Below are 144,179 nucleotides of genomic sequence, written 5' to 3'. Positions count from 1 at the left end.
ATTTGAAGTAAAACATTTCATTTGCTGCTCCACATTTCTGTTGAGAGTGCTGTGTGTGTTCCTGTAAGGGGTATATTCCCAATGCTTTTTTTTGCACTGTAAGTGGAAACCAGACATGTTTACCTCAAGGTATCTCGTGGAGAACAGCTCGCATTGCTACAAACTCTTGGATTTCCATTCAGCTCAGCCTTACTGCTGGTTCGTCTGCATTTCCAGCTCACGGAAGATTACATATCTACTTTCCGTACTGAAATTTGTGACCTAAAGGGAATAGAAGACCAAGAAATAGTATAGATTTGGTTCTTCTTCAGAGACCTAAAAGGGAAAGAATTATTGGAGATACTGTTACGGCCCCTTGCTGAATCATCAAACTATTTTGCAGTGGTAATTGAGGCAGTGTATAAATACTGCATAGGTATCTCTTCAGGCTCTCTTCATAGAGCAGTTATATTCCATTAAAGTGCTTTTCTTGTACGGGTTGATCTCTCAGAATAAAAGTGGAAAATACAGCAACAAAACAGGATGATATTTTCACTACTCAATAAACCTCTCTTCCCTTGCCTGTAAATAAATGATTCCCAGAGGCAACCCCTCCAGGGCTTCTGAAGACCGAAAAGGGCAAGGAAAGGAATTAAAAAATATCATAGCCTGCTCCAACACATTCGTGGTATTTATTAAGAACAAACAAACAAAACAGCACATCACAAGCTGTCCTGCTTTATACTTCATGAACCTGCACTGTTCTACATGTTATGCAAGTTAAATCAGATTTGGACCCAGTCTGACTATAGAAATATGCAACTTCTACTCTCCTTGGCTGAGATAAAGGTGAAAACAACCTCCCAGTTGACACAAAGCAGAAAAGCTGCTTTTATGAGAAAACATAATGGCAAATCAGGCTTGGCGATCGAGAAAAATCCGAAGTGTGAAAGAAGGAGCAGAGCAAGCTGCAATATCACCTCTTGTAATTTCTTGTGCATCCCTCGCTTTCTTCTTTTCTTATCCTGTGAGGAGGTTTTTTTAGTACCAGGATTATATCTACGACAACTAAACAGCACCTGATATATTTTGGATACTATGATAGTGCTACTTAGATAGATCACATGTTTTTTATAATGTATCTAATGATATACTATCTGCCATTCTGTTTTGTCACCTCTGTTCTTCTCTTCCTGTCTCAAACTGTTGTATAATGGTATTGGATATTTTGCCGGACAATTGTCTCTTGCCCAAGTGGTGGTCACGTTTTCTTCATGGGCCTTGAATATCCTCTCAAAAAAAGGGTGTTAAAAGGAGTTCATAAAAAGCTTTGGGATCTTTGGAGAATGAAAGGCACCATATAAATCTCAGTTATTACTATTAAAAGAGCACTGAGTGAGTTGTCTACAGGCAGCTCCAGTATGTGGTTTGACTCTTTATCGATAAATCATAGAAACCTGCATTATTGGTCTGCTTTACTGTATATGAAACAAGTGTTGGATGACACCTTGTATTTCACCAGCTGCTTTCCTGCAATTTCTCAAAGAAAGTAACACAATATATGGTTCACCTGCTGTGAGAACATCTGAAATACCATAGACAGTAAAAAGCCTTTGAGTAAAGTTCTTCTAGAGAGTCTTTTGTTGATATGCTCTATGGCCCTTACTCAGTTTTCAGACACTATGTCTAGTTTTCCACGGAAAAGAACTGTGCTTATATCACTGTTTATTTTTTTATTTAAGCAAGAATTTTATGAGAATATTAAAAAAAAAAAACCAACAAAACAACATATTTTTTCCTTTTGTTTTAGGCTTCTGTTTTTTTGGTGGCGGTGGTTTGTTTACTTTTGGTTTTGATTTTGATTTTTAAATTTTCATTTATGTCTGCACAAATGATCAACCAGCCCATGATTAACTCATTGCTACCAAGTACAGATTTAGCTCCTGCAAGAGTCCTGAGAAAAGACTAATCTTATATCCTTCACTTACGCAAGTAAATTGTCAGATGTTAGTGGAACTAATTATGAGTACCTTGCTTTCTGCTTCCATCAGGACTTCAAGTCCGCGTACACTACTGCCTTCCAATAACATCTTTATTCCAGATGTGGATTTAAAAATTAGTTTCTTCTTTGATGAGTGTGAAAAAGCTTCAGAAGCATTAATTCTTGCAGGGACCTGGAAAGGGGGCTGAAGCCATCCTACAGACAGGTGAATTGAGTCGTAGCAAGGCTAGGTGGCTCATCAGCAACTGAGCCACATTTTCATAACTCACACATTTCTCATCATTAAATTCCACTCGAATCCCTGCAAGCACTCTGTGCCTTTGATTTATACTCATTTCCTCCAGACCCACAAAGCAGCCACTAATTGTACTCTATATACACAGTGGAATGGGACCTTAAGGGATAAGTTTTTAGTAACTCTGATGACACCTTTCTAGTTAGCGCGGTGTAGCAGTATCCTATTTAAGATTGCTTTGTTTAATTATTTAAGAGCCATTATAGTAATTGGATATACTCAACTGTAATTTATTAACTCATACACTTGAATTATCCAAGTCTCTACGTTCACTTCACAGAACTACAGAGGAGCTAGAATCAGGTAATGGTATCCAAATGCTATAGAATATTCCCTCTGCTGAGTACAGAAGCTCTCTTATCTCCCATAGCAGAGTTCACAAGCTTTTTCAAACTATAAACCAAGACCACAAGAATAATTTTATACCAGCAACAGCTGTTCATATAGACAGTATTAAGAAAATATGTGCATTTTATATGCAAGTATATGTATGTATAAGTAAATAGTTACATGCATATGTGCATTCATAGATAAATCTTCAATGTAATACTACAATTCACTTCCCTTTTTTGTGTAAAAAATTATACTGCATCCATCTGTTCATTCCTCTTTCTCTGCTCCTCTGAATATGCTTCTTCACACACTGATCCTTGTCTCTATTTCTACTCTTACGCATTCTTGTTGTCTGCTTATTTTGTCTAAGCTAGGTTGCCATCTCAAATGGTTTCTTTCTCATTGGAAATACTGCCCATTCCCTTGAATCCCTCTTCACCATCATCCTCTGCATACACCAGCGATCTGCCTCCCCCTGCCCCATGGGACATCTTTTTTCTCTGGAAAACAGCAGGTTTGGGAGCAGCACCTTGAGAGTAGCTCTTCTTTGCTCCAACGTAGTGTCTGTTCTTGCCATTAGCAGCTATCTTCTCTTCTTGCCATTCAGCCACTTTTACAGATCTTTTACACATTGTTTGCAAAAAGAATAGAAACACATGGAGCAGCAGATGAAGAAAAATCTAGACTAAATCATGTGAGCAACCACCTCCCTGAAAGCCACAGCAAGCACTCACAGACCATCTCAGCGCCATAAATTAATTTGGAACTGCTTAGAAAGGAAAACTTTTAGCACTCAAGATTCTCACTTACAGCAGTCTCTTCAACAGAATATTGCTTTAGTTACAGCATGTATCTTTCTTAACACAAGATGCTCACCAGAACTCTGTTGTGCTCCAGACAATATGTCATAAACATCCTGAATGTGCAGAGCTGTTACAAGTCCCAGATCCTGGGCTGCAGCATCCCTGCTGTTCAAATAGACTGTCACAGAACAGAAAACTGATAACAGCAATTCTACAAAGCTTTTGAGCCAGGAGGAGAAGAGGATTGCAACCAAATACTGCCTCGGAGGCTCAGATGTTCTAAAGCAAAAAGAGGGAAAACTCATAATTTACTCGAACTGCCCATTCTTGCAAAAAAAAAAAGTAATTTGCTCTATTCTAAGATCTTGTCGAAAACTAAAAGTTAGGCCTGAGAAAGATTATTAGAAGATATAGAATTCTTTCCCCTACAAACAGAATTGTGTAATCGCTAAAGCACAACATCCCTCTTACACTTAACCTTTCTGTGCTACCAAAGCACAGCGTCAAGATTGTCCTTCCAGCACATGTTTGTAACAGACAGTTTTTAATATCCTCCTTCCAGCTCCCTCAAAGCCAAGTTATCAGAAACACAAAAAGATTTTACCACTTATTAAACAGCACTATCTTGTCAGGCAATATGTTATTTTCTGCAGGGCACTAGTGGATTGAATGTGTAAGAGAGACAAAGTGTCTAACAAAGAAGTTGCTTCATGACAAGGATTGTTTCTCGTCTCCCAAGGAATTCAACTAGCAGGGAAACCTCCTCACGGAGTAGAAAACAAAACAATCCAATGACAGGAAATAAGGCAATGAAAAATCACACAAATAAACATTTACAAAGCGACCGGTGGATGTGAATTTTGTATCTTTTTTTTTTTTTTTTTTTGTAAATGATGCTTCAATAATAACAAGAATAATAATAACTCAGAACCTAATTGCTTTGATTACCCATCTCACGATAAACTTACATCTCCCTTCTCTTTTTATGCAAAGTGGAGTTGGATAAAACAACTCCGTCATGTTTTACATCACCATTACACGAATATTACACACAGGAAGCCCAGTAAAGAAAGTAGCTGAGAATCTGGCCTTGTGACAGGCACTCGGAAGCTTAAAAACATGAAATAAAAATCATCATATAACCATGGGAATTTAGCACTGCAGGGAAGTTGTCGATGGGGATTGCTCCACTGAAAGAAAATACAACAAATAATATCTTTCCCTTGGCAATATTAACACATCTTTATTGCACAGTATAGATGCATGAATATATACTGACATAGAGAGGTCAGAATGAGCCTGTATCCAGCTTTACTGCCCCACAGCTTCAGCGTATCAACACCAGTGCAAACAGTTCAGGACTCTGACGTGTCTGTGCCGTAACTCTCGTCTTCCCCTGAGACTGCTGCCCATACAGAGTCTCACCAGCTCACATTTGTTTTCTGTCTTTAATGCTACAACTAAATCCATAATTACCAGTTGATGTATAGTCATGAGTCACATATACAAAAGTCACCAGCACTTCAGGGCTCTTCAGTTTCTAAAATCCAACATGAGACATGGCGCGTCTGGAATATTGTGTCCAGTTCTGGGCCCCTCAGTTCCGGCAGGACAGGGAACTGCTGGAGAGAGTCCAGTGCAGGGCAATAAAGATGATGAAGGGAGAGGAGCATCTCCCGTGTGAGGAAAGGCTGAGGGAGCTGGGGCTCTGGAGCTGGACAAGAGGAGACTGAGGAGTGACCTCATTCATGTTTATAAATATGTAAAGGGTGAATGTCAGGATGGAGCCAGGCTCTTCTCAGTGACAACCAATGATAGGACAAGGGGCAATGAGTATAAACTGGAACATAGGAGGTTCCATTTAAATATGAGAACAAACTTCTTCTCAGTGAGGGTGACAGACACTGGAACAGGCTGCCCAGGGAGGTTGTGGAGTCTCCTTCTCTGCAGACATTCAAAACCTGCCTGGACGCCTTCCTGTGTAACCTCATCTGGGTGTTCCTGCTCTGGCGGGGGGATTGGACTGAATGATCTTTCGAGGTCCCTTCAATCCCTGTGATTCTGTGTGTTTCTGTGACAACCTAACATCTCTAATGGTGCTGCAGTTCTCTTTCAATCGAAGGACATGAGGTCTTGGCCATACAAGGTCTCCCTGGAGCCTTCTCTTCTCCAGGCTGAAAAACCCCAACTCTCTCAGCCTGTCCTCACAGCAGAGCTGTTGCATCCCTCCTGATCATTTTTGTGGCCTCCTCTGGCCCCTCTCCAATAGGTCCATGTCTTTCCTGCACTGAGGGCTCCAGAGATGGACACAGGACTCCAGGTGGGGTCTCACCAGAGCAGAGCAGAGGGACAGAATCACCTCCCTGGACCTGCTGGCCACGCTCCTTTTGATGCAGCCCGGGATACAATTGGCTTTCTAGGCTGCAAGTGTACAGTCAGCTCATGTCCAGCTTTTCATCCACCGGCAACTGTTCACCATCAATAAACATTTTTTAAAATGTAGACTTCAACTTTTACAGGGCCTGGGACATCCAGTGAAGCTGCTCTCATGTGTTGAGATGGGATCGCAAACACAGTCCTAAGGTGAGACAGAAAAAACAACACAGAGCCACCCCCAAAACTACACCTCCAAATATAGCGTGATTTCAACAGCAAGCTAAAATATTAATATAAAACCTCAAAATTAACTATACAGCCATAATGTTAAATTCACACAGTTGATTTAGTTTTCTTGTTTATTTCACCTTTAAAAATGGAATTGTTTTCTGCTCAGTAAAACAGACATTTAATTAGACTTTGTAATTCACATATAATTGAAGAAAATACACAGAAAAGGGCATATCCATCTCAACTTGCTTTATACCATTATACAACATGCCTCAATAAGTAGAGGCTATTGCCTGACAAAATGTTGTTTTTCAATGAAACATTAAAAGCAAGGATACTTGCAAATTGTTGCATATTGGATCGTGTAAGCCTCTTTTCTCCTTCCCACATGTAGTATGAAGGGAAATGCTAGCAGAGACTTCTGCATCACCCTTTGTAGAGCGTTAAGTTTTCCATTCAACCTGTGCCAGGTAAAGCCTCTGAGACAAGCTCCTGGAAATGATCTGAAATACCCGTGATCTTCTTAAACTTCAAAATCTCGCTCTCTAGGGGTTACAAAGAAAAATCCCCTACATGCTAATTTTGTCCCGTGCACAATCATAGCTACATCTTTTCTCATGATATAAAAATATACATGGCGCGTGTCTGTAATTTGATCATGTTTTAAGATCTTCAGCTATTTAGTACATTAAGCGTTAAAAAAGCAGCTGACTATGAATGGAGCCGCTGCAGTCAATGCCCAAAACTTTAGAAAGGCTGATCCTTTTGTTTAACAGTGACTTTCAGCTTTCACAAAGCGACTCACCTCTCTGAGCTCTGTGTGATTCTATAATCTCTATGCAGACAGGTCAAGCAGACCTGGGTGTTATCAGAAAGACATAAACAACACAAAAAAGCTGATGTGTATAATTAAGTTAAAAGACACAGACTCATTAAATCATGAATAAAGCCTACATTCTGTATAATGATGAGAAGTTGCCAGCAATTAGATTGCTCAGTTTGCTGCATAAGAAATTGCTTTGGACCCAAATTTGACTTAAGGAATATAATGCTTTGTGCAGCTTCCTAAATAATCTTGCCAAGTCAGAACAAGAAGAAAACAACGCGTTGGGGTTTTCATTCTGAGTCTCAGTTGCCGCAACTGTAGTAGAATAATCACATGAAAAAGACAGAAAAAAGGTCCTGCAAATCTGCGTATTTCAAAAAAAAAGGAGCGTACTTACTTGTGTGCACTTGGCATTCGAAACACAAAAGGAACAACATGATTTATTTTAGCCAAAATAAAGAGCTTTAAAATTTAAAGGCATGAAGAATGAAGGACCGAGGGAGCCACCGGGAGGCACTGTTGTCACTTGGCAAGTCCATGATGAAAGCCTGTCCCTGGCCACAGTCCTGGGAACAGCCTGGGGTGCAGGTCAACCTCCCACCACCAGCATCAGCACAGAGAACACAGCACGCAGAGACGTTTAGAGCCTGATGCATTTGCACCTACCTTGAATAGTACTGAAGGTATCTGCAATAAAAGAGATGTGTGAGTTTTGCTGGTTTGGATATTTCTTTTTGTGGTACAGCATCATCTACCTTTATCCTGAAAAACCGTGGTACAACAAAAAAAGGAGGCGACGATAACCAAACTAAAATTTTACGTCCTTATGATAGAGCTTCTATGTACATCAGAAATTAAGGAATATCTCCAGAAGGAATACTCACCTTTCAAAACTCCAAACTGCTTTGCAAAAGAAGAAACTGAAAGTGGTGATTTAATACAACTCTCTCCTCAGCTGACAAAACCCCTTAAATTTGTATGTTACTAATTTTCTACTGTATCAACCCCCTTGATTATAGCCTCACAACAAGAAACAAAGCTGTGTGTGGCACAGAAGCCGCAGAAGCATAAGAGACATCCTGTTCCTACACTGTCTCTCATCAGCACGAAAGGCCACAAAATCCAACTTCTTTTTTTTTTCCAGACACACTTAAGTATTTTTTTCATGTAATTAACAGTTATTTTGCAATTTGAAGAATACCGTAGGTCTTCTTCACCCCTGCATTGCATGATTCTGAATGAACTTCATAAAAAAATGCAGTTCTTACTTACATAGTATCACAGTCAGAAAAGGCTTTACTTAGTATTCTTGTCTTATACATTTATTATATTATTAAATATCCCCATAAACTGGGAAAGATACAGCATTATCTAGGCTTTTGTTATTTTATAATGAAAATAACATATGAAAACTGCTATTTCCAATAATGCTTGATGATCTCTATTGGTCCATAAATACAAGAGCTTAATTCCTAAAGCTGATCATATATAAAAAATTTTCCTTTTCTGCTGTTACCCACAATATTTCGTCTGCGGGATATTTGCCCCTTTTCACTTGAAGACAGAAAGACACACACCTCTAATTATTGATAAATGTGCTATCACATCCCTTCACTGCCCAAGCACGATTAACCCAGAAATATTTGCAGATAGCATAAAGTAGAGAAACACTTATTAAACAAAATGAAGTGGAAAATTTTAAGGCACACTATACTTTGAATTATTTAGCTAATAATTCTTATTTAGCTATTATTCTTATTTAGCTGCTATTATTATTATTATTATTATTATTATTATTATTATTATTATTTAGCTAATAATTATTAAAGTTATTATTTAAATGTAAGTCAGCTCCATGTTTGACAGCTGCGAGAGTGTCACCCGAAATGATGGACACGAGCAGAAACCTGAGACAACAACTTAAAACAGTTCTGGTTTTACAGCTGCTCCGCTGAGCTCCAACACAGGCAGAATCAGCCCAGGTCAGATCGTGAAGATAGACCAGGGTACCAGAGAAAGATGGTTTGTGTGGGTGGTCCCAGCCAAAATCTAATCCGCCGCTCTGTCATATCTTTGGACAATTTTCTGTGCTTTGGATCTTCATCTGCAAAAGATTAATTCTCTAATTATCACGGTATTGTAGAGATATATCAAATAATGACTGTCATGCACTTCGATACAGTTGTAATGAGGCTTATATAAAATACTTCAGAGTGATGCTCAGAACTGTTGTCTACACAAGTGCAGTGGCCAGACAGCAAGAGTTTGCACATCTCAAGCATAAGACATGCAGCAGCTTCAGGAAGAGGAAAAATATATATTCATTTGATGTATTTATTTCCTTCTTAGTGCGGGACAAAGGGAACAAAGAGCAATCACTTAGTTCTACTCCCGAGAGAGAGAAATCATACGAAGTTCAACCAATATTCTGTTTGCTTCTACTTTTATTAAAAACAACTTGTGAAATTCAAAAGTCAAGTTCAGACTGACTTGTGATTCACACAGTCGCCGGTTACAAAGCAGCTCTGCCCTCACACCTGCGTGACATGGGTGTGTGTTGTCATGCCTCTATTAATGAGAGCGAACGATAACACAGAGAAAGTTCATTTCTAAAAGTTGCCTTTTCCAACCTTGATGTCAGAGGTAACTTGCAGGTAGGAAATAAGTTCACTGATGTTATTAAACAACTTAGTTGTTCACTTAGGCTCAGACTTCAGGGGTTATGGGCAATCAGAACAGGTTTCTTGAAGCATCTGCACCCAGTAGTTCATCAGAGACCATATAGCAGATTATATTTCCAATGTTGTTCCTACAAATTAAGCCATTCAGAGGAGACATTTCGAGAGAAATCCAGAATTTGACCAAGTAAACTCACTTTCATTATTAGGAACATGAATTTGTACAGGACTGAGTGTGGTAGTTTAGCTTGGTTGGGTTGGGTTGGGTTGGGTTGGGTTGGGTTGTCTTGGGTTGTGTTGGGTTGTGTTGGGTTGGTTTGGTTTCCTCCCCAAAAGAACAATATTGTTTCTACAAGTTGGTAGGACTGGAAACCTGTAAACAACTGTTCATTGGTTATGAATTACAACCCTCTTGCAGCTGTACAAAGTAATAATAATAATTAATAACTTAGTAACATTTTGTACAATGTCATGACTTTGGATAAGGCCTTTCATCTATAATTATACTCCTCATTTTGGATAGATATTTTTCAGAAATAACAATGACAGTATTTCTCCTGATCTATTTAACTGCTAACATTAGTCTAATTTCATTCACAGTGCAATTTTGTTTCTGTTTTGCTCCAATGAAAACAAAATCAGAGGCCTAATTCCTGGAAATTACCTTAAAACTAGCTAAAGTTTTGCTTGCTTTTACCAAGGTACAGAAATACTTTTTCCATATAAAAATAAGATGTGAAAATATGCATTTATTTACCTTTACTGTCTAGAAGTTGCTGTCAGTTTCTTCTATTCGATAACTCAGTAGCTGTGGAGCTAAAAGATAGGCTGGGAGGATATTTGTTTTAAAATTTATTCTTCAGAGAGCTATTGGATTGATATGCTTTATTACAGAAAAGCGCAAAATAACAGCAATGGTCAAAACTAGAATACATAAATAGACCACATACCTGGTTATGTACTATAAATCATGCAGATGGGTGTTTTTAACCAGGGAAAGCAACCTAAGAACAATGAATAAATGTAGCTGTTTCTAAACCCTATTGTGATGATATTCTGTTGTTCTAGAGACACTCGAAATGCACATATATGCACAGGCTTATAGAGCTTTGTTTCCTTCTCAAAGGGAATTGATAAATGGGGGAAGACATCCCAAGGGGATCCCTTCATTTAACAAAAACAAAAGTACTTTTCAGTACATCGCTTTTTCCTCACGTCTTCCCTCAAGTAAAATGAATTTGGCACACAGGTTGTTTATACTGTTTGTGTGCTGTAGAATTTCTGTTGTAATAAACAGGGCTCAGAAGACTTCTCTGTAAATGCTTTTCCTGTTTATTTATGTGGTTTTTATCAATAAAAAAGCTTATCTCAACCCCAACATTTTATGCCCCCTCCCCCAAAAAAAACCAGCCCAAAGACATTATTAATTTGGAGATGCTGAGATGTGTTGTGAGTTGTCTCTCTGCATCTTTCCATCTGCAGAGCAAACACAATAGGAAAGATTACCTTGCTGCAGGATGGATTGTGAGATTTTTTGCATTCCTTTCATACTTAGAAAATGGATTTGCTAGGTGTTTAAGCTAATTTTATAACTAAATTAGCTGTAGGATTTAGGAATAGTCATGCACAACTAAAAAGAAAGGTGCATGTAAAAAAGGACCTGAGTATATTTTTATGGTAACTATTCTGTACACTAATATGGTAGGTGCAGTTCTGCCTTCTTCCCGATAGCCTAAATCATGAGCTCTGTCAGGATCCAGAAAATATGTAGAACAATGCCTAACTTTTAAGACATCCAGACTGGAATATGTCTTCCGAGAGTGGTGGGGAGACATACTCAACAGGACAAATGTGGCAAAATGCACTTGTAGCTTCTTTCTTTATAAAACCCCAACTGTAACAGTATCTGTTATGATAATAGCCCAGTAATGGCAATATTTGCCCAGAAACTGTGCAGAACTGACTTGTACGCTTGGGCAAGACCCTCCCCTGCCAGAAAACACTCAGGTCGGGTAGCAGTTTACTCTTTCAAACTCTTTCACATCCTTTCTCCTCCTGCCATATGAATCTTTCTACCTTTCCAACACAGGTGAATATTTTGAATGTATCTACAGGGCCCCCTGCTTTGTATTCAACAGTCAATGGATTTAAAAAATAAATAATCTCAAGGGCAAGTTGCGACTCCAGGACTCCACACTCAGAGTCATCACACATTAGTGCAAGAGAATTTCTGATTAAGTGTTAAAAATGGTAGTTTATTTTGCACAAGGAGGGCATCACAAGGTTTCTAGCACAAGATTTTTTTCTGTTCTTTCAGATCAGGCATCTTCCTTCAGGAATCGGTTTTGGTTGAAGCACGGGAGGTTCCATCTGAATATGAGGAGAAACTTCTTTCCTTTGAGGTGCCAGAGCCTGGAACAGGCTGCCCAGAGAGGTGGTGGAGTCTCCTTCTCTGGAGACATTCAAATCCACCTGGACACATTCCTGTGTGAGCTGCTCTGGTGAACCTGCTTTAGCAGGTGGGTTGGACTGGATGATCTCCAGAGGTCCCTTCCAACCCCAACCATTCTGGGATTCTGAATTCTGAGAAGGATGTGTAGCATCTCCTTTGTGGAACTGACTGTGGTGCCTGAAATGCACAAAGGACACAAAAATCAGAATTAGTAACTGTTAAGGTACTAGCAGTGTGAATCTGAGGGTCTTTGGACTGTCTCCCCAAGAGAACTAGTCCTCCCCACAGCACTGAAGACAAAGCATATGGTAGGCTTTTGCTTCCATTTTTTAGGACCAGCCACCTGAAAAATAACCATTGCAAAAAAAAAAATCACTGTAGTTCTTTCTCCATTTGTCTTTAGCGGTGATGTGAGACAATTTTACTCTAAGTTGCTAGTACTGAAGGAGTTCTACTTCACCGAAGTACTGCCATAGAAAACAGCTGACAAGTAACCTGGAGAAACTGGCTGCTCGTGGATTAGACAGGTGTACTCTTCACTGGGTGAAGAACTGGCTGGAGGGCCAGGCCCAAAGAGTTGTGGTGGATGGAGCCAAGTCAAATTGGCAGCTGGTTATGAGTGGTGTTCCCCAGGGCTCAGTAATGGGGCCAGTTCTGTTTAATCTCTTTATCAATGATCTGGATGAGGGGATCGTGTGCACCTTCAGTAAGTTTGCAGATGACACCAAACTGGGAGAGAGTGTTGATCTGCTGGAGGGTAGGAAGACCATACAAGGGGTCTGGACCAGGTGGATCATTGGGCTGAGGGCAATTGTCAGAGGTTCAACAAGGCCAAGAGCCGGGTCTTGCACTTGGGTCACAACAACCCCAGGCAGCACTACAGGCTTGGGGAAGAGCGGCTGGAAAGTGCCTGGGGGAAAAAGACTTGGGGATGTTGGTGACAGCGGCTGAACATGAGCCAGTGTGTGCCCAGGTGGCCAGAAAGGCCAACAGCATCCTGGCTTGTATCAGGAATAGTGTGGCCAGCAGGACCAGGGAAGTGATTATGCCACTGTACTGAGCACTTATGAGTCTACACCTCGAATCCTGTGCTCAGTTTTGGATCTCTCACTACAAGAAATACATTGAGGTTCCAGAGTGTGTCCAAAGGAGGGTGACAAAGCTGGTGAGACCTCTAGATAACAAGTCATATGAGGAGCAGCTGAGGGAACTAGGGCTGTCCAGCCTGGAGAAAAGAAGGCTGAGGGGAGAGCTTATCACTGTCTGCAACTACCTGAAAGGAAGTTGTAGCATGGAGGAGGTAGGACTTTTCTCCCAGGTAACAAGCGATAGGACAAGACAAAAATCGTCTCAGGTTGTGCCAGAGGAGGTTTGGATTGGATATTAGGAGAAAATTCTTCCCAGAAAGGGTTGTCAGGCATTGGAACAGGCTGCCCAGGGAAATGGTTGAGTCACCATTCCCGGAGGTGTTCAAAAGATGTGGCGCTTAGGAACATGGTTTAGTGGTTGACTTGGCAGTGTTAGGTTAATGGTTGGACTCAATAACCTTAGAGGTCTTTTCCAATGTAAACGATTCTATGATTCTATTATTCAAAGCAGACAAGCTGTTCTTGGAGGATATCTTTGCTCACCGAAGCAGATTATATTACTACAAAGATTTATGCAAAACATGAAAAACTGAGAATATTCAGAAGGCTCATTTTGGCCAAGGTTCCCGTGGCTGCCTGTCCCCATTATACATGTGCTTATTAGAGGCCATCATAGACAGTCTGCACATATTTTTGAAGTTAAACAGCTGCACAACCTTTGACACAATGGGGTGATAGCTATTAGCAGTTAGATTGGTAGTTATTTTAATCTGCTCTCATGTTAACTTGTTTTCTATATTTTAAAGAGGTTACCAAAGTGCCATAATGTCACTAAATATCATCAGGTGAAGAACTGTAATTCCTACAGAAAACAAACAAACAAACAAAAACCAAACTAGTAAAGCACCAGAGGAGCAAGCATTTACATTCTTCAAACATTTTTTATAATCACTATCTTTACAGAGTAGAGTTGGTCCACAAAAACAAATCAGCTAATGAGACATTTCATTACAGGAAGGTAACAGAATGTTGCCATCCGATACACCTCAGTCATTCACACAAGAATGAACAGTGTCTGAAGTCAATGTATGTGCTTTCTTAATTGGGATCAGAAATCCCAATCATTCCAACTATTTTTGTCTAAAAAAGACGTGACTTTCCATAAGCTATGTTATGAAAAAGAAATTCTCCAAGAATAGGATGGGCTCAATTCAGTTACCTGAGCTGAAGCATCTAGTGCTACTTGAGATTCCTTAAGGTATCATTATACAGCAAGAGATGGTGCAGCATAGGATCTATAGGTGATTAATGTCCATCTGCAAGCAGAGCTGCAGGTCAGGTGTGCTGCTCTAGGCTTCTCATGTCACATTAGACACATGTTTTTGGTACCTGCTGTTGGCCCAAGTGAATATTGTTTCATTTTTATGGTGAAAGAGAGTCCTTGGCGTGCGCTCTATGCCGAACCACAGGTGGTGGCCCTACTGTCCACCAGTAATGATGGACAGTAATGAAAACAGAGAAGTCAGAACTATGGTTGTCAGCAATTCTAACTCACCCTCTATTGTATCTCTCTCTCCTCTAAAAGTTGTCTTAAGATCTCATTAAGAGCTAATTGGTTTTCATATACAAAATTTAAGTTAAACATTTGTATTGCTCCGACACAGTTCATGCAAAATCAAGTTTATAAAACAGCTTTTTTGCTGTTGTTGTTTAAATTTCCACCAGCAGCTTCAGAATGACAGCAAAAAGAATTCACTGAGGATTTTTAAAAGATGTCACGCAGTTCTGGGAACCCTTTTTAAAAACGTATGTGATTGTTGCTTCACAAACTAAATAGTCAGTCTCATTTTCCAAGAAATTCTTTGTCATTCTGATTCAAAGGGCTAAAAACATCCTCCAGCGGTAGAGCAACACCTACCTGCAGGATCACAACACCATCAGCATCGCAGGAAACTCTGACTTCTACAGTGTATTAAAACTATTGATTCCATCATACAGAAAACAGAGGGATATAAGCAAAAGCTTATCTGAATATTGAAATAATGTAATCAAACTCAGGATTTCAACTAGTAAAACAACAAAAAACACCCCCTGTTGTAATAGACTTCAACTGATGATTTATTGCATGTTTCTCACAGACCCTATTATGAAGGAAATAATGCAACCCAAAGCAAACTGTCCTACATTACGCTCATAAAAAGCATCTGGCTTCTTTATGGAAAGATATCAAAACACAGGCTCTAAAAATACCAAATGACCTCGACCAAACGTAGCACAAACAAGTTACGGACCCTTACTACATCCTAATGCTCTCTTGCTATTGTCATGTTGTGCTTAACTGTAAGATACAGTTTTATTAAACACCACCAGTTCTTCATCCCCCTTTCCCAGCATGTAAATAAGGTCTGATGGACAAAATCACCACTTCCAGTAGAACTACATTTCCCAGGTTGTCTTTGCAAAGTTATTTTCCAATAGTTCTCAAACCCATAGAACACAAAACCTCCTTCTTGAACCTTTGTCTGGGACTGGATTTTAGGACCCGGTGGAATCAGTCACTACAACTGGTACTGTAGAGTTGTTCTCAAATCAGGGTTTGCAGGTATTGGTAAACAAAGACAAAAGATCATTTTTGTATAGGGACCTTGTTTTGTCTCAGCTTACTTAATTGCTGCATCTGTCACTTGTATATGATAATAACTGATTTCCTTACAATAAAATTTGAAAGGAGAACAAAATTTTCTAGGAATTTCTTCAACACAGGAACTGTTAAGTGACACATAGCACAATAAACATCTAGGGCTATATTGAGAACTTTGAAGGGTTTTAAAAAAAAATAAATTAAAACCACTATTTATTTATTATAATAATAAGAGATAATATGATTTTTCATATTTTGAATGTAAATCAGCTTTTATTTATTTCAAAAATTCTAATATTAGAGTTGCTTTTGAGGCTCTAGCGGATCAGAAATGGATTCAGAGTTCCAGGGCTGCTTCTTTCTCAATTCAGATAAAGAAACATGTTACAAATATCACCAGCTTTGTGTGAGGCTTTAGGGGTTTATGGTTTTTAAGAGTGGAGGTTGATGGCTTTTTAAAACTCAGGTTAGAAATTAATCCGGTAAAGAATCCTGCTCTATCAGCAGATCTAGATGAAAGTAATCAGTATAAAATGATGTATGGGTTTCTGTTCTTTAATAAAAAACCCAAACAAAATCCCTGAAAGAAAACGAATATTGGGAGCTCAGTGTAAGAAAAAGCTAGCTACAATAAAGATTATATGAACACTAAATCACCTTATAATTTATTATTTTTTTTCTTCCTGTGTCTCATATGCTATTTTGAAATTACATACTCAATATAGTTTCATGTGTTTTAAGTGAATACATGGACTAAATTTTCTTCTTTTTATTAACAATAACTTACATAGTTGAATATTTTTATTCTCTTAAAGGACGCAAATATTAGTTTTCTCAATCTCAGGACAGCCATAACAATGAAATGCCATAAATCCAGATCTTTTAATCTCCTTGATATGGATGAACCATCCTGTATGATTAGGGCCACAAATACTCAACAGATTTCAATTTCATTCTTTAAGAAGAAAACAACTCACTTGTTTCTCAAATTGCAGTGTTTGCTTTTCTCGTCTGATATCAAATTCCTTTAAGTTTTTCAAAGTTTACAGTAGAAAAGAAAAATTAGACAAGTAAACCTCTTTTGACTTCCTTTCATTTTTTTAATTGAATTAAGATCTTTGGTTTCGCCGCTACTGTAGCAATAATACTCTCCACATCTATTTTCGGAGTCCTTCCCTTCTGGGGCAATTTTGAGACTGAATATTGTTTTCTGAACTTCACCATCCCCTACTGCAGAGCGTAGCAATCTAACTAAAACGACTGAAGCATTAACATTCTAATTATGAAGATTTTATTACGAATTTATTCTTCAGAAGCCCATAACCTTAATGCCAATCTTTCAGGAGTGCCTTCCTATGGCCTTCACATTTAGTGAGACACAGAAGACCATTAGTCTGCAGCAATTTTATTGCAGTAAATTTTAGATAAAAAATAGACTAAGCATTAACCTTTTAATCTAAAAAGGGGTTAATTGGGAGATACTTTTGCTAGTATTTTAATGACCGTTAAAGACGGAAACATGTTAGAAGAGAGGTGTGGAAAACACGTGGACTCTTTCATCTGTGATTTACTTATTCCAAATGTAAATAGATATGGTGGTGTCATAGCATAGAAAATAGCATAGAGGGGGTAAATTTATGCTTTTATCTGATGTTTAAAATGGTAACTAGGCATTTGTATAGAGACCTAGATTATAAAAACGTAACATAGCTGTTCACATTCTTTAGGGTGGGTGAATATTAACAAACAAGATGTAGTATGCGTACGAGCAACCTGCACAACCTGAACAAGTGCTATACACATTATATACGTTGTCTTACAGCTTTAGGGCGAAAGCTCAAGTCCCACAGTGAGCGCTGTCCTGGTGCACGTGCATCCCGTAACGCTTTACACCTTCAGTTCTGTATCATGCAGCTCACTGTAAAACTGCGTTGTCAAGAAAGAAAATTCATGGTGATTTTCTTCCTGCATGTGGAGGACCACAGCATCTGCCAAAGCATCTTTTATAAAGCTGCAGCTGACCAATGGCACGCTGTGTGAAGGTAATCTGAATATTCGTGTTTTCTTCCATACGAAAAATCAGCACGACTTCAACACTGCTGTAGCTAAACACCATAAATCTCGAAATGAAAGCATATGCTTCTTTCACACATTCCCACTTTTATGCTTTAATTTTTCCCAGCCTACCTGAAGTGTTTTTACTCAAACTAGATCTGTTACTAGTGTAAAATTATAGCTGTTCTATTTATGTGATATAAAGAAATTAAATACAAATGTATCTGGGTATACTTAGGATTGGATATTTTTAGGATTGCTTCCTAATCTGCTGAGGAAATCTAATGCAATATAGAACATAAGAGATTACGCTATTATCCTTATAGCTATAATATAGGCCATTACGAAGCAAAAAAAAAGAGGATACTATAATGAATACTAAAAATCTAACAATTTATGTCATTTAGAACACTGTATTTGTTTTATAATGTGAACAAGAATATGGAACATTTGCGTAATGCATTCTGTTTATTGAAAAACAAATACAAAAGGAGATAATTTTAAGTGCATATTGTATCATATGAACGAAATATCCGTGGCAAAACATCAGAAAAAAAAAAATCACAGTAATGAATTAAAAAATCAGTAGTTGAGAAACTTATAGCCAGGGACCTATTTGTTTTTTAGGATTGTTATGCTAATTTTCAGGACTTGCTGCAGCAGCAAATTTGAGGTTTAGGATGAATGCATCAATTACTAGCTACTAATGCTATAAAGATATCTTTAGCTTCGCAAGGTAATTTAAAAGACCCTTTCAAGCATTGCACTTCTACTTGAACTCTAGAAGAGAGAAACTCTTCAAAAAGCCAATAAAACTTAGGAGTTTCCTTAAGAAACCAGAAGTGGTTTCCTTGGGAAGTATTACGTTCTAATTCTCTACTAATGTGAATAATAAGAACCAGAATCAAGGTATTAGCTCGTTGATGTATTATTTTTACAGAAGTGTGTGCTTGGATACATTTTAAGCCTTACTAAGCATTTCTTACCCAAGCTTACATTCAGGGCTGTTCACTGCCAAAATTAGACAGTGCATCAAAAATTCAAACTATTGATTTTTAGTAACTTGTTTTTGACAGAAATATATTTCTCAGTTTAAGCCACAGAACTGCTTTAAGTCAATATCCCAAATTATTAAGGAAAATTATTGGGTGAAGGATGTAAACTCCATTTAATTAAAATCTTTCAGCATGAAAGCAAAGGCATATTTTCGTCTCAACATTTCACTTTATACACTGTTCTATAATGACACAGTCCTGCTTCTCACTTTCCTTAATTTTGCTAAAACTTAATAGGTGGCCAGAAGTGCTGTGATATTTATGAACATACGGTCAGGACTATTGTTTCCCAATTGAGTTCTAAATTAAAAATCTGAAATCAGGTCACTCTCACCCACTGAATTCTCAGGCATACTTGGTGGAAACAGGTTATTTTTTATTTCCCAGTGACTTCTCTTTCTCTTCTCACAGCCACATTTCCTTTTACCATCTCCCAAAGCAACATCTCTCTCAAACTTTCTTATATTGTTCTATTCTATGTGTTCTGTCTTGTTTCCACAAGACATTTTGGACTCTCAAATCTGGGCCAACCTCTCGAATTGCTCTTTAAGTCTCAAAAGCCAATCTCCTAATATACAACTGTCAGACTGTATTCCCAGAGCGCTTTCCCCTGAGATTTTAAAATTCCAGTACACTCTTTGCAATTATAACCTGTCCTTCTCGATTTCTTCTTTAACAGGACAGATAAAACTGATTTTTATCTCTTAAGGTGAATTTTTGAAATTATCTAACCTCTTTAAACATTCCTAAAACTACATGTAGTAAAGGAGGCTGTTAAGACAGCCAACAAGATACCACCTGATAACTGTAAAACTAACATGAGGGGTTGTGACAATTGTTGTAATAACTCTCTCTCCCTTATCTCCGGGTAATACCTGATGCTGTCACCACTCAGCATTTAAACAATGCATGATACAAATATTGTTTTCCTCCCACAGTGACATAATTAATGGGAGGACGAATCTTGATAAACAATTTTAATTGATACTTCTATTCGGCCTACTTTATCACAAATAGATAAGTAAGTATATGGGTATGTATTTCATCTAATTATTATCAAATATATAATTATTACAAAGAACTCGAGATCACTGTTCTCATGGACCATCATACTGCAAGGCAGACTCTTAAAATTTCAATTCATATCTGATATGAAAGAAAACCTAAAACTGAAATCAGGCTGTTACTGCAATGCAAACTATCTGGTCTATTTACCGTCTAAAGCAAGAAATGCTAAACTTAGAGAGATAATACTTAGTTTTCTTAATTAAAAAAAATAGAAGAAGTTAAGTAAGGAAGCATTTTATTTCAAAATGTAAGACAAACCCACAATTATTAGAAGTTCCATTAAAGCTGAATTTAAACTTATCTTGTGATGGATTTAAAAACTGATTTTCTTGTGAGACAAAATTCATAAACACAGGATCTGATACAACACCTGGAGTATTGTGTTCAGTTCTGGGCCCCTCAGTTCAGAAAAGAGATTGAAGTGCTGGAGTGGGTCCAGAGAAGAACAACAAGACTGGTGAAGGGACTTGAACACAAGACCTATGGGGAGAGGCTGAGGGAGCTGGGCTTGTTTAGTCTGGAGAAGAGGAGGCTTGGAGGTGAGCTCAGCACTCTCTAGAACTACCTGAAGGGCAGTTCTAGCCAGGTGGGGACTGGTCTCTTCTCCCAGGCAGTCAGCAATAGGACAAGGGGCCATGGGCTTCAACTCTGCCAGGGGAAATTTAGACTGGATATTAGGAAGAAATTCTTTACCGAGAGAGTGGTCAGGCATTGGAATGGCTGCCCAGGGAGGTGGTGGACTCGCTGTCCCTGGAGGTTTTTAAACTCAGATTGGACAGGGCACTTCTTAGTGCCATGATCTAATAAACAGACTAGAGTTGGACCAAGGGTTGGACTCGATGATCTCTGAGGTCTTTTCCAGCCCAGTCGATTCTGTGATTCTGTGATTCTGTGATTCTGTAACTCTGCCTTGCCACTACAGGTACACTATTTTTCTGTTACTACTCATTATCAATATATACACAGTTGAAACATTTTTCAAAACAACTGTTTTGCACATATTGGCTACCTGCTTTGTGATAATACAAAATTAAGCAATGAGATACAACACCCACTTCAACACTTCAGTGTGCAGATGGTATTGATAGGTGGCTACAAAGCACCGGGCCTTAGAAAACAGAACTACTTTGTGTTAAAAGTGTAAATGACATTATTTGGAGCTAGACATAAAAATACTCCAGTCTTTACAGTAATTGCTAGTGAGCTGAGCAAATCTCTGATGGCAACTGTTTGATGATTCTGTTTCTGTTCCTTATCTCTCTGAATCACAAAAGACACCAAGAACAGGGTACTGAGAACATTTTGATCCTTCCATTGTAGGACATCTGCCTAGCAGAGTGGGAGCACTTTATAAAATCAATGTTTCACATGGAGATTTGCCTGTACACGTCGAGCAGGAGCTGAGTCTTGCTGTTTTTCATGACGAGTTCATCCTCTTTCATCTGTTCCTTGTAGAAAATGCAGGAGGAGCATGTTCTCATTCCTAAACAGATGATGAACTGGTTAGAGTGCCTTGTGCCTTTTCATTTTTGTGTGTGACAGGTCCTTTGGGGCTCTCTTACAGCTGCTGTTTTGCTTCATAATCTCACTTCAGATATGCAGACTCTTGAAGGTCACTTACAAGTGTTATTATTTTGTGTGTACTTTGGTCTCATCATAATCTGCAAAGTTTTCATGAAGTATATTCTGGCCCATTCCCATAGAAGTAGCTCATGTAGGTGAGCACCTTGACTAAAAAAACCCCTATATTCCAACATTTTAAATATATATATATATGTGTATATATATATATATATACACATATATATATATTTACCAAGAGAAGAACGGCCATTTTACTGTTATCTCTCACTCTCCTTAACAGAATGCCAGAAAACCACCCACAAGATATGCATGGGAACATAACTGAAAGCAGTCGGGAGTGTGGTATGTTTGGAATAACAGTTATTGAAAAAACATCCTGTCTAACATAGAATCATAGAATCGTTTTGGTTGGAAGTGACCCTCAGGATCATCGAGTCCAAACACAACCTAACCCTAGCACTAAATCATGTCCCTAAGAACCTCACCTAAATGCCTTTTAAACGCCTCCAGGGATGGTGACTCTTCCCTGGGCAGCCTGTTCCAATGCCTGACAACTCTTTCCGTGAAAAATTTTTTCCTAATATACAATCTAAACCTCCCCTGGCACAACTTGAGGCCATTTCCTCTTGTCCTATCACTTGCTACTCAGAAGAGACCAACTCCCTTCATGCTACAACCTCCTTTCAGGCAGTTGTAGACAATGATAAGATCTCTCCTCAGCCTCCTTTTGTCCAAGCTAAACAGCCCCAGGTCCCTCAGCTGCTCCTCATAACACTTGTGTTCCAGGCCCCTCACCAGCTTTGTCGCCCTCCTCTTTGTCCAGGCCTGTATCTGTAAACCTATAAATTGAGAACTGTTAATTAAAGACAGCTCAGTTCTGCTCTGCCTGACTCTGCTAACAAGAAATGGGTCTCTGTGCGTCTCTGTATGTGTTGTTCTCAATCACTGCAAAAGATACAAGGAGATGCAATCCAAAATTCAATTACACTCGATGGAAAACTAGTGTTAATCATTTTGGTTATGTCTAGGAATAGAGATATATCTAACTCTCCAGAGTTAGTGCTTAAAGCAAGTAAAAATATTTTCCTCTTACAAGAGCTGAAGAACATAATGAAGATGATGACTAAGACTGGCAGAAATCTAGAGTAATTGGGAAGGGAAGGATGAAAATGGTATTGGGATCACAGTCTGAATGATTTCACAGATGATGTTTTCCACAACGTGAAAGATTTAGTCATTTAGTTGTTCTGGTGTAGTATCTTAGCTCATTCAGGGAAACACTCTATAGGCTGATACATAATAAGGAGAAGAGCAGCCCTTCATTAATGTAAAATTCTGGTTATCAGAATAGCCCTTACTTGTGCATACTATACATATTTTTTTCATCACAGATACGAGTACATGGGAACAGTAGAAACTAAACACAATCAGTTCAGATTACAACAAAAATATTGATAAACCTTTGGCTCTTCCAGTGCTGGTTCTATAACACAATATATAAAATACAAATGTACAACTTGAATGAGGCACATAATCCCTAAAAAAAATCTTTTTTGCATATCTTTTGTGTAACACAGAATGGTTGAGGTTGAAAGGCACCTCTGGAGGTCATGGAGTCCAACCTCCCTGCTCAGGCAGGGCCACCTGCAGCCAGTTTGCCCAGGGCCATGTCCAGCTGGCTTTGGAATAGCTCCAGGGACTTGAGACTCCACAACCTCCCTGGGCAACCTGTGTCAGTGCTTGGTCACCCTCACAGTACAAAAGTGTTTCCTGATGTTCAAAAGGAACCTCCTGTGTTTCAGTTTATGCTTCTGGTCCTGTCACTGGGTACCACTGAAAAGAGCCTGGCTCCATCCTCTTTGCACCCTCCCTTCAGGTATTTATAGACAATAAGCCTTGTGTCCTGGCTGAACAGTCCCAGCTTTCTCAGCCTTTCCTCACAGAAGAGATGCACCAGACCCTTCATCATCTCCGTGGCCTTTTGTTGAACTCTATCCAGTATATCCATGTCCATCTTGTACTGGAGAACCCAGAAATGCATACAGCTCTGTGTGTGTGTCCTCACCAGTATGAAGTAGAGGATAAGGATCACCTCCCTCAGCCTGCAAGCAACACTCGTCCTAATGCGGTCCAGGATACCACCAGCCCTCTTTGCAGTCAGGGCATGTTGCTGGCCCATGTTCAACTTAGTGTCCACCAACACCTCTGGGGCCTTTTCTGACAACCTGTTTTTCAGCTGGGTGGCCCCAGCAGGTACTGCTACCTGGGGTTATTCTTACCCAAGTTCAGGGCTTCCCACTCCCCCTTATAGAACTTCAGGAGGTTCCTATCAGCTCATTTCTGACATTTAATACCAAAAATGTATAAAACAAATGGAAGACTTGGATGAACCGGTGCATGTGATACTTTGGCATGCTGTAGTGACTACAAATACACTGGCAAAGAATTTACATGCCTGAAAGCCTTTTTTTCCTAAGAGAAGATACTTTCTTCCAGCATACCTTGTTTCTCTTAGAAATAAATACACAGGAAGAGTGAATAAAATATCAAAATAATGTAAAAAAATATTTTAAAATAAATAATCTTTACATAGCTGATAATGAAATAAGTTTCATGAGGGACAAAAGTTGCCTAACCTTCGATCTATTGGGCAAAAGGTGTACAAGCCATGAATTTTTAGAAGAAAGCATGTGGAGCTTTTGAAAACAGTTCATGATGGATGCTTTGATATGACAGTATACTCTTATCTATATTTTCATAGTTTAACCCATGTGCAAGTTAAAAAAAAATAGAACTTGCTTCTATAGGTGTTCTGCTGTGTGCATTCTAGTGAGCTGAAGTCTCGAATAAATAATGATTCTTTAACAGTCTGTTGTGGTCTGAGCTTTAAATCAGGAACTCAGACATAAATCAGAGGCAAGAATTACATTAGAGCCAAGTAAAATCTGCCATGGACAGTCGCAGCTTGATATGATCATTGAATAAATGGAATAACACCAGTCATATGAAAAGAAGAAAAAGTAAACAGTAATTTAGGCAAAATTACACATTTTTAAGTGCACTTTCAATGCTAGGAACAAAGACTTCATGGTGAAAATACTGCTTGTTGTGTTGATCCAGGAAATAAAGAAAATTTAACTGTGATAAGTTGAACCTCCTACACACCAGTGACAGGATGCAGCTCAGTTTCAGCCTCTTCACACGCGGTTCCCAGACGTCCCGTTGGCTGCATCAAGAGGTACAAGAAGTAAGAAAGTGAATTTCACCCGAGAGTGAAGGTACTAACACATCCTAATGCTTCTATCACATATGAATATTGTTACCTACAATTACTGTTTACAAATTGACAGGCACACTGTCAGGTCAGACAACTGATGCTTTAAGAAAAGTAATGGACAGTAGTGTGACACAGATTCCTGACTGATGCAAACCTACCAAATGAACTTTCTGAGACTACCCCAAGTGTATAGACAGCAGAGTGGACACATGTGAAAAACCGTGTTCAGTTTACTGTTGGGGAGTAGGGATAAACACAGTTAAACCATGAATTTTAAAAGTTTGGACTCAACACTTTCATGCTTTTGTGAACAGTAAAGCTAATACTGACTGGGTAGTTCCTTGATCAAGCTGCTTTTCAAGCTTCGTATACATTTCAGAGCATGAATACCTTATTGTGACCTTTCAATACTTAAAAGGGGCCTACAAGAAACATGGGGACAGACTTCTTAGTAGGGTCTGTTGCAATAGGACAAGGGTAATGGTTTTAAACTAAAGGAGGGGAGATTCAGGTCAAACATAAGGAACAAATTTTCCCATCCCCATCCCTGAAGACATCCCAGGCCAGGCTGGATGGGGCTCTGAGCAACCTGATCTGGGTGAAGATGTCCCTGCTCATGGCAGAGGGATTGGACTGGATGAGCTTTGAAGGTCCCTTCCAACCCAAACTATTCTATGGTTCTAACTTGGTGTTTCCTTCCTTTCCTGGACAGCAAGAACTGTGCTCACGGGCTTTTCCCAGCTAACCCAGCCCTAGGCTGCTTTCTACGGCCTGAGGCTCATAATTCCCCATCTTCTCTGTCCTCCTTTTATTTTATTGCATCCTAGTGAATTTTGTTGGAGAAAACACTGTACTGCACTTGTTATGTGCAGGTTTGAGTTTGAAAAACAGCGTGAAATTTGCATAATTTTATAATTGTTATATTGTTACAGACCTGGTGAGAAACCGGTCATCAGACTTCCAATAAGTCTTCCTCCGCTGTAAGCCAGAGAGAATTGGTATAATTTGGGAAGAAATACTGTCATTTCCTGAAACACCAAATATTTATTTAATCACTTATTAGGGAGAATATAACTCTTTCCAAGAAAGGTATATTGCATGTTACACCATCTGTAATAATAGAGCTACCTTTCTGTCTGAGGTCCTGTATGCTGTTGAGGGACTTTAAATAGTTTTTTTGCTTTACTGGCAAAGATAAGGATTATTTTGCTCCAGGTCATTCAAAAAAGATTATACTCCTACATATTGTGTCAAAGTTGTTTGTGTCTGTCTGTTTCACAACAGATGGCTGCATTTCAGTTGTTTTTTATAAAAGATGCATATGGAAGGTTGAAATAAAACATTCATTGTAACCCAACTTCTTCCAGCTGCTTATATGTTTTATTTGTATCCGTCAAGCTTGATGTCACGCCAGAGAATTTTTAAATTATAACTTTGTAAATTTGTTTCTGTTAGTCCTGGGTCAAGATTTATTTGGAATGGTTGTAGAGGGAATGTAAATCAAGTATATTTCATATTGTAACAAATCAGACATTGTTTTATGAGATATTGGTCTGTAAAATACAACAAATAAGATACCTTAATATATGATCCTCCTGTTTTAAGGGTGAAAGAGCACATGTAATTCTGAGAAGGGAGCCTTAACCTCTGCTTTCAAGCTTTGAGTGATTTCTCATGCTAGACTTTCTTTTTTTCAGAGCTTTTTTCTCCCCATCTTGAAAGGATACGACTAAGATACATAGCAAACTTTTTATGAAACACAAAAGTAAATGTGTCATTACTCAATTTACAGAGATATTAATGTTTTGAGTGGTCTTTTAACTGTAGCTTATCACTTGAAGATTCTTATCAGCTTTTCCAGCAAATGTTGGTTTAAAATGTTTCTTTAGCATTATGATTTTGGCTTTGGGGATTCTGTAGTTTTCCTCTGTTCTGTCCTTGTGCTCTGCTATGAAGAACAGTTGGTCTTGCTCCCTTTGGGCTTTTGTTACCCAAGATTCATTGATGAAACACCTAAGGTCTGCTAAGGAAGCCTCAACGCTAAAGATTAATGTGAATAATGATCTAAAATATCAAGTGTATCCACTGAAAAAAAAAAAACAACCAAACAAACAAGAAAGCAGTCTTGAGCAAGGTCTTTTAAAGTTTGCTTTTATCTCTTGTAAAACAGGCTGCTATTGAACCACAAGCCCACTTAGAAGCCCATTGGTGTAATTCATCAGGAATAAGATTTTCAGGCTAGCGTTATGAAGTGCTTTGCTTTACCGGAGGCAGAAGCACAGAATGCTGGATAAATAAAGAACATCGCTGTTCGGGATTGAAAAAAATAAATAAAAATCGTGGTTATACCCCTCCTTTACAAGCAAAATTCGCCGGTTTCCGTTCCCCCACCCCTTTGGATGTGACAGGGCGGGCCTGGCAGGAGCCGGGACACCGCGGGGGTCGCTCCTCCCGCCGCAGCTCGGCCCTCAGAGCGCTCCCGCAGGCCCAACGCCCGCAGACCCGCCAGCACTGCTGGGGTTTTAGACTGTCGCGGAGGCTGCGAGCTCCCAAAGGTAAACACGAGAGGGTCCGCTGTGGGTTTTACCGGGAGAACCCGCTCCCCGCGCTCTCCCAGCCCCGCGGGCCCGGCCCGCCCCGCGCAGCGTTACCACAGCGCCGCGCGCGCCCGCTCCCACAGCGGCGGCGGGGAGAGGGAAAAGGACATAGCCAACCACCAATCAGAAGCTGCGGCTCGCCTCTGATTGACAAGACAAAGTACCCAATGGGAGTCGCCGTTTGAGTAGGCAGGGCGGCAGTGCAGGGGGCTCGAAAATCACCGCCCATTGGGAGGAGCCGGGGAGGGGGGCACAGCCCGGGGCGGGGCTTTGTGGGAAAGGGCGGAGCTTATGGGCGGGGAGGGGCGTGGCCTCAGCAGGGGTATTTAAACCTGGCGCGGAGCCGCTCGCCCGTTCAGTCAGCGCAAGCACCGCGCGGCGGGTGGGTGTGTGGTGCGTTGCGGCCGCCTGGCGTGCTCCCGTTTTTGTTACGCGCGCGTGTCGGGTGGGCCCGTCCCGTCAGGGGCAGCGGCTCCTTCCCTCTCTTCCCGCCCCGTGTACCTCCGCAGAGGGATTTCTCCGCGTCCCTTGTCCGCTGGGCGGGGGCGTCCCCCCCGGGGCTCGCTCCCCTTCCCTCCCCGCTCCCGGCCGAGGGTTCGCGGCGCTTCCCTCTGGATGCGTCCCCGCAGCCTCGGGCGGGAGGCGGCCAGAGGGAAGCGCTGCCTCCGAGGATTTACCGCCGTCTGGGACTCGAACCCGCAACACCGCCTCCCCCTTCCCCACGGGGGCACCCGGCGCCCCGTTTCCGCTGCTGCTCGGGGCCGTCACCATGGACGAGAAGTACCTGCCCGAGCTGATGGCGGAGAAGGACTCGCTGGACCCGTCCTTCACCCACGCCCTGCGGCTGGTCAACCAAGGTGAGCCCGGCGGGGGCGGAGCGGTGCCGCCTCGTCCCGCCGCGGGGACGAGCGGCGGTGCCGAGCCGGACGGTGGGAGATGCTCAGTCAGGGGGTTTGTTCTTCGCTTTGCACCGCTCGGTAGTTTGTTTTTTTCTGCTTTGTATTCAGGCTGGCGATGTTTACCGCCTCCTTCCCCTTGCTGGGCTGCGGGCAGGAGTCGGGGGTTCTGCCCGGAGCGCAGCGGGAGCAGCGCGGCCGCTGCCCGGGGGAGGCTCCGCCAACGGCCCCGGGGCTGCCCGGGCTGCTCCTCGGCGGGCGGAGCATCTCCCCGAACAGCAGCGAACGCTGGGCTGCCTGCCCCGATTTCTACTCTTTCATAGGTGTTTTTTTAATAATAGCGAAAATACGGTCGCTCACCTAGTTATATATTATTCTGAGTTGAATTGTTGTGTGGAATAGCTTGGGTCTCCTGTGCTCCACTTGGGCTCCAAGTCGATTAAACCCCCCAAAGGTTTTCCTTTTTTCATCCTGCTAATGGGTTTCTGAACAATGAACAGCTTATTGTTTATATACGTGTGAGCTTTTTTGAAAAGGAGCCCACAACCTGTGTCTTTTCCTAGGGACTTTTGGCTTTCTGACTCTAATATTAAAGAACCAACAGTGTGTTTTGGTGAACCTTTTAAAAACACAAGCATGTTTTCTTTTGCAGTTATATAACTCCAGACGATAAGCGATTCCTACCCCTTCTGCATCTGACATATCAGATATGCTTAAAAGTGCTGGGTCTTTGTTTCAATGATACTGTATTGAATAAACAGTAATTACGTGTCATTTACAATATGACTTACTGCAAATTTGGGAATACTGTACAATTGGCACGTGACTTTCAAGTGCTGCTCTAGAGAGACAAACACTTGATACAGTGCTTGGGATGGCCAAGTAGAATAAGTCACCAGCTAATATAACTTAATGACAGCTGAAATGATTTTGGCTGTGCAAGTGTACTGTAATTTCTATTACAGGAATAGGTCTAAGTCAATGTGGCTTCTTTTAAATGCCTCGTTGTAGTTTTTGAGGTGTAATGGACTTCAAATGCTCACCACTAAATCAGAAGGAGAAATAACTATTGTATTGAAATATTCTAGAGCTAGGGGCAGCTGTAACAGTGTCAGCTGTGGAGAGCATGTGCCATGTGACTTGTAGAGAAAGTCCTTGGTTGATATTTTGCATTTTTTTTGTAGTTTTGTAAAAAAATGTTGATAGTGAGGAAAAGGAGAATTATGTTAATACATATATTGTTTGTGGTAAATAAACCTGTTAAAGTTTAGCTTGATGGCTGAGAATTTAAGGCTGCAAATTAGTGAAGTTCCTCTCAGAGAAGGAAGAATCTTTTTTGCAAATATAAGTTATCATAGAAAGTTGCAGAAGTATGTGACTTGGTATTTTACAACCAGGGTTTATAGAGGTAGAAATGACTGTATGGCTGTTTTCAAAATTGTGACGTTTTGGGACTATGATAGCTTGAGTTTCTCATTGAAATGAGAAACCAGAGAACAGACTAACTTCTGCCTACTTGTATGTAATGCTTGGTATTTGCATGCGTACTTTCAGCTCAAAAAATAAATTACACTGTCACTGAAAAAATCAATGCAGTACATGTGGATCCAAAGTATTCTAGTATGTCTCTAGACTTTTATCACTTACTTTGATAATGAAGTCTTGTATTACAGCTGAAATATTGCACATGTTAGATGGTTAAAAAAAAAAGGTTAAACAGGGTGACTCTCAACTGGCTAACTGTAGTTTAAATGCAAATTTGTATAAATTTATAAATCTCTGAAAAATAGATATTTTGGGCAGTTATAGAGTCACTAAATAACCAGATCAGGTGAAGTGGCTGTATAATACAAGTGGGAAGTGTAAGAGGGTGTTTCAGAAACCCATCCTGTTTTGACGCTGACTTTCAGTGACTAGTTCTTTCTTAATTGTAACAATTCTGTGCAGTTAGATGAAGACAAATATTAGTGGAAATGTATATGTAATAATTCTGGCTTGTACTTCATATGTTCAATCCACTGAGTCCTTTCTGTGATAGTTCAGTGAACAGGTAAATGAAATTTGTCCAAATTGTTTAAACTGGGTTGGCTTAACTTTTCAATTTAAAACAAAGTATGTGTCTCAGTTTGGCTTCTTCCAGGTATGTGTGAGAATAACTTAGAGAAGGTTTAAAGTGCTTAAAATGACCAGCTCAATTATGTAATGGCATTTTGATGTCTTAATAGTGTGACGTTTACTTGAACAGAAATACTGTAGATCAACCAACTTTCTTTAGAAGCACAAGACTGATTTGTAAGAATTGTATGGTTGATTTAGTAAATTCTTCCAAGATGCTGAAGGAATTGAAGTGTCTGTACTGCTTAGACAGAACAGCCAAATCTCTAACAAATATCTAACCATGTTGAAATTTGCTTTATAGGGAAAAGTCTTGTGTCTAGACTTTCAAAATCTGTTAATTATAGTTCTAAAATGGAAGTGGACACATTTGCATATTATGCTTATAATTACAAATTGGGTACACACAAATTACATAATTTTAAATGATACAGGGAAAAAGTGGAGCTTGACATGCTTTTTGGGTTCCAGGGTAGCCTTTCAGCTGAAAAAGAACAATCTGGAGAGAATTAAGATGCTGCCAGAACACTTTCCTGGGTGCTATTAATCTGTATTTCAGAATTAGGAGATGACAACATCTCCTCTTGCCCTAATAAAACCTTATTTTAAGCATTTTGAAATGAAAGATCACGGTCCTTCATTGTTCCTGCATAGTACACGGAAGTGCTGATTTTTCTTGTTGAAAACTCTGCTCAAGTAGTTGATGGCTTTTCTCTTTGGGACACAAAGACTTATTGCTTGAATTTTGCTTTAATCAGTCATTGAAACATTCAGCTACTGCTTAAATGTTAGAACAGTAGGAATCTTATGCAGCGGACTAGACTATATCCTAATTAAGATGATTTACTTGTGTACTTGAGCACTAAGCCTTCCTGAAATAGGGATATTTTTATTTGTAAACCTTTAAACATGTTACAGATTTAAAGTAGATTTATTTTGCATGTGTAGTAAGGTGACCATGCTACCAGGAGCAATTTGCAGCTCATACCAGACAATGGGAATTGGAACATTATGTCCAATTATTATCTTGTAATAAGTTCTGTAATTGAAGAACTGTGGGGAAGATGTTCTGTGAAGAAGTAAGAGTTGAGTACATATCTATTTGTATTGTTCCTGTTTACAACTCCCAGGTGCTCATCTTTATACAAAATCAGAAAAATATTTCATCCAAAAGATATTATGTGAAAGTGATGGTTGTTCTGAAATCAGGGTAGCTCTTTGTGTTTATTGTTGCAAGGAACTGAGCAGCTTTACTTTTCAGCCTTTGAGAGCTTTATTTTGAAGGCTGACTTTGCCCTTGGGGTTGTATGTAAATACTGATAAATGTGCATGTTGATCATTATAACTTCACAAGTGATGCTGGAAAAAAAAACCACAAAACAAACAACTGGAAGATCTGTAAGAGAAGAGTTACTTTATTTTTATCTTTTACATGTCTGTGTAGTATTGATTTATGACATATTTTGGAAATGTTAGGTCAAGTATGTGAAATTGCAGATGGAAGAAGCTAACTGTAAATAAAACATGTTGATACTAGACATGTTTTGGAACAGGGGAGACATTAAAATGGATGCCTGGCACTTGTTTTATTTGTGTAATGGTAAATGTGTAGGTGGAGAGGATCCTGTAACCCAAATTAGGGCAGCTGCAATGGTTATGAGTCCTGGTGCACTGCTGGAGGGAGCTTGTACTTCTCTGTGGGCTTTACCTCTGGAATTCTTCCTTACCAGCCCATTTGAGTGACTTTGAGTTAATATTTTAAATTGGTGAGGCTTCCTTTAAATTGTCAGCAAGAGGATGTAGAGGAATAACAACCCTTCCTATCAGTAGATGGCTGTATGTACCAGCTGTATATGGAATTGCTGAGCCACATGACTAGTAGTGATCAGGAGAGGCAGCTGCTTGTGTGAGATTTTGTGGAGTTCCGTAATCAAACAGATCAGTATCTCCCTAAATATCAGGGAGACTGGAGGATGAGGAAAAGTGCACTGACTTTCTGCATTGGGAAGGGCATTAACTGATTTCTTTAGCAGGTAAATGATAGCTTTGTAAGAATACTTGAAGTAGGAACTTGGCAATTAAGGTTCCATAGATGTCTCTGATTTTTGAATAAATCTGTCTTGGTATGCAAGGGCATCTGGATGCCTAGCAAATATTTTCTTTAATTTTCACAAATAGAAGTGTATTTCACATTTCTGAAAGATGTACTTTCAGTCAAGTCTGTAGTGAAGTGACATATCTTGTAATATAAATTGGTTTGCTACTGAATCATCCACTTTCCTCTGAGAACAGATGTTTCATGGCATGGAACAGACGTGTGGTGCTGCTCCTCGTTCCTGATCCGTAATGATGTTAAACGTATATCATTGCTGTGTAACCTCAAACTCTCCTTCATTTCTCATTGTATTCTCAACCCTATGAGCAACACTTGTTTCAACTGTCTTGTTCTTAGATGCTGGCAAAACACTTTATAAAGTTCATAGGTGTTTTGTAAAGCAAATAGAGCTGAAGGAAGCTGGTTGGGTTTTAAGATTACTTGGAGCATCCTATTAATTTGAATAAAATAGTATGTTTTGTAATATGCCCTGGAGACCAAGTTTGTTTGTTTTCAGACTGCAGGATACTTTAAGTCAGAGGTGCCAAACTCATTTTCACTGAGGACCACATCAGCCTTGCAGTTGCCTTCAAAGGGCCAAATGTAATTTTAGGACTGTACAGATGTAACTAATCCTACATTTATACATCCTAAAATTGCATTTGGCCCTTTGAAGGCAACCATGAGGCTGATGTGGCCCCCGGTGAAAACGAGTTTGATAACCTTGCTTTAAGGTTTGATAACCTTGCTGAAGGCTAACCAGAAAGAAGAAACCCTTCTAGTAATCAGACTTCAACAGGCTGTGAAAATGTGCAGGTGGAATTGGTTATTTGACAGGCTCAGTGGGATGAGAAATTCAAGTGACAGTAATAGGAATGGATATGGTGTGATGGTAGCACCATAAAACCAGGGAAGAAGCCTGGCTTTGGTTTTATTTCTATTAAAGCAGCAGGAAAAGTAATAAGATTTGGAGTGGAGAAGAGATATTTTGGAGATTGTCCCTCCTGTCTCAGCTTTTTGTTCAGTAACACTTCAGAATTTCACATTTTTGTAATGGTTGCCTCTTTGCTTTTACTGCAGTGAAACTGTATTGTGAAAATCACAGGACTTATTCACAATTAGATTCCAGTCTTGGTGTCTGAGAAGGCTGGGGAAGTGATTTATCAGGTATTCCAGTCATGTTAAGAGGGCTGCTGTGAAATGTGGCTGCAGATAATCATACACACTTCACCCTGGGCACATTGGGCCTGGACTGTGACTCCGGCCCTGGGTGATCACGCTTAGTCTGAGCCTGACTTCTAATTCACTTGCACACTCACTTTGGCAGTCAATGAGAGAGATCGAATTTAAAGGTTTCAAATTTAAACTGACATGATTTGTCACTTCCAATCCTTTTCGACACCAGCCATGCAAATTAAAACTGTAACCTTCTGAGCGCTTATTTACTGGAGAAATCAGAAGGAAGGTCACAATGCTGAGTGGCTGCTCTTCTGGCCTGTGGCTTGTTTGATGTACAGATTGTAAATAGATGCAAGTTATGTGAACTTTCTGCCCTCTGAGTTTCCCCTCACACCCCAACTTCAAGTACAATTAAGAAACAGAAGAGTTTAGGATGTGCTTTGATTTGAAAGTAGTGGGTATCAAAGTTCAGAATTCAGTGGCCTCTGTGAAGTATTCAGTGTGGTGCTGCATGACTTTTTAATTAGTATTTAGCAGTTTCAGTAAAAAGCGTGTTTAAATGGATTAGCTGGTAACTGACACACCTAATAGTTTATGGTGAATTAACTGCCTCTTCTTAGCTGAGCTCTGCAGGAATCTTGCAAGCTTGATGTTTACATTATTAATACTGTTTTTCAAATAGAATGTTAGAAAGGATGGGATGTTTGTACTGGGCAAGTGTCTTGATGAAGCGGGGTTATCTGACCTGGGAAAGGAAAATCTCACCTGTGCAATGGGAGCTGTGTGGTAGGGGTGACAGTAATTCTGGGAATTACTTTAAGGCCAAATATTGCTAGCTGAGTGTGACTTCCAAGTACAACACTAGCTAGAAAATTAATATCTTTATAGCCTTAAGGTAAAGCCATGAGGACATATGGGCTAGGGAATTTCATTTTCTTGTGGCATTCCAGGTAAAGATGTCCATGTGTCTTAATATTTGAGAAGATCATGGAAAAAAAAGACAAGGCTTTGCAAGCTTGAGGAGGTCTGCGAGCCTTTTGCTGGTCTGATTGGTTTGTAGAAGTGGTTGTTGGCCTGTGGTTTGAGTGTGCTGCTACTTTCATAGACAAATAAAGGTGCTAAGAGATGCTTTAAACAAGTGATCAAGTGTCTGGCCGAAAAAGTGCAAGTGAAAAAATGAAGCGCAGTGCTTTAATAATGGACTATTAACTCTTATATATAAGAACTGGTAGATTTTTTGATTTCTTGACATCTTTGAATCTTTGATTCAATTTGGGATACATTTCTGGGTATATGGTTTTGACTAAATTCTTAGGCTTTTTACTGAACTGTCAGTAACTTAGTATATACAGTTATGTAAGCTGCCTATTCATGGCAAGGGGCAAATTAAAGAGCAACTGGAGAGGTGGGATGAAGAAACATTTTGAGCTGTGGTTTGGAGTGTCTCAACAGCTGAGCAGGGTGCATATTATTCTCCGTGCATTTTTATCCTATCTTAAAATATTCCTTTGCTTGCATTCAGCTTTGTCATATTTATCACTTATTGTTCTTTTGTTTTGTGTTGTCGTTTTTCATTCATTCACCTTATTGTTGAGGTAAAATGAGTCAGTAACTGGAAAGTTAAATGGATTTCCGTCCAATTCTCCATTTCCAGTTTCTGTTTTGCTGGCTGCCTTCCATTTCTTATTTTGATGTGTTTATCAGGCTTTTGGCTTCAGCTAGCAGCTCAACAGGAACAAAGTTGTAAGGCAGCAAACAAATGTCAGTTTAATGCTTGCAGTTGGTAAATCTTTCACTTTTTTGGCCGATATAGGTGTTCTTTTTTAATAGGCCTTTATTTTCTAGGAATAATTTCTTGACAAAATAATAGGAAACCTAAAAGATTAGAAATCATTTCAGTAAACCTATTGTTCTTGCACTTAATCCAAAATAAAATTTGTTTTCCACTGCTGCTGTGCTGAACTTGGTATAATGTAGAGACAGGGAAAATCTGAAGTTGCAAATCCTGTGAGGATTTGCTGATTTTCTTCGACTTTATTAAGCTGTTTGGGTTGTACAAAAGGCATAATCAGTAGGGGAAGATGCCTTTTTTGTAGACAAAATCCAGGACAAAGTGAGAATTGCTGCTGTAGCTCTGATACAGAATGCTGCTGTTTTTACTGAATGCTTGGAGGGTAAATGTATCTGTAGTTTTACTGCCTCTCATCCAGTGACAGTATTCTGGTAAGCAGATGTGTTTGAAAGCAAGAAGTTTTAGATGTTTAGTCAGTTTTTTTGCTGCTTTGGGGATAATAATGATGTTTTTAAAAGGTCTGAAATGAGGACTGCTTTTAATGCAGTTGTTCTTCCTTTCATGTCTCCTTTTCTGTTAACTGATAATGGACAAAAGTTTTGTTACTGGTTGCTTTTGATCTGTGTCCTAATTAACTCGGGTGATGGTGAAGCACCAATCCTGATGTCTCTGCTCAGCAGCCCAGTTTCTGCTCCCCAAGCTCTTTAACCCTCAGACAGATACTGAGGATCTGTATTCTTTTTCACGTTGTTTTTTTCCTCCTACCAAGCAGAAATGGTGTGTTCCCTCCTATGCAGATCTGAGTGATAAAACAATATGGGGTAAACCAGTGAAGTAAAAAAAAAATCACCCTTTTCTCTTTTGCCTACCTTCAAAGTAATGTTAAATGATAGATTTCACTTCTGCAAGACTGTAAATGCTAAAGTCCATTGTATGTTTGGTTCTTCCATGGCTTTTTGTTATGCTTGACTACACCTTGTACCTCTTCCCAAGTTTGAAACAGATTTTTCTATTCTAGACTTGCTGTCACACACTTTGAGTGTTCTGAGTTCATGGAGGTTCAGAAACCTGGAATAGTTTTCCACTTTACTAATTATCTGACTGTTTTGTGACCACTTCCAGCCTGCTTTTTTGTTTTATTTTTTTTGGATTAAGAAGTCCTAAATTCAAGGAGGAGGAGTATATCACAGCTGAGTTTTGCTTCACCTACAGGGCTTCCCTGAAGCTTTTGTGTGTGGAGTAGCTTCTCCAAGTGTAGCAGTTTCTTACTAATGATTTGACTCAGTTTCTCAATTTAAACCCATGTGTGCGTGAAGCTGATCTGCTTCACAGCAGATTGCAGTAACACCTTTAGATCCAATTGATACTTAGTGCTTTTTTGGAGATCCTAATGATGTCCTAGACTGAGCCTGCAAGGTGAAAAGTGGCACCTTGGTACTGGATCTTAAGACTGGAAAGAACTCCTGTGGTCTGATTTGTCTTGCATAACACAAATTGGTCTTAAAGATTCTTTTCACTTATCATATACCCTTGACCTTTTCATTACACCGTGCATCCATGGTCTGGAAAAATGATTAGGCTTTTATTGGCCTACCGTATAAAAGGATACAACAGAAGATTTATCATGGTTTTTAAAGCTTACTGTATCTATTCTTCGGATATTTTTTCTGCAGACATTTGAATTCTTCACAGAAGCCTGTTAATACCATGTGAAACAAGTGTTTGACATGGCATAATATAAAATGCTTGTGAGGCAATTAATGACCTTCTAAGATTTCTTCCAGCCTTCTTTCTGTGGATCTTTAGTATCTTGGGCAATTATGAAGTATTATTATGAGCATCCTTTGGAAAGAACAGAATGAGTTTTCCTATAGGATACCCATGGAGTGTCTTAAACATACTGATGCTGAAATTTTGAAGGTATAACTTACCCAGGGAGATTTTTGGATCCTACCGCTCTGTCAGGAAACTCCGTTGTATTAGAGAAATCATCATCAAGCTTTTAATTTTGTGTGGAGCTTTTGCTGAAGGGCTTGGTAGACCACTTTTTGGAGTTATTTGAAGTACTGCCTGTGTTTTCAGCTGGGGCTCATGGTGCTGTAGCTGCAGAGCTGCTGTGGTGTCCCAGGGAGAGCTGGTGCTCAGTCCATCTGGCCATACTGGGGCTGCTGGAAGGGGGGATCACCCCAAAAAGGAAAGCTAGGAGCCACACTCGAATGCTGGGTACCATTGCTGTTGGCTTGTCACAATAACTCTTGCAGCCAGACATGTTCTGTCTGCTTCTTAAAACTCAGGTCCTTCCTGAGCGCCAATATTCCATTGACTGAGACTTCAGTGCTTAGAGAATCACTTTATCAGTATTACTTTTCACGTAGCTTCACTATATGAATATAAAAAGTCGATGCTCAAGGTGTTAAGGCTTTAATTGGTAACTGGCCTGTTTGAAATCAGTGTTAGTTGTGTTTTTCTGCTTGGCCATCTCATCGGTATTTGTCTTTACTGCTCAGACCTTGATCGCAAGCTTGGTCTCATATACAGACTGAACGCAATGGCTGTGATAGAACTGCCTTATCTTTGGACACAGGGTTTCCAAATACAATGGAGATGTGGGTGGGAGCTGGAATAGCTTTGCCCTGTTCTCTTGATGTGTGCTTTAACTAGTAAGACTGCTGTCCATCAGTTCAATTTGATAAGTGTCAAATGTGGTTTTAAAAGAAACACTTTGTCAGACTTTTAAACTTCTTAGGATATGAAGTTATTATCAGCTGATTAAATGGAGAGTGCAAGAAAACTGCCATAATATCATTTATAAATAATTTGTTAATAGATGCACTTAGTGTTCCAAACAAGGACTGTTATTTCAGGCTATTTGTAAGTTCTTTAAGTAATATTTCACATAGTTCAATCTAAGGTTAATTAAAAATGCTGACGTATGTTTTATCACATAAGTGGCAAGTAGCTAGCTGCAAAATGAGGACTATTAAGAACTCTAGACAAAATATCCTTTCCAAATTAATGCCCTTGATAGAAGAAAATTGATGTGATTTGCTTTCTTAACCAGTAGATCATAATTTCTTTAGACTTCAGTGGTATGCTGTGCATTATGCTAACATAATGTGTTCTCTGCTTCAGAGTAGCTTGTAGTCTCAGGGCACTGATCTCTTTTGTCAAGGTGGTCAAGCCAGTGACCAGAGCCTTCAATGCCTGGTTGTCAGGGCTAGAAGGCTATGTGTTATCATGGTTTGCATGAAGATGATGCTGAGAGGTGAGATGCTCTAGGTGCTAAATGAAGTACTCAGCTTGCTGGGCAACCTTCTCCTTGTTTTCTTTTTTTTTTTTGCTGGGGAAAACAGTGAAATGGATAGAAAAAAAATCAGTTTTTTTCCCCACTTGGATGACATAGGATGTAAAACTATAGGTTTCATTCTGCACAGTCTTTTCAAGATCCTTTGTTTAACTTGATGCTATTGTATTGGAGTAATACCTGTCTGAAGTATCCACATGTAGTTTGCAGTGAGTAAATTTTTCAGGGTAACTACTCATTGTTTGTAAAACTGCACATGGTGCTAATGGTGTATGTATGTCTTGTCAGCATTGGTACGAGGTATTTTTGGGCACCTTGTTTGGAATGTTTTTGTGCTGTTATCAAAGCAGAGGTTTGAAGCTTTTCTGCAGAGTCATCTGGAAAGAGCTGGTACAGAGAATTCAGAAAGCAAGCAGAGTCCATTTATTCACATTTGGCACCTTAAAACATGGCTGTGCATATTTGTCAGTAATGGATTTCAAGCTGTGTTGTAATGAAACAAACGTTAGAACATTATTTTTCTCTTCATTTTATTGATGACTACTTAGCTATTTGAGCTGTATCAATTATAGTCAATCAGCTTATGGTAATAACCCCTTTTCCCTCTTCACCTTATGGTACTTCATCCTCAAGACAGCTGTCCTGACATGGGAGAAAATTTTACATGTAACCAATTGAAATACTAATAGAACAGTAAATGCAATTTCAAGCTACGCCACAAAATGAAGAAATAAGAGCAGATGGCCCCTTCAGAAAAATAGATTAAAGAGAATAGACGCTCCTGGACAGCTATGTAGTTAATCCCTTGCTTCTTGTTGAGTGATACTGCCAATAGATACTTGTTATGCAAGGGTAAAATAAAAGCTGTAAGAATTAATGAAAAATGCCTTTTCTCATTCTGTGTTCTTTCTGGTAATTTAGTGTTATGTTCATAATTTGAAGATACAGCTATTGTAAATTGGCATAGTAACCTGCTAAATTAGTTGTGTGTTACTTCAGAAAGGGATATTACAAAAAAGAGCGATCCTGGAAATGTCCAGTGAGGATTAATTGTAGCATTTCTGTTAGTGTGTCACATAGCAAGAAAATGAGTCTTTAAACCCTCATGTAAAATTTGGTAGAGGTATTTGTGCCTGTATGTCTGATGACTTGAGGAGGAGTTTAACTTCTCCCTTCTTAAATGTTCTTTCTGGGTTTATTATTAGTGAATAGTCAGATTGTGTTCAGTGAAGCACCTTTATTTCTTGGGTTTATGCAAAGCAGCACATTCCAGCATTTCAGGTGGTTATTCTACTTGTAACTAGGCAAGTCATTCCTGCACTTGCTCTAAAATCAATGAATGAGGAGCAGGGGAGTGAGATTTGAAATTAATACGCATGTGAAGCCTTTAGGAAGACATATTCATGGGACCATGAGCACCCAGTATGACCGTTTTGGTCTCTTTCTTCCCAAATGCACTTTTATGGTTTGTTTCTCTGATAGCAAGGAGTAATAGAACAATCTGTCGTATTAAGTGCTTATTGCTGTCTCAGCTATCCTTTGTCCTTTGGGCACCAAGACCCTGAATTTCTTAAGCAGCTCATCCCCTTGTCCTCTACCACACCTAGAAGGTAACTTGATGCTATACTCAGAGAAACTGGAGCATCAAACTTTGCTCATATACAAGCAATTTAAACATCACTGAACCAAGTAGTAATGGCGCTTCAGGTTCTTGGCATTTGCGCTGCTTCTTTCTTGGCTGACAGAAGTGATGGAGGACCAGAAATTTGAATATATGATATTATGAAGGCAAGTGGGGGACAGGCTTCTGCATTTTCCCAGTGCTACTCATATCTTAATGTGACTGGTTCAGCTTTGGCTTGTATGTAGATGCAGTTCCCTGGCTGTGAATTGTTCCTCTGTACTTCAAGGTATCAGCTGCTTTGTGCATTTGACACTTTGAGAAGTTGATTATTTTATGTAAAATATATAGAGATGTATCAAAATCTGCTATTTAAACTATTAAATATAGCATTTGCTACCACAAGAAAATTCATAATGGACAGAGTCATCACTGGGGAAAAAGTTGTAGTGTCTAGTGAAAGGTGGGATTTTGAAATTAGCTGGATTAAAACTATTAACATCTATAAAATTCATCACTTAAGGACACAAGAAACGTGGCTTCGGAAACTGCAGTAGAACCAATGCATCACATTTTCCACTTCCACGTAAGCACTTGACTTTGAACTGTCTTTGAAATAAATCTGTAAGACTACAGAATTTACAGTATCTTGGCTGCTGAGTAGTGGCACGGAACATCATGCAGGTATTCTGCTTCTTACAGCTATAACTTAACCATGTCTATTGGAAAGAAATTTGGCCTTGGGTTTTTAAAAATACTTTTTACTGAAGATGCCTTTTTATAAACAGATTTACTAACCTGAAATATGACTTACTCGGAAGAAACTGTTTAGTTCTACCTAAGCTAAACACAAAGACACTTTCTTTGGAAAAATTTTCTTATAGCACATAGAGCCGTACTGTAAATGCTACTAAAACTGTAGTGTATTTTGTTTACAAGTTGTTTCAGTGAAAGGTTACTGACATATCAGTTATTGGAGAGATTTATGCAGGTATAAATTATGAAGGTCTGCTTCATTTTTTCTTAAATCTGGAAAATTGAGTAATGTTCTATTAAGTGAGTGCTAGAAATGCAAGTTAAAGGAAAACTTTATCTGACAGATGCTGTAAGAGTTGGAAGATTACTTTCCTCAGTGAAGGTGCTACATGGATAAGCACATGGTCCTCCAGAGAACAGGCTTATTGCAGACTTGGATCTCACTTTCCTGGAGAAACTGGTCTGTTGGCAGAGATGCTGGTTCCTTCCCTTCTGAGTTGTGGTTGGAAAGAGTCCATGAGCTGGAGTTTCAAGGTTTATCACACTTCTAGGGAAGTCTGATCTCGATCTAAAATTCCATGAAATGATTCAACTGTTTTTATGAGAATGAGTTGAATAGAATAATTTTTGGAAGCAATTGGATGTGGTAGCAATCTGCTTAATGCTGTGTAATATGTATCTTTGTACATGGAAGATATATTTGTGATTCACCTGCTATTGAGCATTTGGAAGAGAGTAATTAATGTTACCCCTCTGCTAGTTAAAAATGAACTTGAATGTGAAGAGTTTTTAACATTTGATTTATATTGACATCAAATTTCCACATGATTTTTTAAGTTGTACTTTCCCATCGGGCAGTTGCTGTACAAGCTGCCTTTGTATGTTTTTCTTGCCAAACTGTTACTGTAGCCAAGGACTGTAATGGATGAAAAATAACAAAGTACTGCCTACAATAATTGTACCAAAAGTAGTGTTTTGCTTCCCTTGTCTGCTGGCAGTGGCATTAATGGCCTTCTGAAGGATTAGAGTAACAGAATGTCAGGGATTTGAAGGGACCTTGAATGATTATCTAGTCCAAACCCCCCACTGGAGCAGGAACACCCAGATGAGGTTACACAGGAAGGTGTCCAGGTGGGTTTTGAATGTCTCCAGAGTAGGAGACTCCACAACCTCCCTGGGCAGCCTGTTCCAGTGTTCTGTTAGCCTCACTGTGAATAAGCTGCTTCTCATATTGAAGTGGAACATCCAGTTTGTACCCATTGCCCCTTGTCCTGTCATTGGTTGTCACTAAGAAGAGCCTGGCTCCATCCTTGTGACACTCAACCTTTACATATTTATCAACATTAATGAGGTCACCCCTCAGTCTCCTCTTCTCCAAGCTAAAGAGCCCCAGCTCCCTCAGCCTTTCCTCACACGGGAGATGCTCCACTCCCTTCATCTTTGTTGCCCTGTGCTGGACTCTCTCCAGCAGTTCCCTGTCCTTCTGGAATGGAGGGGCCACAACTGGACACAATATTCCAGGTGTGGTCTCACCAGGGTGGAGTAGAGGGGCAGGAGAACCTCTGACCTACTGACCACCCCCTTTCTAATACACCCCAGGATGCCATTGGCCTTCCTGGCCACAAGGGCCCAGTGCTGGCTCATGGTCATCCTGTTGTCCACCAGGACCCCCAGGTCCCTTTCACCTACACTGCTCTCTAATAGGTCATTCCCCAATGTATACTGGAACCTGGGGTTGTTCCTGCCCAGATACAAGACTCTACACTTGCCCTTGTTATATTTCATTCAAATCAACTCTCCAGCCTGTCCAGGTCTCTGATGGCAGCACAGCCTCTGGTGTGTCAGCCACTCCTCCCAGCTTAGTGTCATCAGCAAACTTGCTGATAGTGCACTCTGTTCCCTCATCGAAGTCATTGATGAATATATTGAATAATACTGGTCCCAGTACTGACCCTTGCGGCACTGCACTAGATACAGAGGTGTGTTAAAGTAATTGAGTGGTGCACTAGAATTAGTCATCTTTTTACATGCACCAGGTAACAGCCATAGGCTTGTTACATACACCTGTGGACCAGAATATACAAATGTTTTGGGATCTTTGGGTTGTTACCTTTTTTTCATAAGTGTTCTGAAAGACTTTTTCAATTTCTTGAGCTATGTCTTTGTTTTATGGATTAAAGTACAACCCATCCACAGTGCTATGTCCCTTCACATTCACTTGATTTAATGTTCTTTCTGTACAAGTTTACTTTTTCATATGTTACTTACACATGTAGTTTGTGCTTTAATAAACTAATTTGTGGACATGAAATCTCAGGAGTTTTGGAGCAGTTTACATCAAAGGACCAGGAAACTTGTGGTAGAATCATAAAGCTGAGAAAGTTAGTAACAGCAGGTTGAGTGAACACATACGCATAGAGGTAACTCCAGCATATACTGTTTTCGATAGCTGATCTTTTACAGGCTCTAAAGCAGTAGAAGCACCTTCTTTCCTAGTTCACTTGACCAGTGTAATGTCAAAGAATATACAGGTGTTTTTTTCTCAATTTCCTTAGTAAGAATGAGATTACAGTTGTTGGTAATAGTTACATTGGATCCAGTGGGTGTGAGTTTTCAAAGTCCTGACAATGTCCTTTGCTAACTCTGAGTTTCACTGAATTAAATGTAGGATTTGAGAAAAGGAGGTTGAGGGGAGACCTTATCGCTGTCTACGACTACCTGAAAGGAGGTTGGAGCATGGAGGGGGTTGGTCTCTTCTCCCAAATAGCAAGTGACAGGAGAAGAGGAAATGGCCTCAAGTTGTGCTGTGGAGGTTCAGATTGGATGTTAGGAAAGAAATTCTTCCTGCAAAGGGTTGTCAGGCCTTGGAACAGGCTGCCCAGGGAAGTGTTGGAGTCACTGTCCCTGGAGGTGTTTAAATGGCATTTAGATGAGGTTCTTAAGGACATGGTTTAGTGCAGAGTTAGGTTATGGTTGGACTTGATGATCCTGAGGGTTTCCTCCAACTGAAATGATTCTATTATTTTTATTTAGATGTGTTACAGGTACTTGCGATAGCCTCATCTCTGTTCCTTTTCCTAACGCTGCAGAGTATGAACAACTAGTTTTTATCAGACAAATGTATTTTAAACAGCATGGTGTTCTGGGAAAGCATGGTGAGAGATGTGTAAATTTGGAAGAACACACTCCCAGCCATGCAGAGTAATGGTGGGGCTCTTGAGGGGGAAACTGAAGTGTTGTGCACCAGATCTGTCCAAATCCATTTTTCTGGGCTGTTTAAGCATGTGTCATTCTGTGATGTAACATTAATTTCTAACATACTCTCAGGTAACAAATTGTGACTTTCTGGGCTGTTTCATGAGAAACAAATCTTGGGGTGGGCACAGAATTTACTAGAACTAGTATTCTTTTGACTTACCAAAGATGGAACAAATCTTTTCATTAAAAAAAACCCTTTCAAAACTCTTCTGCAAAAACGATGGAAATCAGACAAGTAGCTTGCTAAAACCTGCACCAGTGCTGAGCAGAGGGGAAGGATCACCACCTTTAAAGTGCTGGTGGTGCTGGTGCAGCTCAGGGTGATGGTGGCCTTCACAAGCATGTGTTCCTGGCTCGTGATCAGCTTGTTAGGACTCCCAGGTCCTTTTCTGCAAAGCTGCTTTCTGCTGTTTGGTTGCCAGTATGTTCTGGGCCATGGGGTTATTCCTCCACAGGTACAGGGCTCTGCAGTTCTCTTTGAATTAAATGTCATTCCTGTTAGCTTTTTTTTCTCCAGCTCTCCAAGGTATTTGAGTGTCATCACAACCCTCTAGTGTCTGAACCGCTTCTCCCAGTTTTCTATTATCTGTAAGTCTGCTGAAGCTGCACAGTGTCCTGGGTGCATTCAGCACAGCATGGCCAGCCGGGCAGGGAGGGGATTGTCCTGCTCTGCTCTGCACTAGTGCGGCGTCACCTGCAGCATTCACTGTGTGCAGGGCTAGGGACACAGAATAAAAAGGATATAAAGCTACTGGAGAGTGTCCAGAAGAGGGACTCAAAGTTGGTGAAGGGTTTGGAGGGGAAGGTGTATGAGAAGTGGCTAAAGTCACTTGGTTTGTTCAGCTTGGAGAAGAGGAGACTAAAGGGAGACCTCGTGGGAGCTACAGTTTCCTCACATGGGGAGGAGCAGTAGGTGCTGAACTCTTCTCTCTGGAGACCAATGACAGAACCCAAGGGAATGGCAGGAAGATGTGCCAGGGGAGGTTTAGGTTGGACATGAGGAAAAGGTTCTTCACCCAGAGGGTGCTGGACACTGGAACAGGCTCCCCAGGGAGGTGTCACGGCCCCAAGCCTGACAGTGTTCAACAAGAGACTGGACAATATCCTTAGACACATGGTGTGAACTATGGGGTTGTCACATGCAGGGACAGGAGTTGGACTCTATGATCCTTGTGAGTCCCTTTGAGCTTGGGACATTGTATGATCAATCTGGGTCTTTGAAGATGTTGAATGGTATTGACCCTTGGAGTACACCACTGGTGTCTGGTCCCCAGCTGGACTGGTTGTCATGCCAATAATCACAACCCTTCAAGGCAGCAGGTCAGTTTTCAGTCCACTTAGCTGTCCATTTCTCTACCCTGTATCTCATCAGTTTGCATGAGGGTGGTATGGGAGACAGTATCAAAAGCCCTCTTACAGATGAGATGGACAACATCAGCTGCTTTTGTCTCATCTGTACTTGTATTGATGAAGGTTCTTAGTTTGGTATGATGTGACTTCCCTGTCATAAATCCATGCAGACTACTCACAATCAACTTGTCCTTCATATGCTTGGAAGGGGTTGTCCAGGGCTGTTTACTGCATCAGTCTTCCAAGGGACCAGAGTGAGTCTTGCCATCCTGTTCCCAGATCTTCCTCCTTGCCCTTGAAGACTGATAGTTGGGTTTGGTTCAGTCACTGAGAATGTTCCCTGATGACCATGACCTTTCAAAAACAGATTGGCCTGTTAGTGACATCAGCCAGCTCCCTCAGCACTTCTGGATGTTTCATGAAATATCTGGTTTGGTAATTATTTCAAGTAAATTGTGACTTATAGGTGTGAATTGTCTTTTATTGGGATTTACTAATAGGATATGACATATTACTGAATTAAGGTTCACTAGAGTGTAAGGCTGGACCCTGGCCTTCTGTCATTTGGGATGGAGGGTGCTGGCAAAGCTCTAGAGTTGCTAAAACATGATTTTTTAGAGAAGTAGGGGAAGATGACACTACTGTTTCTTGCTGATGGCTACATAAATCTTGCATAATGCTATGTAAACAGTTGTACACTTAGGTAACAGTTATACAAAATGTGGGGTTGGAAGATACCCTATTAAAATGGGTTTTGGTAGTGTAGGTATCTTACAGTATTAAGTGTGGCTTGTTTGAATTTCTCAGCAGATTTTCAGACTGCACTGTCTTTTTCAGTGCACTAAAAGGCTTTAAAAGTGGTGTTCGGTAGTGCTTCAGTATGTCTTCTTTAGAGTTCGATAACTGGATGTGCTATGGCTTGTGTTTCAACTTGGCAATAGTTTAAAATGTGATATATGCATTAAGAGCTGTGGCTTCTATCCATTTTTCCAATGAGAACTGAATTATGCGTTTTCTTGTGAAAGTTGTCAAATGAATTGCAGAAAGTTTATTGAATAGTGCTGTGTATGTAATAAGGAAAGGAGGTTATAGACCCTTCTTGATGACTCACCAGGATGTAGTTGCCAAGCCACTCTCCATGATATCTGAGAAGTCATGACAGGTGAAGTTCTGGGTGACTGGAAAAAGGGAGACGTTGCACCCATTTTTAAATAGGGTAGAAAGGAAGACCCTGGGAACTACTGACCTGTCAGCCTCTCCTCTGTGCCTGGGAAGATCATGGAACAGATCCTCCTAGAAGGTCTGCTAAGGCACGTGAAGGACAGGGAGGTGACTCAAAACAGCCAGCACAGTTTCACCAAAGACAAGTCCTGCCTGACTAGCCTACTGGCCTTCTATGATGGAGTAAATACATCAGTGGATAAAGGAAGGGATGTCATCTGTGTGGACTTTTGTAGAGCCTTTGACGTGGTCTCTCACAACATCTTCTCTCTAAATTGAAGAGGTATGGATTTGATGGGTGGACTGTTTGGAGGAACTGGCTGGATGGTTGTACCCAGAAAGTAATGGTCAATGGTACAATGTCTGGATGGACACCAGTAACAAGTGGTGTCCCTCAGGGGTCCATACTAGGACCAGTACTATTTAATATCTTCATCAACAACATGGTGGGATCAAGTGCATCCTCAGCAAGTTTTCAGATGACACCAAGCTGAGTAGTGCAGCTGGCATGCCTGAGGGATGGGATGCCATTCAGAGGGATATGGACAAGCTTGACAAGGGGGGCCATGTGAACCTCTTGAGGTTCCACAAAGCCAAGTGCAAGGTCCTGCCCCTGGGTCAGGGCAACCCCTGGTATCAATACAGGCTGGCAGATGAAGGGATTGAGAGCAGCCCTGCAGAGAAGGACTGGGGGGTACTGGTGGATGAAAGATTAGACATGAGCTGACAAAGTGTGCTTGCAGTCCAGAAAGCCAATTGGATCTTGGACTGCATCAAAAGGAGCGTGGCCAGCAGGTCAAGGGAGGTGATTCTGCCCCTCTGCTCCACTTCGGTGAAACCCCACTTGGAGTCCTGCATCCAGCTCTGGAGTCCTCAGTGCAGGAAACACATGGACCTGTTGGAGAGGGGCCAGAGGAGGCCACAAAAATGATCAGAGAGCTGGAACAGCTCTGCTGTGAGGATGGGCTGAGAGAGTTGGGGTTCTTTAGCATGGCGAAAAGAAGGCTCTAGGGAGACCTTATTGTGGCCTTTCAGTAGTTAAAAGGGGCCTATAAGACAGATAGTGACAGGGTCTGTTATGACAGGACAAGGGGTGATGGTTTTAAGGTAAAGGAGGAGAGATTCAGGCTAGATGTGAGGAACAAATTTTTTACAATGAGGGTGGCAATACTCCGGCTCAGGTTGCCCATAGAGGTGATAGATGCCCCATCTCTGAAGACATCCCAGGCCAGGTTGGATGGGGCTCTGAGCAACCTGATCTGGGTGAAGATGTCCCTGCGCATGGCAGAGGTTGGACTGGATGAGCTTTGAAGATCCCTTCCAAACCAAACTATTCTATGATTCTAAGATGACAAGTTAAATCTTGTATAAGGGCTACCTGCTTGTGTTCATACATAGAAATGAAAGATGAAACACCTTTTGTAAGGGCTCTTGTTACAAAATATGAACTTCATTTTGTCTAAGCCCGTATCTCAGGTGGTATAAGATTTGTGTTGGATCCTTCTCTGAAATAAAGTCATGGATTTACATTTAAAATCTGGGTCCAAAGTAGCTTTATATCTATACTGCCAGTTGTTGTTTGGATTTGCTGCTTTTGAGGGAACTACTTTACTGGATAACAACTCCTTCCTTTTTTTCCTACCATACCATGTAAATAGCTTTGAGGGCTTCCAGAGCTTTGCCTTTGGGTCCCATTTTGGACACCTTGTTATAGGAAGAATTATAGGTTGCCTGAAGGGTTCAGAAACCTCTGAAGGTCCAGTCTCCTGCCAATGCTTTTCCCAATTTTTAGGCAGTAATGTTTGTTGTTTCTGACACAGGGAGGAACAGACAAGCCAGATGTTTTCATCATGAGAGGGTGAAGCATTCAGGTTTGAAGTACTTGGCTATAGGACACTGGGTACTGTTTTTCCATATATATGTAAGTTGCTTTTGGATTTTATTTTTAAGTTATGGACCAGATGAATTGACATTTTTGCAGTTATAGGTTCCTGACCATGTTGATGTACAAATATTCAAATTTAAAGAAAATTGTCAGTAGTAGGTGAATAATGTTAGTGCTTGAAGTTCAGAATCTCTTCACAATGTAGTAATTTTCAGTGGAGTTGGATGGGTATATGGGACTGATATCTATGTTTACATCTTGTATTTTTCCTGAGCAAGACTGAACATGTGTTAATCTTAGATGTTACTTTTGACAGTTTCTACTGTGGTACTTCCTACTTTATTGCTAATATTAATCAGGCTGAACAGATTTTAGTGTAGTCATTTTTGATGTGAAGGTAATAGGTGTTCAATTAATTTTGAATTGCAGAAATAAAAAGGCCTATTCAAAATATTTGTCATATTGGTGACTGAAATGCATTTTCAGATCAGTGCAGACAGTAGTACTTAGACTGTAAAATATAACTGAAAATGCCTGTGAATGTAATTTAAATAAAGATTGGTTTAAGTCCTTTAACAGAGGTATTATTATTAATTTGAGTATGCTGAATGTTGTAGACATCATTCTAGCATGAACCACTCATTTTATTGTAAATTCAAATTAGATTCATTGTCAGTTGCTTCTACAAAATTAAGGTAGCTTATAAAAGACAGTTTTTCTGAATTCAGCTATTGTAAGGTTCATTTGTTGAAACAAATTTGTTTCATATGCACAGTTTGTGCTCTTAGATTACTTATAATGCCAGTTCAGAATTAGGATGTACTGTGGAGGCTACACTTGTGATTTTAAAGAGGATTTTAAAATGATGGCTGAGGATAGGCAAAGTTTTCTGAAGTTCATAGAAGGATGAGGATGGATAGAGTAATAGAGCAGCTGCTTTAAAAGTGGACAATTTTTGTTGCAATATTTGATCTGAGTCTTTTAGACCCACTCAGACTGGGTCTAGATGTAGCCATTCCACATATATTTAACTTATTTTAGATTTTTTGAGGCTGTATTTGTTTTATTTGCTTGATTACTTTCATTCTGATTTGCCTTTTTCATGAAGATATGCTAATCACTGTTTACTTTGGAACAATTTTGTGGGTTGAAAGCAGGGTATATGTCCAAGGATTTAATTACAACAGAAAATGTTTGGTTGCTGCTGTCTTAATTGTCTTTCTTTTTTTAATGGTGGATTGGGATGCTACGTAAGATTCAAACTGAGGAATTCTGCATCTCTTGTGAATACATAGACAGAGAAACTGCTTTAAAACTAAGAAGTCTATTCTAGATGCCTTCTAAGATGCTCAAGAGCAGGAGGCTGAGTTTACCTCTTCTGTTTAGTGCAGAAGTTGGGAGGATCATCCAACTTCACACTGATCAAAATGACAGGGTGAGGGAGTAGTAGGTCTCTTAGGGGCCACCTTTGGGGTTTATTTCAGAAAGTCTTTGTGTGTTGATCGTAGTTCATGTTGGGCAGTACTATTTTCAGGTGAGAATACAATAAATATTTGTTGGAGAGGTCCTGTTTTAGATGGCTTTTAATTGCCCCATTAGCAGGAGAGGAAATAATGGAGTCCTTTTTAAGAGATGTATAATCTGAAGTGCAGTTGAAACCATTATGCTAACAGTGAGATTAAGCTGTCATGAAAACCATTAAAATTAGAACTATCACTGGGGTTCATCATCCTGTGTTACTTTGGATTTAGCAGAACAGGTTGTGGACTGTGAGCATTAAATCTACATGCAGCCTACCAGAATTTCTATGATTTGCCTTCATCGCAGAAGTTCTCACTGCCAGTATTTTCAGAATAAGTATGCTTAAAACCTCTTCTGAGATACAACATGCATTTTGGCACAACGAAAATTTTCAAATGGGGAACAGTATAGAATGCCAGACAATTTTACACATTGTATAAAAGTAAAGTTTTTATCCTGAAGTCTATTTCAAAGTGTTTACTGATACTCTGAACTAGAAGGATTGTATGAAGTCTGAGGAAAACAAACTGATACTGTCCATGTTTTTCTCCTCTATTAAGGCAAAGCTATTGTTCTTAAGTTCTGCTACAACTGACATGGAGTCACCCTCCTCCTCTGGAAAGTTGCTTTATGTTCCTTAAAGGAGATCTTTATAAAATGCAAACTGATAAGCCAAAGTCTTTTCTTTTGTAGTATTATTTTGATAGTTTTCTGATGTGAAATCATAAGGAATTTTACTTAGTGTCAGCCCAGAATACCCATCTAGTTCAGTCTTGTAGCACCAGCAATAGTCAATAGTAGAGATTGTTTTCAAGAATTAAAAGGACAGGGAAGGTTTATGAAGATACTTCCACAACTTCAATTCTACTTAAGAGCTTTATGAACTGGAGATGGTATGTTTTGTTTTAAGTCAGCTATGAATTTGAGAATTTACTGAAGAAAAATTGTTATTGGTGCATGTGTCAGTAGTTCTCAGTCTAAATTTTAGTGCTTATCTTAGTGTTGAGGGTTTAGATTGCAGGATGACAAAACCCTGGCAGATGTATTGTTAACCTCCTCTCCCTGCTACTTCCCCGCTTTGCCCATCCCTCTCCCCCCTTCCCACTAAGGACAGGTGATCTGGAGGGAAAGAAGGACAGGGTTGGAAAAATTAAAGATGTTTTACTCATGCTACTAATAAGAATAGAGAAAATAATACAAAATATACCAAACCAATCTTGAAAGTCTCAGCAACTGCAGAGCTGGCACCCGAAGTCCTGGACTGGACTCTGCAGCCAACCGGAGCTGGATTCAGTCTGTCACTAGGCCTCAGTTGGCAGGGATGACTAGCAAGGTCTTCTCCTAATGTCGGCCATAAGCAGAAGGGATGAAGAAGGACAAAGAGGGAAAGGGATGAGATCCTCATGATCTCCCACTTTTATATGAAGTGTTCATGTGAATGGAATGTTATACACAGTTGGTCAATTTCTTGGTCACCTGTTTCTCGTTGCCCCTCTTGTGAGATGTGAATCTGTCCTTATCAATAACTTTGTATTCCATTGCTATGTTTACCAAAACATGTGTCTGGTTCTCCAGGAAAATGCAGCTAATATGAAGCTTTAGCTGACAGGCAAATTCACTAAAAGAGAAACTTGCGTTTTAACAAAACCAGGACACTTAGCTATGAGCTAATAAAATAGGCATTGTTCAAATAAAGCAAAAATATACTGCTGCTGTTGTTTAGTGTTAGTAATTTCCCAAATGTCTTTGCTGTATTTCACTCAAGCATTATTTAAGAGTAATTATAAAGGATAATGCTATTCTTACAATATTTTCATTTTCAAAATTAATATAGAAACTTTTTCTAGGGAAATTGCAGTGCAGTTCTGTTAATCTCCTGGGTTTTCTGAAGCTGCAATCACTTGGATGTCCTAGAATTTGAGCCTTGGATTCTTCACTTTTTTTTCCATCTGAAATATAAAAAAGAAAATTAGTATGAAATGATTTGGATTTAATAGGGTGTCTGATAAGTTTTCTGAATGTAAGGAAAATAACAATGTTTCTTAAGGTTTTGCAGACAAATTTACCTGATTCCTGTTTTTCCTGATCTTGTGTTTTGGAAACTTTGTATTAGGGACAAATGCAGTAAATATTTTTGTTTACTTTGAGTTTGCTACTTGATCTTATATTGATTATTTTGATTTACTACAGAAAAATAGAGAGCATTACTTTGTTCTGCATTGCACTCAAGTATTTATATTGGCTTAGGACCAGGAGCTGGTATCCTGGCTTGTAATTCTGCCACAGGAAGATTAATTCTACCTAAAGATTAATGTGGAACAATTCTACTTTGTCATTATCTGATGTATCTAGCAACATTATTCGGTGAATTAACTGAGGAGTAATCATTGCTTAGACCTCTCTGCTATGATTAAATATAAAGAAAATCCATGCAGTTATTACTTCATCCGGTTAAATTCCTGGACTGTTGCATTAGCTGCATCCTTGATCTGAGAACATGGGATTTTAATCTCTAGCATTATGGGAAGCTTTAATCACATGTTTATTTACTACTTCTGATCTAGGAAATGTCACAGCTTCGCATAGGAAAGCAGTACTGAATGTAATCTAAGGATTAAGACAAGGCAAATCTTCCTATCCATTTGACCTTGAAAATCTGATTGGATTTCCTGTGTGATTTGGCATGATTTTTCCCTAATTATCTAAAGCCTGATGTATGTGATAGATACCAAATGAGCTGTGCAGTTATGGGTAAAATTCTAATGCTTAACTATTTCATGCTCAGGTTTGAGTGAATGAAATTACAAGAAAAAACAAATATCTGAGATAAAATATGGTCTCAATACAAGATAAATTTTCAGTAATTCAGTGGCCTTGACATTGTTCATTCAAAATGAAAAGCTTATGATAGCAGCAAATATGCATGAAGTCTTAAGTTTGATTAACTTTGGACCATAAAAGGAGAAAAATATTCTATTTTGTAGTGCTATGGCTGGTTATTAGAAGACAAACAAGTCACTTGACTTTAAAACAAATGGGGAAAGTTGTGATCCATTTTGCTAAGAGTTAATCGGCAGCTTCTTCTAGGTCTGAGTAGCTTTGAGCAAATGGAAAGTTGATTAAACAGTGGAAGTTGGGATAAATTAGGAAATGGTGGCTCTTAAAATGATTGAAAAGCATGTAGCTATTTGGGGGGGGAACTGATCTTCAGAGTAATAAATGGATTTATTTTAATATTTACTTCGATCACTTCAAGTTGAGTGATTACTAGAGCAAGGAAGTTCTTTCTATGACCTTTTAATTTTTTCTTTATAGTAAGTCAAAAACTATAGGATTGAGTGTATCTAGCAATTATCAAGTTGTTGCAGTCAAGTCCTTCAAATACTAAATTCAAAATATGATGTAAGCTAAAATATTTGGGAAATACCAAAACCAGTGTATCGATCTTTTAAGGAATTTGTGCAGCTGGCTTATCTGGGGAATGTTACTGAGATATTGTTAGAACTCTGCTCTTAACTCCTCAAGTGCATTTTAACCTTGACAAGTCTGTTTGAGGCATCTGAATGTTCCTTGAAATGAAACTCATTTTTAGGTGTAATATTTCTTGGCAGTTTCTAAGGTCATGAAACCACTGTTCACTCCAGCTTGTGGTTCTGATTTAGAATTCCTTACTGCATCTAGAAAAGAAAATCTGAGGAAATTAAGTTTTGAGGTGGGCAGTGGGATTGCAGTGCATGCTGTACTTTGCAGTTGTGTACAGCACTATATGATTCAACAAGAGAATACAAATTTAACTTTTCCAGTTCATAAAAACATGATGGGATTTGATATTACAAGTGCTTTTATTTTGCAAGTTTGGATTACTTCAGGATAAAAGAACCTTTACTTAAACACTAATAATAGCTACTGAAAACTCCTAAAGATCTTCTATCAATCTACCAGGAACCTTTGGTGCACTGATCTGTTGCAAAATACTACAGCACAGTGCATTGTTTTAATCTTAAATGGAGTTGAACTGTGCTTTTCTGATTTTTCTGAAGAAATTCTAGTTTTAACATCTAAAACTAATACTAAATGATCATATTAAATTTTGTTTTAACTGCATTTGCCTCAGTCATTAAAATGTGTTTTTATTACAACTTTAGCAATATTCTACACCAAGAGATACTTACTATTAAAGAACAACGTACTTCTCATTGCATAGTTTCAAGTTTTGAGTATTTATACTGTTAACAGCATATACCAACAGCAGCATTAAAAATCAGTGTCATGTTTCTGTTTTCCACTCTTAAAACATACAAACCTTCAAGTATCTAGTCTTGCTTTCCAAGACAAATCAGAGTTTTATTATAACTACCCTTGTATCAAGGAGCAGGGCTGTTAAAAGTAATCTACTTGTATTTGAGTGTTGTGATAGTACCAGTCTCTTAATTCTCAAGGTGTTATTTGGAAACTTTGACTTCTAAAAAATCCCAGTCACCTGCTTTGAGTAGGGACGTCATGCCCTATACATTTGTCTTAATTTCATCTGGAAATGAATTTTAATGTAACTATACATCTATTTGCCTATAATTCTCTACTCCATAAAGTTGTCTACAAAGAGCATGTGAATTCCAATTTTACTGGGATTCATCTATTAAAATATGTTCCTTGGTAGTTGTTGCCAGCCTGTGGGCTGAGGGATTTGGAGATTATTCTTCAGTCACTGAACACTAGTTGAAAAAATGCAATTGTTTATTCCCTGCTCTGCACTAGTGAAGTGAAAACTTGTGTAACAGACTGGAGTTTCAGTTATCAGGAAAAATGTTAATATCTTCATTTCTGGTAAATGGGAAGGGGTTGGTATTTCTTAAACAAAGCCGTTAATGGTGCATAGTTTTTTTTCAGTAGTAAGAAATGTGTTGATATCCAATGAAAAACAGGAGTAGTAATTTCATACTAAATTGTCTTTTAAAGTGTACCTAAAGGATGCTTTCTTCTATATTTTTGATCAGTTTCTTGGTAATTCAAAGTTGTTACCTGTTGGCATAAGTTCACATTACCACTAAATCTTCAAGCTCTTCCTAAATGTCACTAACTTGTTCTGGTCAAGTAGAGTAGAAGGCTGTTTCTTGTTGTGAAAAAAATGAGATATTTGAAGATGATTATGGAGGACAAATGCTGGATGTCCACAGAAGAACTCTCATTGCACTTCTAAAATTGATTGAATTTTGGTATGTCCTGTGCTAACATGCTTAACACAGCATGTGGGACTCCAGCCCAGCAAAGGGTTCAAGCTGTGCTTCATTTTTACTCTCCTTTCACACTCATGTTTTCCTACCAGTGAAATGAAATCTGCAATATTTCAGAAGCACACTGGAGAGTCAATATTTAGAATCAAGGATCAGTTTTGTGTGTATCCCTGGAATGAGTCATGCAGCCTGGGTTTGAACTTCTAAATCTCCTTCCTAATCATTTTGTTATTAGTATAACACTAAATCTTACATTTTTGGGTATGGTCTATTTGCGTCAATCACATTCCTGGAATTTTGAAAGATTGATTTGACATTTGCTCATAAGTGCACTGCAGACAACCACCATTAGCTGTATACTTTGGTTATAGTATAGAGGAATAAAATAGTCTAGTATTAAACTATACTGTAAGCTTTTGAATTTAAAAATGAATGATAGTATCTAAGAACAGTTTTTCATGCTTGAGTCATATAAAATGTAAACTTATCCTAAGGATTAAGCTAAAAGTTAGCATTTAAAATGCTTGCAATGCTAATTAAAAGTGCTGATATGAACATGAGTATTAAAAAACCTGAAAAAGCAAAACATGGTTTACCTCGTTGACCTATGTAACTAATTATCTCTATTAGTTACACATTGTATCATGTGTATAATGCCATACAGTGTTAAAGTTTTTAATTCCTACTGACTTTGAAGATTCTCATCTTTTAGATTGTTATATTAAACTGAGAAAATAACTTTTTTCCTTTAACAGAAATTGAGAAATTCCAAAAAGGGGAAGGAAAGGAAGAAGAAAAGTATATCGATGTAGTCATCAATAAAAATATGAAGTTGGGACAAAAAGTTTTGATTCCAGTGAAGCAATTCCCCAAGGTAAGCCAAATTTTCATGCTTGATAAGTCTAAATGCTTATAAAAGATAGTCCACTAATATCTTTAGTTTAACTGCTACATTTAGAACAGTATTAACAGTATCTACTGTTGCTGATCTGCAACCTGTTCTATAGAAGTTCTAAGGTAGAAATGGTTCTTATTGGAATAAGTGTGCAGGAAGGTGGTGCCTGTCACACATTAAATATACTATGTTGAGAACAAATGATAAATGAATCATTTTCAGGATAGTTGAAACTTCAGAGTAGTAAAAGGCATGAAATATATTTTAGTTGGCCCTAATGCCAAGCTTTGAAACTTTCTCATTGTAGGTGGAAGTGCAGCTTAAAATGCACCATTAAAGTAACTTACTGTGTAACTTTTCTTCTTAGTCTCTTAAGTTTCAGCTGTTGTTATTCTTCAGTTAGTTAAATCTGCACTACTAAATTATACAGTCTATTTGGGAGGGGTAGGGACTGTTTTGTTAGTATCTATAGCCACCGTGAATTCTTAATTCTTTACTACCAAGTATTATCCTGCATTAAAATATCACTACCTGGAAGTACTTATTAAATATTTAATAGGCTGTGTTACTTTATTCTTTGGGTCCTTTTTTTAAGTTTTGAGGTTAATGTTATGAAAATCAGGTTAGCATTTTCTCTACTTATTTGACACGTTGTTCTTCCTACTAGAGATATCAAGACTGTTTCTGCTCATGGCAGAAAGGAATTCCTTCATTCCTTCCCTCTTTTTTAGGAAGACTTTCTATATATTTTTATACACTGTCAGGGTTTTCCTCACAGACTATACTGGGAACTGTCATGCCCCACCCAGAGGTGTGAGTGGTGGGTAGAGGTGACTTGGGTTCATGGGTCCCCTTGGTTGGAAAACAGTATACAGAATACTGAAGATCTGTAAAGAAAAAGCTTTTATTTTGCAACTTGACCCAATTGGCAAATGATTTGGTGGCAGTAGGATTTATGTTTTTGTAGGTTCAATTGGTAAACAAAGTTTGTGGCACATATGGGGCTGTGAATCTTATGCTACTATATTATGAAGAGGAAAGCAAAAGAGTACAAGTATAGGAAAGAAAGAAAAGAAAGATTTCACCATCGTTATGCCTCTGCTTTGTGTATGGTGGGGTCTGTAGTCTCAGATCCAGTGATGTGTGGCATCCTCTGGTGTCTTGTGCAGCTCAGGTGGTGAGAATGGTGGATGGAATGGTTGTCAGGATGATGGGTGGACATCACCAGTGCTTGCACAAGTTGGGCCTTTATAGGCCTTGTGTTATCTTTGGTCTTTTGTGTGGGTGTTACTGAGGGGTGATTGCAAAAACTAGAAGTCTTGAAGTATCTCGGGCCATCTCAAAGGGTCTTGACTTTTCCTGTAGTGCCATGCTGGGCCTATCAGAGATGGAGCTCCATGTTCATGAAGATGTCCCTCACCTCCTGTGTCAGCCACATGGCCTTTTTCTGGGGCTTGTTAGCTTGTCGTTGATACGCAAATCGCAATTCACCATATCACCTAGTTCACCTCATGTCCTGTCTCCTGTGGCTGAATGAATTGGTTTTTCCACAATGTTTGAGCCATTATGCTTGTCAGTATCTGACACTAACTTGCAGAGGTTGCTTTACTGCTGTTCCAAGTTTCATGGCACACTGCTTCACTGAATTCAGGATTGCATGCCATTTATATGTAAGCACCTCTTTGGATCTCCAACTTAAAAGTTGTCTTTATGACTAGGAAAAGCTATATACAAGCGAACATAGGAAGGTAAAATATAAGGGAAGGATACATGGTCAGTGTTTGTAATCAGGGTGTTTTTCTATTAGATGTTGAGATGTAGATACTTGAGTTCAAGGGGAAGAAAGGCAAAATATATGTTAAAAAGGGAAACTCTTTAAGATGCTTCTGCTTCTTTTTGTAGTGTCAGCTCTCTTTAAAGGACTAAACACTGAAATTCTTATCTAGGATAGCTGGTAGGAAAGCTTTCTCCATCTTTTGAATGTGCAGGTATGCTCTGCTGTGTGCTCAGTTGTTCTGGTTTCTGGAGACAGTATTTGATTTGAGCTGGAATAAAACCTAGTATGTGCTATGGAACAAGACTGGAGTTTATAACCCAGCAGAGCTTTGATGTAATCCTGTATGTGTCTGTTTAGAACACCAGGATGCAGAGGGCACAGAGTACAACTGCTGTACAGAATGGACATGCCATTCGAGTTCCCGTGTCTTCACTAGGACTTTCTCCATAGAAAGCAGAATATTGGTATATCTACTCAAACAAAACACCCTTCTGCCAAAGTCAATAAAATCGTAGGTATTTTCTATTTAGAATATTTTTACCCCCACATAGGTAGGCTCTGTTGTTCTGAGACGCTTCCATTTTATTACATATAGATGGATATTTATTTTAAAGCTTGCTCATTAAGTATTCCATATAGTCAAAAGGAATTAAAATTTCTCATTGTAGAGGAATAGTCTGGGAGGTGAGTATGAGTTTAGACTTATGACAGTTACTCTTGAATTTCTCTGAAAAACACCCACCTTAAACCACAAGCAGTCACTGCAGTTTAGTATCACTTGTTTACTTGGATCAGGGTTGTGGTTTTATTTCTGACATCTAATAAATCTAAATACATTGTATAAAGTGACAGAGCTTCCACATGACAAAGTGAGAGCATTATCCTGGCACACCATAGTCTGCAGTGACATGAATTTTGAATATTTCTATGCAGAGGAACAAAGGCTTTTTGTGTCATAATGTTTGCTCAGGAGACTAATCCTCTTCCTGTTAGGTGTGTTCATAGGAGGGCTCAAATTAGGGATGACTTGTGAAATCTTTTTGGGGTACATATGAAGTTCAGTCATCTTGGTTTCTTGTGTTTAGAGTGTACATATTGTATATTCTTATTCTGCAGAACTTAAACAGAAGGTATTACATAGTGCTTATAAAACCTGAAACGATGCTTCACTTAAATGCTTTATGCCCCTGTAGTATGATTTTCTGTGCATATATGTAGTTTTCTAGACCACTTTGCCTACAAGAGGTGTTAGTGCAAATAGTGCAAAGTGTCATTTGTAGAAGATGCCAAGTGATAGTTCCTCAAAATAAATGGTTAAAAGATTTGGTTCTGATTTATGAGCAGTTTTCTCCTTCTTACTGATCAGGATTGGTAAAAAATGCTTTGAGGATGAAACTTAAGATTTAAATATGGATGAAATCTGTGTAAAAAGCTCTTCTGCATGTGAATATTGAATTTAGAGCAGTTCTCCTAGCAAACTGGTATCTGCTTTTATGTGCCTGCAGTCCACACTATTGTGTAAGATCCTGAACAAAAAGATACCTCCAGTCTTTCAGGAGGTGTAGTTCTTTGGTGCTGGTGGACTGAGAATCTGTGGTTTCAAGCTGACCAAGTCACTACAATAGTTGATAAATCTGTGAAACTGGCATTGCTGTACCAGTTTGGGTTAAATCTGGAAAACCTGAGTATCCAGAACGTGGTGCAGAAAAAAACTTAAGTTTGTTTCAAATTTATGAACAGAGTAGTGCTTCCCCAAATAAATGATTCTGCTTTTAAACAGCATCAAAAAAACAAAGTTATTAAATCCTTAACAGGGTTTAATATCTGAAAATTAACTATGAATCACAGAATCGCAGAATGCTTGGGGTTGGAAGGGACCTCTGGAGATCACTCAGTCCAACCCACCTCATAAAGCAGGTTCACCAGAGCAGATCACATAGGAATGTGTCCAGGTGGGTTTGAATGTCTCCAGACAAGGAGACTCCACAACCTCTCTGGGCAGCCTGTTCCAGGCTCTGGCACCTCAAAGTAAAGAAGTTTCTCCTCATATTCAGATGGAACCTCCTGTGCTTCAGTCTGTGCCCGCTGCCCCTCATCCTGTTGTTGGGCAACAGTGAACAGTCTGGTCCATCCTCGTGACACCCACCCACCCTATAAACATTGAGATCCCCTCTCAGCTTCTGTTCTCCAGGCTGAACAGACCCAGCTCTCTCAGACCCTCCTTGTAAGAAAGATGCTCTAGTCCCTTCATCTTTATAGCCGAAAATGATACAGTATAAGTAATTTTGCTAGCAGAAACTATTCCTTTCCTTACATTGGCCAGTGACTCTGGCAAGCCAAGATGCCTCAGCTGTTTAGGTATATCAATAAGATTAATGAGATATCAATCATAATTTATTTGATAAATGAAATCTCTGGACCAAAACAGCTCTACCAGTGTGCTAACCCTGCTCACACAGGTTTAACTAAATTTCCTTTAAGTATTTCTTTGCCCTTTTCTTCCTTAGAATGTCTCTGACTCCTTGAATAAATCATAATGGCCACAACAAGGGTCAGGCAGCCCCAGCTCTGATCCCATCAGCCTGCATTGTAACACCTGCTCACATTACCTGTTGTGTCAGGTATGTCCTTGTAGCTGAATGCTGCGCAAATTCAGCCTCATTACCTCTGCTGGCCCTGGAAGGTGACAGGTGAACTGCAGCAGAAAGCGGGTGTAGAGCAGCTGGGTTTCTATTGCAAAAGAATCTGTTAGATTTCAGGTTCAAAAGTGGGTATTTCACTTCTTTGAGCTGTTTTGCTTTCCCTGAAAAGAACCTTGAGTTTCTGGTCTCTCTCTTACTGTAGAAATAGTTGTTGCTATGTTGATGTGCTTCGCTTGCCTTCTACCACACAGCTCTTGGTTGTTTCTGTGGTGCTGTATGTTTATATACTTCAGCTGGGACCTCTTGTCTTGCTCAGACCTTGGCAATGTTAACAGGCTTAATATCTCACAGTAGAGCTAGTTGGCCTAAATGTGTTTTCATTTTTTTCCATGCCTGGACCTTGATAGAGAGTGATAGAAGAATGAAGACAGCCTTAATTTTGACTGCGTTATGAAATAATTTGTCAAGATAGTTAGTCTGAGGAGTTAAGTTTGGTTTCTGCTTGAGGCTCGTTGTACATTTCAACTTCTTAATTTCTACATTTCATTTGTTTTCTTTACAGGCTCCTATACAAACAAAAAACTCTTGAATCTTTTGATATGATAAGTCTTAAAATTTTGTGGAAACTTTTCTGTAGATTGCAGGTCCAGTCAAGTCTTTTCAAAATCCAATTATATACGATCTTGTTACAATTTTTTCAGGTTGGTCCAGCTGTACAGATTCCTGAGAAGTCTGAATTGCTGTGATATGGAAATTAATTTAAGGTATTTAGGTGAGGTCTGAATATGCTTTGGTAATGCTGTCTCTGCAATCCTATTGTAACTGGGATGTGCTACAAGCAAGGATTAGAGAGGAGAGGGCTTAGCTGTGACCTTATAGGAAAAAGGCAAAGTTCTTGAGGTAAGACTCAGTTCTAAATCAAGTTACGTGTGTGTAGGAGTCCATGTGAATGCTGGATGTCTAAACTGCAGTTAGTGGAATGAGATTGTGTCAGCTTAGGTAATGGAGTTCAGCGTGATTTAATTCACTTTGCTATTTGATCAGCTGAATACCTCAGCCGAGTTTAGGTCAAGCGTGAAAATGTGACCCTTAAACCTGTAGTTCTGTTGCATTTCATGCTTGAAAATAATCTTCAGACTTGTGCAGACTTAAAGGCAGAAAAAGTGAGCTGGCCTGGAAGGTCATGATGTGGTTGTCTTGGTAGAGTCTTTCTTCATCTGTCCTAACGCTGCTATGAAATGCCAGAATGTGCGCAAGGTGTTGTGTATTAATAGCTTAGATATGTCCAAATGAGGCAGGAGGGAGTTACCCTCCTCCCACACATTGAATGAATATGCATTATGAAGTAGTTTAGTCTCAGAAATCTGATTTTGCTTTGACAGTTTAATGAACTCAAGTGTTCTGAATCTGGAGGAAAAATAGCTTCCATGGGTGATAAATGGAATTGATGATGGCTTTCCATGAGATGGATCAAAACTATGGGAACAATTATTTCCGTTTTGTGACAGGCTACCATTTTCAGAATTGCTCTTAGATTTACACTTAAATACCAGGTTAATCTCAGAAGTTGGTAAGACATGGTCTGTGTTGTGTTCCCTGAAGTGATACCTTAAATATATACTCTCAAAGGTACTAACTTATGGGACTAGTATAAGTTTAAGCCTTTTAGCTCAAAATTTAAAGTGAAAGTATCTTTTTTAAAATGCCATTGTCATATACAATATATCTGCAGTTGTTACATAAAGTTATGGAGAGATTACTATTTCAATCATGTGACTAGTTAAATAATAGTTGTTCATAATACCTTTGTTTTAAGGATTTCTTAGAGTAGGAATGAGAAAATGTAGTTGTATAGCTGTGACATGAAGGAACAAGCATCAAATGTAATATCAAGAATTTTCACCAACTTTATAGTAATTAACCAAGCTTTCTTTTGTGAATAAATGTTTAAATACCTATTACTGTGTTGCGTGAAGGAGAGAATAGTTTGTGGTATAAAGCAGATGCTTGACTTATTTACCTTTCTGTAGAAACCTTATTTTATTGAGTAAGAAAAGTCTTGAAGATTTCCTGGTTTCAGGTCACTATGAGACAAAGTGTGCTGTAATTTAACTATATTTTTTTCTAGTGACCCTGTCACCATTGCAGAAAACTAATATGCCAAGAAAGCTCTCTATGGCTTTAAAGAGAATAGCTTGCTTAGAGCTTTACAGGAAAACATTTGGTCAAGCGTTTATATTTTCACTAAGTATTTTAAGCTGGATGAACCATTCTCAGGAGGCTTGTCTTGGTGGGGATAAACAAAGATTACTTCTTCTATTATATCCCCCTTCCTGTAATATATATGTTTTAAAACTCTGTAGCATTGGCATTAATTCCTTTTTTTGCTGAAATCCAGATAGTAGATCAAATGCTTACGAAAACAATGTCTCACTGTGTGCTGTTTGTAGCTTTATTTTCTGCAGAACTGTTTTCAGGGACTATTTTCAAGCAGTGATCTGGTAAGGAAATAAATCTCCAAATAACTGTTAAAGCTGTATTTTGATTTGGAGATTCTGACAAAACAAGTGTTAGACAGTGATGTCCATAATCTCCATTGTACTATATCTGCAGAAATGCTGCTTAAAACGATGATTTATGAATATCTAGAGGAAACAATTTTCAAGCAAAAACCTGATTATTGATTCATTTTTCTGTTTTTCTGTAACTTTTTTCTATGGATGTGTTTTAAATTGGAGATTTTGTAGTTACACAGCAGTTTAGGATAATCTGTGAAAGGGAAACAAATACATACTTTCAGTATAATTAACTAATACTTGTGTGCTAGTGAACACCATCACCAAGGGATGGAATCCCATGTCTGAGGAACTTGAGAAGCAGCAGTTGCACTTCATGGTGTATCTTTATGCACAGAGTAAACCTGAGGTGTAAATATAGGGGAATGTGCTTTCAGTGTTCAGACATTTTAGGAAACAAGACCATCTTGTAAATCTTGCCTCTTTTTCCTTAAACCAGCGCACATCTGGTGATACTTTCTAATGATGTAAGACTGTAGAGGGTACCATTTATCCCTGCTGGGGTGTTGTTTGCCTTGAACTGAAATATTTTTTCCCATCTTCAGTTGTCTGTCAATCTGTATCTTGGTACTGGTTTTGCAAAGATGCCTTGACTGTTTTGTTGTAGTTGTTTGAGGTACCTATTGAGTGTATCCTTCAGAGCTGGTCCAGGAGCAACTTTGAGTTGGGGAATTTATCACCTGTTTTCTATACTGATATCCATAATATCCTGATTCTTACATAAGACATCAGAAGCTGTCTTAATGTAGAGACAATACATATGAGAAGAGCTTCCAGGCCATGTTGTGCTGGAAAGCAGCGCGGCTGCTTTAATACAATGTTAAGCTGGAGCTGGTGAACTTGAGGACAATTCTGGTGATATATGGCAGTTTGGATGTGATTGTTCTGTACCAGGGGGAAGGATGAGACAAGAGATGACCCTGGTGTGTCTGATTTTGAGCCAGACCTAGTGGATGTGCCTGGTCCGACTTGCAGAGAGCTGCTCTGTCTTCCTGTTACTATCCAGTGACTCTAATCCAGAGGTGGTTTATAAACTTAAGTTTAATGCTACACCTGAATTTGTTTTTTATTCTTGTGTTCTTGAGCAAATAAATTCTAGGAATGGAAGTGTCCATGAAACGTGTACATGAGCTGTGTTGTGTAAGAGCTAACTTGGATCTACCAGGCTTATTTGCTTCTGTTTCATTATGAGATAGGCTTGATTTGTTAATTTTTTTAATGAGAACTTGTCTTAGTGTGTGACACTTCTGTACCTTTAGGTTTGAGTCCTTCTGCTCCTTGACTGCTGGGGATAAAGTGTGTAAATGATGATAACAACTGTGGTTGTTATCTATTGGAGTGTTTCTGTATGAAATATTTCAAACTAAGCATTTGCTAATCAGGTGTTTCCAATTTGATGTAAAAGGGAGAAACCAATAGTTCAAATGAAAGCCAGTACCTGTTCAAAAGTAAATCTATTTTTCTACTGAGAAGATTAATTCAATATCATAAAAGGGTTTTATTTATGGAATAATCAACTGAATTGTTCCAAAGCTTTTTAGCTTTGTTATGTATGAGCAAAAAGGCTTGAGGACTGCATTGTAAGCCATTTTTTTTAGTAACCTTCAGTGTTTGTCTTGTTTTTAAGCTACATCTTGATGTACTGTGCTTTCAAATCAGCAGAATTTCAGACTTGCAGTGCAGGCTTCTCATGCTTCAGACTTGTCAGATCTAATATTTGGAGCCTCAGTGCACAGGAAAGAATAGTTCAGTGGATCTCAGGATACAGCTAATACATTTTCACGTTCATTAAATGTGTTGTCTAGATCATGTCATCTGTGCAGCTGCTTGTGTCCAGCTTCAACATTAGAGATTTTTTGTTGTTTCCAGAAGACAACAACTTTTGGTAGTATTAAAGTTTTGTAGGTCAAGTTTTAGATATACACAACATATTAGACTATTCGGCTTTAATTAAACAATACAGCTGGAGTAAACAAATGTGCTTTGGAACACCCAAGTTTTCTCTGAGCACCAAAGCCCTTTAGTTGCTTTGATTACATACAAATTGCATTTCACTTTTGTTGCAGCTATGCACTTCCATTTGTTATGATTTGTAGTTTGTATTTTAATTGCCTGGTAGTTGTTTGTTCCAGTTAGGAAGTGATATTCAGAGCCATGCATTGCATAGTTAAATACAAAAATTGAATAAAACTTCTTCTGGATATTTTAACTCAGGTTACTGCTAGAAATTTCGACTCTATCAGAATGTGCATACTCAACATTATGATATAATTCCAGCATACTTTACTGTAAATGGAAAATCTCTAAATTAATGCAGTATTTATTTTTGGTTGTAATAGTGATAGAAATAAGAGAACTAAAACCTGCTCCCCCTTCTTCACTGACCTTGGTGTCTGCAGGGCTGTTTTTCCTCACATTTTCTCACTTGTCTCAACCGTGTTTTTGCCTCTTGTTAAATGTGTTGCCCCATCGATGCTGTGTCACTGATGGGCTCAGCTTTGGGCAGTGGTGGATTTGCCTTGGAGTTGGCTCTACCCAACATGGGAGCAGCTTCTGGCATCTGTTCACAGAAGGTCACCCCTGCAGGCTCCTGCTACCAAAACCTTGCCACATAAATCCAATACAGGAATAAATTACTGCTTTCAGGAAATGTTTACAGCGTTCTATACCAACTTCCAAGTGTAGCTTGTATTTTCCTGCTCTTGTGATTTGTGAATCCTCAAGTCTTTAATTCTCCTTCAAATATTGTATACTTTCCAAAATACAGTGCAGTGATTTGCCATCCCTGGAGGTGTTAAAAGATGCGTAGATCAGGTTCTTAGGGACTTGGTTTAGTGCCAGAGTTAGGTTAACAGTTGGACTGAATATTGAGGGTTTCCTCCAACCAAAATGATTCCATGATATACAGAAGTGGACTACTGAAAATATGCTCTGTGGAGCAGTGCTTATAAGAACTTTCACATCCAGCTTTAATAAATCCAGCTCTGTGTCATTGAAGTGGCAATAGGTGGATTCTACCTTTTTTGTTTTCCGTTATGAATGGGTTTTTGATACTTGTTTCCTTTAGCCTGCCTTCCCTCTGAGGCACCTTCTGGGCTAAAAGAGCACCAGGAATATGTTTTGGTGTTTTCTATAACTGGAAATGGTGTTTTTTTTCCTTCCTTCTTGTGGCTCACCACTTCTCCCAAGTTATCTTAAATGTGTGATACCATGGTTATGGACCTCAACTGGTTTTGTTAAACTTGAGTGATAATGGGAGTTGAGTGGTAGTTGGGAAGATCTTGAATGTTGATTCTGGTTTGGAACTGGATTTATATGCTTATGTTCTCTGGATTTAATTCCCTGCTTGTTTCTGTGTTTGTTTAGGGTATACTTAATGAGTTGCTGTATTACTTCATCAGTCTTCAAGGCAGGATAAGGCAATTAAGATCTTTTTTTTTTCAGAGCTTCGGTTGCTTATCATTGTATCAGAGATTGCTGCCAGCTTTGTTTTTATGGTTTTATGTACCTGGTAACAATTGAAAATTGAATTGCAGTTTGAGCACATCTGTTCTCAGTGTTATAAATTCAGAGTTCTCTTTATACTATGAGTTCTTTGAGTTCAGATACTTCTGTGTTTCTGTTGTTACCTGATGGAGCCACTGATGTGTCCTACACATTTGTACTTAATGACTGTGTAGTTTATGGTCTAATACTGGTTTGCACCTAGAACAAAAGTTATTTAATCAAAATATTCTGTTTTGGGTGTTCATTTGTGCTTAAAAATCCAGTGAGCTTAATATTTTTATTTTCTTGCAGTTCAACTTTGTGGGAAAACTTTTGGGTCCCCGTGGCAATTCTCTAAAGCGCTTACAGGAAGAAACATTGACAAAAATGTCTATTTTGGGAAAAGGTTCTATGAGGGACAAGACCAAGGTAAGAACTGAGGATGCTGATGAAAGTGTTTGATACCTACTTTTAAGTTTTTTTTTCCTAAAGACTTCGGAGAAGCAACATGATAAATTAAGGAGAAAATAAGAGGATATCCTGGTATCGGTTAGGTTCAGGTGGAGTCTCTTTTCTCTAAGGAGTCTTCTCACTATGAGTGTTTTGAGGCCACCATGAGTTGTACTTCATTACCCCCGCAAACTACAGTTCTTGGGGATGTAAGTGGGAATTACCAGTGACATGTTCTGGATTGATCTTGTGCAGCTTGTAATGCGCAAGTGAACATGAGTGCTTAGAGGAATGTGACTTCTAGATCCAAACATTTACACATAAAATAACACTTAAATGATATTCAGTTTCAATGTTAATAACATTTCCAGGCAAAGAGAAAAATAAACTACAACTAGAAAAGAACTCAGAGCTCTGAGGATGACATACACAGCTTAAGCATTTGACAAATGGTGATTACTTCTATGGGAAATATTTGGTTATAGTGGATGTATCCATTGCAAGAGCCCAAGCAGACAGCAGAAAAGACCTTTAGCTTGATAGGTACTTTTACTAATCACTTTCATTCTTTACTATCTGGCTAAATGTGTAGCAGATAATGGTACATCAGTGAGGAGATGTCACCTGTCTGGTAAGCTGTGTTTTTTAATTGGAGCATTCCTAATGATACAAATTAAAACACTGAACATATTTCTTGCCTGTAGCATAACATGCTTTATAGGCCTCCAGTGAAACCTTTCTGCGGTTACGTAATCTGAGACTTAAAAATACTGCGTGCTATAAAGATTGATAATGACACATATATGGAACAGTGATGTAGAGGGCTAGCTACTGAATTTCCTAAACTATATATCTTTCAGCCCATTTTTCCACCAGTAAAATGTGTATTATGTGATTTATAGAGTATTTATCAAGAACTTGATCAGAGCCTGTAAATGACTTCATTCTGTGCACAACTCAAAAGTTAGCTCTTTTAATTCCTTCTTGAAAATATTTATTAAATAGAACTCACAGAAATATAACTTAGGTTTATGAAATTATAAAGACTTGAAGATATGAAATAGATTATTTGAATGAGAGCTGTTATGTAATACATAATACAGACAATGCAACCCTAAGATTTAAATGCTGCACAGTTATGAAAATCTGCAGACTTGAAATATGACACAGTTTGACTAGAGGTAGAAAACCTAAGAATATGAGCTAAATTTGCTACTAAACCAGGATGCCAAAGTAAACCTCCAAATACTGTTTTAAATGACGCTTGGTGAACTTTCTTAGTTCTTGTGCAATGTGTCAAACTGACAATGTTCTGTTGCTGGATTACATGTTTCTGTATCAAAATACAATGTGTCACGGAGTAGGAAGTCCCCTGAGTTTTTCTAATGGCTCTGCAGTATTAAAGTTTGTTTTATTAAAAGCAGAAGCTCAAGCTGGAAAGTTCAGATTCCAACTTGAATCTCAGAATCCTGGGGAAGAATCTTAAAGGTTTACATTTGACTAATTTGAACTTCTCTTGTTTCCTTTGGTAATGCTTTGTTTAAATTTTTGGCTTTTTTTTAATTGAGATGTTAGCCAGAACTGTAAGTAATTTTTTGTTTTTAAATTAAGTGGCAAATATGTTGTTAAAAGTTGGAAAGCTTTTTTTCTTCCACAGAAAACTTGAATACAATTGATCTTTGTGTTCAGAAACAGGAAGGTTCCTGTCTTTGAGGGTCTGGTTGGGCTTTTAAAAAGGAACATGAAGAGGATGTAGTTGGGTTGGAATAATACAGCTGGAATAGCTTGTATATACCTATTTGGGTATCACTGGAACTGTCTATTTTTAATAAACTAAAGGATTAAGATACCTGGTGTTCGCTAGACACAATAAGCAAGGGGGGAATTATTAGGGCTTTGTTTTTTAGATAGCAGAACTGTTAGGATTTTAATATTATCTGGTGATACAATGAGAAATTATTTTTAATGATGTCTTATTCTCTTGGAATGTACCAGTCTAACACATGAGAGGGGTGGAGAGCTGATCTGAGAGAACTGAGGTGTATTCCACTCCATTGAAATCACAGAATCACAGAATGTCAGGGATTGGAAGGGACCTCAAAAGCTCATCCAGTCCAATCCCCCTGCCAGAGCAGGAACACCCAGATGAGGTTACACAGGAAGGTGTCCAGGCAGGTTTGAATGTCTGCAGAGGAGACTCCACAACCTCCCTGGGCAGCCTGTTCCAGTGCTCTGCCACCCTCACTGAGAATAAGTTTCTTTTCATATTTAAATGGAACCTTTTGTGTTCCAGTTTGAACCTATTACCCCTTGTCCTACCGCTGGTTGTCACAGAGAAGAGCCTGGCTCCATCCTCCTGACACTCACCCTTTATATAGTTGTAAATATTAATGAGGTCACCTCTCAGTGTCCTCTTGTCCAGCTCCAGAGCCCCAGCTCCCTCAGCCTTTCCTCACATGGGAGATGCTCCACTCCCTTCAGCATCTTTGTTGCCCTGCGCTGGACTCTCTCCAGCAGTTCCCTGTCCTGCTGGAACTGAGGGGCCTAGAACTGGACAAAATATTCCAGGTGTGGTCTCCCCAGGGCAGAGTAGAGGGGCAGGAGAACCTCTCTGACCTACTGACCACTCCCTTCTAATACACCCCAGGATGCCATTGGCCTTCCTGGCCACAAGGGCCCAGTGCTGGCTCATGGTCATCCTGCTGTCCCCCAGGACCCCCAGGTCCCTTTCCCCTACACTGCTCTCTAATAGGTCTTTCCCCAACTTATACTGAAACCTGGAATCACAGCTTTCCCATCATGTTGAAGTAGGTTGGGTAAAGCAGAACAAAAGAAATAAACTGTTCCAAAATAACTAGTGAACTATTTTTTTTTCCTGTAATGTCCTTCTCCCTTGGCTTATACACTGAATTAGTTTTCATCTCCAAATAGCACAGTTCTGTGAAGGTTGTACTCCTGGGATAGAAATCTCAGTGAGAACAGAAAATAAACAAATATCTGAGCTGTGTGGTAATAATAAGAATGAAATAATATTGGTAAAAGGATTTTGCTCCTGTGGAATATTAAATCAAACCTGTTTCTAAAGACTTCTGAGAAGAGATTTCAAGTTCACTTATGTTTCTTAGTGTCTTCTACATGAAACTGGTGCACTTGGCAAAACTCCTGGAAATATTTCCCCTTGTGCTTTCTGTATGTGAGCAGGAGCTGATGGGTCCTATTTTGTTTTACTGTTAACTTAGTGTTGATAAGCAAACTGATAATACTCTATCTTAGCAATATGATTGGTTTGAAGTGTATTAGAAAAGTGTGTTTCTATGTGAGGAAACACTGTGCAAATGCCTGAGGCAGCTTTAACACTTCCATTATAATATGTTTAAAATAAGAAGGTGGGAAAAAACATAAAGAAAAAGAAACAACAACAAATCTTCTTTCTTACCTTCTAGGAGGAAGAGCTGAGAAAAAGTGGAGAGGCAAAGTACTTCCACCTAAATGATGACCTGCATGTTTTAATTGAAGTATTTGCTCCACCAGCTGAAGCCTATGCCAGAATGGGACATGCGTTGGAAGAGATCAAGAAGTTTCTCATCCCTGTTAGTATTTTAATTTTTTTAACAGGAATTTTGGTAGTCTTAAGAAATTTTCTATGAAACTAAGTGTATGATATTGGTCAGGTCACGTTGCTTAATTTCCTTTACTTGTGCAAGTAGTGGTCATGTTTACAAATACTTTTCTTTCTGATATAGCAGTTATTGGGTGAATGCATAACTCTCCACATACACTTTGATGCTATGATATGACCTATAGTAAACCAGCAACTTATTCTTGCTTAACTGGCAATGTGCAAAGTATTTAAGTTTACAAATAATTGTAAACATCTTTAAAATAAGGAAACATTTGCTTAAGGTAGAGCTTTTCTGTGTTCTTATTACACCTGAAGCATCAGCATAGGGTCTGTTTTACTAAGAATAAATAAGTTTGAAGTTTGTTTCCACCCATAATCCTGGTTATGTTCAGTGCTGAGAATCAATACAATTTTATCTTATAACTTTTTCTCATAAAGCTAGTGATACATGGGTTATACTTCTGGTGTATTCTTCAACTTGTGATGTATGGATGTATAAAACAAAATATAAATTTCCAGTATAAGTTTGTACTCCAGGTTTGGGATATGTATAGACACTGATGTTGCAGGGTTTCTAATGTCTTTTTGCATAAGGTTTACTTTTTGCTTATCACCTCAATTGTTTTGCAATATCCAACTACTTGGAACAATCTGGGCTCTCTTAAGCTGAAGCATTTGAGGTGATTTTACTGTATATAAAGCTCTTAACTCTATTAGCTCTTTGCTGAATGTCCTTTTTATTAATTGCTTATCAAATAACTGAACATGGAAAGCAAAGCATCCTCAAGATGCATTGACTTCTGTTTATTTTTACTGCTGAAAATTGCTTTCTGATTAGTGTCAGACCTTGGAAATGTGGGAGACCTGAGCTAAGGAAGCTTTTTTGAGTATAGTCAGAGTAGCTGTGTTCAGGATGGGTTGGAATGGATACCTGTTGTATGGATATTACAACCTGTTGGGAGCAGAAGGACCAGCTGTTCTTTAGGGTGAAGCAGCTGGTGCTGGTGACCTGACAATACTACTGTATGCATTTGGGGGATTTTAGTTTGTGCTAACTCTAGTCTATATCCATGAAACTAAGTCTTCAAGTGACTGGAGTTGATTGTTTCTTGAGTGTCTTCTCTGGTTTTTTTTTGGATGAAAATTAGTTCTTGTGGCCCAATACTACTCCATGACATGAACCGAAGAATGGTAAGTAACAATTATCAGGAGGCATCGTGATGTGAAATAACACAGTAATGTGGATGTACCTTAAGACAGTGAAGCCTCCCCAAAATGTCCTAAGCATTATGTTCTGCTATAGAGAAACAAGCACCACATCATGACTCCATCTGCAGGTTCCAAATGCCTTTTTTCTTTGTGTATGAAGAGGTAAATAAACATACTACTGTTCAAACAAACTGATTATAGGTGGGGGATACTCAACAGAATATTTCTAGGAATGCTGGGCTGCCATAATGTTGAAGGTTATTGTATTTACATGATTCGTTATTTGATTTTGTTAAGAGATAAGGGAGAACTGAGTTCTTCGCTATCCTAGTGAGCAAACAGCTGTTTCATTTTTTAGATTTAAACCTGCTCAGTTGAAAAAGTGCTTTTTGCATGCACTGGAAATACAGAGATATCTGATTCTTCTGCCTCCTTAATCACATGGTGTTTTTCTTCATTGAGCTTGATTGACCTAATGTCATCATAAATTAAGTAAGCTTATCAAAGCCTGGTCACTACTTTATCAGTCTAATTCTACTGGCTTAACAGCAGTAATGAGCAATTCCATTCACTGGTTGTACACTTTTCCATCTCAAATTTTGATCATTGCATCTATGTTGTACTGAGCTGAACTGATGCTACGTAATCTCTTCTGAACTATGGGATCAAGCCAACACTCTTTTAATTTCCCTCTGGCTTTTCAGATGTAATCTTATCAGAATGGCTCTAAATGCCTTAATCTCTTCTGCTCCTCCTTCTACCAGCCATTTGAGGAACCAATAAGGAGCAGCTTCATCCTTTTCAAAACTACCATGTGATTAACTGCTGCCAAATACAACTTGAATTTTATTTTCTCTAAGGTCTGTTGTGGCTTTCTTAGTACATTATTAGTTTTATTTCAAATAAGTCCTGTTATCAGCATATATGGTTATGACCATATTTGTATTTTCCTTACAGTGTAAGCTAACTATACCTTCCAAGAACTTTAAATGCTAATCCTAGTTTAGGAATATGATCATTGTTCAGTTATCAGATCGGGCCTGAATATAACAATCACAATTGGTGCTAGAATGGGGGATACAAAATAACCTTGCAGTTGACTATAGCAAAAATGCCTTGGCCTCTCAGCTCCTTTTGGATCTGTGAACAAGCACCTTTGCATTAAAGTTCAGCATCAAGCACCTGTAGTGTTTTACTTTCCTTTAAACTATTGATGTAACTCAAACCTAGACATAAAACCTTCTGACTTGGGGTTTTTTGGCTGTGCTTATGTTGCCTGTCTTCTGCAGGTGGGACTGTGGCTTCTGATTTCCAGTATGTTCTTTTGCCCCGTTAAATTAGCTGGTCCCTTTGCTGTGGCCAGACCCTCTGGCCAGCAGTCTGTTGGACTGTCAAAGTGATGGATGTTGTGCTTGACATTTATCCCTGAATTTCTTTTGTCAGATAGGACAAAAAGCCAAGTACTTCCACACTCACCTCCCCATGGGTTCTGTATTATACCATCATTACCATGGTTTTGCCCAATAGGACTTTTCATGGTCTATTTTACTTAATTTTTGAGTAGTGGCAGTGCTGCTTTTGACAGCTACACCATTAATTATGCTTTGCTGTTGGTTACTCAAGTTCCTTGTTTTCCTTGTCTTTAAAGCAAAGTATAGAAATATCTTTGAGAGAACAATCTGTAGCAGTCCATTTACAACATGAGCAGAATTTACAGGTTTTTCCTGTAGTCTGCCTTGCATTCTGCAAGTTCACTGTGTTAGGTATGGTGTTGAAATACCATTTAATGGCATTTGGAAGAGCTGATGGGCTTTGGAAACACATGTTTCTTTAAGCAAGCTGGCAAATAACTGTAAAGTGTTTGTATAAAGGTGGCTGCAAGCCTGATAACTGTTGCTGACTGCCACAATAAAGATCTGTGTGGATCTGCAAAAGTGCTTAGGGTTTTGCTGGCATTTGTTGTAACCTTAAATAAAAGGTGTTTCTACTAATAGATTGAATGATAAATTTGAATAAGGTCTTAAGTTACAGATACACAGGTTAGGGGTGGACCTGCTGGAAAGCAGCACTGCAGAGAAGGACCTGGGAGTCCTGGTTGACAACAGGTTGACCATGAATCAACAATGTCCCCTGTGGCCAAGAAAGCCAATGGTATCCTGGGATGCACTAATGTGTGTACAGAAAATTAACATGATTATAAAACTTCCAGGAACAGTCAGACAAATATACTGATAAGGAACTTGTTTATATATGGTGCTTCTATCCCCTTATCCCTGTGTTCCACCATGTTTGAGGGTGGTGAAACACTGGCCCAGGTTGCCCACAGAAGTGATAGATGCCCCATCCCTGGAGACATCCCAGGCCAGGCTGGACGGGGCTCTGAGCAACCTGATCTGGGTGAAGATGTCCCTGCTCATTGCAGGGGCAGCACTGGATGAGCTTTGAAGGTCCCTTCCAACCCAAACTGTTCTATGATTCCTACAGAAGAAAACATCCTCCATGTTCAGAGAACACTAGTCAGTCAGGATGAGCAGTGTTCATAATATGGAAGTACATCTCTTCACTTGAAATTCAGCAGCAGCACTTGACTGAAATTTGAGCATTGCTTCTGTCTAAACTGTAAAGGTGTGCAGTCCAAAGGGTTTCATGTCCATCTCATGTTCTAGGTGGAGAGCCCCCTCAATTTGACTTGCAATGTGCTCTTTTCTGGCAATGGGTATTTGTAAATTGACCATCTGTTACTATTAATTGAAAGATCCATTTCAGAGCCTAATGGATTAATGCTGCTGCTTATCATGGCTCCTTGTACTGTTCCTTCACTCTGTGTCCTCCTGATGCTTCTGGCATATTTGATAAGGACCGTATTCTCTCCTCTGTGCCTTTGTGCAGTGGAGTCCTTGTCTCTCACTAAGGCTGCTGCTATGTTGAGTAGTTTGCTGCAGGAAAATGAGAAATCATTAGGAAGAAAGAGGAGCCAACATGTACAATGGCAACCTGAGCATGTGTCTAAGAAATCAAGTTATACAAATATCAAATGATGATCAAAGGTATTTTTCTAGCAGCCCAATTCTGAGGAAGATGTCTTGTGGGGAAGTTATAAAGGGCATCTGATATATATCAGAACTCTAAAACCTAAGAATTGTTTATGTACAACTTTAACAATTCAAAAGCATTTTATTTCAAAACTGAAGTGTTGTTCCATATGTACCTTGCATAGATTTTTGCGTTTGTAGCCAGTTCTGTTTGGCAACAAAGCACAAAGTGAGTTCCTGTACAGTAGTTGGCCAGAATAGTACCAAATTGCCTGTTTTTATTCTATTCTGTATGGTGGCTTGGCTGTGAATTGGGTCCAAGCTGGTTTACAATGAAATGTTTCTTCAGTTACACAGTTTGAAACAGTTGATTCAGTTTTCCAGACTTATTTCTTCATCTTGTTTGTTGCTTGATCTCTGCTGCTAAGTAGAGGATGATCTGAGATGGGCAATTTGAGTTGAATTCCATAGCCTATTCAAGGCAGTTTGGATGAAATGCCCTTACAGTGCCACTTTTTAAAAACCACTGACTGTATTCAGAGATTAGAAAACTTATTTCTTTTTTGCGGAAGCTGAGGGAAAGCAGAATGTTTCAGGGATAACTAATATGTTGGAATTCACTGAACTTTTAACCTCCTTTCCATGCAGAGTTGTGTGATACAAGGGCTACCTGGCAGTCTTTTGGTACCTGGCTAGTGTGTAAATGTAATACACCAGTTTTCCAATAAGAGATGTAGATCCTTTGTTCTGTAATTTAATTGTAAAATGGGTGGTATTTGAACAAACCTTCCTTCTATGAAATGGGAAGACTTGCGCAAGGTAAGAGCTTATCAGAACTATCACTTCACTCTTAGGACCTATTAATATTTTGATACTTATTCTGAATGTATATATATTGAGTAAAATACTTATTTTTGATTCACCTTTACGGATGCATTCTTTAGTTTACTTCAAGTGGAAGAAAAATGACACAAATATGGATAGTTCAAGGCTTCATTGCTATATCTATTTTATTCCTGTGTGGTGTGCTAGTTTTGGAGGGTGGCTTAAGGCCCCTGATAAGTCCTGTGTATTTTAGAAGTACTGTATTAATTCAGTGTAAATAACTTCAGCTTTCTTTTTGATAGACCTTGAATTTGTGCACAATCAGAAACAAGCCATGTGTCTTCAGCTTGTTCACTGTTGCATATTCTAGAACTGAAATATGTGGAGCTCTTTCTGTTAGTTAATAGTGCACATGTGTATTGAACAAATTTCTTTGTTTATTCTTTAACTCCTGATTTTAAGTGTAAATGTCTATAATTTATTCTTCAGGAGGGCTGTGCTCAACACTGTTATTTATTCTTTACTGCTTTGCAACACCAAGCAATGGGATTTTTCCTGCTTTTAACACGCTCTACAGCTGGAACTACAAAATGGATCTCAGCTCAGAATGAGACTTTGATTTTTGTTATTGTTCTTTCCCTCTATAAACAGCATTTTCACACCGGCATTAAGTGGTAATGCTGCATGGAAATAATACGCAATGGAAAAGAAAACCATTCTTGAGCAAAAATTGTGATTAATATGTAGAACTCTTAGAAATGACTGATATGCATATATCATTATTCTTCAAATTAGTTTTTCAGTGGGATGTTCAGCTTGTTAAGAGGAAACCTTCAGGAGCACTGCTTGCTGATACTAACTTGGTGATTGAACAGTGTGTTTTTCTTTTCCTCGCTCTGTTCCCTGTTTTAGGACTACAACGATGAAATCAGACAGGCACAGCTTCAAGAATTAACATATTTAAATGGCGGCTCAGAAAATGCAGAAGTTCCAGTAGTTCGTGGAAAACCATCTATTCGAGCAAGAGGAGTCCCAGTTCCTGCTTTGACCAGGTAAGTGGAATTGCATTTGAACATGTTTTAAGCTTTTCCCTTTATACAGAATATACACTCCAGAGCACAGCAGTAAAATTCACAGACTGCCAAAATATGATCAAAAGATAAGGGGAAAAAATCTTGGATCATTGAAGATAGTTCAATTAACAGTTCCTCTAAATTGTGGAATATACATATTCTTTTTATACTATTAAGTTTTTGTAATCATGCTGCAATGTTATGGAAGTGTTTTGGAGGTAGAATGTGGATTTGGTCTCAGCTGAGTGGCACTTTTTTCATAAAAATGTGGCTTTTGCTTGGGTCAGGAATAAGCAAGGTCACTGCTTTTCCTTTCTTTTTCTTTGGCACAGGAAACGTTTTATTTTTACTCTAGCATTCCCTCTCTTCCTTGCAGTACTGAAATGACAGTTTCAACTCCTTTGAATGCTGAAGTGTGAAAACAAAACCTAAATAAAGTGCGTAAGTGTGTGTGTTACAGTACAGAGAGACTGTGGCTGCAGCAGCTTGGTGTGATTGTTTCTATGGTGAACTATTCTCCTGCAGTTGTGGCTGTGGTTCTTATTAATGCAAGCTTGAAACTTATAAAATAATTTCAAAATAGTATTTTTAAGTGTTTTAACTCAGATTAAGCATGTTAGAAGGAAAAGCACTGAGGAATTATTCCATTTACAGATCTGCTTACACAGTTACATGTATCCTGATGATGATTGTAAATGCAGTGCAAAATGAACATTAATTTAGATAATTTACACTTACTGCTGCTTGTGTCCTGTAAGAATGTAATTTTCTCTAAATCAACAGTTTTTTGTTGTGTTCTTAAGCAATGTGTAATGTATCTGTTCTGCTTTTCTTGATTTTAATGCTGTTCAGAGTAGTGGTAATTATACACCAAGGTTTACTTCTTTAGAACTGCAATCAGCCATACAAAAGTGCTTGCAAATTAGAGATCACATTTAATTTTGGAGATTTGGCTTTTTTTTGCTAATTTTACTTCAGTTCTTAAATATCTGTTTTAACTTTGCCATAGATGCCTGTAACAGCTCTACTACAGATGCTCAGTACAGGTACATTTGCAGTTCTATTTCATGTTTTCTCTATATATTGTTGCCTTTAAGGTGGTGTTTGTGATACAGAAGTTATTGTTTGATCTGACCTTATCACTAAAGTTTGCTACCCAGTTTCCACTGGTATCTATCTATTTCCATTAGTATCTAGTACATGCATACATAATTAACTTTTTATAGTACTAAATTTCTACCATCCTCTGTTTTTTAGTAAATTTATTATTTTAAATCTGCTTATTATGCAGGACATACATGCTGTTACATAGCTCACAAAACCCTTTGTAGTTGGCCTGCGGCTATTGAAGTGTCTTCAGGGTAAATGTTCTTTGTAATTGATTTGGAGATGACAGGTAAAAGTTGTATTTTTGCCATCTCCGTTTTCATGTGTTCTAAAGAAAACTGGAAGGTTGGTTTGATTGTCCTTACTTCAAGGCTTATCTTAAAATCCATGACTTCTTCCCCTCAGAAATTAAAGTGCTCCATTAACATAAAAGATTCCTGGAGTGAAACTTCATGCTGTTGGTTCTGAGATACTACAGTCATTGAGTTAAAGGTCTCAAACTCAGTTCTAATTCTTTTTTATCACAAATTGACTTCAGCAACAAGTATTTTTGTTGAAGGAAGGCTTTGTCCAACAGTCTGAGTGCTAACTAAAATATCTTTAATAGCAAGCATTCCTGGGATATCCAAAAGAGGGTGAAGCAAAGCCAGAGAACTTGTAAAATGAAGCCTAAAGCTTCATTTGTAACCTCGCTTTATAATCTACAGCATATTTTGACATACTACCATTAATCCATGAAACCTCTTGTTAAGGGTGCAACAACTGAGTTGGGGCCTTTTAGCCTTTATAATTCCTGAATGGTTTCACTAAAAAACATACTAATTTACACACTTTTTTTAGTCCTTATCAGATATGTTGCAACTTGAGATAATGCATCATACCAAATACCTTCTTTTAAGAAGACTTGTTACATCTATCTTTAGCTCCATAACAAAGTTTTATTTTGTTGAAAACATTATATTTGTTGTACTTGCATACAAAATTCTAGCTTGTGGCACAGGTATTCCTTTATATGGTAAGTAATTACCTAATGGTGGTTGTTTGGGGAAACTCTTATTCTGCCATTTCTGGATTGTTCTGGATTTTGACTTTTTCCCCCACTCTAGAACCAAGCAGGATTTAGGGGGCAAATGACTGGAATTTCCCATAGAAGAGTTGTGTGTTTTGAGCTTTACCTTTAGGAATGTGCTGTTCTCGTTATTTATCTTGGTCTTATAGCTGCTTCCTTCTGCCCTCTTTGCCCCTATTTGTAGTGTTTTCCCTCCTAATACTGCTAAAGATAATGAACTTTGGATGCAATTGCAACATTTCTATTATTTTCTATCATGGTTATGCTGAGCATCATCTCTTTAGGTAGTACCTGCCTCCACTGTGCAACAAAGGGATGTGAGAATCTTTTCCTGGCAAAATCCCAGTTTTCATTCTTTATTGTAAACTAACCTTGTTCTTAAGTGGCTTCTTAGATGCAACTATATGAAATGAAGGATCATACCAGTTACTGTTTAATTTATTGTGCTAGCAGCCATAGAGGATCCATGGTTTGTTTAATGTGATGCTGTTACAGTGAGTAGCTAAAAGATGTTCCCCTCTTGGTATCAGTTTTTCTTTAATGCATTTGAATTCCCATCCTGAATCAGTGCAATATAAATGATAATGCTACTGAAATGTAAACTGAGACATCTGATTAACTAAAGGCTGTAAATAAACATGTGTTAATGTTCATGTTAGTGTACGCCTCTAAGGATATTTTGTAAATTAAGTAGCATTTCCTCTCTAAAACTTCACATTCATACTGTAAGAGTAAGCATAAATAAGATTTAAGGATCACCCAGTTCTGACTCAAACCAAGATATATTGAAAAAGTGACATTCTAGAGGATGATAGCAGTAAGTTGATAAATTTTCCTTTCTACCTTGGGGCACAGGGGACCAATTCATGTCACTTATAGCTAGAAATCACTGTTACTTATAGAATTGTTTTCATTCCAGCCCCTCTTTCCTGGGAAAGAATCTCTTCTAGGTTGCTCAAAGCCCTGTCCAACCTGACCTGATGATGGGGCATTCACAACTTCTCTGGGCAGCCTGTTCCACTATCTCACCACCATTGTTTGTTCATTGCATCAATCTAAAGCTACCCTCATTCATATTAAAACTGTTGCACTTTGTCCTTTGACTACAGGTATTGGTAGAAAACTCTCCTTCTTTCTTATAAGCCCCGCCTTAAGCATTAAAAAGCCACAAAGAGGGAGAGCTGCTTGAGTTCACTCCCCAGATTGAGAGAGGAATTATATTTGAAAGCAGATATTCTGGTTTCACTCAGATGAGGGAAGGAAAAAAGTAATTTCTCATAGAGCCAGCATGTAGGAATAGTCTAATTAAAGAAACAGCAAAGTTCTGGTTCATGCTTACAAGAGATTGCTTGGGTTTTTAACTTTCCCATTAGTTTTTATTCATATTTATGTGTATACATGGCTGGGATCCTAATGGTTGAATGATTGTCACTTTGGGGACAAATAAAACTCACTCAGTCTGGGGACAAATAAAACTGTTAGAGAAGTTGCAGGTCAGAATTAGCTGTCCTGTATGTCAGAAGTAAAGTGAGGTGATGTGGATCACTGCAGTAATGTGTTCATAACTTCCAGTTGTCCTTTGTTAGTCACCAAACTTTAGTCATTCCTGTCATATCTCTGGAATCAACTGTAAGTTTTCAATTATATTTGGGAAAGCCAGTTCAGGATCCCAGGACAAAGGCAGATACTATATTCAGGTTGTTATGTTTCTTCGGTCTTGTGGTAAGTCTCCCACTTCTCACAAAACTGAAATATGAACATACATATTACTGTTTTTAAATTAAAATCTGCATAAGTGTTAAATTCAATGGTGACTCTCATTTAAAAAGATGAAAAAGTAGGAGTCCTAGCTGTATCTGTGAGTGGTATCTGAATATCAGTGTTCAATATTTTGGTGCTGAAACTTAAAAATAACAGGTCTGTTAGTTTTCAGATGTCTGATTTAAATCTGAACAAAAACATTTACTGTTTGAGGAATGTTGTAGTTTACTGTGTTCAAAGGTAGAAAATATCTCAACACATGGTAACAAAACTTGTTATACCTGTTTACTGAACAGTTTAAATCACTGCATGTGTATGGAACTATGAATGCTATAATTAAAGAATTCCAAGTGTTTCCTCATTGAATCATAAAGTGTTAGGCAACTGGTCCTAAATTCCGTAAGTAATTTTATTTTAAAGCCATTCTCGCATTTACTTCCCCTTCTGGAGCAGGTGGGATACTAAAAAGGAGCTTCATATGGCATAAACATGTTCAATTTTTATTTTTTACTAAAACAAAGTGAAGAAATCTGTGAACTGACCCTAGTTGTGATTTCAAGATGATGGGCTCTGATGGGATGCACCCATGGGTGCTGAGGGAGCTGCCAAATGTCATTGTGAAGCTTTGCTCAGGCTTTGAACAATCATGGGCATTAGGAGAGGTGCCTGAGGACTGAAGGAAGTCAAATGTCACTCCTACCTTCAAAAATGGCGAGGGGGACCTGTTGAACTATGGGCTGGTCAGGCTCACCTCAGTCACCAGGAAGGTGATCATTTCCAGGTACATTGTCTACAAGGACATCAGGAGAAGTAAATATGGATTCACAAAGGGGAAATTATGCTTGATGAAAATAAGATGCTCGTAGAGAAACTGCTGGTTGAGGAGATAGAGGGGTTGAAATTTGGCTGAATGGCTAGGACCAGAGGATGGTGATGAGTGGTACAAAGTCCAGCTGGAGGCTAGTAAAAAACCAGTGTACCTCAGGGGTCAATACTGGGTCCAGTCCTGTTTCACTTCATTAGTGATCTGGAGAATGGGGCAGAGTGTATGCTCAGCAGGCCTGTGGGTGACACTGAACTGGGAGTTGTGGGTGATATGCAAGAGGGTTGTGCTACCAACCAGATGGACCTTGGACCTGGGCCACAAGTCTTATGAGGAGCAGCTGAGGGACCTGGGGCTGTTTAGCCTGGAGACAAGGATGCTGAGGGGAGACCTTATCACTGTCTACAACTGCCTGAAAGGAGGATGAAGCATGGAGGGTGTTGGTCTCTTCTCCCAGCAGTAAGTGATAGGACAAGGAGAAATGGCCTCAAGTTGCACCAGGGGAGGTTTAGATTGAATATTAGGAAAAAAGTAGGTTTTTGAAGCGGTGGGACAGGCTGCCCAGGGAAATGCTAGAGTCACCATCCCTGGAGATCTTTAAAAGGTGTACAGATGATGTTCTTAGGGATGTGGTTTATTACTAGAGTTAGGTTATGGTTGGATTCGATCTTAAGGGTCTGTTCCAACCAGAATGATTCTATGACCTTGACAGGCTGGAGAAATGGCCTGACAGGAACCCCATGAAGGTCAACAAGGGGAAAATGCCAAAGTCCTACACCTTGGGAAGGAGTGGCCCCATGTACCAATATGTGCTGAAGGCTACTGAGCTGGAGAACAGCTTGGCAGAAAAGGATGTGGGCAGACACAAAGTTGAACATACGCCAGAAATGTGCCCTTGCTGTAAAGGTAGATAATGGTATCCTGGGATGCATTACAGATGCTTACAGGCTGAGGGAGGTAATCCTTCTGCCCTACTCATTTCTGGTGAGACCACACCTGGAGTTCTATACACATTTCTGGGCTCCCCGTGCAACAGAGGTGGGCAGGTACTGCAGAGGGTTCAGCAGAGGGCCCCAAAGATGGTGAAGGGTGTGGAGCATCTCTCCTATGAGAAAAGCCTGAGAGCTGGGACTGTTCAGCTTAGACAAGAAAAGGCTCCTTTTGGTGGTGCCCAGTAACAAGACACTAGGAACACATTGCCCAGAGAGGTTATGGAGTCTCTGTCTTTGGACACATTAAAAAACCACCTGGACACTGTGCAGTTGGTTCTAGGTGACCCTGCTTTGAGCAGGATGTCCAGCAATCCCTTCAAACCTCAACCATTCTGTCATTCAGTGATCGCATTTCATAGGAGCAGCCATAGTGGCTCAGGCCTTAAGGCAATCTGGTTTAGTATTTTCGCCCTGCATGTTGACATCCCCTTGTTCTCACAAAGGAAATGACTGCTGAATAATTCCTGTGGTACCTTAGAACATCTCAAGTTGCAGGAGACCCATAAGGCTTGAGTCCAACTCCCTGCTCCTTGCAGAACTACCTAAAACTGGTTTAGATAGCATTGTTCAGATGCTCCTTGAACTCTGACAGCCTTGTTGCTGTGACCACTTATCTGTGAAGCCTGTTTTAGTGATTATCCACCCTCTCAAGTAAAGAACCTTTTCCTAATGTCCAATCTGAACTTCCCCTGATGCAGCTTCGTTCTTTTTCTCGTCTCCTATCACTGAGCACCAGAGAGAGGAGACCAGATCATCTTCCTCTGCCCAGCTTGAGGAGGATGTGGGCTGTGATGAGTTCCCCCCTCAGCCTTCTCCATTCCTCCATTTCCATTGGATTCTATCATATAAACCTCAGTTGTCATTTTGTAATATGAAGTGCCTTAATGTCCTTAATTGTTCCTTATATGTAAGCTGTTCTATACTGTCGGTTGTCTTTGACATGGTTTCTGATGTACTTCAGTTCTTATGTTCTTTCCAGGTCAGGAAGGACTGTGAATATACACAGTTGGGTAATAAAGTTTTTGGTGTTCTTATATTTGTTAAAATTGTATTGTTTTTTTTTACAGTCCTAACCACTGGGCCAGTATTAATTATAGATGTGTTACGGGTAGTGATAGCACAGAACCTATTACTTTGTATTATGTTAGGATATATAAATTTATATATACCTGTGTGTGTATTAACTCCCAAGTGCTTCCTCTTACAGTTTGCTGCCTTGAATTTTTGTTTGCTGTCTTCTTTTCCTTAACATTCAGGTTGGGATTCAGCTAGTCTAAAGACCCAAGCAGCTGAACTCTTGATGTAGTTTATAGAAAAATAGCACAATTACTTTTATTTGCTTCCTTTGTTCTGTAATTTGTCTCTAAGACAGTTGGTGGCACCATCCAATGCCTTCCCCATAAGGAAAAGCTCTACCGTGAAAACATTGTTCATTCTTGATTGTGTAACAAAAATCTTCATGTATACGTATATGTGTATATATCTTACTGTTCACTGGTGTTTTGTCTTCTCTCTGGAGTCAAGAAACGTGCCAGAATGTTTGAAGGAGTTTTATTTTTTGGACTTTTTATAAATACTTTGTTATCTCTGACCTGCTTTTCTGAGTATTTTACATTTGTTTGATTAGCATTTTTCCTTTGAGGTTATAGATGGTTCAGTTTTTCACACAACTTGAATACCTCTCTTTACCCTGCTCTACAAGCATTGCTGATCTCCTTTTGCCCTTTCTCAAACTTCTTTTTTTGACAATTGTTGTGTATTTGCTTTGGCCTCCTGTGGGATTTCTTTAAATATATTCCCATATTATATATTTACACCTTACTCTTTTTAAACAATTTTTTGTAGCTGCCCTTTTTTTCAAATTAAGCAATAGCAGAACTGATCTATTTTCTTTGCAAAGGTTCCTATTGAAGTGGTTCCTCGATATTTTGAGTCAATCCTTGTTCATTGTTTGTGCCAATCAAACTTCCATAGTTCCTTGATAACTTCTTAATGAAATAACTTATGGTTTCTAAAAAATTTCCTCTCGGCATCATACCCTTATAAATTCATATCTGTATGGTGGTAATTGAACTCTCCTGTTACTGGGTTTCCAATCTCTGCACCTTTCTAGTCTCCTCCAGCCAGGTGCAGTAACCATCTGAATGGTGTAATACAGAACTATACATCTCAGATTGTTTATTCTTCCTACAGTGACTCTTAAAAGCATGTAATTGGTCTCCTAATATAGGAGAAATATGATTTCCCACCTAATCACCACTCCAATCCTATTAACTGTTTTTGAAATGCAGAAAAGACCTTATGTGGGTCTGGTGTTCTAATAACTCTTCAAGAATAAATTTATGATGACTCTAAAGACTGTACTTTTTCCGTTCAAATATTTTGGGTTGTTTTGTTTTTTGGCATGTCCCACTCCCTCCTGCTTTCACTTACACCCTGTCTGAAGGATGCCATGAAAATTATGGCTAGTGATTCTTGAGTCTTTTTACTGACTTCTTTTTTCCCCACTTGGTATTGACTATTGTCTATGCCAATAGGTTCATTTCCCTTCCTTTGGCTTCACTTGGAAAGTATCACATTTGCTATTTCTTTATATTACTTCAGCAGGCTGTGTCTGGGAACTTCACTGCTCACCCCTGCCCCCACCACAATGAAGTCAAATAAGCAGCTGGTACCCTGTCCTGAGGAGGCATTCTACAGATTAGCCAAAACCAAGTAATAAACACAGTTTTAAATCACTTACTTTCTAGGCTTATTTAAAATACTTTGACTGTGTTTTGATCAGTAATTAAAATTAATAAAGTCTGTCCTGGTTGTATCAAGTCTTTGTTTCTGCATTCTTCATTAGCAATGCAGTTTTTCAAATATGAATTATTTGTGCTAAAATGATTGTATTTTTTTTTCTGATAAGCTTGCCAATGAGAAAGTGACTTATTTCAAATGGGGTGGAAAATCTTAAGGCCAAATCTGGATCGTACTTTAGAATATTGTTAAAGTTGGAAATTTCTCCTGAGATCAGGACAGAGTATTTACACTCTTATTACTGTTCTTCAGATTAATTAGATCATGGTTTGATAGGTAGAAAAGTAGTGTAGAGCTTGTGCTTGTTTGTTTTCTTATGTATCTGTTACAATATACAATAAAGTTGTGACTTCCTCAGAACAAGTCTATGTGCTTATAGAGCAGTTACTTAAACTCTATTATAGTCCATAGGGTGAAATGATCTCCTTTAAAAAGGAGGTGTCTGTTAGCAATGTTTTAGACATTCTGTTTAAAAGAGGACAAAAGATGCACAGGTTGTACCTCTAATTCTCTCCCTTTACTATAGGGAGATGGGGGGAATGCCATGTCTAAATGGATAAAATATTTTTGATAATTGTTCCTGTTTAGGTCTCAGATTTTTCATCCATATGTTAACCATCCAAAGTAATAGAATGCAAATTAATGCTTATCCTTCTTTCAGAACTTCAAAAACAAATACAATGTTATTTCTTGTTCTTAAATACATATAGAATATTAGGTTATATCCTATAATCATCCTGCACGTTTGTTACATGTCTGAATGTTTTCTGCAACAGCTGAAAATTTCTTTTTTAGAACCAGAAGAAAATGTCATTTTTCTACCCTGCTCAATCTTGTGTGGTGTGATCTTTGGATTGCATTTAGTAGTTTACACAGGATCACAAGGGAATTTCAACTGGTTCCTCTGTGCAGGGTTTGAGTACAATATAGCCTGACAGCTTCAAATTAACCTGTTATTCTGTGATTGTGATTTCACATGCTATAAGTTAAATTCTAGTGAAGCTGACTGATTCTAGCAAATGGATTTGCGTGTCTGTGTATGAAAGAATGGCTCAAGCCAGTGAGAATTTAATTACTGAATCACATCTAGTTCGTATCTTTCTGCATTTATTGCATAATGCGTGTAATTGAATTAAAGCATATAAAAAAAAATTACAAACTATAAACCTCTTTTAGATTCTTTTTTCTGGCTGTAGCAAAGCAAAGTTGTCGTACTGTGCGGGAGGGAGCTGTTGGGTGGCGGAGGGTGCGGTATTTAATGGTAAGCAATCCATATGTTCGCAGGGGCCGTGGAGGGGTCCCCCCACCTGCAGCAGGAGTCCCCAGAGGGGCACCAGCACCCCGAGGAGTCCCTCCCAGTCGAGGACCAGTCAGTCGGAGCCGTGGACTCCTGGCACCCAGAGCAAGAGGAGTTCCGCCACCCGCGGGCTACCGGCCCCTTCCACCACCTCCGGCGCAGGAGACGTATGGTGAATATGTAAGTCGAGCTCTTGGCCATGAATAAAGCATTTAACTTTGGAGGGGTTGTCCTGTCCCAACAGATGGGATGATGCTAAATGCAACACATGCCCTGACTCAACGGATGAGACCAGTTGTGAGTTAACTCTTGGTTAATTCTGCATGGTTATGTGAAGTGAATGACAGACAATCACTCCAGGGGTCCAATTCAATTATGAGTTTTACTAAAAGTATATGTTGGAATACTAGTTACAGCGAATAGTGGCTTGGCAAAAGTATTTTATGATAGCACAGAACTTACCAATGCATTAACACCAAAAGTCCTACTATGAGCAATGTGTTGGCAACCATTAGTAGCTATAATGCAAGACTTAACAAGAATCCAACAGCAGAGCTTAAGATAATGTTACTCTTACATGTTTAAAAGGAAAAGAGAGTGGTAGAGAGGGAAGGAAAACTAAGGTATGAGAGAGTAATGTATCACAGAAAGAGAGACAAAGAAATAGGGATATAGAAAAAAGGAGAGAAGGAAGGAGGAGAAAGGAAGAAAAGGCTGAGGGATCCAGCCACTCTTATGTCTCCACAGCATGGATGACAGGACTTCTATGATCATGTATGGTCTCAGTGTCCTGCGGTAAGGATGCTGGGGTTTGTAGTTCAGTAGCGCATCATCCTCCAATGTCAGGTCTGGTTGGTGAGGCTGTTGGGCTGAAGGTCCTCAGGGTGGTGGATTCCCAACCAGTGCTGTTTTAGGTGAGCTTTTTTATAGATCTCTGAGTAAAGGAAAGTTTGGTGAGGAAAGGGTGATTGAGAAAGATGGACAAGTCTGGACAAGTCCTGGGCCATGTTGAAGGGTCTCAGCTTTTCCCCTTTGTGTGCCAAGCTGGTCATATCAGAAGATGGGGATATGTGCCCTCCAGCTCATTCCTCATCTCCCTTATTGACCAGCTGGCCTGGGCTGTGGCTTCTTAGCTTGCTGTTGATATGTAAATCACAGTTCCCCCTATACTGAATGTGTCATCTCCTGTGGCTGGATGAACTAGTTTTGCCACAATGTTTTCAGCCACGATCCTTATCAACGCACAACAGGAGTGACCCAAACGATCACTTTCAAACTCAGTAGAATCTCTTCAATTAGTAATTAAGTCTTGAACCCAGAATCTGTGGCAAATGTGGTCACCTTTTCAAACTTGAACTGTTTCATATTAATAAAGCTTTGTGTTATATATAGCACCATAAAGACACTTGCAGTGCATTTGGCAAAATAGTTACATACCTCTTAAATGTATTATATTAAGCTTCTGCTTTACAAAAATCTAAAAAAAATCACATTGTCAGTAGATTTTTAATTCTCAAATAAAACTGGGAATAGTACTCTTAAGCCTTTGTGGCCATATAACTGTTCAATGATTAGACAACTAAAATATTTTTATGAAACATTCAGAAATGATACTAAAATTTTAACAGTGTACACTGAATCTCGATAAGCCATACATATTTATCTTGATTTTATTGTATTAAAAATTTAAAAATATCAAAATACTTTCTATTGTACATGACGGAAAATTATAAAAGTTATGAATTGATAGGGTAAATTTAATTTAAACTGAACTTACAGAGCAGTGAGATGAAGAAAAAAGCTTATTAAATCAAAACTATCATAAAAATGGATTTAGTCTTATGGAAAATAACATTTTCAAGGGCAATGCTTTTACTGTTTTATATCTCCTAAAGCTTTTATTGTGCCCTCTTTACAGTCAAGTCTGTCTGAACTTTGCCTCTGTTGTTCAGACTAGCAAAAAAGGAATTCCTGAGCTCTATTTAGACACTTTTTGCTTTTCTTTCAAACTTTCTTCCACTTACCTTCACAGAGTCACAGAATGTCAGGGATTGGAAGGGACCTCAAAAGTTCATCCAGTGCAATCCCCCTGCTGGAGCAGGAACACCCAGATGAGGTTACACAGGAAGGTGTCCAGGCGGGTTTGAATGTCTGCACAGAAGGAGACTCCACAACCTCCCTGGGCAGCCTGTTCCAGTGTTCTGTTACCCTCACTGAGAACAAGTTTCTTCTCATATTTAAATGGAACCTCTTGTGTTCCAGTTTGTACACATTGCCCCTTGTCCTATCATTGGTTGACACTGAGAAGAGCCTGGCTCCATTCTCCTGACACTCACCTGTATATAGTTGTAAACGTTAATGAGGTCACCCCTCAGTCTTCTCTTCTCCAAGCTCCAGAGCCCCAGCTCCCTCAGCCTTTCCTCACACGGGAGATGCTCCACTCCCTTCAGCATCTTTGTTGCCCTGCGCTGGACTCTCTCCAGCAGTTCCCTGTCCTGCTGGAACTGAGGGGCCACAACTGGACACAATATTCCATGTGTGGTCTCACCAGGGCAGAATAGAGGGGAAGGAGAACCTCTGTGACCTACTGACCACCCCCTTCTAATACACCTCAGGTACCATTGGCCTTCCTGGCCGCAAGGGCCCAGTGCTGGCTCATGGTCATCCTGCTGTCTACCAGGACCCTCAGGTCCCTTTCCCCTTTTTCTTCATCTCTTCTTTCCCCGCCCCCCCCCCCAACCCTTCTAAATCAAATCTCAACCATTTTCCTGCTGATCAGAAACGTGACTTTCTTTAACACTTTTAGCTTTGTGCTGATAGAAGTTTATCGGTAGTACAAACAGACACGTACCTGAAGAACTCAGAAGTTAATGTAGTTTATTAATGTTATGAGAACTAGTACTTGAACAATGGACTAAAATGTTCTCTGGCTATACCTGACTTGACTTTTCAAAGTGGGTAATGCAAATAGGTGGTTATTTCACAATGTTTTCAAAGGAATTGGTTCTCATTAAACAGCCTGTTTCCATGGCATACATTGTGGAATGCATGGTGATGTGATCCAAAATAAACCTCTTTGAGTAACTTCATATTTATATATATGTATATATATATCTGCTGTTTAAAGCATGAGTATATAGGAGTGGCACAGAAATAACAGCTGTTAGAATCAGTATCCGGATGTATGCTTCACTTCAAGAGAGAATAATTAGAAAATAGCGCTGTGCTAAATAACTTCTAAAAAGAATGTTCTCTAGAACTGGATCATTTATCTTCCAAACAAGATATCTTAACTGGGATAGATATATTTAAAGCTGTTATTGACACAGCAATGCTAGGTCGCCCATTTTAAAATATCATATTTTATGTGACTCCGTTGTTGAAATGGAGAGTCATTAGAATAAATGTACACATTGCCCCTTGTCCTATCATTGGTTGACACTGAGAAGAGCCTGGCTCCATCCTCCTGACGCTCACCTGTATATAGTTGTAAACGTTAATGAGGTCACCCCTCAGTCTTCTCTTCTCCAAGCTCCAGAGCCCCAGCTCCCTCAGCCTTTCCTCACATGGGAGATGCTCCACTCCCTTCAGCACTAGTCTATTGTGTGTTGTTAAGTTTAATGCACAGTATTTTTTACTTGCCCAGTTGTCATTCATTATCACAGTGCCTTAATTGTGTCTTTTACAGGTTAAGGTAACATGGTAGGAGTCATTACCAGTATTTGTCCTTTCCTTACTGTTTGCTTTTAGCTATATGTAGTATGAAGTGCTGGTTTGCTAACTTGAATATCTGTTTGCTGAGAAGCATCTGCAGAGTGAGAACATCAGTGAGATCTGTGTATCATAAGCAGTTATTTTAAGGCGAAAATAGTTTCAGAGCCTCGGAGATGGGGATATCCTGGGAAGTTACAGAACAGCCTTTGGAACTTTTCCATTGAGGACTGGAAAGTCTGCAAGGATTCATGAAGATTTTCATTCCCTCAGGCTTATGAGACTCTGCTTTGTACTCGTTAAAATGATGTGAAACTACACAAGTTCAGAAAGAAGAAAACTATATTTTGGATGGAAGACTTCAATAACTTGCCTTCTGTAACTCTGCAAATATCTTAAAGAGGATGAAGGGTTTTCAGTACATCAAGTCCTTGCCCTTTTCCTCTGTGGTGTGCTACTAAGTAAAATGAGGCCATTATTGAGTCAGAAACACAAACATTTTCCTTTCCTTGCTTTACTAACTTTTTTTCTGTGGTCTTTGATCAATGAATCTCTAACAGTTATGAGAAACTTACTCAGTTCTACTCCTGCCTATCCTAATCTCTTTCTTCTTAAGAATATCTTTCTTAAAAGATATCAAAATGGGAAGCAGAATGCTTACTTCATTCTGGAAAATGGGAAGGGTTAATTCTGGAGACAGTGACTCACCCAGGGCGAAAATCAAGCTGCAGGCAAAAAATAATTCACTCAAATTTAGGTGCATTTTAATGTGGACTCAAGATTAACAAAACTGGGTGATCGTTGCTGTCCTGTCTGCTTGGAGCCCTTGGGGAAGTTGTGTGGAGCTTGAATGCTACAGAAAGCTCTGTGCAGAGGTAGATGACATCCAGCACAGAATCATAGAATAGTTTGGGTTGTAAGGGACCTTCAGGGCTCATCCAGTCCAACCCCCTGCCAGATCAGGTTGCTCAGAGCCCTGTCCAGCCTGGCCTGGGATGTCTCCATGGATGGGGCATCCACCACCTCTCGGGGCAACCTGGGCCAGGGTTTCACCACCCTCAGCATAAACAGTTTCTTACTCATTGTCTGCCAGCTTTCTGGGAAGTTTGTAGCACTGGCTCTGGAAGCTTGATGTGGCCTCCTCTGCTGCAGTTACACAACATATGGGACTAGCAGCAATATCTGCACATTTTTCAGTTCATTATAACTAGTTTTCCCACCTCACTGCTGCTATTCTCACTTATGTATCTCTCTTACACCAAGACCTATTCCTCCTGGGACCTTGCCATATTGTTAGTACCATGATGAAGGTTTTGAAGCCACTAAATGACACTTCCTTATCATTTGCTGTGAACATTGACTTTTTAATAGCTGTACCATCAGCTTAGGCGATAGCAAGAACTCAGGTTTCTGCAGCCAGCCGGCTTTATAATCACTGTTCTAACCTCATGGCTCTGCTTGGGGTGATAAACTTTCTCTGAAGACCAACATGGCTCACAGTTTTGTATCCTCAGCCACTCAGGTCAGGAGATAGCCTGGTATGACATGTGAAGCATACTCAGGATTATTTTTATAACATTTGGATAAGGGAAATTATAGTAGGTAGTTGCTAGATTTGTTGAAGAACTGAAAGATAGTTTCATGGACATCACTCTCTTAATTATAGGAGAACTTTACTCATTGAACAAAACTGTGCAACAGATAAAAATATCTTCATGTATTTTTAAGTTGACAGTTTATTCTGTTAAGATAAGCAATAGAAATTGTATATAACTACTAGCTGGAGATTTTAAGCTTTTCCATAATTATCAATAAGCAAGACACTAACAGTATGCTAGCATTTCAGTACATTTTACGTGTCAATTCCTTAGCCAATGTTCAGTAAAACATAGATTAGAACATAGTTGTTCAGTCTCAGTTACTGTCTAGTAACAGTTCCTGCTCTGCCTTTTGCTGTTGTCTTCTTACAAGCTTCAAAACTTTGAGACGTTTTCTAAATTAGTAATACAGCAATTTGGCTGAAGCTTTTTTAAGGTTAGTTTTTTTATTTCCTGCTGTTTTCATGTCAAGTGTAAATATTTTGCAAATATTTTGTAAATATTTAAATTCTGTACTTCATATGAATATTTTTGATGCCATGTCAAGTCCTGTTTTGGCTGCTTAAATGTGTTAAATGCCGAGTGAGATTTATTTGAGCTGACAATCAGATTTTTTTTTTAGGCATTAAAAATTGGACTTTAAACATGTTTAAAACCTGTTGCTGTGGCAATGTGGAATGTCTGCACTGAAAAATAGAACTTGGCAATCTAGCAAGTTATGGCCAAGATTTCAACACTACTTGGGAAAGCGGCGATCAGATCTGAATGTTCCTCCCTAGTCTGGGGTGGGGGAAAGTTAAGTCAGAGCTTTTGTTCTGTTTCTGGCAATTTTATTGATGTTGTCTTGTGTCCAGACAAGGGTTACCTCAGCGACAAGTTCTTCTAATGCCATGACCACATGTATAACTTCTAGCAGTTAATGCTTCAATTAAATATTGCAATGATATTGCGTTCTGTAATAAGAAATGGAATTAAAATGGAATGTCTATCAGTAAGAGACCTAGGGCGCCTTTCTAATGTCAAGTAACTTGAAAAATAATATTATGAACTATTTCCAATTACATGCCAAGATTTTTTAACTTGGGTACAGACTGCTTAGGAGGATGCACAGAACATTTGTATGAAAAAAGATACTGATAGCAAACTCTTTAAAGTCTACACTTACTGCCTGATTCAGCTAAATCCTAAAGCTTAGGAATTGCTAAGTTTTTAAAGTCTATAGTTCCTGAAGCGTATGTTTCTGAATATTTGCCGAAATAATTGCTTTGGCTGGTGGACAAAGCAGTGCTTCAGACTGAATTAATACTTAAGCCTGCAATTTTCACATTAAGTCTATACTATGGAACTACTCACACTATATATACTACAATACATATAAGTACTGCAATAGTATGAGGCTGTGCTCATACTGTTTCCAATGAGAAGTGGGGAAGACCCAAAAAACATCACTGTAATATGCTGGATAACAAGACAATGCAATAAGTGGATGATCAAAACAATAAGTGGATGATCATAGAATGATTTTGGTTTCAAGAGACCCTTAAGATAGAGTCCAACCATAACCTGACTGTGGCACTAAACCATGTCCCTAAGAACCTCATTGGTGTCTTTTTGGCACCTCTGGGGATGATGACTCCACCACTACCCTAGGCGGCCTGTTCCAATGCCTGACAACCCTTTCTGGGAAGAAATTTTCCCTAATATCCAATCTAAACCTCCCCTGGTGCAACTTGAGGCCATTTCTTCTTATCCTATCTCTTGCTACTTGGGAAAAGAGACCAACCCCCTCCATGCTCCAGCCTCCCTTCAGGTAGTTGTAGACAGTGATAAGGTCTCCACTCAGCCTCCTTTTCTCCAGGCTGAACACTTGTGCTCCAGACCCTTCACCAGCTTCGTTACCCTTCTCTGAACTCTGTCCAGCACCTCAAGGTCGATCTTGTAGTGAGGGGCCCAAAACTGAACACAGGATTTGAGGTGCAGCCTCACCAGTGTCCAGTGCAGTGGAACAATGTGGCGCTCTATGTATTTTCTTAATTGGTAGCTCAATATTTCTCCAGCAGTGGAAGGCCTTTGGTTCCAATTCCTCTTGAAGGTGTTGACATTCCCTCAGTTCTCCCTAGAGATGTTGTGCTGACCACCAGGACACTGCCTGTCCTTGCATACACAGCATCAGGAGTGGTGGTTTCTCTCCTTTTGATTTTGTAAGAAAGCCTTAGAAATTTGTGAGAACACTTAAGGGAAGTTTGTTCACAAACAATATTTGGATGGATGGCTAAGGACAGAAATCCATGTCATGATCCAGTGATTATTACAAAATATGTGTGTGTGTATCTGTTAGTGAAAAGAATGAATGCTAAGTCTTACTATTTACAAGTGAGAGCCCATTCAGCTGAATAATCTACAGCCTAGTATTTAGTGCACCTTTCTAGAAAGCTAATACAAATTCTATTTGGATCTCCAGTGCTGAGCTTGAATTCCATCTTCTCATTGAGATCATATTTAATTCTGATTTTGCAAGAAATCAAAATTAGGATTAAGGTGGAAGCACTTTCTTGGAGCTATTAATATGATGCTGATTTTGCATGGTGAACTGTTTTCAAAGCGGACTTTTTTTCTTATTAACATTTGCTCACTTACTGTTCATGGTTGAAGGAGGAGAGATCTTTAGGAAAAAGGAGGAAAAACATTCTATACTATATAAAAAACCAAGCTTTTTACTTAGAAATAAATGTTTCTTAGAGTAGACATGGCAAAATATTGGGTAAAGGGCTAGTCCAGATTAGGTTAGACTTTGAAAATAATTTAAGTTCTCCCTGAACAGAGCTCAAATATAGCTTTAATGTTATTTTGCAAGAGTGATACCATGTTTTAATTTACATTGGTATCCTGAATGTTGATAGTTTCTTAATGACATGCAACATTAATTTCAGATGTTTTTTATTTGCTTAGTTTTGATTGTGAAGCTTTTTGTTTTGGTCCCTGGAAGCTTTAGGTGGCTTCATTCTCCAAGAACTAGAGAAATGATCTTGTGTCCACTCTGTTTCACCCCTGTAGATAATGTTGTGGTTTCCACTTATGTAACACGCCTTTTATTAAGCAATCTATTCATTGAGTTCTGGCTTTTCTGAAGTACTAAGACTATTCTTAAAGTCAGGGTGAATTCAGGTAAGATGTTGGAAAGCATGTTCATAACATCAAACCATTATTCCGTGGCTTTTTTTGGCCAATTATAATGTTACTTTTCATGCTAAATAGTACAACCAAGAAGAAATAAATCTAAAAAAAAATGTAGTTTATATTTAAGTCACTCAAATACTTACTTCATTTCATTTTGAATCTTTTAGATTTACGGTTTCTGGGGTTTTCAGGATGAGGTGGAAAAAGCATGAAAGATCTTATCATTTTTCTCAATAATTCGTGCAGCTTTGGTTGTAGGAACAGTGAAACATTTTGTAAGAAAGGCTGAAAAGCTGCCTATCTCCAAGTTGAAAGTTCACCTATAACATGCACATAAAATACTTTATTCTCAAAGTATTTTAGTTTAAGCTGAACATGTAAGTGGACTGTTTTCTGACTTGGTATTATTGAATGAACGTGAGTCGTCCTCCTGATTCAGAGACTGCTCCCTGCTGTTGTACATAGCAAACCACAATTTTTGAGGGCTGACAGTAGCTTGGTTTAAATGTTACTGCCTATATTCATTAGCAACTCTTATTTTTGTTGAGGTACATTAAAGACAATCTACCAGTACATCTCTCATTCCAGGAATATCTTATTTGTTCTGGTTGAACATGCACTGGGCTCCTTTTAGATTAAAGCAGATGAAAACCTACAAAATAAGAGCTTACAGTCTGTGCATGTTTGCTGCTAATGTCCTTAATGTTAGCGCTCAGACTTTAGATGGTTGTAGCTGCCCATATTTGTTTTGATTGCCTCGTATTGTCTGTTGATTAAATGATGGGGAGATGTTGTTTCCACGTAACAAAATGGCTGTTCCTTCCCTTTACAATTCTAATTTGGCTAGGAGAAACTCTTCATTGCACCGCACTGATGTTGTCAGATGTTCTTTCTCCTTCAAGTTAATCTCTGCACAAACAAAGTTTTTCAATGTGATGGTTTTTAGCTAAAAGGAAGATATTCCTGCAGTGTTCTGTGATGAAGTACTGGTGCAAGTATTAATTTCAGAGAATGATGAGGAAAAGAAACAACCATACCTTAGTTATAGGGATAACAGCCTTATTTTTTTCACTTGGATGGATTTCCTTAGTTGGGGGCAGCTGGAAAATTGATTTCTTATTGATTTCATGATTGTTTTTTTGCACTACAGATGGTCTTTCTGTTAAAATGAACTTTTTCCCTCTTCCTTCCTGTTTCTCTGTCTTGTTCTCTTAAAAACATTAATTTCCCCAAAAGAGGGCCCAAACACTAGTCTGTCACTGCCAGCAGATTATAATTTAAAGCCACCATTTCCTATTCCCTGTGAACAAGAGAATGTTTAGAGTATGGAAAGAAACACTGAGCCAGGCTTAGCGTGATTTATGTTTGGGTAGCACGGAGGTTTTAGCAAGGATTGCTTTTATTTCCTTTATCATTTTTTTGACCTGTGATAGTAAGTTACCATGAATATATTTGAAGAGTGCATATTTACACATTGCCTTTAGTTCTTTTCCTGAAAAATCTCTGCACTTTGCACAGAACAATGAGTGTTACCAGTGCTGCCCTTTGGATTTATATCAGCTGTGGGCACTTCATTGAGACAACTGCAGAAGCTCTTGAGGAGGAGATGTAATGTGGATCTGCCTTATAGGCTGGAGTTATTAATAAGTTTTGAGATGCTTACAGAATAATTTCATATTCTTTTCAGATTGGCTGTGTAATTCTAGCAGTTCTGTTACTTTGGGGAAAGATGCTTAAGACTGAAATTAGCAGCAGTCAGGACAATTGCTCCTTATACTTTCCTGGTTGATACTCCAAGTGTTACATGAGAAATAGTTTGAGGATTTTTGACTTTTCAGCTCTTTTTGTTGTTCTACATTTTTGTTGTAAGCACAGCACACTTGCCTCCTTTTGATCAGACTAAATCCAATGAGAATTAGTTTATCCTGAAAAGCAGAATAATGAATAACAAACAAAATGCTTCCAGTCATGGCATGAAAATATGATCTTGTTTGGGCTTTTGTTTTTGAGAGTGGGAGAGGAAATAAAGCTTCACAAGCCATCTCTTTCCATTTACAGAATACCTTCAGGAAGACCTATCTATAGATTTATTTAATTGGTGTAAAGAGGCAAGTCTATACTATTGCATTTGGTATATAGTAGGAATGCAAATGCTGTCATCTGTGTGAAGAAGAATAATGGCTTTAAATTCAAAACTGAATGCTTTTATGAATACCTGAAACATGCTGAAGAAACAGCAGGAAAAATACATTTAAAATATTCTTATGAAGGTGTTATTCCTCCGTTGTTACACAGAAATAAATCTGTATAGCAATGGTTGTCAGTGAATCTGCGATGTACTTTAGATATCTGTGCATTTTTAAGTTTTGTTCTGTCTGTTTTCATTGTGTGTAAAAATACTTATTTTCATTTAAGTTAGCATGCTATTTTTATAGTACCGAATCATGTCAGATGGCCAAGGGTATCTCACCTAGATATAAAATAAAGAAAACATTAATTGAAGCCACAAGAGGTCTGTGTTTCAGAAGGAAGATACTCAGTATGGAATTATTCTGAAGTATAAAATATTGTGCCTTGACCAACCTTATTTGTAACCTTCTGAAAGAGGAAGTTTTCGAATAGTGTATGACTAAGAAAATACTGTGTTCAGAGCTTTCCCTGAATTGGGTCTGACATACTTCAGCTGCCCCTGCCTAATTGCTGCTTCAAAGGAATAAGTGCACAGTAAACAAGTGGTTTGGAATTTGAATGTCTTAACAGCACAAGCTGTTGAGAACAGCCCTTTAAACGTATTCTTTTTATTGCAGCATGTTGCACATGAAGTTTATCTTGGTTTTAATGTTAATTTTTGGGTTTATAAATGCAAATACAGGAAGAATGGATCTGTTTAAGCAGTTCATAGTAATTGCAGCAGCACAGGTTGATCTTTTTAATACTAAGTGGCAAGAGTCTCGTGTGTAAACTACAAACTGGATCTCTTTTCATTCAAAGCTTGGAAGAGCTGCTTTCAACAATGTAATAATGCAGGACTGAATTTCTGCAATAGTCAATTTATGAAGACAAAATGGTAAAAGGTAATGAGTTCTGGGCAAAATTTCTCTAGAAGAGAAATGCAAATACTAGAAACACTTAAGTCTATAGTTTGGACTTCCCCGACATTTTCCTTTTGTTCTGCTGGACATCTTAAGGGAATTCCTGTTTCAAATTTACTTTGTCTTTGAGAAATCATAGATATGCCATAACTTCTCCGTAGTCTGTTTTCCCCCTGTCTTTCATGATAATTTTTTTAGTAAAATAGTTTATTATGAAGAATAAGACTGCTAAAGAATCCACGAGGGATACCTTAGTGGCAAAGTTTCCTGACAGATTAAAAGGTTAATGTTAATCCTCTGCTTTGATTTGTTGTTGTTGTTGGGCACACATGGCTTGAAGTTCGGGATCCCTCGTAGGGCTGGTTGGTTGGGAGATTCTGAGAGGAGACCAAATGTCACATAAATGTTCTGGAACAGAGCAAACAAGTTGGCTCAGATGGCGTCTGCTGTTGATCAATGCCCGTATTGTTAACAGATGTCCGTGTATTGCATCGATAAGTAATAAAGTGCTTGTTCATAATAACTGCAAGGAGGCAATGGTTTTGTGGGTTTAGAGTGTGGCTTATTGAGAAAAATCCATATCAGATGGGCAAAGAAAATGCTAAGACTATCCTAATTTTTAGTTTCAATACAGTGAATTATGGCAAGAAAAAACAATTCATTTCCTTTTCAAGTGGGGCTATTTATCCATGGATCTCTTCGCAACAGACAATTGGAAAAATCCTTGTTTCTTCTTCCAGACCTATGAATAGGTTGTTGCTCATTTGTGCTGGCAAGTAGACATCCTTCTACTAATCACTGCTGGGAAACAATCATGTTCACTAATCTAGCGGTGGTGGGGCAGCATTGATGAGCAGATTGCCTGGTTTTCCGTGTAAGCAGTTTCAAATAACTGGAAAAATGCTCAAAAACCCTCTTAGCAAATTGAGTTTCCTGTCAGTTGTTATGAGGATGGGCGGTTTCTGCTGTAGAAAGCTTTCTTTGCGACATCTAGAAAGCTGTCAGATTCCATTCATTGGAGATATTTTCTACTAGAGTCGGACAATCCATCATTTGTCATCCTGACCTAATTGATACTGCTGGTTGGGTTTGTTTTCTGTCATTGCTGAAAGATTCTTAAAGGTTCCTTTTCATGGGAAGGAGTTGGTTCTTTTGTGAGACTTTATCTTTATGTTGCCAGGGTTTGATACACATTTCTGCAAAAAACACCATATATAAGGTGATGCCTGATTTTTCATTTCTCTGGGTCCCTGTATCTTCAAAGTGTCTTCTCATTAGGTCATTCTCATCCGGCAAAGCTGGACAAGATACTCATAGACACATCCATTGATGTCTTTGGCATATTTGGATTTAATTTGGATATTAGAATTTCCTAGGAATCAGTACAATGGAAGTGCTGTTTCTACTTATGTGTTTAGCTCAGTTAGATTTATTACGGGATGAAACAATAAATTGGTGGCAGCTCTTTGGATTTCCATAGTTCATCTTTCTCTGGGAAAACACAGCAAAACTTATCTTCTGCTTTTATATGGCTGGTAGCTGGAGTTAGTGGTTTGTTGAACTTGATATGCAAATCCAGAGCTATTTTGGGAATAGTTTTACTTCACAGTATACTTAACCAGTATGGATAACGTGGGAAGAGTAAGAAATCCTTACTTTTAGCTTTTTAAAGGATGCTAAACACCCATAAGTTGAAGAGTATAGAGCAAGCATTCAAAGAAGCAAACCCATCATTCTTAAGTCTTTTTTCTAGGGAATTTTTTTTCTCATCCATATTCTACATAGAATATTGAGTTTATTGTCCAGAAATAAGTCAGCTACCTAAGTCAGTTGTGCAATATTTTTCAGATGGTTTGATTCCTGTGGTGCTTGTCAGAGCTTTCTTGAAGATTAGTAGCTCACTTATCTCAAATTCAAGCATGCAGAGATATGAAGCATTTGTTCTGTCTCTGCACAAGCCAGTGTTAACTAAAAATCTTCTTGGAACCACATTGCCAATAGTTCGAAATACCATTAAAGTAATTATATTCTTAGATGTGTGTTGCCTCCTAAATGGAAGTAGTCTCTATTACTATCATTAAAGTTGTATGTATGTCATATGTATTGTCTTTATTTAGAACTAGGTTACTCCTTTGTTTGTGGAGTATGCTCATGGTTAATATTACCTTTCTTTTCCATCATTTCAGGAGTATGATGATGGTTATGGAACTGCTTATGATGAGCAAAGCTACGATTCCTATGATAACAGCTATAGCACTCAAGCACAAAGGTAAGTCTCCAGATCTGCTGTAATTACATTTTCCAATATTCTACAGCTGAGAAGTTGGTTTTACTTAAATATTTTTTTTTCAGTTTAAACAGCAGAAGTGTTATAAGTGGCTTATTAGAAATAACTTCTAGTGTTGTCTTTGTCACTTAAGTAAAAAAGTAAAGCTACTGAGTGGTTGAAAAGAAACAAAAATGAGAACTTGAAACAAAGAGTTTTAGTTAATGCCAAATCTTAAATCCAAAAGTTTTCAAAAGTTCAGGAAAATTTTATTCAGATTCACTTCATGGGGTAGAGACAGGGAGGGGAAAGGAGGAAAAAAATGCTATAAAAGGTATTAAAACATCTGAAACACAGCTGATTGCATTTTTTTACATGGTTATATTCCAGTGTAGTTTGTTTTACTCCTTTGTGGAATTCTCTTTGTGATAAATTGGATGCTTTTGCCATTTCCATTCCTTCTTCCACTTCATTCCCAGCAGGATTTTTAAGCACTTCTGATTTATTTTCTTAAAGCTTTGCTCTCTTCATAGGAGTTGCTTTTTGAAAATTCCATGAATTAGAAGGAATATTTATGTGACCCAATGATGGGGGAAAAACGCTACGAAGTACAAGCTGCTTGTGTTAGTTGGTAGTTTGAACTTTAATATGATATGATACATTATTTAGCAGCTTGGCTGATCATCCCCACTATTAGGAACTTTTAATGCACATGTCTGGAAAGGGACCTTCTGTGTAACTTTTACTGAGCTGTAATTCACTCTCTTTTTCTTTCAGACCAAGCATTCATAATTTGAGCAGTAGTAGATTTTGTAATGTCATTGAGAATTTCTTTAAAGTTTTATGGCAGTAAACTTTAAATGGTCAAAACAAGAATGTTGAGAAAATGGTGAAATAAAGACAAAAACTCTATTTCTGTGTGACTGCTTTGGTTATTTGGGGTGATTAGAGCTTCAAACCCTGCCCTCTGGGAAAAAGATGACGATAGGAAAAGGAGATAATGATGGATATTGTGATGTTGATAAATAGATACTGATTAGACTGTTTCATCTTTTGAATATTTAAGATGTTTTTACCATGTGTCCTTACCTAAAATAGTACAGAATGGTTAACAAAGTTGAGAACAAAGCTCGTTTACACCTGACATCTGTTTTGCTGTAGTGTCAACACACCCAACTTAAATGGTGTTGTATAGATGAATATTTTCCTGTGCCTCAATTTAGTCAATGTGAAAAAGCTTAGTGGAAAGTTAAATGTCATTATGGTTGAGAACTAACAGAATGAAAATACCTTTGTGTGTTACACTTTGCTCCTGCAGAGTCTTGTAAGCTACTGAAAACTCATACAAATAATCTGACTTTAGAAAGCAGCAGTGTAGGACCTTCCAAATATGAGGCTTTGTAGGATGTTACATTTAGAGAGCAGCTGCTAGTAATGGACCTTTTTTCCAAAAAGAAGATTACCAAAATAGTTCTCAACTTTTATGTTGGTAATTCTGTTCTGTTTTACTGCTTCTAGTGTTGGTAAATGGGTTTATTGCACACAAACATTTGGACTTCATTACAAAGTCATTTGCCTGAGTCAAAGCTAAACATTACTTGGATTAGATTTTTTCTATGTTAAGGTCTTCACCAAGATATTTTTCCTTTGAACTAAAATTAGCAAAAAGTAAATCTCCCAAGAAATTGCTCTTGCAAAGCACTAATAGATAAGAATATATATAATATCCTTTGATGTAATTTGTACAGATGCTTAGCCCAGTCTGGAAGGAGATTCTTCATAAAATGACTGCTCTGCTTTGTATTTTACCTGTAAATTCACAATAGACGTATGGTTAGATTTTGTTGAATTAGTTATCTTCTGAATGATTACTTCATTTTTTTTTTCCTCTAAGTGTTGCATTGCAAAAGACAACAAGCAATGATTCACTTGTATGTTTCTCACAGGGTATTGACACTCATTTTCTGGCTTGGCAAACAAGATTTTTAGGATTGTATTGGCAGGCAAGAAGTAATAACTATAAACAGCCATCTGAGCTACCTAGAACAGCATTCCTGTCTTTAATCTGAATATTAAATGGTAGCCCGTATTGCAAAATGTCATTTGGTAACCACTAAGAGATACTTATCATATTTAGATGTGTTTCAATGTCCTTACTGTGAAGGAAATTAGGGAAAAATGTATTGTTTTCATAGTTTAGCCTTGTATCATTCTTGATATTTTGCCCTCATAAAGCATGGAAAGAAAATACATTTGTGCATTGAGGGCATTCATGTGTTTAAATGCATCAATTAGGGACTAGTGTGTGTAAATAACTCTTTTCTTTTGTAAGTTGATAGTAGTAATCTTAAAATAATTATAGATATTTGGGGGAATCTAGATCCTGGTGTACTGGGACTCGGATTTTAGAGAAATTTAGATTGATAGGTGTTTCTCTTCCAGGCAGATTATTCAGTAATAATCTTAAAAAATAATAGCATTTCTGGTAAGTGTTAATTAATTTCTCTAGAAGATGGTAATATTAATGATAATTTATATTGAAGAGGAAATTTGATAAATATCTAGTAAACTGAAAAGATGGGTTTACTGATTAAGTTATTTTCAGTGGTTCCTCAGTATATGAACCCTCTTCCTGAACCTTGTAAAACCTGGTTAATGTTCACAAGTGGACATTGTGTATTTCCCCAAATTGGCCAAATCTGAGGTTCTCTAGGATGTGGATTATAATATTGAAGACCAGCATGTTGTATATATGTTCTATAACTGAACTGCTCACTGCTACCAAATCATGGGTGTTTAATAGTTTAATGGCATTTTATTTGACACTCTGAAACTGTGTCCTTGCTAGTGCTTGGCAATCTGAAGCTTCAGTTAAGACCTGTCACAGCACTAATAGGAAGAGAAAGATCAGAGCTTTTTACAAGTTCTCATCTATCTTAATGCCCTGTAATCCTATAAAAACTAGTTCTCCTTTAAAATATCATCTTACCCACAGTTGTTTGTTCGTGCAACAAAGCCCCAAATAGTGCTTCAGGATATTTTTTAACAGAATTCCTTTTTTATTGCCAAAAAGACTTTAAAAATATCCCTTGGAGCTGTACGGAGCTTGAGGAGGTATCCTAACTGATTTTTAGAAGACACGTGACTAAATTATATGTATAGTTTTCTGCAGAGGATTGTTAGATGATATTTTTACTAGTATAAACTGGGATGGTCAATCTACTGGGCTGTTCATTATTGTTATTAAAAAAAGACAATCTAAAATTAATTTAAACAAAATATTTCTCAGTTTCTGAAAATCAAAGGCTGGCACACACTTAAAGCAGCCAAGACAATTTTACCTTAATAGAGCACAATGAACATGGTCAAAGGCTCCGATCATTCCTGGTCAATACTCAGCGCCTTGGAAAGGAGCAGCAAGGTGAGGATGAACATTACTCTGTCATGCAGGGCAGATTTTCAGTAATTCCTTCAAAATGTCTTCTATATACATATGTAGCCATTTAACACATGCAGTTGTATGTATGCTAAATACATTATAGTAGAATGTGAGTTAAAGTGTGAAACCCCACGCTTGTGGTGCCTGGTGTAGAGGAGAATATTGTGGAGGAAGCAGGAGCGTTTATTTCATTCTTCATTTAAATTTGTAGATCAGTTTAAACATTTTTCAGCATGAAGAAAAACTCTATTCACTTTAAGCCTCTGAAATATGTTTCAAATTGAGCAAAAGTGCCTTTGTCCCTTAGTGGCTTCCGTACATGATCCGCACAAGTGTTTGTGAAGACAATAATAGGGCAGAGGGAAATGGATGCTAATAAATCAATTGGCACTGTCAGTTCACTCTTTAATGTTCTCTAGAATACATAAGATTTATCACGGAGGAATTGTAGAATAATGGTAGTGTATGGAAGCTGAGTCCACGGGGGAGATGTACTACATCATTCGGATTTAGCGCTGCCATCTGCTTAATAGCACTGAGATGACTACAGAGGTACTTATGATCAACCATTCATAGCAGTGACAGATGCTGCGGAGAGTTAACACGCCAGAGAACGAGGTTTCTTATTAAAATTCAGATTATGTGACAAGGTTGCCAAGGAAGGGGGCTGGGTTCGTTACCTCTCCAACAGCATTAAACGTTTCTGTGTGCTTTTGAGTTTACTATCAAGAGAGAATGGCTGACGCGGTTACTGTAGCACAAGAAAATATGCGGACAACCCCATCTGTCTGGATCATGGCAATCAGAAGTTCCAAATAACTTCTTTAGGCTTGTCTGCTAGCATTTAAAACTGGATACTTCTTTTCCTAGAGAAAAACAAAACCAACTTTATATTTGTTTTTACCTAGAAAATAGATCAGCAGTCTCAACTACAAAAAGAATAATTTGTATAACTATATGCCTGTGTCCATCATTCTTGTAGTAATGTAGCCCTTCTGTGTTTAATTAGATTTTGCAGTTTAAAAGCTGTCTGAGGTGTTCAGTCTTGATCTTACCTTCACTCTATTTAGGAGATATTAATCTAAACATTGATATAAGAGGGGGGAAGTATTAGGACTTAAGGTAATTGCTGGGGTCGCCTATAGTTTTCTGGAATACTTTCTGGTTTCTGCAGTTATTAATGCTCTAGATCTCTCTCGGTAACAACCATTGTGCCATTGATTTAAACATGTTGTTTCTCAGTTGCTCTTGTATATCTAACAATAATTGCTGCCATGTCGAGTCATACCAAAATGTGATATATTCAAATACCTGTAAATTACCTGTTAAACCTTAGAGGTATCCAGTCAAGCTAATCTGAATTGAGACAACTGGCAAATTCTCCTTACTATACTTATGTTTATTCAGTGCATCTAGTTCACTCTGTGTTTATTGGTTAAGGCGTTGGGAAGCGATAAGTACATTCTGCAACTTTATTTTAAATTATTTATCTAAAAGCATAAAGAGAACTGCTCATCTGGTAATCCCTAAGCATGTTAAAAACCCAGCATTACCAATGCTATGCAGTGAGGCTTTATTCTTAGTTTGTTTTGACAGTGACTGATTCAAGATGTAAAATTTCTTTGAAGACTGTGGTTTGAGAAGTTTGAGGAAATTTGTGTTTCATGAGTTATGGTAGTTACTTAACAACTAAGTGACTGGATGTCAGTTTGAAAAGAGGACTTTAAAACAAAAGCACACCACTCATTGAAATCCAGCAGTGGCCGTTGTTCAGTGATGCCTAAATAATACAACTAAATTGGTTTCCTAAAATCCTTCGAATCTCTAAATCCTTAATTTTGTGCCACACCAGGGGCATCTCAGTTCTGAGAGGAGCTGATTCCTAGTGTGTAGTTCTTGGCAAGACCATTTTCCACTAGGAACTCAAATTTCATGTGCTTAGTAGTTATAGAAAAGATTACAACATTACTGTTTATAAGAGGAGGATTTTCATTAAAAGCTGAGTGTATGGGTTTGTAATTGGCTTATGAAGGTGTTGCTATTGATATTTGAAAGTTAATTGCTAACATTTTGTTTGTGATGTTCAGTGTTTTAAATTTACATTGTGAAGTTTGTCAGCAATCATGCATTTCCAGGATGTATAAATATGCATTATATGCAAAACAGTGCCTGTTACTATAGCTTTTCAAGATGTAATTCTCTCGATTTTAATGCTAGTAGCTGTTTGTATTTCATGCTCTGACTTATAAATCAAATTAACCTACAGCAGTTTGATTTCTGGAGATAGTAAAAATGGCTAGTATTTCACAATTGTTGTTGCTTATGAACACCTGGTATGTACGATCTTATTGGAGATTATAATTCTGTGCAAATAAAGACTCAAAAGCATTAGCATAAACAAGCTAATGTATCTTTTAACCGAAAATCCCTGCCATGTGGTTTCCTGTTTAATTTTTATACTCATATTACTGGAAAATATTATTTTATGCAGTTTTCCAGATCTAGTTATTCAGGTTTAGACAGATGTTTTCCTTTTTTGTTACCTTGTTAAAATGTGAGAAGTTAAAATATTCAGAAGTGCCCTGAGAGCAAAGATAGTTTTAAATGTAAGTCTAGCATGTATATATATATATTTCTTTTTGAGTTAGAAAAATTTTGTCTGAAACCTCAGTAAACAGGAATAAGACTAAGGCAATTCAAGTGTAATGATGTAAAAACCACAAGTATATCACTTGGTGCAGTCATTAAAAAATAAGTTTTTAGAATCCTTGTCATGTTGACATTAGCAGATTAGTTCACTATTTAAGAAATGTTAGCATTACTTTTCATTTGTACTCATTACACTTAGTAAAATGCTTTTTAGGTACAAAAAGGTTTTGGTTTTCTTCATGGCTTTGCTATTAATTTTAACTATGACCTGTTGGAGAAAACTTATGTAGAGGTGTTATAGTACTACAAAAAGTATTAACATGATTTTTAAGATATTTGAGGAATTAAAGAAAAGGATTTATTGAATAGAATTAGTATTTATTTTGTCTGATTGTTTTAATTTTACATAGGTGATTGTATAGCACCTTAAACTAGGTGGTTGAATTACCACAATATAGTTAAAGAGGATTAGTATTTGGTAGCAATTAATATTTTTTTTCCTTCGGTGATTACACAGGTGAAAACTTGAGGAAAGGACGGGTCAAATAGGATCTTTTAGGAATTCCATAACAGGAAGAAAAAGTCATTAATAATGAATATTTTTGAAATATTAAATGCTATATTATAGTTATTAATGGTAACTTGTGGAATTAGTAATGGTTTTTAAAATATCTTAATTATATGAGGGCTTCAGTTTAATTACAATATGTTAAAAAAAGGTACTTTAAGCTGGGATGAGAGCGGTAACAAAGTGGAAGGAGAGGATCCAGTCACTAGGCCTCAACAGGTGGCTGCAGCAATGCAATTGATGGTCTTTGGAGATAGCACTTGGATAATCAGGCTTCCAAGTCTTACGAATTAAAGTTATTCCATTAGAAATAACTTTTCGACTGTCTTATGTAGTAATTAACTTTCTCCCAGTTTCATTATTAGGTAGCAAGATAAGGAAGAGGGACTGCACAGTCTCTCTGGCTAGAGAAAGGGCAGCATCATAAATTCACACTTGCAGCACATAGTGAAGAATATATATATAGGGAAGATTTATTTTCCTGCAGTGTTGGGAAGGAACTTCACTAGAAACTCGCACTTGGAAGCCAATATTAGTTGCATGAGAGGCTTGAGAAGTCAAGCTTTACTGGTTCAGACCAGATTTTTGTCACAGAACACCTTATTGTAGATGATCTGATGCTATTTTGCTGGTTGACAGCCAATGTAATATGTCTGCAGTAATTGAAAATTGTGGTTTTCTCTCTTAGACTATCCTGTGGTATTTAGTTTTCTTTGAAGGGAAGAAAAATCTTGTCTCTTTTTGTTTGTGAGAAAATATATATTTAATTGGGCAACTTCAGAAAAGAGAGATGGTTGCAAGAAGACTGCAAAATGATCTTGTTTCTCCTCCTTGTGTTTTATTTTAGTAGAAATACTGGGAGCTGTAAATTGTACTTGTAAGCACAACTTTAGCATTGTTCAGTTTACAGACAATGAAAAATACAGTTTAGTAACCATCAGAACTTGAGGTTTATTGTGGTGTAATTGTCAGGTGGAATGTGTTTGGAATGTACATGTTGATATTTTAAAAATAATAGACCCTACATGAGCCCAGCAAACAAGTGTTAGCAGTTAAGTGGATTGAATTATCATTAATACAAGAGGAAGAGATCTACAATATTGTACTTGGACAGGCAAGACTCAAACCTGGAAAAGTCTCAAACATGGTAGAGCATTACTTTGATATCTGTCAGATGCTTATGATTATGCAGCCCTAAAACCAGATAAATATAATCTACCTTTAGCCAAATATATTCCTTGATGGCACTTCTACTATTTTTGAATTATAATTGTATAAAACTTGGATGGAGTGATATTTTTTTTTCTCTCAAATGCTCTTCAGTTTCCACTGATGAGCAAGGGTATCAGATTTATAGCAAACTGATGAAAGTTGTACTGCTCCTTCAATAAATTAGACAAGAAGGGTATGATGTATATCTTACTGAGTTGTATTTCTTATGACGGAATGGTGACATACCGTCTGTGCAGTATTTGTGGATGCTGATGTATTGGGGGCAGTGTTCTCTTGTACTCCAGTCTGTGGCAAGAACATCATCTCAGATCTGACATCATCTTATGCAGGACTCAAGAAGGATAACTAAGAACTACTTGGCATAAAACCCACAGCTCCTTACAGTATTGCAATGGATAGATTTTGACTGATACCTGTCAGATCTTCATTATTCTCTGCTACTTCCACTGTCATGAGTAGTCTGGTCTATTTGGAGGTAAAAAGGAAAAAACCCACATATTTTGCCAAAGTTCATACTGGTTCACATCTCTGATCTCAGTTCAGCGTTTGGAACATGTTTGGAATACATTTGGTACACACTGAAGTTTAGTTTCCACTGTCTAGTTCACTTCCCCCAAACTGCTTTGCAAACCAGATGTATGTGATGTGGGGCTGGTTCTAATTCACAAACCAAACCAAAATGCTGATGTTTGCACAGCCTGAGTTGGTTTTTTTTTGGTTTTTTTTTTCTGCTGGTGTTTTCTTGCTTGATGTAGCAAGTTTTTGACATTTTATTTAGCATGTCTCATGTTTAGGAATGAATTGTTGCTGTATTCTGTAGTCTCAAGGCCAATCTATAGGTCTCTGCTGCTGTTCCTGAAGGGATGCCTTATTTGTGCTGTGTAGGTCAGTCACCTCTGCTACTTGCCGTTTATCTTTCCTGTTCTGAGAAATGGGAAATGAGAGTGAAATGGGGGGGAAAAGACTGAGTTCAGATACCCACAACTGGACATTTCAGATGGTAAAACTATTAGCTTTAGGGAAATATGTAGCATTCTGCTAGGAATATATAGGCAGATGTAGTTCTGTGCCTGGTAGGGAGCACCAGAATAAAGATGCCTCTGAGGGCATTTAACTGTTCTACAGAAGTTAATTCTATTACGATTTCCTACATAAAAAGTGATTTCTAAATAGTGATATCTAAGGGAATCCTTGAGGGGGCACTCTGGTCATCTTTTAGGATTACAGGAAATAGATTTGTTATTTGTATTACCCATAAGAGAGTACAATAGGATTTAATTTAAGGAAGATTGCATCATTTTTCTGTATTTTATGAAGCTTCCACATACCGGTCTCTGCTTTCTGAGATCATTGTTTTACAAGCAAACCAAGATGCAGGGAGGAGAGTATGTATGAAAGAAAGTTCTGCTAAGTAGTACTGGAACTGGGTATTAAATAAAAATTTGTCTGCAAGATGCAAGAAGAGAGGTGTATCTTGATATCTGTTTTTATGCTATCCTGCTGTAATCTGGGTTACAGAATATGGTGTTCTAAAGACCTAAAGAAGCATTAAGAACAGATACTCAACTCATGAAGATATGGGAAACTTGACTGCTGTGATGGTTGTCTTGACAATAACATTTGGGGATGCTCTTCTTCCTGTTTAATGTTGACAGATATTTTTTGAGATAATTTTTGGTATAAGTTGAGTGTGAAGATCTGGCATGAGTCATAAAGAGGCAGGTCTATGCAGAAAATTTCTGTTCAGATGTGATCATATCAGTCAGGATCTATGGTTGAAGACCTCTTGCTGGAGAGATGCTCATTTGTTCTTTCTACTTCACCATTCTGTGCAACCTTTATGTGGAAGGATGAAGATAATACATGTGGAGCTACTCTTATCGGAAAAGGAACCCTTTGTTTCAGAGGGTTTTATTGTCACTTTCTGAATCTGCCCTGGCTTCTATCTAAAGGAAACAGTCCCAAAGTTACTTATGTTACCAATATTTGAAAGGGAAAGCAGATATTTTTTTCCCTAGTAAGCATTACTAAAAGCTGAACTGGTTGTAAAAGCTGTTTTTCATCACTGAAGGGGAAGAAAGTATCGGTTCACTCAGTGCTTAAACCTGGTAACCAGGCTTGTCAGTACCTAAAACCAGTCTTTACCAGTAAACCATAAGTTTTTAATCAGAAGCCTTTTACTCTCCCCTTAGCAATCAGGCTTCATGCCATACTACTGTTTTCAAACACAAAAATACCATAATGCTATTTCTAAAAGATGCCTGTATCAAATCTGAAGAGCTGTAGCAATCACATTCATTAATCACAATGTATTTTGACTACTTTTATTCATTTTTTTGGAAATAGAACGTAACACTTCCACCAGGTGGTTGACATGCCTCTCATATGATTGTCCTAGAAACAGAATAATGACCTATTCTGGTATCTTCATGAGTGTTAGGTTGAAAAATCTACCATTCTGTTGATATTTGTACCAAGAGAACATTCCAACATCTCCAAACAAGCTAGTAGTTAATATAGTATAAAAGATAACAATTCCTTAAGAGTTAACCATCATGTCAAGAGCAGTTACTGCTATTTGTTTTTTTTCATAAAGATTTGTCTTCTGTTATAGTTCGAGATATTTTCAGAAACAATCAGCTTAGCAGAAAAGCCTGTGAAATTCAGGTCATATTCCACAAGACCTTTGAAGGCTTATGTTGAATACCTCTAAATTAAAGTATTTTAAGACACTTCTCGCAGTATAGTAGTTCTAGAAAAATGTCAGGAGGATTCTCAGTCCTTTGATTTACTACATAAAAAAGCTCCTCTAAGGCTGTACATCATCAGTGATGCAATGATAAAATCTGAGGTTGCTCCTCTCTATCTCAGGCTGTTTCTTGGACAGAGAAAACAGGCATTTCCCCCTGGCCTTACTTAAACTACTTAAGCTTCACTTCACATGTCCTCTAAGCCTTGTAGGATCAATTGCCCAGCCCTCAGCAATTAGAAGCTATGTACTTCTTAAGTTTATTGTTGTTAGCTAATCCTTCCATACCGTGAGGTGATTCCAGGTTTTTATGTTGACATGTAAAATCAAAGCATTTTTTTCTTTGCTACCTCTGTCTTCTCCCTTGTCAGCCTGGAGACAATGTGCTGGAATGGGGATACAGAAGAAATTAAAGAGTAGATGCAATAAGGGCTCTGTATATACAAAACAATCTGATTTAAACCTAATACTCCAGTGTTGATTGCACTTGTGCTTTTCACTTGATGGGTAGGAAAATGCTTGAAAACTCACCTGACTATGCCATGTAATGCAATTATCCATCTACAGAGTGGACACCACCGTATTTTCAGATACCACCCCCATCTGCTACTGGGGGAAAACTACTTGCAGAGAACTGGAGAAGTAAGGAAAAAGAACAGAAGATTGAGGGAAATGGCCTCAAAAAGACATTTCATATCTTGAAACATATGAACTAAAACCAGACTCAAGGTGTAGTCTTCCTGGGTGAAAAATGAAGGGATCCACATAGTGTTTTTACTTTGTTCTGAAAGAAGGGAGATACATGAGGTAAAAAAGAAAATGAACCTGGTTTGGGGCTTTTATTCTCCTTTCTATGAGAGGAAATTAAAAGAATAGGAAGAGTTTCCAGAACAAATCCATTAATAGGAAATACAGAGTTTGCATAGTCTTCAGTCAGAATGCGAAGATGCCAGAGAATGTATATTAAAGGATATAAACATCAAGGATGCTTTTAAAACAAAAATGGACACGACTTCTGTCCAGAAGAAGAATTACTTAATAAAACTAAATTTCCCACAGTCGAATTAACCTCTAATTTCTCAGTTAATGAGTTCAAATATACAATTTACAAATGAGTTTATTGCAGGTTCCTTTGACTAGTTTTCATTTTAGTGGGTGATTGAAGAAAATACAGTTCCGTAAGCAGCAACTTCATTTATCGTACTAGATTTTTCTGGACATCTTTCCCCTCCCCCCAAAAAAAAAATCAGATATCTTGGTTTTGACTGAATTTCATGGGCTATTCAAACTGTTACCAATGAAACAAGCCAAAAAAATAATCTTAATGTTTTCTTTTTTTTACCCAGAACTATTATTGTACTACTATTATACTGTTATTATCCTACTATTATGTTATTATTTTTACCCAGAGTTATCTGTATGTACCCTTTTCTTTGGGTCATAGTTGAAGCTGTCTCATCTGAAGTTTTCCATTTGTTTAACATGCAGTTGAGTTGAGGGAGTGTTGTCTCTGTTCTTAGAGCAAAAATCCAAGTGCTTGGAGTAGAGTATCGCACTAGACACACAACTTCACGTTGTAACTTGTACTTTTGGAAAGAATATTAATTTTGACAGGTTTGTCCATTAATGAAGATATGGACCATATTATTCTTTCAGTATAAGTAGATTTTTCCTTTCTGATGTTCATTCATTTTGCGGTTGACATGAGTCATTTTTTGTTTAATAGATTTTTTTTGGTCTATGCAATGAAACCCAGCAAAAGTCATTCTGACAGGATTGACAGATTTGGGGATAGGGCTCAGCTGCTCTAGGATTCTACACTTGATGACAACCTTAAACTAAATAGTCAAGTACTGTTGAATGTCAGTTTTAAGTTGGCTGTCAGAATAAAGATTGTTTTATCACTGGCTGCTGCGGGCAAAATTATGTTATATCTTATGCTTAAACTTCACCCCTGTTGTTCTGGGATCCTCATCACATGGACTGACAAACCACAGATAACATTAATGTTGGATACAGATAACTTTTTGTGGGTCTCCATAGTGCATTCTGGTTAAGATTAAGTTTAGGAAGCCTTATACTCGCAATAACAAATATTAATCCATGCTTTTTAGATACACATTTGCACACATGCCAGAACTTTTATTTCTGCCCAGGATTATTTTGTGGGATTTTAAACTAGTTGAAAACACAAACAAGGAAAAATCTTTGCCTTGTATCAGTTTAGAATGATTGTAGTGTATTAATTGTTTTATATTAATGCTTTACCTGCTAATTCTTGTGAAGCCTATAAATTGCCTTTTCTCACTGGTTTCTATTTTGCTTGCAATCAATCTAATGTTAGAAACATTTTGTCAATATTAGTAATTACTTGCTAGTGATCACATATTACAGTGATTTCCTCCTTACTCCGAATGAAATGATGTGTAGCATCAGTTTGTATTTTCCAAATATCGTCAGCCCGGGGTCTGGCTGTGGTTAGAAATGAAAGAAACAATTAATAGACTGGCTTTCCATGTCCTACAAACATGTCTAATAGATGTTTGTTCCATCAGCTATATAAAAGACTATACATAGCTCTACTTATATGAAAGCATAGTAGGAAAATAGTGTGTAATAAGGCTTCTCCTTTGGTTTCCACTCAGTGGTCTGAATAGTCATAGAATCATTTTGGTTGGACTTGCATTTGCGTTTGTGTGCAGGTATCTTTTTTGAAGACACTGGAACCTGTATGTTTATAGAAACTATGTAATGCTCTGATCAACAGGTTGCTTGTCCATTAGTGAATTTTTATCAGCAGATTTAGAGATGCAAAGACAAATTACTAAGCAACAGTAGGTAATGAAAAGAAGTTCATAAGACAAAGGAATTGGATCAATACCTACAACTCCTACTCTTCTTTTATTGGGACTCATAGGATCTTAAAGCTTCCCATCTATAAGTATAATTATATAAATATAAATTCTTGCATCCATATCTAACACTGTGTACTAGGGGCTCAGTGATTAAGAACAAATCCTAAATGGGGTTTATTTTCTTATTAATGAACAAACAGGACCTCAGCTGTCATTGTGTCACATGGATGCTTACGTTTCTTACCTCGGGGCATGTCTATATCCTTCAAACTTTCTTCTTTTCAAAGGTAGAATGTGTAATGATGAGTTTTGCTTCTTAAAACATAACTGCTTTGTTTCTTTTTTTCTTTCCTATTTCCCTCCTCCCATGCAGTGGAGCAGATTACTATGATTATGGCCACGGACTGAGTGAAGAGACGTATGACTCTTATGGTGAGTGGTTTTATGAGCTGAATGACTACAGTAGTAGAGTCTTGAAAAAAACATAATCAAAAGAAGAATCTCCATAAGGCAGGTTTCAGTTTTGCAGTGGGTAACAGCTGCTCAGGGATTCTGGTCTGTCACAGGGCTCCTCATGTGGTTATTGAGACAAATACTGAAGGAGGGTTCTGTGGTCTGTTTGCTAACAGAATCATGAGAAACTAATATCAAAGCAATCAAAATAAAATCTAAATCATACTGCAAGTACACTTTCGGTGACACATTCAAAGAGATTTAAGGAGAAATATGGGGGTGTTAGGGCCTCTTTTCAGGAGCCGTTTCCAGCTGAAAGCAAATGCTTCTAATGTGGCACAACTGGCATTAAAAGTTGGTGCAAGGTAAAAATACACTGAAGTTCTCCGTTGAAGCCTAATTGGGTGCATTTTGGACTTGTATAGTCTTTTTGTATTAGTTCATTTTCATGTATCAGTCTTGTCAAATCAAGCAGGGAGTCATTATGTAAAGGTTACGAAAGTACTTGAGGTAGTAAATAGAGATGAGGGCAGTGGGTTACTCGTATGGAGACAAAGCAATGCATAATGAAGCAAAAAACATGTTAATGGTAAAGATCACATTTTTTTTTTAAGGCAGAAATGTGGTAGTGACAGGATTAATTAAAGAAATCTGTTACGGATTAGAAGCATAAAGCATGTTAAAAGGCACCTTTGCTTAAAGGATAAATGTTAAATCTCTGGCTAGAGATCAGAGAAATATAATCTAGATCACTCAAATCTCCAACATTTGGGGATTACAAGTAACTAGTAGTAAGAGTTGTGATTCTGGGTAATGGATCAGTGATTTTAGTGCTCTGCTTAAAATTCTCTATGGTGAGCTCCATTTGGAAGAGCTTCCTGCTGAAAACTAAAATGACTTCAATGAAGTTGTTGTGATTAATGCACAAGTTTGCTCAACATCGTCTGCTTAAACTAATTATTTTGCTTAAGGGAAAAGTCAGTTCATCAAAAGAAAGAGGTCACTTGAAATTCCTCTGTTCCTTAGCACTTTCAATTGGTCTTGATAGATATATAGCTTAAATCTGTATTTCAGCATTAAAATAAACTGCCATTATAAGCCTGATATTTCTAAGACTATTTCATGAAAGCAAAATTGATGGGGGAGAAAAATGTATGAAACGGCTTAATGTAGGTAGAGTTGACTGATGGGGGGAAATATGGATTGTGGTATTTAAGGTTGAAAAATATGGATTTTTCATTGCTTTTGCGTTTAAAATTGGTTTTCTATTTATCGAAGCCCAGCCACTCAGAATATTAAGTGATGTATTTACTCAAGCTGAGAGGAAAACTATAAATACCTTGAAGAATGATTATAGGTTACGGCCGCTGAAGTTTTTACACGCACAAATAAATAGTTACACACTTTATTTCTTAACTAACTGACCCTCAAGTACAATCCTAAATGTGGAGTTAGATACTAATAATCATTCTTAAAGTATGTAAAGAACATTAGGTGCCTCAGACTAAAATTCATAAGACTGCTTAGTGAGCAGATAGTTATCTAGTGCTGGCCAGGAGGAAACATGCCCAGGAGAAACCTGAGCTTTTCCTCCCCTGAGAAGCTCAGGTGCCAATCTGGAGGATGTAGGAAGAATATCAGCATTTGTAGGATTCAGAGCCCTGAATGTCACCAAAAAGAAAACTGATACAAAGGAAGGTGACTCTTTACCCTACTGTTTTGACCAGTTGCTTGAAAAGAAGCAAGTATTCCCCTTAAGCTGTAAGCAAGACTGATTTTTCATGTTTCAACAGTTGCTTGCAGTGATGTTTAAAAGCTAGAATAATTTTAATTCTTACTCCTCAGCCAGCCTCCTTTACTGCTAGGCGAGGGTTTCTTTCCTTGCTTAATATAAGCAGCACAAGAGGTTACTTCTCATGTATTAATATATTATTCTGTTATCAGATTCCTGTGGAACTTGCCTGAGGTGCAAGTTTAATTCTTTCAGCCTTATGCCAAATTTGAACTTGTTCCTTTTATCTCCTGGGCAAATGTTCTGACCACATAGGTATGATATATAACCCAGACTCTGCAGGCAAGCACCTAGATCTTTAAAAACAAAGGAGCTAGGATGAGACTTCTCTGAAGAGGCTGTGAAATTGGACCCTTATGGGATTCTTGTCACCTAATTTCAGATATCTGCTGTCTGAGGAGGTTATCTTTCCATTCAAAGTAGTACAGGGGTTTTTTGTCATCTTTTATTTTTTCAATTGACTAGAAAGACAGAAGGTGATGCCTACATCATAAATTACCATAACTAGTCATTTGAATTCCACCCTTAGTTTCTGAATTGCATTGGGTTCACTTGAACACCTGTCTGCTTAGGGCAGAGCAATTCTCTAAAAGCAGATATGGAAGCACATACTGTTTTCAGGTCTGTTTCTGTTTGGGGTTTTTTTTGTTCTCTTGCAGGCAGTACTCAGATTCATTTACTTGATTAAAGTGTACTTAAATACTATTTCATTAAACTCTACATTTACTCCTGTGTCTTTTGTTGTAAATGCGTGGCACAGTAGGTCTTATTCTCATTAAGACAATACTTTTTAACTTCTGTTGATATTTACTACCTCTAAAATCTGGTAGGATTATGAAGCATTAAATATAGCACAAGCTTTTCACAAACTTACTTTGTTTTCAAAATTCAAACAAGCAATCTCCCTTGCCCTTTTAATGTTTTCATAATCTGCCTTCTATTTCTTGCATTTTAGAGGAAGCGTATGTTCACAGTGCAGTCAAATATAGCCCCTATATTATTAGAAGCCACAGGTGTTTGCAGTGAAACTTGAGGCTTTTCACTGTTGGATTGCGTATTTAAATTAACCCTAAATCGCTACTGATGCAAATAAACTTATTTCTGAGGGCAGCTTGTTTGCTTATACATAATTCATCTCCTCTGTTCATTCTATCTTAGCATAATTGTTTGTAGGTCTGCCCCTATAGCTGTCACTTCTGTGTATTTACAACAAGCAAGTCCAGCTGAATGCCAGAGCCCTGAAATCTCTTTGTCATTACCCTGTCACGCTCCCTGCTGTTATGTGCTGAAAAAGCATCGTGGGGTAGCTCATCAAGATGTTTGGTACCCAGATTTTTTTGGTTCAGGTGTTAGACTTCACTTTGTGCACCTTGGTTTCAGTAAATACAGTGTCATAATCTAATTCACAATTAATAAGGGAAAAAAAAGTACAGCATCTGAGAATATTGGAAGGGGTCTAACTGTATTTTCCCTTCTTGTAGGGCAAGAAGAATGGACCAACTCAAGACACAAGGCACCTTCTGCAAGGACAACGAAAGGAGTCTACAGAGACCAGCCATATGCCCGATACTGATTGTACTGTCTGATGTTGTGAAATATCCAATCTCCACCAGTCCTGTATACTGTTCAAAGTAATTTTTTCTATGAACAATCCCTTTTTATTAAATCAAAGCGCTTAAAATTCTGAATGGATGGACTGAACTTAAAATATTTTGATGAGAGAACAACCTGGACATAAAGATATGTAAAACAAGGAACTTTGTTATTTCCAAACTGTATTTGAAAAAAATAGGTGATCAAAAAGAATAACCTTTGATTAACTAGTGTTAAAAAATAGGTTTACTAAATATTAGTCCATTCTTTTAACATAAGCGTAACCTTTTATTTTAAAGGTTTTCAACAATTTAGTTTTTAGTTTTTATTTTCAGCCATTTGCTAGTTATTCTCTTTGCAAACATGCGTAAAAAGGGAAGCAAATTACAAATGCAAATAATGTGGTATTTTGTAACTCCAGTCTTGAAATGTTCTGTAGTGTTAAGCAAAGTTTTACCCTTGCTTGATACTAAATAAACTTTTGAAAGAAAATCAGTGTGTGTGACCTTAATTTTATGCTTTATCTTATAATAAAACAACATAAATAGTAGTAAACAGGGAGAAATACTTTTAACAGTGATCAACATAAAAGGCTCATATTAAACACTGCGCAACTTCTTTAAAAAAATGGTATAAACCTAAATGCATATATATATATATATATACTCACAGTAGATATAAATGCTGTTTAAAGTATCCAAATGGTATGGATCTGCTTGAGTGCCACATTAAATCAAAATATTTTTTTGTTAAAAATGCTTTAAAATAGCTAATGAATTTTCTGAAAAAGATGTGACTAGTTTTCATCTTGTTGAGCATTTTTTCACTAGTGCAACTTTGGAATTTTTATGAGAATTTTGGCATGTTAATGACCACCTCGCTCCGTGCTGGAAGCAATAAACCCAAAGCTTTTAAAGACTTTCTGACTTGACTAATTGAGGTCGCTTTCGTCAGAGGCAGAGGATGTGTAACCCTTAAAACGGTCTTCATTTGCAAAGGTAAATAAATCAAATAAGATTTTAATCTCACTTAATTTATCTTAATATGACCGATAAAAACAGGGAGGCTACAACTTAGAAAGTTTCATTTTAGAATGTAGGAAAGACTTGAAGGACGCCTAAATTCTCATTTTAAAACGTATAATTTGTGTTAGTAATCTAAAAAGCCTTAGCTTAGCTAGTTAAATTTGGACAAACTATGCCCTATTAAACAACTGTAAAACCTCATAACCAATAGTTTGTAGTATATTATTCTTTCCATAAATTCTAGTAACTTAAACATTACAAATGTTATCTAAAGCTTTTTTGTTAATCATTATGTATCTATTAATTATAGTTTGATTTATTATTGTTCTTTTAGTTTTTATTTGAATGTCTTTGAGTAAAAATACCTATATTTTTTCTCTTGTCAGGAAACCCACCTCCTTGGACAGCCAAGAGAACAAAAACCTTAATCTTCTGATGCTTTGGTAGGTATCTTTACTCATCTGTGAAATTATTAGAGTAATAATGGAGCTTTTCATCAGGTCCTTAATTCTTTATACACAAAGCTTTAATTTATGTCATGATTACTGGCACTGAGCTGGAGGCCAGCAAAAATCAGTGGCTATGTATGCTCAGATTATGTATATTTTACATAGAACATATTTTTGTCTTTATCTCCTATTTGGTAATTCTGCCTGCTAACCTCATGAACTCAGTGCCTTTAGTTGACATGGCTTAGATAAATAGAGCTCTATACTTAGAAATATAACATGCATTACACTGCCTCTGTATACCACAGTAAATTTAAGAGACTCCTGTCACAGGCTGAAGGAACTTTTTGCACATACAAGATGGCTTTATAACAATTTTGAGAGTGTTTTAAAGATTTAAAGCGAAGAACTGTTTTAAGGTTAGGAGAGCTTGGAGATTTCTGCATTTGGAGCTCAAAGACTAAAGATTTGATACCAGCTGCTGGAACTGCTATGGCAAAACTGAGTGTAGAAATATATTTTTTTAAATATTTATAGTGGAATTGACTAAACCTCTATTTTCTGTTTGCATCTTAAATCATGTAATATGATGAGTTACATAAGTCATAACAAGTTTTCATTTGAAAATATGAAGTTTTCTGTTAACCCATTGACTTTCATTATATATTGTTAAAACTCAAATATCTAGTAGCAGAGATGGCTAGTTGATTAATAAGTTAATCAGAAGTAAATTGAATATTCTGTAATTTTTATCCAACTTTTTTTATGCCACTTTTCCTTAGTGCCTTATCTATGGAGGATGAATGTGTCAGTGTACATTTGTGCTGGTTTTCTTCTGCTCTACAGCCCTATGAACCCTTCAGTTTTTCCAGATCCCCTTTTGGTATGAGTGGAAAAAAGAGTGTCTCCCTGTCAAATCATGCAGAGGCTGTTTGGATGCACCGTTGTGTGGCCATTTAGTTGTGGCCCATCTTGGCAGAAACTCGTGTATCCAGTGGAGTCCCTCAAGGGTCAGTACTGGGACCAGTACTATTCAATATATTCATCAGTGACTTGGATGAGGGAACAGAGTGACTGTCAGCAAGTTTGCTGATGACATCAAACTGGGAGGAGTGGCTGACACGCCAGAGGCTGTGCTGCCATCAGAGACCTGGACAGGCTGGAGAGCTGGGCGGGGAAAAATTTAATGAAATATAACAAGGGCAAGTGTAGAGTCTTGTATCAGGGCAGGAACAACCCCAGGTTCCAGTAGAAGTTGGGGAATGACCTATTAGAGAGCAGTGTAGGGGAAAGGGACCTGGGTGTCCTGTGGACAGCAGGATGACCATGAGCCAGCACTGGGCCCTTGTGGCCAGGAAGGCCAATGGTACCTGGAGTGGATTAGAAGGGAGGTGTTCAGTAGGTCAGAGAGGTTCTCCTGCCCCTCTACTCTGCCCTGGGGAGACCACACCTGGAATATTGTGTCTGGTTCTGGCCCCTCAGTTCCAGCAGGACAGGGAACTGCTGGAGAGAGTCCAGTGCAGGGCAACAAAGATGCTGAAGGGAGTGGAGCATCTCCCGTGTGAGGAAAGGCTGAGGGAGCTGGGGCTCTGGAGCTTGGAGAAGAGGAGACTGAGGGGTGACCTCAGTAATGTTTTAAATATGTAAAGGGTGAGTATCATGAGAATGGAGCCAGGCTCTTCTCTGTGTCAACCAATGATAGGACAAGGGGTAATGGATACAAACGGGAACACAGGAGATTCCATTTAAATATGAGAATAAACTTCTTCACAGTGAGGGTGCCAGAGCTTGGACCAGGCTGCCCAGGGAGGTTGTGGAGTCTCGTTCTCTAGAGACATTGAAACCCACCTGGACACCTTCCTGTGTAACCTCATCTGGGTGTTCCTGCTCCGGTGGGGGGATTGGACTGGATGAGCTTTTGAAGTCCCTTCCAATCCCTAGTATTTTGTGATATGATTCTGTGAAACCTTAACCATTTTAGTCCAATTTCATTTGTTTTTTTTTAATGAGCTGCAAGATCTTAATTTGATACATCTAGGAAAGAGTCCATATATTGAGCATCATAGTGGTATGAACTTTAAATCCATTAAGTCTTCCTTCTTCCAGTGTTCCACGTTGATACATATTATTTCTCCCAAGAAAATTTATTTTGATACCTCTTGAAGAAAAACCACATTGTATCAGTTCTCATGTCCTATACATTAAGCTACATCAGTTCCAACAGCTGGTATTAGGTATTCTTAGAAACTACATATTTCCAGTATAGAACTTCTCTTGACAGTTCCTGAAATAACATGCATGAGCATTGTGTTCTGCTGTTGCATTTCTGGTTTGGTTTGCTTTTTTCTTTAGGGTAATCTATGCAAAGAAATCTGTCAGGTTTTGAAAAGAAGGAAAAATAATCTAAAAAAACCCTAAATTAAAAAAAAAAAAAAAATCTATGTAGAAGGCAGCCTTTCTTTTATTGTAACAAACTAATCTAGTAGTGTTTATCCATTCTGGTAGGATTTTGTGTTGTGACACTGTCAGTTTCTGTGTGTTACTGGTCAAACTAGTAATGTTAATGATAATAATTAGCCATATCATTTATTTGCCTTTATTGAACTTTATCACATTTGCACTGAATTTCAATGGTAGCATTTTCTGCAATGATTTCTATAAATCTACATACATTTATTATGAGTAATTGCGTGATCCTACTGCTCGTAATCTGACAGTCTTCAGACAATTCATAGTTGCCTAAGATATGTACAAATTAATTGTATTTTGCTCTTTTTCAGGAACTTCTGCCATGTTAATTACGGACTGCTTAGAGCATTGTACTTACCCGTGTGCCTCGCCAGCAACGAGACAGGCTGCGGAGTATGAAAACCCTCTTCTGTATTTCTTGTATTAAAGCCTTAAAGTGTATATTATACACTTTTTAAAATGTATATTTAAACTCTTAATTGTTTAGTGATGCAAGTGTTTTTATTTGGAGCTCAATAAAGAATTTTCATCTAAGTTCCTGTTACAAAGCAATAATGCAGCCTCATGGTCATTTAGTGATTCTTTTTAGCCTTATGCAGCAAGTGTAAGAGAGAGTGTGTAAAGTGTCATAACTAGAGTTTAAATGCTTTGGAAATAGTTTGTCTAATGTACGAGCAACATGGATAAGTTAAAATGAAGGCTGGGTGGTTTTTGCTGAAGCTTTTCTTAATAGCTAATTATAAACAGGTCTTCTCTAAACAAGGCTCTTGGGTAGAAATAATACTCCAACATCCATTTCCTTCAGAAACTTGTATAACATGGAAGTGTTTTAATCCCTATCAATTATACTATGCTGCTTATTCTCTTTTACTTGGTGTTTCATGCATAGAACTGTTTTCTCTAATATGCAGTCACAGGTTTTCTAGTAGTAGTCTTGGGTGAGGCTTTTACACCTCGATAAACCTTGTATCTAACAGTCAAGTTTTCTCAGTGCTTTCTCTGTTTTATATTAATTGTGATTGTGATAATTTGTAACAGAAATAAAATTCTGATAATTTAATTTCTTGTGGTTTTTTTCTTAAATACTGCTTGCGAAGTCTGAGTGTCCCACGCTTTGGTTTTGTTTCCATCAGATGCGTATTTTTTTCACTGAATCTCAAATTCATCCCAAGAAAAACATAATTTGGGTCTCTTTTCATTTTGAAAATAAGCAATATCAATTAATAGCAATAGCTTCTCACCAAATGCCTGCTCGTCAACATATATTTATAACTTCTAACACCATATACTATTGAAGATTGGTTTTGAAATTTATGGATATGGAGAAAATTAAGATTTCCTATTAACCGTGGCACTGATCAAAGTGTCTTGAGTAACATATGTTTAAGAGATGAAAGAATCTTTAACAGTATTAAAAAAAGTCTAATTTTCACCTTCCAATATTTAAGATGATTTTATGAGTTAATCTCAGAATTGCAAAAGATTTTCTCTGCCATCATCTCTCTGGTGTAGGACAGTGCCTAATGTTTTTAATGCTAGCCAAGTATAAAAATTGCATATAGATACTGTGGGGGGAATTTAGATAAGCAGAATGCTATTTCACTTGCTGTAATTTGGACCGGACACCAGGATTTACTGACACAATCTCATTTGAGGAGTGTTTTAAACTATTGAAGGAGTGAAGCTTCAAGCAGCCTACTCTAGAGTAATTAAAAAGAGCTTCTTAATGTCAATACTAAAATATGTTGCTTAAAATATGACTTAATTTGTGACTGTCAAAGCTATCTAGCAAATCCAGGTTTGTTATTTATTTTCTTCTGAGATCTTGTCTGATTACTGAATGGCTTAACACAAGAACTGTTGGGATCCAAAGCACATTGACTGCAGACAAAACAGCTCCTTGTCTTGCAAGTACTTTCCTTAGTTTCACCAAAAACTGAAGGATTGACTGTGTCTGTGCTTTAAAGCCTGAGCTTCATTTCTGCTGCTTGTTATCATCACTAGGTAGAGATTTATATATTTCTTGTGATTGTCTTTTGAGTGAAATCTGGGTCTTGTTGGAATAGTTTTGTCATTGACTTCAAGGGACTACATGATATGTGCATTGATGACTTTAACCTACATGGAGACAGTCCTGATGCCTTGTTCTGTGATATCAGTTCTATGTGATATTGCATTATTTAGAGATTTTGAGCAAGGACATGAACCTGCTGCTTCCAATGAATTGTCCAGTCTGCATCACAGTCTTTCCAATGGTGTTAATGTGGGGATGTCCCCACATTTAGGTATGTAATGAATGTCTAAAATAATGTTCTATGGCTGTATGTATTAGAACAAACCTTGAGGTTGTACATCTTCTGGAACTTGTCCTTCTGGGCAAATGAGCTGAGAATAATTTAAAGATCAAAATGCAAAGCTAAACTTATATAATGATTGGTGATAGATATGATCAAATCTGCCCTCAAGTAGTTCTGCTTCCATTTCTCCACATAGGACTTTGATATCTGTTCTACTATTTTAGTATTATAGTTGGATTTTTGTAGCAGGTTCAGAATTGTGTGCTAAAAGGTCCAAATTATAGTAGAGTTTCCAGGTTACCGATGTCCAAGAATCTCAGTATGTCTGTAGCTGAGTTAATGTACACCAAGAATCAGAATATATTTAAGTTTATGAAAAAGATTAATTGGATGAAGGGGCTGAGAATTGTTTTCACAAGCTCAGCAATTTTGTCCAAGACAACTGCATTTGTTTAATGGGGAGAAAAAACCCTTTGGTAATGGAAATTATCGAAGGTATTTAGTGTTAAAGCGCATATTGGTAAGATGATAAATGTTTGTGCAGCCTCAGATATTTCAGTGAGTTTGCAGTGCATTAACCCTTGTCTTCAGGCAGGCTTTCTATACGATTGCAAGTGAAGAGAACATCTCTGGGAAACTTGGATTTAAAAATGCGTAGAAATTGTAGCCAAGGGCAGAAATAAAGCTGCTTTGCTGTGTAGTTCTTTTTTAGATTTCTCATTGGGAAAGTATTAAAAAGGTATGAAATGTCGACCTTCCTAAAAATAGTGAACTAGGGAACAGGCTTAATGGAAACTTCCAGTTTTCAGTCAAGGATGTACTTGAAAATTATGAAATTAAACTAATTTAGATTTAATAAAGGCTTATGTCATATTTTCTCATGAATCTTTGTTTGCAGTAATCAAAATAACTCATGCTCTACAAGATAGAAAGCTACTGAGCTGAAATTCCTGACTAAACAAAGTTCTGCTCTTATTAGCCTGGGAGAAAGCAAATGTAAAGCAGTCCTTGGAGTTGAGTTTCTGCTTTTGCAAAGCTAAACACTTATCCAGTTCTTAATGCCTAGAACCATTTGGTATGACAGAGCTTAAATGATCTTATCTTTATATTCTTACTGAAACTTAGAATCAAGCAAGAAAGTTTTCACCTGAAGTGAAGTTTCTGACCCTTTGTGAAGATAAAGGGAAATTGTTTTTTCTTACTGACCTCCATAGATGGATATTTTTTTTCCCCTTGTCCTGGTTTTGGCTGGGATAGGGTTAATTTTCTTCCTAGTACCTGATATAGTGCTGTGTTTTGGATTTAGAATGAAAATAATGTTGGTAATAACGCTGTTTTAGTTGCTGCTAAGTACTGCGTGTCTTCTCTGGTTCTTGTGCCATGCCAGATGCACAAGAAGCTGGGAGGGAGCACAGCCAGGACAGCTGACCCAAACTGGCCAAAGGGATATTCCATACCATGTGACATCATGCTCAGTGTGTTTTTTGAGGGAAGGCGGACAGGGGAACTGCTGCTCAGGGATGGGCTGAGCATCAATAACTAGTGGTGAGCAATTGCATTGTGCATCACTCATTTATGTTATTTTCTTTGCCATTATTATTTTTGTTATTTCCCTTTCTGTTCTATTAAGCTGTTGTTATCCTAACCCTTGAAGTTTAGGGTGTGTTTTTTTTTTTCCCCCCCAATTCTCTCCTCCATTGCATGGGGGTGGGGGAAGTGAGTGAAAGCCTGTGTGTGGTGTTGACCTGCCTGCCTGGTTAAACCGCAACACCCTCTTACGCAAAACATAATGAACTGCTCCAAATGTTTACTCAGGCAGCAACCTATGAACTCAATAGCTCATTGGCTTCTACGGCAAAAGAGCGAGTGGTAACTTGTGCTATTGCTGTTGATTTGTTTGAGAAAGATCCTGGTACCCTGAGCATTTCATGAAGATGAAACACTTTCTGCTCATTTGATAAATCGCCTTGTTTCTTCACTCTTCTGTTAGGAGTTGGGGTTTCTTAACCCGGAGATAGCTGTTTCTCAGTGAGAGAAAATATGCACGCTCCATCTCACAAAATTCACTACTCTTATTAAAGTTATATTAAAAAACTAACAAAACCAACAACAAAGAAAAGCCCACATTTGTCTCTAGGTTCATTTATCTGAAAATACAATTACCAGTTCAAAAATCCATGGATGAAGATGCTTTTGCTTCAAATGGTAATACTGCTACAGCATTACAGTGCTAAACACACTTTGGGCTTTTACCAAATCATTTTGCAATGTTCGTATCACAGTATAAATACGTACTGTTGTAAAATGTAGTAGACTTTTCAGGATAGTTAATTACAGGCTTGAAAGCAAATGAGAAGTATAAACGATGGCGAATGCAGCCTATATGCATATTGGAAATCACCTGACTGGTGATGATCATCAGAATTATCCATATGTGAAAATTAGCCTTATTCTGATTAGTATGAATCACTTTGCAGCACTTGAGGCTCTAACTTGAAATGATTTGAACAGAAAATTCCCTTAGAAATTTAGAATATTCCAGTGATGATTTTCTCATGCAGCATATTAATAAGAAATTCGTGTCTGGGTTTTTTTCATTATTCAGTTGAAGGCTACATTATTATTACATCAGAAATAGTCCTTCTAAGACTGATAGAAGTAAGGCAGTATAAGCCAAGGAAGCAGAGATGATCCTCAGGCAGTTATTCCTCTTGAAAGAACTGCAGGATAAATAAATTAGGGATTGTGGTAAACTTTTGTGTTATGTTTTACGGTGCTGATCATGAGTTGCATTTACTTTTTTTTATTACACTTGTTACAGAATTGAGGAAATGAAAATGGAAAAAATAATAGAAGCATATTACACAAGAGGAAACTGGATGAGGAGTGGGAAAGATAGTTTGTTTAAAAGTCATTCAAACACTAAAAGCCATTTTGGATTTCAAATTTTGGAATGGAAGAGGAAAGCCTCTCTATTCCAGAGCATATCTTCCCTGAGCTAGCTTAGGAAGCCATGGAATAGCTGCTAATCTTTAAAATGTAATTTTTCGGCATAGACTATTCTGATAATTATTCCCTAGAGTTCACAGTTTGCTTAGACATGTTTGATGTTAGGAAGTTGAAGTGATGCATCATAGGCCAGAGAAACAAAGGTAAAAGGCATGGTCGATAATAAATACTACTTTTGTTTGCACGTATCTAGCTAGTCTGGCACTGGAATCCCTCACATAGTAGGAATAGCTTCATTAATTCTTGGTGATATCCTTCAAAGGTATAAGCAGGTAATTTTTGTAAATGCCACAATCAATACCCCGTTGAAAAGTCACTTTGTATACTCCCGGATAACATTTATGTGCGTGTGTACGTAATTTAACGTGTTTGGTAAGGGTTCTTCAGAAGAATAATTCAAAGGACAGAAGATGATATCTTACTGTGAGAGACTTAAAAAGCTTGATTATGGTTTATAATTGCTTGCATAGGGAGAAAATAACAAGTACTAAATGACTCTAATCTAGTAGTGACAAAAAGAAAGAACTAATATTGAGTGTAAAAGCCCTGCAGTTTTAAATGAGAAATTAAGCCCAAATGAGAGTGATTAACCACAGCAGCAGGCTATGTACAGAAGAATGGGCTTCTGTTGGTTTTCCGACATAGCAGGCTGGATTGAATGATCTAATAACTGTGTCTGAACTTGAAAATTGTGGATCCATTATTGTATGAATACTCTAACCATCACAAGAAAGCACCTGACTTGCAGGCTAATAAGAGTAATCTGTGTGGGTTAATATGATCAAAATACATTTTATTTGATACGGATGAATTCTCTATTTGTCTGTATATGTTATGCATGTCTCACTGCCTCTACAAACAGCGAAAATTATGATAGGTGGATATTTACTGGGTACTAACATACCAACACAACTGTTATTCCTCATGCAAGCAACGTTTAGAACTAACATATTGCTGTGGTTAACTTGCAAATTACATTTTTTGAAAAACAGCATCTAATTATTAGGTTAAGAGAAGTCTCTGAATTTTGTTAAAGACAGGAAACGGGCTGGATTTTTCAGTTCTGGTGTATGTATCTACAACTCAGATGACAAACTCTTGACTGGTTGCTAAGGCTTCCCTTATAGGCAACCAAGAGAAACAAGCTCAAAGGATAATTCATCTTTTTGAGACACAAGTACATTGAGAACAGGTGGCTCACCCGCTGAAAGCGCTGGCTTCATCCTCCTTGACTCATGTGGGTGATTAAACTTATTTGGATGTTTAAACCTTAGATGTCTGCAGCGATGCATGATGCATCCCACTCATATTCCTGTTCCGAATCCCGCTTTAGTGATACCTTGAAAATAGCAACAATTGATGGGTTCTGGAAATAAATACCTGGCAAAGTTCAGAAGATGTGGTTTGCTATGCAGTATAGAGAGGACTATTCCAAAAAGGTAGGAGTAGGTGACAGGATGTGTGTGTAACCATGGTTGTTAACTCCTGTCTGTCTTTCTCTCCATCCCTCATCCTCCATCTCTCCATCCAAAAGTTTTATGTTCTGCTTGTTGTAAGCAGAAAAGAAAGGCAGACTGTCTTTTGATGGCCTCTGCTCCATATGTTTCTATGACATAGCCTACTTAATATATATATTTATCAGGACATTTTCATACTCAGTGTTCATTTCCAGAGCCTTCTGTTAAACATGGCTACATGTTTTTGTTTGTTTGTAAGCATCTCAGATCTAAGGAACAGCTAGAGTATTGGCTGACAGGACTTGTGTAAGAGGGAATTTCTCTTTGTGCTATAGATGTTAGTCACTGCTTAAAGGAAAGTTTTCAATGGGATTGACTGAAAGGAATTCTAGAGACTAGAAAAGCCCTTGAATTTCTGTGCATAAGTACTTAGAACACTAGGAAGTAAAATATTTCCTATTTCAGTCTAGTGTCTAAAATATTAGTATCCAGCCCTCACTAATAACCATTAGATGCTACACAGAAGGAAAATTAAAACCTCTAGTGTGCTTATCCAGTAATCCAGAGATGTATAAATAACATTCTCTCTCTGTTGGAATATCTGCAGGAAATCTTTTAACTAAGAAACAGAAAATATACAACACTTCTGCTAATGGAAATCTAAGACTTCCTACTTCTGAGCATTTAAGGAATTCACTAACATTCAAATGCTGTTGTGTTAAAGAAGAGGTGATGCAGGTTGATAATTTTGCACTATACAGAAGAGCCAAACCAAGCCTGACATTTATCATTGGTGCAATATTCCTCAGAAACTCAAATTTTCCCAGAAAAATATTAGTTTGCAGGAAAACACGTATTGTGAACAGAGTCACTAGTTCACTTTAATATAAATTCTTTCAAAATATTAAAAAAAAAAAAATTAGTTTTAAAGCATGATTTTCAGGACATGCCTTGAGTTGCTAGGCCACTCAAAAACATGTGAAATCAATTGGGAGGGAAAAAAACCCCAAAATAAATAAAATAAATAAAATTAGAAACAAGAATAGTAGGACACTGGCATACAACTCTCAAAATGTAGTTCAGTTCTCTGTATTAACAAAGTCCTGGGCAAGCTGTTGTAGGTGGCCCTGCTTGCAGGGAGGATGGATAATATGACCTCAGAAGGTCCCTTCCAACCTCAACCATTCTGTGATTGTCACATAGTGTCACTGTGATGGAGGCCTACCTGAACAGAATCCCGGTCCTGCAATGTGTTAACTGTGTCCCCATCCCCAGTCTCTACAGGTGTACCTGCGGTGCACTCTGTCCTATTGTCCTGTATTGGCCCCAGTAGAGATCCATGAGTGGTGCTGCAAGGAACTGGCCACCAAATCTACAAGCCAGTGACCACTGCCCTTGGTGTCCAGCTGTCTAGTTATTTTTTCAATAGAGCCTAGTTTTCCAGTCACTATGAAGTCCATCCAACCACTCCGTGTAATATCTCCAGGCTGACTGCAAGTTTTCCATGCTTGACAAAACATGACATTGATCTCTCCAGGTCTACCAGGCTGGTCACTGCAGAAGGCAAACAGGTGGGTCAGGTGTGATTTGCCCTTGGTAAATTCATGTTGGCTGTTCCTAGTGACATTCTTGTCCTTCACATGCATGGAAATAAGCTTCTGAGTGGATTTGATCCATAACCTTCTCAGAGACCAAGGTTAGCTCAGCCAGCCTGTAGTTCCCCAGATTTCATTCTTGATGATGGACAAGGCATCTGGACATCAAGAACATCATTCTTTTGTGTTATATTTTATTTTATATATGCCATGGGGGGACAGGGAAATTTGGGATGAATCTTCCTTCAAACTTCTTCATTACCTAGTACACTGGACTAGTTAATCAGCTTTTACCCAACTGAAAGTAGTTGAGAGAAGCCTAGAACTATAGATGTCCTTCCTTTCCCACCTAAAAATGCATGAAAAAAAGGTTAAAAATATGCTACATTCTTTCTTGTAGTTACTTTTTCTTCTCAGGTCAGTCATGGTAAAAGAAAGATGCTTGCACATCTTTTTCTCCCTCAGCCAACAGGCCTTGGAACCCCTACAACAGTGTTGCTCAGTGCAGTCCTGAAGAACACAGTGAGCATCTGTGGGCTTTTCAAGATGCTCACGGCATCAGGGAGTGTAAATCCCTCCACTGTGTACCAAGGCTTATGTGTTTTGAGTAGTTTGACCTACATAACGTGAGCATAATTCTAGACTGTAGTTGCTCTAGGTTCCTTTATAGACAGCTGTGATAGGAAGACATGGAAGAAAGGGAGGGACAGGTGTGCCAGGCATAGACTCATAGAATGCCCTCAGCTGGAAGGGACCCACAAGGATCATTGAGTCCAACTCCTGTCCCTGCACAGGACAACCCCACAGTTCACACCGTGTGTCTGAGGACATTGTCCAGTCTCTTCTTGAACACTGTCAGGCTTGCGGCCATGACACCTCCCTGGGGAGCCTGTTCCAGTGTCCAGCACCCTCTGAGTGAAGAACCTTTTCCTAATGTCCAACCTAAACCTCCCCTGGCAAATTTTCCTGCCATTCCCTCAGGTTCTGTCGTTGGTTGCTAGAGAGAGGAGTTTGGTACCTGCTGCTCCTCCTCCCCTTGTGAGGAACCTGTAGCTGCCATGAGGTTCCTCAGGAGTCTCAGTCTCTTCCAGGCTGAACAAACCAAGTTACTTTAGCCACTCCTCATATGGCTTCCATTCAACCAACTTCAAAGCCCTTTTCTGGTCACTCTCTAGTAGCTTTTTATCCCGTGTCCCCAGCCCTGCACACAGTGAATGCTCCAGGTGAGGCTGCACCAGTGCAGAGCAGAGTGGGACAATCCCGTCCCTGCCCGTCTGGCCATGCTGTGCCGGATGCACCCCAATTGCATGACCTGGCTAGCCTGAGGAACATGAGACCACTCTTCTCCAGTGCTACATCCCTCACTTGGTTGCCTGAGGTTAGCTGGCACCTCCATACCAACCCCCATATGGACTGCTTTTGAAATAATTACAGTTGTTAATATAGTAATAAAATTAATTTAGTAATGAATATAATGAATAAACACACTAAAGAGTAAGTCTTTGTTCCCCCTTCTGTCTTCTCACTTGTGCAAACACAGACTGTGAGTGAGCTGATTATAAAGAAGTTCCCAATGATCAGCATACATTAGCAGGGAAGAGCTGACTTCCTCATCCTACCCCGCCACCAGACTCGTTATTGTTATTCATCGACGGTGCCCCGTTCTGTTAATTCAAGTGGAGGATTGTGTAAATGAGAACGCTTTTAATCAGATAGTGCTTGAGAAACAGTGCTACTTATTAATCATCCCTGCAGATCTTTTGTTCTACCACATGTACGTATAGAGAGCAGGCAACATTTTCAATTACATGTGGGAATTTACTTTTCAAAGAATTTTTCAGTATTTAAAAAAAAAAAAAAAACACAGAAAACCTAGCGAACTGCAATTTATTATTTACTTCCTTTCGAGCACCTGCAGCATTTCACATCGACTTGGCAGAACACAACACTGCATCAGTTCATGTATCTGTGAATGTATTGTTCCTATTAGCTCTGTGTAGCAGGCTTTAAAAAGCCTCAGTTATATTTTAGGATGGCCGTCCTGATCCATCTGTATCCTTCAAAGGAACAATAGTCAGGACTTTAAGTACCTGGCCATAGTATGTTATAGTTTGATCAGGATGCAGCAAGCCTTAGAAGATTTTCAGCTTTGATTTAGACAGCTCCTCATTCAAGTACAAGTCACCAGTCTTGAATCAAATAGAGTTCAAAATGTTACCATTAGGGTCATATTTGCAAATCAGGGCTCCTGTATTTATCAAAAAAAAAAAAAAGCAGGTCTCTTAAGCTCAAGGGTCAAGATAAAGATGGGAGGATCACTGTGGTGGGTTGACCTTGGCTGGCCACCAGCTGCCCATCAAGCTGGTGTATCACTCCCCTCTTCAACCAGACAGGGAGAAAATACGATGAAAGGCTCATGGGTTGAGATAAGAACAAGGAGAGACTGCTCATCACAGGCAAAACTGACTCGACTGGGGGAAATTAGTGTAATTTATTGCCAATCAAAATCAGAATAAGATAATGAGAAACAAGAACAAATCTAAAAACATCCTCTCTTTCACCTCCCCCTTCTTCCTGTACTCAGCTTCACTCCTGATTTCTCTGCTTTCTCCCCCACAGTTGTGCAGGGAGATGGAGAATGGGAGTTGTGGTCAGTTCATCACATCTCTGCTGCTCCTTCCTCCTCAGCAGGACAACTCCTCACACTCTTGCCCTGCTCCAGCATGGGGTCCCTCCCACTGGAGACAGTCCTTCTCTGAAGGAAGCAGCATCCTTGTGAACATCCACCTGCTTTAATGTGGGGTCTTACATGGGCTACCAGTAGATCTCTGCTCCACCGTGGACCTCCATGGGTGCAGGAGACAGTCGGCCTCACCATGGTCTGCACCACAGGCTGCAGGGGAATCTCTGCTGTGGCACCTGGAACAACTCCTCCCCTCCTTCTTCACTGACCTGGGTGTCTGCAGAGTTGTTTCCCACATTTTCTCACTTTTCTCTCCCCGCTAATGCTTCATAAACATATCACGGAAGTGCTACCACCACTGCTGATGGGATCAGCTCTGGCCAGCGGTGGATCCACCCTGGAGGTGGCTGGAACTGGTTCTATTGAAACAGGAGAAGCTTCTAGCAACTGCTCACAGAAGCCACCATTGCAGCCCCCTGCTGCTAAAACCCTACCACATAAACTCAATACAATCACTTATGACTTTTCATCACAGGCAGAAAAGACTTGACTTGAGGAAAATGAGTTTAATTTGTAGCCGATTAGAACAGATCCATGGCTGAGAAAATAAAAAATCAATACTTTCCTTCCACTCTCTTTCCCATTCGCAGCTTCACCTCCTCCTCTGCCTGGGCTGCCTTTGGCCCTTTCGGAAACCTGTTTCCTGCCAGAGAGCACAAAGAGTCAGGAGCAGAAGTCCCACAGCCTTCAGTGTAACCATCTTCTGCTGGCCCTATGAGCGCTCTGCCTGAGGGGACGTCTATTGTTTCTCAATCCTCTTCAGTTACTCTCTGAAATTACTTCTGATCATGAGTTCTTTTTACTTACCGGCATGCTGTGCTCCAGGATTGATACTCTATTGTTAGAGTACTGGTATGGTCATGCATGACATTGTGCTGCAATGGTATCCTGGTGGTTAAATAAACTTGAAAAAAACCACAAACCAAAAAAAAAAAACATATAAGGGTTGTTGACCTGTAGATGAGGCTGGTTTGGATAAATCACCCACTCCCATCTCATGTACTGATGTCTGATTAAGATATCTAAGCACTACTTACCATGCAAAGCTGGACATGGATGCCCAGACAGGCTGTGGAATCTCCTTCTCTGGAGACATTCAAACCCTCCTGGACACATTCCTGTGTGATCTGCTCTGGTGAACCTGCTTTAGCAGGTGGGTTGGACTGGGTGATCTCCAGAGGTCCCTTCCAACTGTAACTATTCTGTGACTCTGTGAATGCCTTGGTACACAGGGCTGCCAGACCTTGGGTCCACATGCAGCAGACAGGAGGAGCAGGTCTGACTCCTGTGTTGTTGCAGATGGTGGGTTTGTGGGTGGGTTAGATCAGGGCTCCAGTGGAACTCAAAAGCATCTGTGTAACTGTCTCTAAATCCTTCACTTCAGCCTAAATTTTGCACATGGATGTCAACTCTTTGTCTCCTGAAGAGGTCCATAGGTCACTGGTGGGGTGGTGTACTCTTTGCCAGCTAAGCAGGTCATGCAAAGGCAACCTGTGCAAAACAGTAATCTCTTTGATGACTTAAAACCTGTGGGAGGTAGTAACAGATCACCTGCCTCTTATTTATAGTGTCAATTTGTGACCCTCACACGAACTGCTGCCGCATTCCCTCTTTGGATGCCTTGTATATTTACCAATGCTTTAATTACATGTAGCAAAATTCCTTGATGGGCAAACCCATCACCACCTCCTAAGCCTCTCACAAAGCTCGTTGTCTCTTGGATTTCCAGCAACTGCATTGATTTTTCACCCTTCACTTCCCCCTTTGAGAAGTGAACCATATTGTTAATACTTCCAATGTTCATCTAGACCCAGGTATTTATTATCTCAGTTCAGGTTCCTGTTGACTCCGTGGGTTGCACAGCTTGTGATTCATATTTGGATTGCTGCCTTTCCTGTTTTCTTTTTTTTTCTTTCTTTCTTTTTAAAATATTATTATTTCTTTTTCTCTTCCCCTTTCTGGAAGCAGCCCAAGTTACCAGCACCAGCACACTCGGTACATAACCAAATGTTGCTCCTCAATGAAAACGTATCTGCTGTTATGACACTAGAACAGCACTTGCAGCAGCAGGATCAGAGCAAAGGGCCCTGCGAGGTGGTGGTTGCCAGGCTTCAAATAAGACATCAAACTTCAGTCTTTGCCACACAGGGGTGTCTGAAGGCCCTGTGGTATAGGAAGCCTAATTCCCATCTCTCTCCCAATAATCTGAATAGGTAATGACTGCACAGTTTGTCTAGCTAAGTTCCTGTGCTGGTGTGATTTCGCGTGTGATTTTTGCTTTCCTGTCAAGTTCCTGTGTGGCATCGCTACGTGGTGTTACACAGCTGCTTCTCTTTACCCAAGAGATAGCTGCATTTCAGCAGAAGACAAAGCAATTGCTGTTCTTTGAGCATGTGAAATTCCCTGAGAGTAAAAAGCTCCTAATCTTCTGCCTTATTTGACTTTAAAATCTTTTTCAGATGTCTGCAGATTTAAGAGCCATGGTTTGGATATTGGTAGGGATGTATCCTTAAATTACTATATCCCTGCAAAGGACTAGTTCTTTTCACCTCCCCCAACCAGGAAAATTATTTACTGATCTCTTCTAGAAGAGACAGACTTTCAGGCTTACTAAATCAGACTAAATGTTCGCAATTGAATTTCAGTGTACTGGTGCTCATTTGTATTTGAAATTGAAAAAAAAGAAAAAACCAGAACACAACAGCCTTAACATTCTACCAGATGTGCTCCTTTTTCCTGTTCTTGGGGTGAGTTATATTTAATTTAAGTTTGTGTTTATTCCAACTGTAGTTTTTTCAGCTGATTACCACAGTTTATACCAGAAGAAGATCTGACCTAAGTGTTTTGGTTAAATTAGATAATAAGCAATCTATGATGCAAATGAGATGTTAAAAAAAACCCATTTGGAACACAGCCAAACACCAATTATGTATTTTCTCAAGAAGGAAGATGGCACCACTTGGCAATTTCACCTAATAGAGAATGAGGACAATGAAGAAGTGACCTTCCTGGTGTAGAGAAAAATCTAGTCATGAGCTGTCTCTGGTTATCACTCTTAGCCAAGACAACTCAGAAAATTCTCCTCCAAACTCACGAATGCAAATTTTCCAGATTCTCAGGACTGGTCTTCATGTACATGCAGCTCACCTAAAGAAAAGCTTTTCACACAAAGGTTCTCTGTGCATACGAGATTCTCTTTCCTTCTCTGTAATCTCCATAGCCCACTTCATTGTATTTCTGGAGTGTATTCACATATGTGTAGAGTTTTATGTCCTGAGTTGATTTTATTTGATCTGAGAAGTTTAAGTGGTCGCTCTAACTCTCATTTGAACCAACTCTAATTGCAGTTTGCTCATTACTAACTGTAAAAGCAAACACTGGAGACAAGGGTCACACCAAGCAGGCTGATTCTGTGGATGCAAACCAGTGGAGCACAGTAGATCTTCATCTGATGCTTTTTTCCTTCGTGTTTTACATATATAGTTGAGAAAAATAAAATTATTCCATCTAACATTTATAGATGATAACCTGACGTGAAGTTCTAGTGCAAGAAATTATTAACTGCTAGCTAAACTATTGTGTTACAAATACATTGAGGGCAGCACAAGAAATCTCATTCCTGCTACAGCCATTCAGCAGAGGAGGCTCATAGCTCCTTTCCCCCTCATAAAATGCAAATCCAACAATTCTTTCCAAAGTTCGATAAAGGGACTTCAAACCTTATTCTAAAGGCCTCGAGAGACGGTGCCTGCCCTCCCTTTCCTTGCAGAAGCATTGTGTCAGCTCTTGGCAGTACTATTTATAAGAAATCATCACTGATTTTAACGTTGAATTTTGCAGTCTCAGACTTTCTTGTTATGCCCTTGTTAATAATGTCAAAATAAAGTTTAGCGTGCTTGCATGCAAGCCTGTGAAATTAATTAGCCCAGATCTGTTACCAAGTGTTTTCATTTTGCACTAGAAAAGCATTAAGTGATGAGAATATTGGATTCTGTTTGACTTGTAGAAGGAAATCTAGAATGTGGCACAGTGATACCTTTCCTAAAATTGCACAGCATGTCACTTCACAAGTGCCAGGAATGACACAGTAGATAAAGCTTTTCGAACTGAGTAAGGCTTGCAGAATCTGGCCCCAACAGCACAACTGTGACAGGGAGAATAGCTATTAGGAAGATAAACTGTAGTGTTAATACATGTGAAGGCTTTAGGTGGGGTAGGGGGGGAAAGAAAGAAACAAAAACAAACGAACAAACCAAAAAATCAAAAACCAAAAGGTAATTCAGATAAAAAGGTGTCCTGGTATTTAAATTTCCCTGCATTGTTCATTATCTAAGATGTTCACAGAGCTGTCTGTGCAGACAAGTAGATGTGCTGTGCTCCATCTCAGCGAACAGCATGGGGGACGAGGGAGCAGCTTCACTAGCCTAGTGGGACTGAGAGCTGTGCTTAGCAAAGCCAGCTCTTTTGGTCCTTTTAATAAAATGACAGTAATTTGACAGTAATAAACATTAGGCTGTCACTGTAATGTAGCCGTTTGCAAATAACATTGACATTATCTTATGCTTCGTGGCAGAATGTGGGTCTGCTTTATCAGCTGATTAATGGGGAAATTGGATGAAATTCTTTAAATCTGACAAAAAGGAGCTAGGATTGCACTGGGAATGAGTTGTCTTTTGTTTTCCTTTGTTCCTTTTAAACCCTCACAGTTCTTTTTCATCTCCTTTTTGTTTTTGTGTTTTCATTTTTTTTCTCATTCTGAGCATCTGTGCAAAGCTACGACAAGTTGAACATAAACAATAATGTTGTCTAAACTACTGCAAGTACCATTTAAAGCAATCTCGGAGTTTTTTTCTAGAAATACACAGTTTCGAAATAGCGAAGATTTGGGTTTTGGTGTGGGTTGTTTATGTTTGTTTGTGATGTGTCTTTTTGTTTGTTTGTTTTGTTTTTGTTTTCCAAAATGCCTTCATCATTAACTTCATTAATTTCTGTCTGCCTCTTGTTATAGATTGTGGCTATTCCTACATGCTAGAGACCTAATACAAATGATTACTAGCTTTCCAGAATTTGTATTAGGACTGAGGGAATTATGAATACAGAAATTTTCCAATGCCATGCCAGGGATTTCCTCTGTCATTACAGCCCATCATTGTGAGCCTGGCAGTCTGTATCACAAACCCTCTCAAACACATCCTTCTGAATCTTATACTTTTCTTTTGTTTGGGCTTTCCTAAAAATGTATCTGACTCTAACAGGCACTGGGAAAATTTGGACTTTGTATACATTTTGTAACTGTATTTGATCCATGTGTGCATTTCATACAACTGAAGATGATGACCAAAAGCAGGCTAGTGAACATGCATGCAAATGCCAAACAAAATTGTCAACCAGCTTCTTTCCAGAAGACGAAGTGTCACCAACAAGTATCTCCCGTCAGATGTGTTTAAGGAAGCTGCTGGGAATATATCTGTCTGATAGTGATTTCTGTGTGTGCTGGATGTGGAGAATGATGGCTCTTCACATCTATCCTTCCTCTCAGAGGGCTAACACAATGGAAGTATCCAGCAGCAATGTACTCATTGCAAAGGGTCATAAAGTATTCGGGTGAAATGGAACCTCAGCACATCTCTATTCTAACCTCCTTCTCAAAACTGGGTCAGCTATGGTATCATATAATATTGTTCAGAGCTTTATGTATTTGCGTCTTGAAAACCTCCAAGGATGAAGAATGAACAATGTACCTGGGCAACCTCTTCCATTGCCTGGCTGTCCTTGTGGGAAAGAAAGAGTTTCTCGTTATATCCAGTCTGAGACTCTCTCAGCTTGTCTCTCATCCTTCCACCGTGCACCACTGTGAAAAGCCTGGCAAAGTCTTCTTACTGACATTCCCATGGGTACTGAGGGCTGCTGTAAGGTTCCCCAAAAGCCACCTCTTCTCCAGGCTAGACAACGCTCATCCCTCAGCCTCTCCTTAGGGCGTTCCAGCTCTGATCATCTCAGTGGTCTCCATTGAACTTGTTCTGGTTTGTTGATGTATTTCCTGTATTGAGCTACTTAACTCACATCTAAGCTGAAATATAATATAAGCTAACCACTTAAAACCCTGTGGACCTGGCACCAAGTGCTCAAAGCAGTTCTGTGAATGATAATAACTTGCCCTTTCCATCTCTGAATCCCACGGGCAAGAGGACAGAATTGCTTTCTAGACAAGAGATGCAAATGTATCACGCAACTTGGACAGAGGTGGTATAGTCATTCGGTGGCAGAGTCATGATTATTACCTGGATCCTTAGTCCTTTTCCAGCCTTGCTGGACTGGATCTCAAAAATCCATCTGATTTTGCTGGCGTGGGTGGCAATTATGGGTAAGTTTGGGAATGAGTGTCAGTAAGTACTCCCGAGAGGCACTTGACTCCCTCTACAGGAAAATTAGCAGCCAATATTAAAAATCAATTAGTATTTCCACAGCACAACCTTTGCTATACAATATACAATGACCTTTACAGGCCAGAGAAGAATCATTTTAATGTACTATATAATGCCAGATGGTAATGTCTTTGCTCACTTAGGTGACTTGTGATTAAACTCAATTTTCTCAGCCACCAATTGACCTTTGTCCATCTCCTGCAATTTAGTGAATGGAAGTTAGTAAAAGCTAACAGGGTATATACATCACGTTGTGACATCTCCTTATAACAAGATACAAGTAGGCAGTGAGGCACATCTGAAATGCAGTCATTTGAAACAAATTTTATGTTTGTCCAGATAAAGGAAAACTTTCTGGGATGTAACCAAGTTACTTTTGTGTCCAACACGTCCTACATGTACATTTTCCATTCAGTGAGAAAGTGGTTATAACTAGTCCTCTTTTCACTGTCAGGCTGTGTTGGAGGTGTTCAGTAGAGAAATATTTTCCATTTAACAAGAGAAGGGTGAGACATTTTTTATACCCCAGTTAATGTCCCAGTAAACATGGAGAGAATTTACCTTCCTTCTCCATCTTTGGAGATTAGTCTGTATTCAAAGGATAGTTCATAGACTAATCTGTGGAGATTAGTCTGTACTCAAAGGATAGTTGTTCATACTGTGCAGAACCAAAGCACAAGAAATGGCCTTTGCAATAGTTCTCTACCTCCTTGCTGATGCAATGGCTTCCCATGACAAAGACTTTTGCTGGCCCTACAGGTCTGGCAGATATGGATCCAAGATCAGTAGTAAAATAAAACGTCAGAGTACAGTCTTTTCCTTCTCTCATGATCCAGTGCATGTGCTACCCCAAATAGTAGTGACAAATAGATTACTTCAGCTCATCTTCCCCATTGGTAAATCCATGCCAGGGGGAGGACTAGTTGGTATTTATTTCTAAAACACGTATTTGTATTTGCTCAAACTCCTCAATTCAACCTGAAGATCTATTTATCATCTACAATTGCCATTTCACAGGGAAAGTTTGAATTTTACAGAACCCCAGCATACATGTGGAATATTTGCCTTTCCTGGTAAGACTTCTTAACAAAGTATTTCTGTTTCTTGTAAATGTTCTGCATAATAACTGTGTCCAGGACACAGAAACACCAGATCTGAAATCTGGTTTGAATGAAAGCTAATTTGTGCTCTCCCTATGGAACAGGCTGTGGTTAACTCTATAATCCAGTAACGGAAACGCAGCATTCAAAGGATATATTTGAAATGAAACAGCACATCTTTGTAAGTTAATGAGTATTTTGCTTATTCAGCTTTTCACCATATTTCCCTTCTTTTGAAATAGTCTGGCAGGAAGCAAGGGAAGTACTGTTTTATGATGCCTGGGGGCTCATGTTTTCTTCCCTTGATCATCTTCACTCTTTTTGCAATGTCATGAGTGATGCCTGAAATTTCTTCCCTATTGCAATTGTCTTTTAGAGCTTTCCTTTGGCAAGGCTGTCCTTAAGATGGTTTTATTTTCTGTCCAGACCCCAAAGATACCAGCATATGGCAATGAAACACCGCCACTGAATTACTGTCTTTTTTCATGGTAATTATTTTAGACTTTTGGACTACATGTATCTGAGCTAATTGAGTGGCACCAGGGAACATTCCCAGGGATGGGAACTTGATTGCCTGTCCCATTAAATGGCTCCTGTTATGATTTTGGCCCCAGCCAGCTGGCACTCTCCCAAATGCATCCTGGACACAGTTTGGGAATCAGCAGAGACCAGGGACCGTTCCCAGTTAGCAACTTAGATGTGCCCACCCTGTTTCACAGACTAGGAGATTTGAACAATACAGATATAAGCAAATCTGTGCCAAAGAATGATCCCAGACACATATAGCATAACTATCTATCCATATTGTAATCCATGAGTCGTGTCTCCTTTTGTTTTATTTACGTTAAAAGAAGCCCAATTGCTACTAGTCCTTAAAAATCTTATGTGTTCTTTTTTTTTTTTAACATGTATAACCCATGACTATGGAATCACTAGAACTATTATTTTGTGTGACAGCTGAGCTGGTGCTGTTCATAAATATACATTGCCTTCCAGCCATTGATTATGCAAATACATGCACATATTGCATGTATATGTTGGACCTGCTCCACAAATGAATCAGGACTGTGTAGTGAAAATGCTCCACTGCCTAGACAAATTGCTTATTGCAGCAATTAGAAGGTATATGATGAATAAGAAAGAGAATAGAGGGAAGGAAGGGAGGATTTCTTGGCTATTGTGGTTGAATATCAAACTGTAGAACTGGATACTATCCCTCCATCCAGTGTGGAGCTCCCAAGAGACTCAGAGCTGGTAGGTTGCCTAAGGTGGAAACTTTTACTGTTATGATGACACCTCATTGTCTGTAGGTTTTAGTCAAATTCAGGCTGGGCCACAGAGGCAAACGTGACTCATTCTCTTATTTAAGAAAAAGGTGTGGAGGAGAAAGAAATTATGTCTTTGTGAAACAGTCATGTATAGCTTTATCTAGATTGATTTTCTGGGTGGTCAGGTAAACTGTATCCTACGAGATTTTCTGTCTAATCAGGTGTCAGGTGTTTTCATTCAGAGACCTTTCCTTCTCTCAGAAGACCTATAGAGACAGCCCCCTTCCCATGGGTACAGTTCCACATGAGGCTTTTCTAGGTGACCACATATTCACCCTTGAATAGCGATTGCTTGTAGTGAAAGACAACCTGTAGTGTGCGCCAACAGTACTTTCATGCAGACTCTGTGGCCTTGACACCAAATGCAGCTATTGGCTTAAAATTATCTTAATTTGATTGTAAACTCTCCTGGTTTCTGTGCACTGGCAGGAAATTTGCAGCAATAGCTAGAATTTCAGTTCAAAATTGGGAAGATTCTACAAATGATTCCATTTTTCATGGAATGTGTAGTTCTGGATTAAAAGTTGTATTACATCAAATGTGGATCCATTTTTATATCATCAAAAATGGAATAAAATTTTAGTTTTTCATTTCAGCCAGCTATTAGCATTGACACATTGTTAAAACAACCCTGTGCTCCAGAGATATACAATTAAATGATCCCAGTATGTACTATCAAGGATAGCAAGTATTATTGATTAATTTCATGATACAGGTTTCAGTATTCACTTTAGAGAGTCACTCAATACTAGTTATCAAAATATATGCAGGGGACAGGTGAAGGTTATGAAAGTGCCTGGAGAACACAGCTAACAAAGTAACCTCTGAGCTATGAGCTCTGTGCATGACTTATTACTTCTAATAACGTAAGTATGTGCATATTAGAGGCCCTATTGATCATCGGTAGCTACATTTCAAGTCAGAATTAACAAAGGTAGTAAGACAAACACAGAAAATAATAGCCCATTAATCTCAGTAACAGAAGTGAGCTGCAAAGCTTAGTGCCCATTTGAAAGTCACTAGTAGAAAAAAGTTTTATTCTCTCCATATACTAGCTACAAGTGGAAGAGAAGAAAAATTAGTATCTTTCTCACATGTCTGAGATTTGTACTGCCATAGGTACTACTGCAAACCCACATATTTTCTTTTTGGTGCTCTTATTATTTTTCTCAGTGTCCTTAGCAGGTTACACATATGTTTGTTTTCATTGATGTACAGTAAATTCCACTACAATCAGTTTACTGAATGGAAGGCAAACTCTCTCTCTGACACAAGGATGCTCTAAAACCACAGGCACTTTGATTAATCCTTCTCTGCTTCTGTTTTTCCTTTTATCACCTTTCCTTTGCATTAGAAACATTTATCTGGAACGGCTACTTATTTCATCTTGTTCGAACTGATCTTCCCACTACAGCTGCAAGCTCTAATACCTTATTATGACACAAATGAAAAATAGCTCTTACATACTGAGAAATAATTTAAGAACAACTCCCATTTTGGTAAAAAAGAACCTCCAGCCTTATGAACAAACAATTAAACAAATAAGAAAAAAATTCCTTCCCCCCGCAACTTAGCATCAGTAATTAATTGTTAAAGTTTCATATCTATGAAACTGCCCTCAAAAATCAGACTATTTGGAAATTAAAATGATTTTGATATGTGGTAAGTTTAGTGTTAACTATACTAATTGCACTGAATTTACATTGGTTTTTGCAGTTATTTGAGGTGACTGGGACAGTAGCAGGTGGACAGTGTCACCCAGGTGATGAATGTGGTGGAGGTCACTCAAGTGTCCTCCTGCCAGCTGAAAGGAGAATCCCCTCCTTTCCACAGATGGATGTGGTCAGCAGCCACCTTCAGTTGTGGGCTGTTACATCCACCCAAACACACCAACTTGCACTGTCTGTGAAGAATTAGAATTCTTTATTGCTAAATAGAAAAGAGAAGTAGTCATGGCCTATACTGAGGTCTGTCACTGTGGTGACCATCTATGTCTGGCAGGCTAGCAGATTCATTTAACTGGTAGAAACACATGATGTCCTGAATTACAGGAGGGAAGAAGACAGAAACTTGAATCCACCTGAGCCCTGTAAAATTACTTTTCT

At 38.5% G+C, this 144,179-nt stretch overlaps 1 protein-coding gene across 1 annotated transcript; it reads left to right on the top strand.

Annotated features, from left to right (window-relative positions):
• Positions 1 to 28,109: 28,109 nt before the first annotated feature.
• KHDRBS3 (KH RNA binding domain containing, signal transduction associated 3) lies at positions 28,110 to 118,157 on the top strand (the record flags this gene model as incomplete). The annotated part of the gene is made up of 9 exons (XM_080339736.1): positions 28,110 to 28,197; positions 56,320 to 56,438; positions 67,253 to 67,369; positions 70,834 to 70,980; positions 76,991 to 77,130; positions 86,990 to 87,182; positions 100,767 to 100,849; positions 114,713 to 114,771; positions 118,066 to 118,157. The coding sequence occupies 9 exons, from the start codon at positions 28,110 to 28,112 to the stop codon at positions 118,155 to 118,157; spliced, it is 1,038 nt and encodes a 345-aa protein (XP_080195862.1).
• Positions 118,158 to 144,179: the final 26,022 nt, after the last annotated feature.

This window comes from Nesoenas mayeri (genome assembly GCF_963082525.1).
Source record: "Nesoenas mayeri genome assembly, chromosome: 2".
Lineage (NCBI taxonomy): Eukaryota > Metazoa > Chordata > Aves > Columbiformes > Columbidae > Nesoenas > Nesoenas mayeri.
This window is presented reverse-complemented; position numbering and strand designations above follow the sequence as displayed.